The 144,179-nt window shown below is 39.4% G+C and overlaps 1 protein-coding gene across 2 annotated transcripts; it reads left to right on the top strand.

Moving 5' to 3' along the window:
• Positions 1–539: 539 nt before the first annotated feature.
• On the top strand, positions 540–104,798 carry USP6NL (USP6 N-terminal like). 2 transcript variants are annotated; one of them, XM_050904757.1, is made up of 14 exons: positions 540–612; positions 34,628–34,701; positions 37,767–37,849; positions 56,990–57,029; positions 61,593–61,673; positions 71,842–71,949; positions 74,858–74,967; positions 77,717–77,765; positions 79,587–79,707; positions 84,709–84,803; positions 87,523–87,588; positions 87,678–87,777; positions 90,384–90,536; positions 102,757–104,798. In XM_050904757.1, exons 1-14 carry the CDS (start codon positions 540–542, stop codon positions 104,196–104,198), a joined length of 2,595 nt encoding a protein of 864 aa, XP_050760714.1. In that variant the 3' UTR covers positions 104,199–104,798. The 2 variants fall into 2 exon arrangements, with proteins under 2 accessions (XP_050760714.1, XP_050760793.1); XM_050904836.1 differs by lacking the exon at positions 540–612 and adding an exon at positions 27,152–27,209.
• The last annotated feature ends 39,381 nt before the right edge of the window (positions 104,799–144,179 follow it).

Raw genomic sequence — 144,179 nt, forward strand, 5'->3', positions numbered from 1 at the left:
GTGCCTGATGGATTTTAGCAAGCTAGATTTAATTTTAATTCTGTTAGTAGGTCTGACGTTGGCTCTACACTGCACCGATAGCTCTCTGAAAGCGTTACGAGAAATTTCATGAATTGAGACAGACTTTAAAAGAGAATGCAGACACACTTCTTGGATATTGAGCCTAGGGGAGTACGTTGCATCTGTTGGTATTCATTTCAAGTGGTGTTTTCTTTAGTTACTTTGTGGTGTGAATGTTTCCTTTAAACTTTATTTAGAGAAATCGATATGCATTCTCTGCAGTAAATAATTTTAAAGTGTTCTGTACAAACATATTTAGGACTGCTTGCAGTTTTTGTCTCCTTGTGCTGAAGTCACTTTAAATCCATCGCCCCAGCCTGTAGAGTCGTCAGGCAGAAATCTTTCTGTGAAGGTAGATGAGTTGTTCCTGCATCAGTTTTGCTTGAGCATACGGAAGACAGCCATGTAATAACATGTAGTAATGAAACCTGTTGGAATATTAGAGCAGCATCTAGTCTCTTTGATCTTGCTAACGAGCAATGATTCAAGTGCTACAGATTGTAAAGGATCTAGTGTCGCCAGCAAGACGGAGAACAGATGCTGCTAAGAAAGGTAAGAGCAGCACTGGGATATATTCAGTGTTCTGAGTAATTTACTGTAAATCAGAAATATTTTGGAGTTTGGTTGTAGTTAAGTGTGTACATGATACTTCATGTTCTTTGTTGTAGCATGTACAGCTGCCATAATTTGGCTTTGAACGATATTAAGCCTAATTATTATCATTTTGCAACTGCAGCTTTCCCAAAGAGAATCCTGATGACGTTTATTATGCTGAGGATGGAGTTTGTCAGCATTTGTAACTGCTACTGTTGTTCTAAACATCTTTTCCTTATTTTTCTGTGGTAAAAATGCTTTTCTTGTCTGATAGCTCAGGCTGTGAAAATAGTAACCGTATTCTGTGGAATCCCATCAGAATAGTTTTGAGAGTCTTAATAGTCTAAATGAGAATAAGAGCAAAAATAGGCTTCTCTAGTGTTTATGGAAATGAGAGAGACTGAAAGTACACAGCTGCACTGCTGTTTAGGTTTTACAATGACATTATTTCTAGATTACAACTAACTTCAAAATCCGAAATGGCTCTTACAAGTGTACAAAACATTACTTGAAATACTCAATTATTGTTTGAAATTAATTGAAGTTAAATGCTTTTCTTGTTCTCTTCAGTGTGTTGAATGTTTGTTGGTTTTTCTTTGCTGAAGTAGTGCCATCCTTTGTGGTATCTGGCATACTTATCTAATCAGGAACTGATTAAACACTTTTTTTTTCATCTTTAGTTTTGCATCTTAATTATTTGCAATTGCTGAATATATGGTTTGTAGAGGAACTAAATAATTTGTAGAGCTGTCTTAAAAATTGCATTCCTTTCTTACTAGAATTAATTTTCTAGGACCACTTTATTTTGTATTGAATAGGTCATGAATAATTTAGGATCTACAGCATCTGTGTCTGCCTGTTACTATGTCATTGTTCTGTTCTGCCCTTACACATAATGTGTGGCTATAGGCGAGTACCTTTATTTTAAGTCACTCATCTAATAACACCAGGCTGCTGTAATTCTAATGAGTTAGTTAATGAAACACCTCTGTAAGAAAACAAAATGAGTAAAGGCAGAACTGGGCTCTGCTGTTACCCTGTTATTCTGCAAAAAAGGCATGCATTTCATAAAACCAAGCTTCCTAATTACTTCTTTAGATTTTACAGTGATTGGTTGAACATGCCACCCAACAGCTTTATAATTTCATCAGAGTGAATTATTCAATTTCAGTTCTCTGTTTCACTGTTCATTTTTTGATTTGTGTACTTACACTCTGCTAGTACAGAGAAGAATGAAGGGGACAGGAGTTCTACTTGTCTGTTCTGCATGTAGCTAGCTAGTCAGGCTTGATTTTTATAGAAGTACTGTAAGAACTGGTTTTAAAAGATAACACCAAAAAATATATCTAAAAAATATTTATTGGAACAGATTCAATGGAATTGGAAGGGAAAGCCTTGAAAAACATAAGGAAATGATAATTTTCTCAGTTTTAAAGCTTTGAGATTTTTCTCTCTCCGTTTGTTTTACTCCCTTGTTAAAAGACAGTAATTTTGGGTCATTGTTTGGGTGGTATTCTCAAGCTGCTAGTAACCGAGCTAAGTAGATGTTAGCTCTTACAGAACTTGGTAGTACATTTTGACAAGCAATATTAAGATCTTAACATTAAAAAAAAATTCAAACATTCTGAAGAAAACATTTACAAAAGATGCAAAATGCTGACAGACTTCCGTGATAAATACGGCAATTTGAGTAGGCATTAGTTGTTTTTTTTTTTTTTTTTCACAGCATGCAACATTAGGCATCTGGTGTATGTGAAGGACTGTATTCTACAGAAATGACTCATTCTCATTATTGTTTTCAGTAAATGGAAAAATGTATTTGTAAAGGGAGAGTTGCCAGGAAGCCCAGTGTGAATGTGAGGTGAATTCATTGAGACGTGAGGGATGATATGTGAAGTGTTTACCAATGTGCTTTCAAATTCGTGTTGGTAAATGGTAAAGGTTTTTAATCCCGCTCCTTTGTTGCATCCTCTTCTCCTTAAAGAAGAGCGTTTATCATTAGAATATAATTTATTGGGTAGAAGTCTGAAATTCATTGTTTTTGACTTGTGTGAGAAATTTCTGTAAAATCTCTGTCCCTTGTTGTGAAAAATAGGAATTCAAGAAACTGAAATTGGAAATAACTGAGCAGATACTTGCAGAAGGGTCACTGCGCGTGGGGAGTGGAGGAAGAATGTAGCCTTCAGTAGGGGCCTAACTTGCACTCAGGAGACATGTTACAAAGTAGTGTAATGCATTAATGGCATATTTCATGTGTTGTACCTAGTTAAAAACTTTTCTTCTTTAAGACTGAATGAATGTCCTAACCATATAACTATTTTTATAAATAATACACAAGGTCGTGGGGGAAAGGATTCCTCTGACCTCCAATTTTCCCAACATTTATTTTCAGACTGAGACCTAGAAACACAGTTACTAGACAAGAGAGTGTCTTTTTGCATCCATGGTTCAACAACAGAAGCTTGTTATAAGGACTATGGTAAGCATAGCTACTATGGAGAAGAAAATTCAATCCCTGTAGAAGAAATTCCTGCAGAACGTTCTTTAAAAGAAACCCCATTATTAACATTTCATGGGTTGAGAGGTGGATTTAATGGGATAGTTGAACAGCTTGCCAAAGTTGCTGAGTCTAATTGTTTTCTTTTACAGGCTGGACTTTGTTTTCATTGTGGCCATGACCCGTGCCACTAGTTAAATTAAATTTCATTTTCTGTATCATAAGAGTGTGATAAATAGGTGGTTTATAAATACAAGACTAAATCCTGCAAATAGTTAGGCAGCGTGAGTGTGAGTATCCACCTTGTCTCCTACTTGCAAGTCCTGTGATTATGGTTTTGTCTTTAGTCTTTGACTGTTGAGGCTGACATCAGAAAATCCTTCAGTAGGCCTCTTAGGTTCTTGCTTAGTGAAACATGCAATGAGCTAAACAGTAAGTTTTGGTTTATAACGTCTTAACATTTCCATCCTTTTTTTTAATCTTGTGCTGCTTAAAACTTGAATTTTTTTTTTTTTTTTTTTAAAAAGAAAAAACCCACCCTGTAATTGTGTTCCATAGTCTTCTGATTGCAGTGAAAGCTGAGTGTGTAGTTTTTTTGTTTGCTTTTTATGGTTTTTCTTTTTGGGAAAACCCAGACACTTACCATATTTAGATAACATCAGGTCAGTTAAAGGAAAACATTGCCTCTGGTCTATTTATTGTCAAAGGGTAACACTTTACATGCTCTGTAAGTTTGAGGGTGAACAGGAAGCTGTAGAGAAAGTAAAGAAATTTTGAAGAGGTTGCCATTATTTTATTTCATAAGATTTGAATTTCTTAAACGATTTATGAAACTGGAAGTCTGTCTTTGGGTAAAGTTGTAAATCATGCCGGTATAAAATTCTCTTGATAAGCATTCTAATTCAAAGCCAAACATTTCACAGGACCTGAAACCTTCCTGAATTTTAAAAAATAATTCAAATGTTACTTCTCCTAGAGAAATCCATGTAAAGTATAAATCTATTAATTATTTTCTTTTTTCCATCACTGAAGTCCTTGTTTAACATTAATAAAGAAATATTCATGTTTACTTCTTTTCTCCCTCCTTTTACAGATGGCCACAGCAGAACTTAATTGGCAACATCACCTTGATGTTAGGATATAAAAAGAGATGTTGTATTAAAATACTTCTAGCAGATGGGACAACTAAATTGAAATCATGGAATTAAAAAGGCATGCAGTGTTTTAGTGTAAGAGATAGATACCTGAGAGAAAACTTTGGTTTGAGTTTTTTACGGATTGCAAGAGGAGACATATGTTTGGTCACTGCAGTATTTGGGCTGTAAGCCAAAGATAATGCTCATTGGGAATCCCCTATATTTCTTGAGGTGGTATATCTTATCGCAGCCTTTTTGGTTTCAGACAAAGCTTATGGATATCTTCAGTTTCAAAGATAATTTTCATTCTGGAAATGTGGGCCTACAAGGTATGTAAATGTTGGGCCAGACAAGGATAATCATGTTTAAATGTGCCAGTAATAGCTCACACTTCGGAAGTTACTGCCTGAATTCACTTGCAGATGGTACCGTGGTAGAACCTTATATTTCAGACTTAGACTTGGCAAGAAATCTGCGGTCTTTTTTTGGTTTATTTCTTTTGGAATGGACTAAGTTGATTAGTTGCAAGACGGAGAAAATAAAATAAAGGTCCCACATCAAGTAGCCATGGTATGTTCTCGTTACCTTTGGTGATAGTAGAGGAAAGGTATAATCAAATGCATTCCCTCAAGGCAGCTGGTGAAATGGTGGAAACTCTCTTCACAGTCTCTTGATTTTTCTGTTTTTTCTAGCATCTTTGCACAGGAGGCTGAGAATTTTCCCTCTTATGGGAGGTTTCAGGGTTACCTGTATTTCTTTTTTAATTTCTTTTTTAACTTTCTGCTTTCCTTCAGAAAGAATTACATACTTTTTCCTTTCTATTTCTTAGGATTCTTTTTAATTTAGTATTTTATTCTTAAGTGACTTTTGTTTTATAAATGTGAGAAGCCATTTTTTACTCTCTAGATTTTTTTTGCTTACTTTTCAGTGTCTGCTTGTGGGAATCTGCTTCACTACTTTAGAATTGCCCCACTTCTAAATACTCTGCAATGAACACTGTGTAGGAAATGCCTATTTAAAATAAAAATCTTAGGACTTCTTGATTTCCTGCCCCCCCCCCCCCCAACTCTCTTAAGAGCAGAGCTATATGTTATTGCAGTTTGCTTTCAAGTAAGGTTCCATAAGCATGCACATGAGCTGATCGAATACAGCATGCAGCCTAAAGCTTGAAAAGTTCTTGAGGAATTTCTGGGACAAGTTCTGGGACCATCATTGACCAGCATCTCATTTGTGCTAAGCTTGGCCCAATTTTTCAAGTTTTTTGGCATACATCATAGCCCAACGTGCATCTTCTGTGATTCTTCCTTCAATCCAGGTGATAGAACATCCTGATTCCTTTTCAGTCACAGGAGAATCTCATGTTCTTTTTGCTGAGCTCGGGATTAGTGCCACAAAGGGTTGTTGTATGCAAGAACTGTCATGATAACTGGTATTTTTTGTGTAATTGGATTGAGCAAGTGACACTATGAAAGCATATGCATGCTTTCTGATGCAAACCAACAATAAGATTATTTTTCTGAAGAAAGCTCTTCTGCCTCCCTCTTACTCCTGAGCCAGAACCAAAATACTGAACAAATCAGTAAAGCTTTCAAAGATTGCTTAGATTTTTCCAGGAATATAAAACAAAAAAAATACACTGGCTTTTTGCCTGTATCTCTTTGGTGCCAACTTCCTATATCAGAATTTTTTCCCTGTGGTCCTGATCTTGCACCTTTCCTCACAGGCTAATCATCTGTTATCTTCCAGGGAAACTGAACATAGACAAGGAATGCAGCAGGACTAGATAACTTCTGGAAACTTTTTTTAAAAAGTTGCTAATGAAACCCAAATGGTGTTCTGCATAAAACAGGTAGATGGAGATGGCTTTTTCTCACATTTAAGGAAAAAAAAAAAATCAAATGGATTTCAGGTTTTTGTTTTTGTCCCTGCTGGAGCTGCTTCAAGAATTCTTCCAGTTTGTGTGATTTCATTATACATAGAGTTTTCCTCAGTCTTTTCTTTGAAAAACAATTGCCTCTCATACCCTGCGGTGTGTTCTGATTGACAAAAACATTATTTAATGGTATTTTAGGCTGAAAGAACCCTAAGAAAAACTTCAGCTTCCTCAGACTGTATCTAGGAGGTAGAAAATAAGTCTTCTCATTCAAGTGTACCTAGAAAAGCTGATGTGAAAAATCGGTATATTTAAAGGGTAGGTGAGATTATCACAATCTAGTGTGACCTCTTGCTTGAAGATGGACTACTGACTATAGCAGTTCCTCCACACAACTGGTGTTACTACGGTTCATGTGAATATGAATGAAAGTTGGGTAGTCATGGGTATTTTATTGTTGAAGGAATATTATTATAATCCAGGTTGGGTGTTTTAACTGAGAAATGCTGGATAGAAGTAGAGGTTTTCTAGACCTGTACACCTGTTCTTGAATGACTTTGGTTTTCAGAGGTAGAATGGACAAGGGAGAAGAGCGATCTTTTTCTCATAAGGCCAAAATGTAGACGAACAGTAAATTTTATTTATTTATTAATTAAAAATGAACTTGGAAAGTTGTTCAATGAGCTGCCAAGTCTGACAGCAGGGAGTTAAATCTTTTTTTTGGTGTCATTAAATATTAAATTCTGCCCACGGCAGTTAAGATCATTTATTGTATTCTGCAGCTCATCAGTACATATATACAGCTTCAATTCATTATTTACCATGGCTAAGTTTCTACCAATGTGACAAAATTTAACTGTATTTCAACAGGCTCTCTGACATTATTACATTTGTATTAAAGTTAGGCCTTTCAGCTGTGGTTTCACAGATAATTAATGCTAGCATAAATGACTCCTCTTAAAGATGCACTCCTGCCTTGCTTCTGCTGCTCATCTTGTCTCCTCATCCCAATTCAAATCCCTATAGAGCTTCACAAGCATTTGTATAGCCATATAGTGATTTGAATTGGGAAGCTGATCCAAATTAAACTATACTTTTCTTTCTTGTTGAGCTAGTTTTAATCTTGATCAGTTTAACTAGTCCGGTTGCTGATGCAGGTTCACAAACATGCGTACCAGTTCAAAGGAGGAGCCAGCAGTGGGATGTGAGTAAATACATGGGGGCGGCCTTCCTTCAGTGGTGATGCTGGCTGATGCTAGTGTAAAGTGCTGCTGAGACTTGCTACTGCAAGAGTATGAGGAATTCCATCTCAGGATGATACAAACACAAGTAAGTAATGATACAGCTGGATCACTGAACAACTGGACACACAGTGACTCATCTAGAGGATTTTTACCTAAAATACTCTGTTTCTGTGGGTGGCATTCACTATCTCTCACTTTGAATAGTAATAACTTTCATGGGATATACATACATTATGGCTTTTCTATTGCATTTCTTATCCTGACAGTTTAGTGCCTTTTTATTTTATTAAAAAAAAATGCTTAAAATATTTCATTCTTCTCATTTGTGTGATGCCAGATGCAGTGATTAAGAAAGGTCACAGTGATGCTTAGCCATATGTAGCTGTTAATGACTTACTTTAGTGTCTGTTTATTTGGTCTTTGATTATTAGGTAAGTAGCATCATTTAACAAAGTACTTGGATCAATTCCCAAGATACAACATCTATGGCTTAACAGAATTAATACAGACAACTTGAATTTGATTTAGCTATAGGGAAACTACAGAAAAATGAAGTACTTCTTGTTCTTTCTTTATGCAATAGTCAACTGAAATGAGCTAATTTACAAGAAGGAAAGCACAACAAAGACAACTGATCTCCAGCTTCATACCATGATTTGTTATTCCAATATGTGTTGGGTCTTTTATGGGGGGTGAGGGTGGGATCCTAAACCCATGAATCGTCAACTGTAATATTCTCAATAATCCTGAAATACAACTTTAGGTTTCTTATTTGTAGCATATGGGAAATGTGGCAGCTTAACATAAAACACTCCTATAAAAAAGTAGGTTTGAAAAAACATGAAGAGTAAGGAACAGTGCAGTAACGTAATGGGGAAAAACACAACAGGTTCACAGTGATGTTTCTGCTAGATGGGACAGAAATTCAGCTTGGTATAAATCAGAACAGCTGTGTTGGCATCAGTGAAGCTGATCTGACTTGCTGTGTGTGTGTTGTTGGGGTTTTTTTTGTGGTTTTTTTTTTTTTTAAAAACCCACCCACAATAAAAAAAAACTCCAAGAAAAAAACCTATTGTTTCTTTAGGGGGGTGTGTGTTTGTATGTAGCTGCGGAGTTCACAAATCTTGCCCTGTAGATGAAACACCACATTTTTAAAAAATACTAGAAAGGAGTTTGGTGGTTGGTTTGTTTGTTTGTTTTTGGGGTTTGGTTTTTTTTTGGTTGTTGTTCACTTGCTAGAATTGCTGACTGCTGTGGTTGTTTTCAGTCCATCCAAGGATAGTCAAATGTAAAGTAATAGTGAGCTGCAAACCCTGGACTGTTTTCACTGATGTTGCAAGAGTCTAAACAAGCCTCTCTTTTTCAGGTAATGTCAAAAATCTCAAATATAAGTATAGCTTCGGTTAAAATTTTCAGTCACACAAAATAGTAAAAAATGGAAGCAAGCAACATGCAAGCTAGAAAGACTGCATGATGATATATGGTTGTAAGTTGCTGTTTATCCTCTGCTGGTAACAGGCCATCTTGTGGTTTTAAATCCTGCGGGTGGTGGGATGCCCCTGTGTGGCCTCCAGAGCTTTTTGCAATTTAAATTCGCTGGTTTGGTCCTAGCTACCGGCTAAGTAGAAACAAGAGAAATGATGCCTCGTATTAAATCTCTTTTTAAAACTTGTGGTATTGAGGATCAATTTATCTTTACTTGTTGCAGTATGCAGATGTATGCTGTTAAATCCATCTGGGCTTCTTAGTTTGTGTAAAGCATGGGACTGTTGCTGACCTGGAGCAGCAGTACTTGCACAAACTCGCCCTTGTGATTTCACTGCAGCAGAGGGAACCTGGCAGCTGGGTGGAAAGACCAGCTGAAAACAAGGTGGCTTTATTGGGTTTCTTGAAAGAAGAGGACAGCTGTATGTGGGGAATTAGGGATTCATTCAAGTATTTGCGTAATGTTTGAGAAGGTTAATGGGTTACATAGTTTTGAGCTTGAGCTGGTAGGATGAATGTATTTGGGTTTCTGGTTTCAGTGATACTGCAACCGAGGCAAGGATTCTGTTTTGCCTGAGGCATTTGTCCAGTAAGTTGGGAACAGAGATGAGATCTCGAGCCTGGATCTGAACGTGGCAAAAAAGCATTTGTGTCCTGTAGCTGCTCTTGAGAATCATGATGTGAATTTTACAACTAAGCCCAGACATTTTAGTTTTGGAGACTTTTGAGAACAGGCTGGGAATCTCTGTATGAAGCATCTAGAAAAACAAGCCCCATTCTCTGTCTTCCATTTTCATAGTTCAGGTGAACATATTTTTCTGACCTTGATTTTGGTAGGATCATGGCAATTGTGCATATGCGATTTTTAAGTATGTACAACTTTTTTCTTCTTGTGAACTCTCAAAGTGTAACGTTGATATTAAGAAAAAAAATATGCTTTGTAGTGTCAAATAAAGAAAACCTTGTGCTGTTGAGATGTGCACACGTAAAGGAATGAGGGATCATCTAATTTTTTTTTTGCCTTAAATTGTTGAGTTTCCAGTATTTTATCCCCATGCTTATGAAATTTGGACTCTAATGTTAAATATGAATGCTAGCATCCATGTTTATTCGTTGTGAAGCTTGCACAGAATTTATTTAATATACTTACAACTTAAGAAGGTGACAATTTTGTTTGTTAAAGTGCGGTGGATAGGAATAAGCAACAGTGCAGAGATACATGCTAATAAGTTGCCTGTTTGTTTTTAATAACTTAAAATGTGGTAAATATTTCAAAATGACAGGGTCTCAGCTGGACATTTTCTGCAACAGATAATTATAGCAGTCAGGTGGCTTAGATAGTGTTTTGGTATATATTGACAATTCACATCTTTCCTGGACATCTTATGTGGCTTCTCCTAGGTGTTTTTATGTCCTGTTGCGCTTCTACATCTTTTGGTATAGCTTGTAAGCAAAACATCCAGACTTCTCAAAGCAGATAACGTATCCAGTTTTTTTTAGTTAGCCATGTCTAACAGCAAATAAAAATATTGGTTTCTCAGTGGAATAGGTTCCCCTGTTTCGTCCTTGTTGCTGCAAGTCCAAGCAGCTTCTTCTAAAAGAAATTATCTGTCAGCATTAGTATTAAACTATCCCTAAAAATACTAATTTGAACTGAATTTCCAGATCAAACAGAAAACTTAATTACTGTCAGTTAATTAAATTCTTGGTGGAAATGAGAAAATAAGTACACAGATGCCCAAAACTGCTGCTGTCTCTGCTAATAAAGCAGCTAACGAAGCATTTTCTAGCTGTACCTGGAGGGGGCAGGTCCTTGGTGGGAATGATTTCCTCGAGGAACAAAGCCTACTACCTTCTGCATCACGTCCCAGGGATGTAGGTTTCTTTTTCCTACTGTTATCTTCTGTAGCATTATTGCATGGCAACATACTCAAACAAATAAAATAGATATGAAGACACTTGATTGCACACACTTGTCTCCAGGAGAAGAGTGCGACACCCGTATCAGGTGTCACGGTTGTTAGTCATGGTCACTTAACTCTTCACCGCAGGCCGTGGTGATGAGTGTGATATAAATCTTGGAACCTGCCAGCTACGAGTGCTCTGTGCGCGCACATGGGCTTTGTTGTAAAACGAATCCGGGCTCGCTGACCGCAGCTCTTGTGAGCAAATTCTGTCCATATGGAGAAGCTCATTGATATTCAGCTTGTAGACTTCTTTTGATACTCTTGTTTGCCAGATATCACTGCAGTACTGCTGTTGGATTGCAGGTGTTTTCTACTGCCACTTGGAAATAGCTCGAGTGCATACTTAATGTGGAATTTGCAGTTTGAGCAATAAATCTACAAGAGTTATTTGAAGAGTCATATAGGATTTAATTGTGCCTTTAGTCTCAGGGTGTTCTGAAGACTTTGGGGGTTTTGTAGCTTTTAAGCCAGGTATGGTCTTGATGCGTGCAGTTGAAACCACTTGTCCTTGGGGAGTGAAAGTTGTGTGCAGTAGCTGATATTTCTCCCTCCCTTCCCACTCTGTGTGTGGTGTTTTTTGTTTGTTTTTTTTTAACATAGCTGTTCTTTGTATGGCACTGTTGTGCTTTCAGAATGACACATTATCAGAATACAGATGCTCCATTCCTATGGCACATTAGCAGGTGGTCTTTATGTGATAGTAATCTTATGCGGATATTAATGAAATACAAGTGGGATGGTAGGCAAATAAATCTCTTTATTTCCCTTTGTTTTAATTCTTCATTGAAAAATAGGTTTCTATTTAAGAATATAAAAATCAAAGTGTTTTTTTTCTCAGCATTCATGTCATAGTGGTATAAGTGACATCTGCACCTTCCTCTCCTTGCACCAATGCAGACATCAGTTATAGCTGAATGTGAAGTGTTCAAAATGTAATCTTTGTGTCCATTATTTGTCCAAAAAAAGTGGCAGAGCCCTGTAAGCTATGGGTTAATCAGGTTGCACAAAACTTTCTGCATTTATTGACTGGCAAATTTTTTATTCCCTGGAAACTGAAGGGGAAAATGTTTGTTTTTTCTTTTCCTTGTTTTTAGATGAGACATATTTTTCTCTTGAGATTTATCTAATGTACCAGGCAAGATTAATATGTAAGCGTGGGGGGGAGGGGGCAGAACCTGAGTATGAATAGGCAAGTTTCACCATGTCTGCTAGCCTACACTATGTGCTAGATTTTCCCACAAAATATTTTGACTAAAGGGCACTCTTTTCCATGCCATTTTTTATCTCCCTTTTGTCAGGAGTATTTTCCAGAGGTTAAGGCTAAGCTTCAGGATTATTTTTAGAAACGTATCGTTCAGAATTTTAATTTTATTAATTTTGGTTCACTGATTCCTGTCACAGTTAGAATGGAAGTGTAGCTTTTGTTGTTAAACTTATTTTTTGAGTGGGAAATAGCAGTAGTCTGAAGGAAGTAGTTATAGTACAGTTCACGGGTCTCAACTGGAATGTGAGAAATTGCCTCAATCTGAGACTTCCTCTTTCTGATAGAAAAGGAAATACTGTTTGTACTAATGAAGGGACTTTGGTAACATGAATATGCTGTGATCTTTCATAGAGAAGTATTTTCTGTTTCATTTAAAGTCACATTGTTTGGATTAGTAGAACAATTCTTCATCATTTTCAAGTGTTGGGTGTTTTTGGGATGCTTCCAGGACTCCCCAGTGTGTGATATACTGCTGATTTCAGGCGTTGCACTTTGCTTTGTGATGGATAGATGGCTGCACCGTTGCTCTGTGTCCTAATTTTTCTCCTTCTAAAAGGAAAAAACCTGACTAATCCTTCCCTTTTTCTGATGACAGCTGTACAGTGAAAAGACTTTAACATGTTTTGAAAAATTTCCTCATCTATGCTGCAGCTGCATCGAGTCCTGGAGCCACCATGTCTCATCACTCAGTAAAAGAAAATGTTATGTTCGCAGACTGTTGTGTGGAGCGCACGTTACACAAATCAAAGATATGTAGATCAATAAAAATGTTTTTATCAATTCTGTGCTATGAATTAGTACCCTAGTTAGATTTTAAAATATGTGGGATGAATGTTAGTTTGGAGCTTGCCAGATCTATAGATGAAAAATAAAAAAAGCTACACAGGCTCCAATTCCCATTACTATTTAGTTTATAGGCATTGGAATGACCTTCTAAACTGTGCAGTGATAATTGCCTATTTTACATAATGTATAAAGCTTCACAGAAGAGTATTTGTAGTGACGGAACATGTATTAACAATCATTGTCTGGTAACTAATAAGAATGTAAAGCCATTCTATAAATAGTGCAGATAGACTTTAAAGGGAAAAATGAGCAAATATTCGTAGGCAAATCAAAGGACGACTGGTTGCGCTGGGGCCCGTGCTGTGTATCTAATGTTACAGCAGCCTATAGACCATGTCCGAGTTAGCAAGTAGCATGGCACTGTAGAAATAGATGTAGAGAGGAAAACTGAGGGTCCAACATCCCTCTGTGTTTCGGCAGGTTTTTCGGGCAAGATCAAACCTTGGCCTTATTCTTTGGGCAGAACATAAGTTAAGAGTTAGTAGTGCATCTTGCAGATAGTTTAACCTGGAAGGAATCCAGTTTTGCATACTTCCATGTTGCTTCCCAGTGCAAACTGAAGAACAGTGAATAGAGATGATCTGGAGATTTGCTCCAAAAGTACTCTTCCAATCTAAACTAAAATGCTATTTATAGAATTGCATGGAACATTGGTAGTCTTTTACCCCAGATTTATGATCCTGACATTGGATAGAATATCTGAATGAGCTTTTTTAGAAATAAGTGGAAGTTCTAGTACGGTTGATATTTCGGGGGCAGAAAGGGGATCAAGAGATTATGCATTAATGTATTGAAGACTGACATTTATGATTTATGTTTATATATGCTCTGCCTCTCAAGATTAAATGCTAAATTCATGGGAAGGTTTCTAGTTGGCCACTGTATTGGGCTTACATGGCAAGGTTTTGGTAGCAGGGGCTGCAGAGGTGGCCTGTGTGAGAAGAGGCCAGGGGCTGCCCCTTGTGTTGGACACAGACGGTTCCAGCTTGCTCCAAAACGGACCCACCATTGGCCAAAGCTGAGCTCATCAGTGAAGCTGGTGACACCTCTGTGATAAGATATTTAAGAAAGGATAAAAAACACAGTGCAGCAGTTGTGAGAAAGGAGAGTAAGAAAAATGTGTGGGAATCAACTCTGCAGACACCAAGGCCAGTGAAGAAGGAGGGGGAGGAGGTGCTCTAGGTGCCAGAGCAGAGATTCCTCTGCAGCCCGTGGGCAAGACCATAGTGAAGCAGGTTGTCCCCCTGCAGCCCATGGTGGTCCATGGTGGAGCAGGTATCCACCCTGCAGCCTGTGGAGGACACTGCACTGGAGCAGGGAGATATGCCCTGAAGGAAGCTGTAAGCCTGTGGAGAGCCCATGCTGGAGCAGGCTCCTGGTAGGAGCTATGGCCCCTGGAGAGTAGCCCACACAGGAGCAGATTTTCTGGCAGGAACAGCAGCTGGTGGGAAGGATCCACACTGGAACAGTTCGTGAAGGACTGTATCCTGTGGGAGGGACCCCATGCTGAAGCAGGGGAAGAGCGAGAGGAGGAAGGAGCAGCAAAGACAAAGTGTTATGAACTGACCGCAACCCCCATTCCCCATCCCCCTGCGCTGCTCAGGGTGGGGGGAGATAGAAGAATTGGGACCAAAGGAGTGAAGTTGAGCCTGGGAAGAAGGCTTTGTTTCTCATCATCCTACTCTGTTTTTAATTGCCAATAAATTAATTTCCCCAAGCAAAGTCTGTTTTGCCTATGAGGGTGGTTGGTAAGCGATCTCCCTGTCTCGACCCATGAGCTTTTTCATCTTATTTTCTCCCCCTATCCTGTTGAGTAGGGGGAGTGAGAGCAGCTCAGTGGGCATCTGGCAGCCAGCCAAGGGTCAATCCACTACAGCTATGCTGAGGATGCGGACAAACTTAAACTTTGCAAGCGTGTGTTCCTGCGAGTTCTCTCCAGTCCAGGTTCCCTTAAACTGATGAGCTAATTCAGCAGTTTTGTTTTTCTTGTTGCGGATTACAGTGCACTCACATGATCCTGTTTACCAGCACAGCCCAGAGCAGTAACTTCCAGCAGAGCTGAAGGCAAAGACCAATGACATGTTCAACAAGTGCTGTAAATCCAGGACGGGTTGTCTGAATGATGTCCTCCTATGTTTTCCTTTATGCTCTCTTAATGTACTACTAGATATAATCTGTCCGTGTTAAATGAATAAGCTTGTCCAGAAAACCCCACCTTCTTAACATTTCCAACTACTGATCTGTAGTAATTGATTTTGAAACAGTATTTATTGGTATGCCAGTGGATTTTTTTTGAGCAATTTCAGCTGCTAAGTGTTAGAACTACTGAAGTTGTTACTGCCATTAGGAAAACTCAACAAATTATCTCTCTTGTATCCTAGCTGCAGAAATGGCATGATGTGGGAAGCTTGCAGAAGAGATAATCGAATTAGGATTAATGGGAATACACTTGAATGTGAGGTGGTTTTGGGGGAGCGGGTGGACGAGGGGGATACAACATTTATTTGACATATCTTAAACATTCCTGCTGCTGCAGAGTTGTTATTTAATAGTGATTTGGTTTGGGATTTGTTTGACTAAGCTGCCTTTCTTGGCAATTTCTGATTCCTTTTTAATTTAAAACAACTTTTCTGCAGTATTTTGTATGAGCTTCCCCTCTCCAACCTATTTTTGCCTGCCTTTTATCTGTCATGCAGCTTTCATCAGTTGAGTTCATAGATTTCTTAGTAGTGGGAAAACAGTTGTTTCCAATTAAAAACTAAAAAAAAAAATCTTTCAGCTTCAGATTTGAGAATAACTTATTTTAATACGAAGACGTTACAAAGTTGCTGTAACATGAAAACTATTTCAGTTCTCTTTTATTATTTTGAGTTTTTTTGTTTTCTCCACAATTAAAACAACTGCAGATGAGTTTGTTTCCAAACCATTCTTCTTCATTCTGAGACAAATCTGAAAAGTCTGTCAATTTAAAATTTGGTCTAAATCCTGTAGTCCCACGTGAAAGGCTGTACCTGTTTGGTATTTTATTTATATGAATTTACAAGCTTGAACTTAAAATACTGATGGGTAAATGATGTATCAGGGAACTGCCTGATATTGGAGTAGTAATGGCATACCAATTTCACTGAGAAATAGTTACTTCTGAGGTCTAAGAATATGAAATTTGCCTTGCTTGCCCTGAAGTGGCCACATAGCAATTGTATCTGGCAGTCAGACCATTGCAGTAGCTTATAAATATGGTAGCTCCCTATTTGTATGGTATCCTTATTGATTATCTTGGAGCTACCTAAAAGGTAGCTACAACGTTTTTAAAATTAAACCAATTTAGAGTCATCTTATTTGTATCCCTTTCATGCTGATAAGTTTGTGTTTTGTTTTGTTCCTCCTCCTCCCCGCTCCGCCCCCCCCCCCCCCCCCCGCCCCCGGTCTCAGTTGTGGGGGCTTTGGAGAATAGCTGTACTTTTCTCTCTATTTATGGGATTGGGTTTTTTTCATTCAGAAAGTTCCTTACAGTTCAGTGGACCCCTTTATACTAACTTCTGGCACAGCCTTGTGTGTCCTATTTCTTCTCCATCTTTCTAAGCCTGTGCAGTTGTTTTGCCTCCATATTCACGGAAAGGAAATTTCCATGAGTTTTCCTTTAGGCTTTTGATTTTTTTATTTTATTTTTCATTTCAGCACTGTTTGTGTATGCAGAGAGATACAAAATACTGCTGATCTAATGTACAGGTGTGAAGGATGAAAACAGGTGCAAGGCAGTGGGAAAATTGGTACTCAAATTTGATGGAATTAGTTGTATAACAAGGTAGTAAACTTAGAGCAGCTCAATGATTTTTTCATTTTATTTAATTTAATTTTTGGGTTGCTTACTTGTAGTTTTGTGCACTAAAATACCTGTGATGCAAGGTATAGTTTTAAAATCCCTTTCTATTGGCTTTAAGTCCCTTACCTCTTACTAATGATGACCCCTACGTGCTTTAACTTGGCAGCAAATTATATTCTGGCAGCTTTGTACATCATCCTATTAAAATGCCATTCCCTAAATAACACATCATGCTCCTCTTCCCCCCCCCCCTTCTGTATCCTCTTTTCATACTGTTCGCATTTGTACTTTTCATTAGATATGACTTAAATTGTCAGTCTTCTGCTTTTCTAGTCTCAGAAGGTGTTATATTACCAGAAAGCAATTATACAGGTCATCTCCTCTTTACAGTGTGTTGAGTGTCAGGGTACAGGTTGCAGTGTCTTGAGCTAAGCCACAGTGGTTAGGCTATACTTCCATCAACCTTGAAATTCTGGCTGCTATAACTATGTGTTATAGCCTTCACTTGCATCCACAGCATTTGAATAGACTTGGACCACTCAATACAGTAGTAGCCTTTCATTACTTTCCCACCAAAGTTTTTTGATTTAGTACAACCTGATTAGTTGGGTTGCAAATCCGTGTATTTGTCTTGTGCCTTCACTTAAACTCCTCGAAAATCCGTCTGTTTATCTGAAAAAAATGTGACTTAGTTTGTGTTGGAGCCTGTGATTCAGTGAAACGCCACCTCAGCTCAATAGCACCTGAAGAATAATGGCTGCTTGTGATAGTGTTTTAATCGGAGAGAGAACTTCCCCCAGGACATGCATCTGACTCATTTTTCAGAGAAACCTGTCAACAACGCGTGTCTGAGATGGCTTGAATATTACCCTGGGATTAAACAGCCTATTGTACCTCAGGTACAAAGTACTCTCTGATGCTTTTGTTTTTCTACATTTTTATAGCACACATTATCACACTAATGTGAACTATTGCTCCCTATTGTCAATTTTCAGGTTTCATGCGCTCTTCTAGAACAGCGGGTGTTGGCAAATAAAGAGTATGTGTGAGTAGTTTTATAGCGTTCAGTAGTTACACCCCTTGTTTTTTCTACGCCAGGGAAGAAAGTGAGGTAGAGAAGGAGAAAAAAGTGAGCAGAATTTCTAAACTAAGTACAGTAGAGTCTGTACTGATGGCTAACACACCCCAAAAGCTGTTGTCTTTAGTGTGGATTATATTAAAATAAATTTGAGTTGAAAACTGTCTCTCTCTCTTCTCCTAGCCTTAAGGTAGGCTGAGTTCTTTGTAAATTCTTTCAAGAACTTACTGTTGTAACAAGAAGTTTGCTGTTAAATTAACCAATTTCAGAAAATGTTCTAAAACAAGAGAAACATTTGGTAATTTTCACTCAGATTCAGATTTATGTGATGGCAGATGACAACTGTACTTTTGCTGAAGAGGGAAAAGTTGATGAAAGGCTATTGGATTTTCATCAAGTTTGAAGCCATTGGGATGATAACTCTTAATCCTTCCGAAATGCCGTAACTGAAGCAATGTTTGTTATGTTCAACCTCTTCATTTCCTATCCTATTGCTAGACCTTTTGGGAGTACCTTTGCAGAGGTGATGCCTTGGCTTACTGTGTTAACAGCTCCTTGTTTCAAGGAGATACTTTGGCTTTGTTTATAGTAACATCAGAAATGCAAAGTTGGGATTTTAATGTGTGCTGAAGAAACGTTTTCAGTGATAAGAGGGAACCAAAATTCATAACCAAGTTACATTTTTCCCTCGCAAGTTATTTTGGGTTTAACTTCACTGATGAAAATTTCAGCAAGTTCAAATCTGAACTTTCACGTGAAGTTGATGAATTTTTAGAATGAGTGTTACACCTCATGGGAACGTTTCCTGTCTGACTACCGTAGCTACATCTGTAAGTCAAAAAGAGGATTTAAAGGCAATTTGGGCATACCAGGTGCTTTGACCAATAAGTTTTCTATGTGCAGCTGCTGGTTGTAGTTAGAGCTCAAAGCTATCTTCTCATGAAGAGTTGAGTTCTGATGTTTTGTTGATGTCTGGGTAACCAGTCAGCCCTGTTGCTCCTGGTCTCTCCAGGATGCACAAATGAGAACTTGAACCCTCCCCAAAGTGCTGAATATCCTAATTGCTTGTGTACAAGCACAGTGCGGACAGTGGGTGGATCTATGTTTAAATCTCAACTTGTGCTTCACTAAGTACAGATGTGCTGTTCCCCTTGCTCTCTAGTACAGAGCACAGCTTATGTCTGCCCTTCTTGGGGAGGATTCTGCAGTTAGTCTGCTTTTACCAGGTGAGAGGATGCTTGTTTGTCAGATGCAGCTCCACGGGCTCAACAAAGTCTTGACTCTTACTATGGATTTTGATTCTGTAAGAGATATGAAATTTGCAGAGGCTGAGAGCAATCTTTTTGGAATGAAATAGGTTATTGAGCAGGACTGAAATCCATAAAAGGCTTTATTTGTGCATTATTCTATAAGTAATCCTTGTAACTTGGAGCAAGTGTTGCCAAAGTATTGCATCAGTGTTACATGAAGTAGACTTTCTTCTGTGTACTGAGTTCAAAATGCTTTTTAGCCATTTCAAGTCATTTTCTGCTGAGATATGAGAGTCTATGGCAAATGGTCAGATTTTTCTGTTTTTTTGTTTTTTTGTTTTTTTTTTAAACAGTGTAGTGGTAAAAAAAAGTGGATCTTCATTGGTAGGTTTACTGCATCATTGACTTCAGCATTAACAAATAAATGGATTTTTTTGTTTGATGCCTGTGCACAAGGTCTAGACTAGAATTAACCTTGTGTTTGGCTTGTAACAGAAACTTCTTAAGGTCTTTGCAGTGTGTGCTTGTAGCTCTTCATCTTGCATCAGTACTGAAATAAAAGTACTGATTTTCAGAGAAGTAGCATTGAAAACTTGATGGTAGGTTTGTAAGTGTCGTTAAGGTACCTCACTGTTTGTAATCTTCCTCTAAACCAGTAAAAAGAAAGTATTAAGAATATATCTGTTAATGCACTGATTACTAAAGTCATTGTTTCTGTGCAACAGCAGAATAAATTAATAATTGTCATCTTATGTGAACACAGGATATTTTTAAAACATTTTGAGAGTATCTAAAGAATGAGCCAAATGGTCCATCTCACTGTGATCTCTTACTTGGAGATGTATAACCTCTGTGGAGAGTTCTGTTCTGATTAACCTGTGTTATCCTTTAAAATCAAATATTCAAACAAATGCCTTTTCATTTTTGTTTTGTGGTCCTATACTACTGCAGCTTTGTGCTTGCCTTTCAGTGATAATGGGATCTCAGCGTTGTCTGTGCTTAACTGATATCTCCCATCTTCCTGGCAGAGGTTGGGGAAAAAAAATGAGACTTTTTTTGCCAGACTGTCCTAAGGTTTATGGATAGATTATATCTAAAAACTAATTAGGTGTTAGATTTAGCAAAAATTAATTGAAATACAGGTGATGGATATAATGTAGCCAGAAGGTTTATCTTACTGGTACAGTGTTTTGTGGATAAACAGCCACAAAATTTGAGGGATTGATATTTTTTCCTTTTTTTTTTTTTCTTTGTGTTTTAACCAAACTCTGGAGTTGTTTTATACTAATAAATGTTTTAGCTGATGCAAACTGAATGGATGCAAACAAATTTGTACTGATATTGCTAAACACCAGTATGAATGTAACCTGATTTCAGTTTGGTGGGTATGCCATTGGGCTTTACTGCAGCCGCTCTGCTGTGTCTTCCCTCAGCCTGAGTCTGGGACCCAAAGAACACAGGACAGCCTTCGAGGCCCTAATTCCTGTTTTGCATGGGAAATGCCATTGCTGTTTACTTTGTTTTGTTTACCAGTCCTCAATCAGTGAAAATGAAAACAACAGAACTTTCTTGTCTATCACTAACTTCCTTTTCTCATAGCAAGGATGAAGAAATTGATAGCATTTTCTTCCCCAGTTTCTGCTGCTGCCGCCCAACAAACTTGTTTACCCTTCATTTGGCTGTCTCTTACTCCTCCAGCCCTTCCTATAACCACTTTATAAACATAAAAAAAATTGATATAGTGCTGCATGACACTTAAGATAATTTCAAATGTTCAGAGGGGATTTCAGTCTTTTTTTTTTTCCCCCTCCCAAATTTCATTTTAGTTTTTAATAAAGTGAATAACAGATATTTTAAGTAGCTGGTTACTCAGATTTTTCAAAGCAACTCTACTTCGTGCTGTGTAGAGATAACTGATACTATAAGCAGGGATGTATCTCAATTTGCCTTGATGTCTTTTTGCAGACTTACTCAAATTTATCATAGAGTCACCAAGAGTAGGTTTAGTGTCATAGGAGCTTCTTGTTGCCATTCAGAATTTTCACAGGATTTATTTAGAGGATCCTGTTTGTACTTATGGTATTACTGCAATTAAAATGTTTACCTGCTCAAAGATGAATAGGTCAGAGACAGAGTCCCTGAAGAAGGCTGTTCAGCTACGGTGAACAGAGCTGTAGCATGTAACTCAGTATTTTTTTGTGGAAACACGTTTAGTATGTTAGGATTATAATTAAAGTTGAATACAGAAGGGCCTTGCAGCTCTTCTGCAGCTGGTACTGTGATTCCTGATGGTTCCTTCAGTGTATCACTGTGGTAGGTGGAGGGACACCTTAGATCCACACTGTATGGTATGGATCACAACAGCCTGTCCAGGAGCCTATAGTAACTAGCGTAACATGCTTTTGCTGGAATAAAGCAAGAAATGCTTTTTCATCTTGCCAGAACTTTTGTAATATTTAAGATTTTATTTTCCTGTTGTGTATCAGGGTGAAACTGAGCTTAAAACATCAAAATAAATCCGGAGGTGTCCCCATGCAGAGGCTGTGCCCAAATAGGCAGAGCACTCACTCAGCATCTGGGAGACTCAAGCTGAAGTGTGGACAGAGGCTGAAGGCTGGTTTTCTCACGCTTTTGGGGAAGGACTAATTCCTGGGTACCTCATGGTTTCTCTTCCAGGAGAAGGCAGAAAAATAAAAGACTAGTAGTATATGTGCAGCTGATAAGTAAAAGCTAGTACTATCAGTAACTGCTCATCTGTTGCTTGTTTACAAACGCTTCCTTTTCCGTATCACGCAAGGTCCAACGAGGTTTCAGCAGCCTGTTTAACCGAGCAAGAACGTAGTGCCAGCCATTAGGTAACAGCTTGTGGTCACTGAGCAGGTCGAGGGGAGTTTCTTCTTCTTCCCCATGATGCTGGTGAAGTTCTAGTCCTGCCACCTTGAGTCAGTGCTGGAGTTTTTCTGAGCTGGCTTGGGGCTTTTTAGTCTTATTAACTGGCAGAATAACATCTACTACAAAAACAAACCCTCCTTTTCTTCCTGTTTTAATGAGTTAAATTTGCCGTGTAATTAAATGATGAGTTGGACTGTGTGTATGTCAGAGTATTCAAAGATTGTCTGTGTAGAGGAACAAACCTTTTTATTTTAGCCAGTAAAATGATACAAATATAGATGAAACTTTTGTAACTAGAGAACTTTTGTAACTTCTGTAGCCCTAGAGAAGAAATGAAACAGCTTCCTCAAAAATGAAGAGCCCCTTTCAAAAACTTCTTCCAGAGTATGCGTGAGCGTTGTTTTGGTGATGCTTTAAGCTGGGAATAGACTTCACATAATTAATGCTGAATTTTAAAATATAATTATTGTTTGCTCCATTAATTTTGACTAATGCTGAGATAAAAATGATTAATCGGGAGACTTAACATAATTAGTGCAGTGTGACATCTGACTACTTAAATATAAGTCTGTTAATGTGGGAAGCATAACTCTTCTTATGAAATGTTCTGGCTTGTGTCAGAATCTAAAATATTAGAACCATTTTACTGTTTAAATTGATACTGCAAATCTTAGTGCTGTGAAAACATTCACGGTCTACTACTAATGAAGATGTACAGTACAGGAAATCTGAAATTATGTCTGAAATTATGTCAAAATTTCAGATAATTTTTTAAAAATGTTCTTTTGATTTATGTTGCTGGGAAAAATAATTTTTGTATGTCACCCTGATGTATGGCATTGGGAAAACGAAGAGGAAATTTATTGCAGAGAACTGTTATGTTCAGTCTTGCTGAAAGATCGTTTTGCTTGTATGTTTAGTAGCCTGTCACAGTTAAAAGAAGTATGAGTAGCGTCAATGTGCAGTAGTTTTCAAAAGCCTCTGGGGACTGCAGACATAATATACTTTTAAAGTACAAGGGATCAAAAAAAAGGCATTTTCAGCTAAATTTGCTTATAAAGTCGTAACCAATACCTGAAAAGATGCTAGTGTGGAAAGGATGACTTGACTTATATTAGGTTGAGGGTAAAATTCCTGAAATATTCCTGCTTTTTATCTGCCAGTACTGCTTCTGTGGTCAAATGTCTGATCTTAACCATATAATACAGCAGCTGATTTGCAGCATATTTTGTTAAGACATTAATTATAAAGGCTAGGACTAGTACTGGGAAAGGTTATGGATTTCAAGGGGAGTGTGGGAGTAATACTCATGGGCTGTAGATGAAACAGATTACATGTTACAGCGGGATCAGTTCTAGCCACAGTAGGAGTTCCAGGAAATTTACTCTTTGGTGGAAGACTGTAAAATGATTTCTATGTAGTAGAAAACCTCCTGTGTTTTTCCATGAAGACCGTGTCTTTGTCGTTTCTTTGCTGCTGGGTTATAATGTGTTGCAAAAACAAGGCTTTCTCTGTCTTGTTGAACAGCAAGAATGCAAATCTGCTCTGATCACCACTTGAACAGCTGTTTGTAGGGCTGACTTGACTTAAGTCGTCGTAGTGTTTACATCTCCTTAAAGACAAAATGTATAGGGGAATGACCGCTTCTTAATGGTCATAATGCTGCCTTTTCATAGCAGTGAGGAAGGAGAAAAATAGCAATAAACTAGTGAAAAGGTTAGATGCCAACTACACCCTTGGGAAGAAGGAGAACAAAGGATGACTTAAGCTTAGACATAAGACATTAGTTAGTTGTTGCACAAGTCAGACCAGTCTTTACATACTGGCAAGCCCCAAATTATACCCAGCCCAAGTCTTTACATTTATGGCAGCTCTTAATAGACTTAAATGTTTATGATTGTGCTGACAGAGTCCTGGGCAGGAGGGTGGGTTGTATGTTGGTTTTTTTTTTTTTTTCCTCTTCCTTTCAAGAAAGAAGCATTGTTCAAAAATGGGCTTACTCTTTTCAGTGTAGCTTGTCGCAAATTAGCAATTAGTTTCTTCTGGCTTTGCAACTGATTATGTTAACCTTCAGCAAATTAATTATCTTCTGGCTCATGACTGCACGTACAACACTTTGTAAAATGGAATTACAGTAGAACCCTGCCAGTCCTTGTCGCTCCACTTTGTAACCCTTGTGGTAACATTCATAAGGCTTAATAGTGAGGTGATGACATGAGCTTTCAAACTGCAGCTTCCAGCTGGGTTAGTTGTAGGCATAGCTGATGGAGATGATTTAATTTTAAGGTGTACTTATAGATGTGAAACACATATAAAAAATAATTGCTAATTAAGACTAAGTAAATGGCCGAGTTGTGTTATTAGATTATGTTCTTCTTCTGTTTTATTGCTTGTTTATTCTGAGTTAGGTCTTAAGTGCTCTCTTAACTAATACATACTAGCAAGGCTGTGTTATTAAAAATAAAGTCATAGACATGTTGCAATAACTGATTAATATTAGTAGAGTTCCTGTAAGTCCTTTAGTCAATTGCCGCTTAAAAGCGAGATAGTAAGAGTAGTTGATTTAAATTCTTTGCAATATATATTAGACTCCTAAATTCTAATGTCGTGTTTTGACACAGGCTTCCTCTGTGGAATATTGCTTAGCAGGGCTGCCTTGGTTTCCCTGCCCTTACTTTGAGTCCTTTGGGAATCATTTTAAAATTGCTTTGAGATAGTTTTTAGTAGCAGTTAATTCTACTCATTTCCAAAGTGACCATTTTCCATTGGTGACTGTGCAGCGTCTCATAGGGGATGTTGCAGAACTGCAGGTATTCTGTTGTAGTGAAACTTGATTTTTCATTAAGATGAGAGTTCAATCATGTTTCTTCAGGAAAGTTAATCCTTACTTTCGTATCTTCCACCCATTACTCCTCATGCAGTAAAACTGCAACAGGTTCTACTCTGAGGAAATGCTGATTATTAAGGGGGGGAAGGGTGCGTGTGTTTTGCTGTTGGAATGGTTTTTTTTTTTGGTGCACAGCATAGTGGTATATATTGATTTTTACAAATAGTTTTGTTCCACCTTTAGCTTTTTTTTTGCTTCTGAATAGAGAAGAATTTCAATTAAGCCAAAATCTTCCCTTTTCTCTGTGTAAGTCTTTACTTGAAAACACCCACAAAGATAGACATGCTAAACTTGAAAACCAATTAAAGATATAAGAAAAATATTAGTGTAATATAGCTCTTAACTTATTGCTGCCTGAGGGTAGTGTGTGGTAGAAGAGTACCAGTGATGTTAAAAAGCAAGTTGTTTTCAGGTGGTGAAGGTATCTGAGAGAGTTAACCTGGAACGAGTGCTCGTGTTCATTGTGTGCGAGTTCTTTTCGTCTTCCCCACAAATGTGCTCTCAGGTAAGGAAATAGAAAGTAGTTGCTTTTACAAAACCAGTTCAGTAGTTCTATCATGAGAAAAATGGAAGATGATTTTTGTGTAGCAAGAAGATTACTGCCATGTGCGTACGAATGTCAGCAGTAAGAAAATGCCGCTTTTGAGGGAAACGTGCCTAGTGAGGGATATCACACTAGCTCGGTCTAAAGTCATACTGAATCCATAGACTAAACTATTGACACCTGGGTTTGGGTAGGATCCATGACTAGTAATCAATGGTAAAGACAAAGGAGCTGCTGCTCATTTCCAGGCTCAGTGCTCTGCCAGGTGATGTGGGGAGGAAAATTAAAACAATTGAAGGGACTTTTTTTTTTTTCTTCTTCCCCAGTCCCTGGGGAAAAAAGACTAGTCCACCGCACTTGATCAGATCTCCTGTTCCTGGCATTTTAACACTTTTCAGGGTGCAAGGAAACCACAGAATGGCTGAGGTTAGAAGGGACCTCTGGAGGTCATCTGGTCCAACCCCACTGCTCCAGCAGGGCCACACAGAGCTGGTTGCCCAGGACCATGTCCAGACAGCTTTTGAATAACTCCAAGCATGGAGACTCCACAGCCTCCCTGGGAAACCTGTGTGGGTGCTTGGTCACCCTCACAGTAAAAAAGACTTTCCTGATGTTCAGAGGGAACCTCCTGGGTTTCAATTTGTGCCCATTGCCTCTGGTCCTGTCACTGGGCACCACTGAACAGAGCCTGCCTCTGTTCTCCTCTTTGCACCCTCCCTTCAGGTATTAATATACATTGATAAGATTCTCCTGAGCCTTCTCTTCTCCAGGCTGAACAGTCCCACTGATCATCTTTCTATTGTCCTCACAAAGAGCTGGAAACCCACACAGGTCTTCCAAGCCAGGTCTGGTAGCGTGTGTGCTCTGACTTGCTTAGGTTAAGAAATGGAATTGGCTGGCTCCCGGCTGTAAGCATTGCATAGCAGCTGACATTTTGCTTGAGAGAGCATGTGTAAGGACTAAAATCTATGCATGAGAATGGCTTGATGTGTGTGTCCTTGAATATTTGGCCTGGAGATTTGTTTTTCAGGTTTTGAGGATGCAGATGAATTCTACCAATATTAAATCTTGAATTTTTATACTTTCATCAATGAAAATGTTCTTGTCAGCTCCTGACATCCTAGGTATTTCAGGTCCCCAAGATATCCTGAACAATAAAGTAGTTTTAAACAGAAAATATGTAAAAACTCTATCTTGTAAGTAGGGAATGCCAAACATTTACAGAAATCTAAACTGTATTTTTAGAGTTGCTTAATTTCATGGTTTCTTAAGTAATAAGCCAGAAATAGGGTACTTCAAGCCCCGTTTCTAGTAAGTCCTTTAAATAAGATGCTTTTCATGCAGCACTTGGTAAATACCAGTAAGAATTCCTACCCAAGAGTGTAACAGTGATGTGTTAGAGGATCTGTGTCCTCTGAGGCTGTTTGTTCAAATCCTCTTGTTTATTATTAGCTGGAATGCAGGGCTGTGGGCCGTGGTGGAGAACACTAGCATGGTGCCTGCATGACACTTCTTATTAACAAACGGCATCTTTGTTTGAGTATCTGCAGCTCATGTAACTGTAGAGGGGCCATGTCTTGAAAAAGAAGGAACACGTGTCAAGTGGCTCGGTTATGTGGAGCAAGTGCTGCAAGTGGAGGAGGAGAACTTCCCCTGTTCATTTTTGATAAACTCATTTAGAATATGTTTTAGAAACAAACAGATTTACTTCATGAAGACTAAAACAGAGCTTTACAAGGACTGGGCAGAAAATCACAATCTAAAGACTGGTAAAATGTCATTTTATTTTATGTACTGGTCTTTAATTGTTTATATCATGTGCTGTTTTACTTCTCTCATTTCAGATTACTGATAACTCTGAGTTTTAAATACTTAATAGTATTAAGGTAGATAATTATGTTTAATGGTGGAAGAAATGTAGCTCAGTTAACTTCTGGAAATATTGTTTTCCTGAGGAAGTATTGCTATGTAAAAGGGATTGCTTTTCTAACTAACGGTTTCATTTTATGTTAAAAGTTCTTCTCTCTGCATGAAGAGAAAAATAAAGTATAATAAATGATGCTTAATCTTTTTTGTTCAGAGCAGGTTTAATATCTATGTGCAGGTATTTACCAAGGTTTTTCCTTTTGAACATTGTCTACCCACAACAAAATACTGTTAAGTGTACGTCATGGCTTTTATTTCATTGTTTGTGGGAATGGACTGGAAGGAAAATAAACAGCCTGGATATTAAAGGGACTTTCTGATGTGACCAGAGACTTACAAAATGTTTTGTTTATTGCTCTGATATGTGCTTTGAATGTGTAGTTGCGTAGCAGCTGGTGGTAGTGCCTGCAGACAGGAATTTGTGCCAGTGCAGCTCTTTGTGCAGTGGAATGTGTAATGTGCAACAAGCAAGAATTTGAGTGAAGTAATGGAAAACAAATTAGCATGTTCCAAGTCTTGGGGTTTTTAGACTGCTCCACAGTTGAGGAGGCAATGATGATGGGTCAAAGAACAAAAAAGGGAAAAATCTCCTTTTCGGAATTTGGGATAAGATTACACGGGACGTTATTAGTATACTGACCCTTGCCACACGGAAAGAGGCATTACTTCTCGGGGCATTGGTCAACAGCCAGCTGAATGTGAGCTGGTAGTGTGCCCAGGTAGCCAAAAAGGCCAATAGCATCCTGGCTTGTATCAGAAATAGTGTGGCCAGCAGGACTAGGGACGTGATCGTCCCCCTGTGCTCAGCACTGGTGAGACCGCACCTCGAACACTGTGTGCAGTTTTGGGCCCCTCACTACAGGAAAGACCTTGAGGTGCTGGAGCATGTCCAAAGAAGAGCAACGAAGCTGGTGAAGGGTCTAGAGAACAAGTCCTATGAGGAGCGGCTGAGGGAACTGGGGTTGTTTCATCTGCAGAAAAGGAGGCTCAGGGGAGACCTTCTTGCTCTCTACAACTACCTGAAAGGAGGTTGTAGCAAGGTGGGGGTCGGTCTCTTCTCCCAGGTAACAAGCGATAGGACAAGAGGAAACGGCCTCAAGTTGTGCCAGGGGAGGTTTCGACTGGATATTAGGAAAAATGTCTTCACCGAAAGGGTTGTCAAGCACTGGAACAGGCTGCCCAGGGAAGTGGTTGAGTCACCATCCCTGGAGGTATTTAAAAGCTGTGTGGATGTGGTGCTTAGGGACATGGTTTAGTGGTGGACTTGGCAGTGCTAGGTTAACGGTTGGACCTGATGATCTTAAAGGTCTTTTCCAACCTAAATGATTCTATGATTCTACTAAAATTTATGGCACATCTGTAAGAGGCAATTTATTATGCTGCTGATAATGCATAAGGACTATAATGTACCTTGTACCTACACATTCCTTCAATATGTGTGAAGAACAAGCTGAGGCTCTTGGTGGTACTCATTTTGTGCTACCTTGATGAGGGAACTAGTGCTTGGCTGTTGTTAGCTTTTCCAGGTGAGGTACTGTATCTAACTAGCCATTTTTAGGCTGTTTCAGGGAGAATATCACTAGTGAGTGTGAGTCACCCCAAAGATCACTCCCATAAGTTGTATGACTACTTTTGCATGGACTAGAGATGTATGCTTAGTGGATTGCAGATGAAAACCACTCTTTAAAATGCTGTGCCTTACTGTTTTGGAGTTCTGTAGCTGAACAGGATTAGAAGCCATGCAAGATTAGGCGAACAGAGTTCAAACTACAGGTACTTAATAAACCTTGAAGAGCAGAAGCTTTTCTTCTTGTGGGAAAGACCAGCATTTTACTGTCTTCTGGCAATTCCTCACTCAACAGCAGCTCAGTTCCGTCAGGCTGTGCGATGAAAGCCAGGTGTAACTATGGGCTGTTCTTGTTAGTCACCCCTGACAGGGAGAAGCCGAGCTGCTGCCAGGCTGTCACAGGCTGTTCAGCTGCTCCTTGGCTGCTGGAAACACAAGGGATAGTGCTGCCAGTTCCTCCTCCTTTATTTTGGAAAACTGAGTACCTGCTGGGGCTGCAAGAAGGATCCTCAGTGTTTAATTTGGTAATTTAAAGTAATACAAAAAAGCATTATTGCCAAATTTATTTCTTCCTTTTTTTGCCTCCTCCTCCTTCCCCCCCCGCATATTTTAGGTGGATGATAGGGGGACCTTGGATCCAAGGTTCTCTGGTGTCTGTAGATGCCTACTTCTACAGCTACCGTTTCTGCCTGTGAAACAGAAGGGAGAAGATGGCACGAAGGCAAGAGTAAGGCAGGATTATTTCTTTTTTAGTTGGAGTGGATCTGTCAGACTGTAGCATTGTATCAGTACTTGGTTTCTTGCAGAAATTTCTATCCTTGAGAAAATTTTTGCTTATAGAATTTCATTTTTATGTCTATTTGTAGGGCACATCCTTATATTCTCTTTAATAGTGTTTATTTTTATTTGGATCTGTTGTTTTGCTGTTAAATACGTCACATATGGCAGTTGGTCCATTCCAGTTAGTCTTGCATTCATTATAGAGCAGAACACTACGTATTTTTTGTTTGTAATGTCTATTAATATTATTAGTTCCTCCTCACTTAAATTTACTGCACTTGCCTTTCTTCCTTAGGGTTGGAAGAATCTGGAATTCTGGAAAAGTAAACTATTCTCCCCAATATTCCTCACAGCTGCAAGATACTTAAAATTGCAGCTGCTTAGTAGGAACTGGGAGTTTCCAGTTAGTTTTTAAGTTTGTGTAAGAAGCCTGTTTGTTGTCAGTTTTAGGAATTTATTTTAATTTAGTGGGATATTTTTCAGTTTTTGTATCAGTTGACTGAACTGGACAGATTATGAAATTTTAAAAAACCTCCAGCTTTAAAAATGTGGGGTTTTATTTTAAATGTGATTATGATGCACACAGAGACCGCCTAATAGTGGATAGCAGGATAACACCCAGAATTCATCTGGAAATTTGTTGCCACTAAGTAATGCTGGCATCTCCAGATCACTTATTTCCTCTCTCAGAAAATAAGTACTGGAGACTAATTAGGATTGTGTTCTTGTGTAGGACCAGTTTAATTTTTTGCCTGTGCCACTTACATTTCTTACATACTATCACCACTTTCTGTTCCTGAAGAAATTGTCTTTTTCAATTCTTGAATAATTGGTGAAGTAAGGAGAGACTCTTAATAGAGTGACAAAGGAAGAAAGCTTGTACTGATGCTAGGCCATGCTTTCCTCTCGCTTTGTAGGGCTAATGGCAGTCCACAGGTGTCTAATTTAGCAGGCCTGCTCTAGCAGTTTAAAATCAGGGAGTTGCGAAATGAGACCAATTCTAGTCCCATCCTTAAGTATCCTTTTGAAAGTTTAAATCCAGCAGTTTACTAGTCATCTCGGCAGCACTGACAAGTAAGATAATCTGATTTCCAAGTGTAGCAGAAAAGCAGTAATCTGGCTGTTATGTCAGTCCTTTTTCATGTCATCGCGGATTGGGATTTTCAGTTCGATTTTCTGACTAATGATGCTTCAGTTCCTTTGCATGGTGCTTTTCAAAACTTATAAATTTGTAGTATTTGTAAATATAGAAAACAGGTTAGTGTGACAGAGTGATAAGGCGGAAATACTCTCTAATGGGGAGTGTTATGTGTATCGGGCTAACTGTTCAGAAAACTTTGTTCCTGGCTTTTCTTATGATTTACCTTTTTCAAAAGCTAGATGTGTGACATTGCTGCTTGGCAGGGTTTTAAGCACGCTCGTTGTGCCTTGTAAGCCTGACCAATTTTGGGGGGGACTTAAATGCGCTGTTCAGCATGCCATCATTGGCAGATTTTATCACCAGGTGGTTGATAATATATTTCCTCAGTTTTTAGTCAAAATCAATTCTCTGTACTAGTTAATTGACAGCCTCATCTGAGATTGTATTGTTTCCTGTATAATGTGGTGTTGATCATCCGTAATGCTAACTTTTGAGTAGAAAATTTAATCATACTTGTTTCACATCTTTAACTGCTTTCAGTGAGATAAGAGTTACTGAATAAAACTGATAAGACTTTAGAGTACCAGTTAGTTGTCTTTAATTTTGTAGTGATGTAGTGATGTATTTTTGTGCCTAGGAAGATATTTCATGAAGAATTTTTCTTGTTCCCGTATTTAGCTCTTACTTTATCAGGAATCATTGTGTAATTTCTAACTTGGAGATATTTAAATAATTCCTCTTATAGAAAAATCATATTTTGTGCTTATTTCCCAAAATATAACCTCTTGTCCCTGTCTGAAGCTGTTTTCTGAGTTTTCAGTATGGATGGATTAATGTAACATTAAACTATCTCAGTGCAGCTAGGTTAAGATGATTCTGGCAGAAAGTAAAGAGGATTACTTTAAAGGCAATGAATATGATAATTTCCTCACTAAATGTAATTGAATTGTCATGAGGCATAGAACATGCCAAACTTTGATTCATATGTTACTTACACAGAGGAAAGGAAGATAAGCTATGGCCATGTTTTCACCATAAAGCAGGACTCGGTTTGTGGTGCAAATACAGTTTTGCATTCTTTTAAGCAAAGGTTTAAACTTTGTTTCAACTTCTGCCACTTATTCCATCTGTGGTGTTGAAGAGCTGTGCATGTCCTTTTGAGTACATTTTTAAATAGTAGTAATCTATTTTTAAATTCTGTTAATAAAAAATGTATCGATTACTTACTACTTGAATGTGTCTACTATGTATTACCATATTGACTACTTATTATTCAGCCAGTCTTTCTCAAATCAAATGTAATCTCTCCTTTTACCGGGAAAATAGCGATAGGATTTTTTTCCCCATTTCTTGAAGCCCAGCAGCGGTCATACTTTAAACAAATAAGCTTGTCCCCCACATCTGTCCATTGGAGAAGTGAAGATTAGGATTGCTCAGTACTTGAATTCTCTGAAGGAATGTCAGCTTTCTAAGCAAGCATAAAGTTTACTGTTTAAAACCCCATAATTGGCCTTCTATAAAGACTTACTGTAAGCACAGATCTCTTTATGTCTTAGAAAATGCAATTTAATTTTGATTATGGTTGCTTTAGCTTCTCACTTTGAAAGTAATACTAGGCTTCATCTAGTACTTTATGTCAGTGTGGCTTTGGTAGCTTTAGTGGACGTTGTCAGTTTAGTAGGCATAGTATGTCAGCTAGTAAAGGATAAAAACCAGATTGTTGTAACTGTGTCGGGGAATATATAGTGCTCGAATGCACTCAGAGTAGCATAGAGTTCAGTCTGTGCCCTTGTGTGGTGACAGTGCTGGGGAGGGGTTCTAGAAGGGCACTGCAGTTGGCCTGTAAGAGTTGTGTCTTGGTCAGTGTTCACATAGGTAGCTGGGGTAACAGAGTCCTGCAACCGCTATAAAACTGCGTCAGAGAAAAACGAACCTGAAACCGAACTGCTTTGTGTCTTGCAGTCCTTTTTAAGCTTAGGAATAAAGGTGGATCCAGCACTTGAAGGAGCAGGAGGAACATGTGCACTGCTTGGACAACACCAAAGGCTGAGCAATATGAAATGAGTCTATTCACCTCTCGCCTTACAAGGAAGAAATTATTTATCAGTGTTGTGGTACAGAGGTGCATAGCTTCCAAATATAGCAGATGTAATTCTTAATTATTATTTTTTTTCTCCCTCAAATAATTGTGTAAATACATGTATGCTGGTTCTGGTGCACGCTGGAAAAAATGACAGAGCTCGACGTCCTCGCTAATAAATGGGACTAATATGGTTGGCAAATGATGGTGACAAGCAGAAGGGGACCAGAATGAGGATAACAAAGTGTAACTTCTGGAGATCATAAGTGAAAGCTTTAAAGAAGCAGTCAGACTTTCCATTAGGGGAAGTTCGGGACAAGCATCGCTGTTGCCTGATCGTTGACTGGTGATTGTGTCTGTGATGGGGCATACTGAGGTTCTCTCTGCGTTCCCCTAAAGAAACTTCAAGGGAAAACATGCAGAGACCATGCTAAATCTCTAACAGATGGCTTAGAAGGCCACCTTGGCACAACTTGTTGTCTAAATATCTGAGAAATATGTAGGTAAATTTTGTTAAAGAAATACTGGGTTTGAACAAATAAATGTGTTAATAATGTCATACGATAGAAAACTGTAATATCTGATCCGTTTTTCTATTTCATGGCCCAGATGGTGGATATGTACAGTTCCTGAAAAAAACACATGCCTGGGGTTATTTTTATAACAGTGTGTGCTTGAAAACTATTTCAAACCTTTTTAAAGCTTTGCTTTATCTAGAATTCATTGCTTTTTAATAATTGAAACAAATCAACTCTTGAATCTTTCACAAACTTACCATTAATTAAAACTGATTTGCCTCATTGGTTTGAAATCATAATCGCATTTGGGATATTGAAGTGCATTATGTTGTTAAATATTCAAAGCAGCATCTTTTTTACTTTTCCTTTCTTGGTGCCCTCTTTACATTCCTGTCCATGTTCTAGAGGTGGTTTCTGCTAAGGGAACTCTGGCAAGGAACTTAATTCAGTTACACACACACAGTCTGCTTCACCTTCTCTCGATCAAACCAGATTTATCTAAACTTTCTTAACTCCAGTACTGTAGTAAACTCTGCTGCATCTGATGCTTACCCACGCATCCACTTTTTTCTTGCCTGTCAACCTTCCTGTTGTCATATCCTTATGCTTATTCCAACGCTGGGTTTCCCAAGTTGCCGTTCTGATGACATCTTTAGTGACGTCCTTCCCTGTTTTCTGAGAAATAAGTCTTAGGCAATTTCTCAGATGAAGTCATGCAGTATTTCTTCAGTGTTCGTCAGTATTCTAATCCCTCTCTACAAATCCTGTAAATAGTTCACACTTTTGTTTTAAAACAGTAGTGTATGTTTTGGCTTTCTTTGACTTTGTGAATGTTTGTGGAATTGGCAACTAGTAGCTTTTACTACTTTCTTCAGTCTCTCAGTTAGTGGGTTGTGGGGTATTATTTTTTTTTTTAACTTTATTTAATATCTGCTTTGGTGGAAAATCGGGAACATTCTAAACTCAGCAATTAGGGTACCATCCAATAATTGTATTTTACTCTGAACAGTATCCAAGACATGCACCAAGGTTGTATTTTGCTTTGATACAGTTGTTTTGGCATTTCTCCATCCAAGTAGTCTCTCTGAAGTTGAAGTTTATTTTCCAAGTGTTTAGCTGCAGTTCTTTGCTCACAAGAGAGAGAATCTGAACAGCGTAATTTTAATTCTCCACAGGTGCAGATGCTGAGCAGGATGCTGCTATCAAACTTGCCCAAGAACGAGCAGAGATAGTTGCCAAGTATGACAGAGTAAGTGAACTTGATAATAATTTTAAAGACATTTTATAATTAATCTTAGTAATAATTCTGTTTAAAAAAAATGAATCATGGTTCCCGCTAGCTTTTGTTTAAAATACTCTGTAGTACTAATCTGATGGTTTCACGATACACTGGCCTCTGGGTGAATTAAATTCTTCCTCCACAGGGGACATTCTGGATAATGACTCAATCGGCTCATTTTTTCAGCTGCATGGCAAGTTGCTTTGGGGCTATTTTAAGGTAGTGTAGTGTATTAGAAGTAATGAAACTGGGGTGTTTGAGGATGCTCAGTATATCTATGAGATCAGAAGGACTCTTATTTTACTTTTTATTTATTTAATTTTTGGTTATGGTAATAGAAACAGTAAATCATTACAGAGAACTTAAAAGATGAGAGAACTGCACTGTTTGTCAGATTGCTGTGAGGAATTGAAGAAATACCCTAGTCATATCCTTTTTTTTCTTGAACCACTTGTCAAGTAAAAGCCTGGCACAGAGTATGCCTAGAAGCCTACACCATATTCACATATTCTTGTAACACTTACGGACTTTATAAGTGTCACTGGTGTACTGAGCAATAGACTTGTTTGTGGACTTCGTGAAACATTTTACATGCTAGACTTAGTGCTGGTTTGCACAGTGTGCACTTAAGTGAGTGGCTGGGGTTTTTTAATAAGGAAAAAACATGCACGTGTGTGGTGGGTTGACCCTGGCTGGATGCCAGGTGCCCACCAAAGCCGCTCTGTCACTCCCCTCCTCAGCTGGACAGGGGAGAGAAAATATAGTGAAAGGCTCGTGGGTCGAGATAAGGACAGGGAGATCACTCAGCAATTACCGTCATGGGCAAAACCGACTCAACTTGGGGAAAAAAAATTGATTTATTACCAGTCAAATCAGAGTAGGATAATGAGAAATAAAACCAAATCTTAAAATCACCTTAACCCCACCCCTCCCTTCTTCCCGGGCTTAACTTTGCTCCTGATTTCTCTACCTCCTCCCCCCGAGCAGCACAGGGGGACGGGGAATGGGGGTTGCGGTCAGTTCATCACATGTTGTTGCTGCCGCTCCTTCCTCCTCAGGGGGAGGGCTCCTCACACTCTTCCCCTGCTCCAGCGTGGGGTCCCTCCAACGGGAGACAGTCCTCCACGAACTTCTCCAACGTGAGTCCTTCCCACGGGCTGCAGTTCTTCACGAACTGCTCCAGCGTGGGTCCTTCCACGGGGTGCAGTCCTTCAGAACAGACTGCTCCAGCGTGGGTCCCTTCCACGGGGTCACAAGTCCTGCCAGCAAACCTGCTCCAGCCTGGGCTCCTCTCTCCACGGGGCCACAGGTCCTGCCAGGAGCCTGCTCCAGCGCGGGCTTCCCACAGGGTCACAGCCTCCTTCGGGCATCCCCCTGCTCCGGCGTGGGGTCCTCCACGGGCTGCAGGTGGATATCTGCTCCACCGTGGACCTCCATGGGCTGCAGGGGAACAGCCTGCCTCACCATGGTCTTCCCCACAGGCTGCAGGGGAATCTCTGCTCCGGCGCCTGGAGCACCTCCTCCCCCTCCTTCCTCACTGACCTTGGTGTCTGCAGAGTTGTTTCTCTCACATCTTCTCACTCCTCCCTCCGGCTGTAAATTGCTGCTGTGCAGTAACTTTTCCCCCTTCTTAAATACGCTATCCCAGAGGTGCTACCACGGTTGCCGATGGACTTGGCCTTGCCAGCGGCGGGTCCGTCTTGGAGCCAGCTGGCATTGGCTTGTCGGACATGGGGGAAGCTTCTAGCAGCTTCTCACAGAAGCCACCCCTGTAGCCCCCTCACTACCAAAACCTTGCCACACAAACCCAATACATTTTGTGTTCTGAGTGGTGGCCTCTCTTCATACCCAGTAACCTGTGCATAGTCCATACCGGAAGAATATATAGCTGAAATATACTTAAATTTCTGCAAGTCTTAGGAAAATTGGCAATTGGAGAAGAGAGGAACGTGAATGAATGCTTCATTGAGGGGAAAACTCAGTGCTGCATTCTGTTTGATAGCTGCTGGAAGTTAGCATGGATGTTAGCTCAAGACTGTCTGCATTATGTGCTGTTGTCAGGTGATGGTTCAGGAAAGATGAACTGTGGAAATAAAATGAGCAGAAGGCACTCTGTGGGGGCCTTGATGGACTATTGTGGAGGTTAACAACAGGTGCGAGATTATTACGAGTCTGTGGTTGAAATCAGTGGTTGAAATTTATTCTGTATATAGCAGTGACCAAAAGAGATTTCCTGTGATGAGAATACGGTTCGTAGAGGCTGGGAGAGGTGTGCTACTCTCCTTTTTCTTGGCTGGTGTCATGGTGTAACGCCAGCCAGCAACTAAGCACCACGCAGCCACTCGCTCACTCCTCCCTGCTTCCAGTGGGATGGGGAGGAGAATCGGAGGGAAAAAAAAAAAAGTAAAACTTGTGGGTTGAAATAAGAATGAGTTAATAAAATATAATAACAATAATAATAATTATAATAAAAAGTAATATAGCAAAAAGAGAGAAGTAACACCCAAGAAAAGACAAGTGATGCACAAAGCAATTGCTCACCACCCCACTGACTGATGTCTGAGCAGCGATCCACCCCTCCCAGCCAACTGCCACCAGTTTATATACTGGGCATGACGTTCCATGGTATAGAACATCCCTTTGGCTAGTTCGGGTCAGCTGTCCTGGCTGTGCTCCCTCCCAGCTTCTTGCACACCTGCTTGCTGGCAGAGCATGGGAAACTGAAAAGTCCTTGGCTAAGATAAGCGCTACTTAGCAACAACTAAAGCATCAGGGTGTTATCAACATCATTCTCACACTAAATCCAAAACACAGCACTGTACCAGCTACTAAGAAGACGACTAACTCTATCCCAACCAAAACCAGGACAGTTGGTCAGTTTAGGACTAGTGTTCTCTTCCCCCTCCTCTACTGTACTACCAGTGTGACCCAAAGATTATACTTTGAGTGATTGAATTGTGTCTTCTGTGTCTTAGCTTATTGTGTCATAAAACTTAATCTGGCTCTTTTTTTTTTTTTTTTCCTCTTCCCTTTAGGGACGAGAGGGTGCGCAGATTGAACCATGGGAAGATGCTGACTATCGTCTTTACAAAGTCACAGATAGATTTGGGTTTCTACAGTAAGTAGCAAGCTTGAAAAGAAAATAAGATTAAGAGTTTGCTACTATTACTATTTATGCTTTTTATTGTATCGTCTATTTGGTGAAAGTATTAGTCTGCCTTTTAATAGATCTTCTGGAAACTGCTGTGTAAGTTTTGGGTAATCTTTCACTGTGCTTTTCAGTTCCATTTCTATCTGGTTTTAGTTCTGTAACTTGATCCTGCATAGGGAGTGAAATGTTTTTGAATATTTTATTTGGGGATGATAATTGATAGTCTACAAAAAAGATTTCAAGCTGAATTAAATTGGAGATAAATTTTGATTTTAAGTAACTGTGTTCTATATAAACAAGCTTGAAGTTCTTGGAAGGATTTTTAAAAATTTTGTTACGATGTTGATCTTTAAAAAAAAATCCCAACACATTTAAGGCTGCTTAATGGTTGTATATGAACAACGGTGTATCCCAATCCTTCAAAGATAAATATCATTTAACTTCATGTATTTAGTAACCTTACTGGAGTCTCTGATTTGGGACCTAATGTTGCATCTTAAAGTAAAGTCAGAAAATGTCAGAATCCAGATCCAATTAACCTATAGGTACCTCATTTGTAATAAATAATCTCTGTCTTTTTGGCAAATAGAAGATGAGAGTATTAAATTGTATTAGGACTTTTGTGGTTGGCAGATGTAAATATCCAACTTGCAGAAACTGAACACAAGGTGACTTGCTACTTCTGATAATATCCAATCAAGACTGACTGCCATTCTTGGTGTTTAGCGTTTGTGTTTGAATATGTCAAGTGCAGTTAAAATCCACAAAAATCAGTGATGAGTGGAAAACTTTGTAATAACTATGTACTTTTATAGTATTGGGGGGGGGAGGAGGGTGTGTGTGTGTGTTGTTTTTTGGGGGATTCCCCCCCCCCCTTTCTTCTGTTTTGTAATGTCATTGTTTTTATAAGCTGTCAGTTAAAACAGTCATCTTTACCTGTAGACTGCCTTTGCTTCATCAGGGTGAGTTAATTTGGTGTATGACCTCCCAACAGTTCTATTTTACACAGAGAGGTCTTTGTGTTAGTAAACTACAGCTGCAACACCACGTGTCTGGTATTGTAGCTGCAGTTGTAGGCATTCTTAATGGACAATGGATGTCAGAATTATTTCTTGTGCAAAGGTAAGTGAAGCCACTGCTAAGTTCGCCCCTGACTTCAATGGGAATTGAGTCACGCGCCTTCAGATTTGTGAGAGGAGTCTTGGTTTTGGTATCCTTATGAGCTCCTGAACTTTTCCTGTTATTTGTATTGTGATATTTGCCTTTTTATATGTTAGGCATGGAAGAATGTTATTCATTGCTACAGTTGCTGCTGTAGTCAGTTTTCAGGAGTCTTGCGTTTCATTGCTCCAGTGCTGTAGTATATTTGAGATGCAGTTATAGAGGTGCTGCTTGGCAAATCAACGTATGCCGGTTTCCGTGCTGCTGTAGCTGTAACTTAAAGCTACTGTCAGCACCCTTACATCACACTGCAGTCATTCTTGTGATGTGGCAGGGTAGATGGACCTTAGTCATTAGACCATACTTCCTCCCTAGTAATGTCTTTAGTCACCAATGCAGAATTCATTCTCTATATAGTGAACTTCAAGGGATGAATCTGAAAAATTTGTAATACACGAAGACTGCACAAATTAACAATGTACGTAGATACTCTGTCTCTTCGCTAAATGTGTGATATTTGTTGCTTATATGCTAATTGATGTCTCGTTATAAGGCAGATTTCACCTGAGAGTGCCATCCAGGCTGCTTTATGATTCTTTAAAGCAAATTCATTGCAAATGATGTTTTTATTTTCCTGAGAAATAAAATCTCTCCTAATAGGAGAAATATAATTAGGATAAGCATATCAACTGTCTTTCCCTGAAAAGACAATTCATATTGCACTATAGATTTTAGCTGTGGTCTGGGTTCATGTATACTGCGATACTGAGCCTGTGCAATCTACCGTCTCTGAAAGAAACTCCTGTTCCTGTGAGAACTTGAAATTAAGCAGTATGTACCAAAAGCCTCAAATGGTTATCATCCATGAGAGCCATAATTCCCCGTGACCTGTCTGTTGGGTGTTTACAGTGTAAATTAACAAGCGGGCTGATGCACAGTGAAAACTGAAAATCTGGGGACAGTATCAAACTTACTGTGCTCTAGTTAAGTTGAGATCTGTAATGATTTCTAATCTTGTTTACATCAACATCTTAAAATACTAAGTAGCTGAAAAATATCTTTTGTATCAGAAGGCTGCTGGATGTGGGGGATCTGACAGAAAATTAGGGCTTGTTTTCTCAAGTGTAGTAGGCCTTGATTACTATCAGTAGTTTAAAAACTTCTTTTTCTCCTTGGCTATGTCCTGTCTGCAGCTTTCCTTGGTTCTGCGAAGGTGCATTCAAAGTTCAGTTGATTATTGATAGGGCAAAAAAGATAAGTTTGATGGGATGAAGTGCTCAAGCTGCCTGTGTAACTTGCCACCCAGAAGAAGATGGGAGAAAGTAAAGACTAGAGACTTTTAAAGAGTAGTTTTGCTGGAGATCTACGATTCTTCTGGTGTCCCAGTGTCCTTATTTGTGTGTCAAACTGGGAATTAGTAAACTTGGGGAACCTGAAGACACTTACACTTCTATTATCTTCCTGCCGTACCATTAGAAGTGGGTAAAACTGTTTAGATTTTCTTCTGAGAACATACTGAGTAGGAGAGGGAAGGTGCCTTTTTATGTAACGGTGTAGAAATTGCTGGTGATTGGAAACAGATAAGACATTTCCCTTCAGGTAAAACATCTCACCTTAACGCTAACCTTCATTTAAGACCCACAGTTGCAATATCTGGCAGCTTTGGTCAATTCTGATTGTTGTTGTAGTATTTATTGTTTACAATAGTTAGGACCATGTTTACCTAGCACTGTCTTAAATTTTTAATAGCTGCTGCCTTAAGAACACAACTTAATTTGTTTGCTGTAGTACTTTTTTTAAATTTTGCAATCCTGCAAATGAATATGGAAGTTCTAGTTGACTTTGGATATTAAAAGGAAATTGGTGTGAACAGGTTATTGAAATAGCTATTTAAAACAAAAACAAAAAAGCTGAGTTAATACCTAATGAATTTAGGGAACAAGAAAGTAAGTTCAGTGAGAAGTACCAAAGCATTATAATAATGAGACTTGTTTGAAATGAATAAAGGGAAGTTTTAGAGGGAAGTTGGATATGAGAAGAAGGTTTCCAGCAAACATGCTAAGCTGCGAAATAACCCCGTGGGGAGCCGAAGGGGTCTGTCTCTTGAGATATTTAAGACCAGATTGTACAAAACAAAATGCACCTATGAGGAGTTTTGTCAGTGGGACTGACTAAATTTTAGTGGGTATGTTTTCAGTAGGGTAGCTCATAAATTGTATATGAGAGGCATACATGAACCAGAAAGAGTTAAAAATCTCATTATTGGCTAAAATGTAGAAAACCTGGCCTTACCAATTACTGTTTTTGTGAGGCTGTAAGGAAGTGGTGATCGTCATGATTTATTTAAGCCATATGGTGTTGCAGGCAAACCAGTCTCAACTTGGGGCATTTTTTATGTAATTTAATTTATTGCCAAATAGCACAACATTCTGATTGCTGATTCGGATACTGCGGGGGGGGACACCCCGAACCAGAAAGCTTTAATGGACACCTAGGGGAAACACCTCTTTCCCCTCTGCCTCCAGGACAAACTTCCCTTGTTTTTTGCCGTGGGTTACTGTTGGCTTGCCCCATTTCCTTTGGTGAGGTGACAGGCAGTGCAGGGGGTTAAGGTCCTGCATGTAATGGCTTCTTTCTGCTCCTCCTCATTTCTTACTTGTTTTTGTCTACTGCTCCTTGTGTCTTACGCATTTTCTCCTGCCCCAGTGTGGGTATCCCATGGGCTGCAGTCCCCTTGGAGATGTCCCCCCCTACCCCGGCATGGCATGCCTCCTTCTGAGAGCACATCTCCAGCCATGTCCCCAACGACATCTCCTTCCATGTGTCTCTTCTGCTTCTCCCCACATCTCCTCCGTTTCTCCTGCCTCTAGCAGCTGCCATGCCTTTAAAAATATGTTTTTAGTAGAGGCATCATGGCTTCCTCCAATTGAATGAAGTTTTGGCACATGGTGACTTAGTTATAGCAGTTTCAGAGCTGGCTGGAGCAGCCATGACTGGCATAAGGCAAGTCCTGGCCCCCCTCCTGCAGGTCACCCCTGCAGCCCCCAGCTACTGAAGCCCTGCCAGTTCTGCCCAATACATATAGTGATGAGAACTGTCACCCTGGGTACGGAGTCAAGCACTGGAAACTCACTGGCACAAAGAAGGTAACTGAGATGTTGGCCAAGGGAGCCAATGCTTTCTGGACATGTTGGTACCAGAACAGTGTAAACATGACCGCAGTTGCTAGGTTGTCTGTTGTACAACCTGACTGTGTGTTTGCTTCCTTCTGTAAGGTTGAGGATGTATTTGAAGAAAGATGCTTTCAGTGCACTGTTTTCCAAGGGAAAAAAGGCCATTTCAGAGTCCAGAGGTCTCAAATGACTCTGAGGACACAGATCAGTTCCGAGAGCTACCCTTCAGATGCTGATGTGCCTTCTCATAGCTGAGATTATGCTGCACATGTGCCACCTGGACCCAGTTGATAGCTGTTCGTGCTTTCCAGTGCAATATGTCCAACCCTGTTAACGTTAATCTCAATTTCGAAAGCAATACAGGAAAGGTGAAGTAGCATTGGTTCATCTTGATACCATTTCGTACAGTATTAATTCCATTAGCATTGTTCATCTTAATTAATATAGACTTATTTCTATCAAGTGCTGTTGGTCTTCCTCAATGTCACCTGGTATACAGGGAGTAGTGCCTATTAAAACTTTACTCTTCACTTATGTAATGTTTGTTCAGGAGAAGCACATGTCAGGGAGCTCATCTTAGTCATGACCACAAGATTCTGGAGAGAACAGACCAGTATATTTCTTACAGGTGCACTGTGGTTACCTGTAATCCTAAAAATATGTTTAAAAAAAAAAAAAAAAGCAGCAACATCCCTACCCAAAAAACTTCAGGAGTGATCCTTATTCAATACATTTTGTTTTCCAGTAAAAATCCTGCTGGACTCCTGATTTCACATTATAGTGCAGGAATGCTAAACAGCAGGGCTGATCTGAAAAATACCATTCACTTTTAAAAGGAACATTTTGTCCTCCAGGAAACCTAGCACCAGTGTTTGTATATACAGTCTACCAGTGTTTTGATAAGATCGAATATTCTTTTCTAGAAAATGCATGCTTGAAACTGTATCTGACTGCTAGTTTGTTCTATACCTGTAGTTGATCGAAGTCTAGCAGACCGTCTCAGGGGACCACTGTAGTGCTCAGATAAGCCTTAGTCTATAATATATGACTTTTTCAATCAAGTATTTTAGGAATGGGAGAAATGCCTCAAATCTCTTCACAGATAATCATAACAAAAACTTTCAGCTGTTTTTGGAAATGGAAAAGATGGAATGTGTTTGGTATTCATAAAAAAAATAAGGTTTTTGTTTGGTGTTTTTTTTTTCTTTTTTTCCCTCATCTTGGATATGTTGTGTCTTTTTGGTCAACATTGTGTCAAGCTACCTCCCCCCCTCCCCCCCCCGATGTAATCAAAAGTTCTCATTTCATGCTCAGAATACACTCAAAAGCACCAGAATGTTGCAATTAAAAAAACCCAAAACAAACAAGTAGAAAACAAAAATAAAACCTCTACCCCAGAAGACCAAACACCCTGCATCCCACAAAAAAAGCAGTTCCTTTCTGTCTTACCTTGGAGCCTGGGTAAATTTTAAAGTAAATGTGCTTAATCTTTTCACTGTGGACTGTTCTTTTGTAGAAACTTTACCCTGTAGATACCTCTATTTGCAGGTTTTCTAGCAGCAGTCATTGATAAGGGAATAACTTATGGGGAAAAAACCTAAAGGAATTTCTGAGTGTCTTGAAGCTCATAGCAGGCATTCCAGTAATGCCTGGGGATCTGGGATTTCCCCCTTCCCCCTCCTTGAATTCTTTAGTTGATTTGTTACGGCTTTGGGATGGTTAAAAAAGCTACTAGAATTAATACGTTATTCCCTGGGCGGTGGCAAGTTCCCTGCTACTCCTAGGAATGTTTTAAAAGATATTTCATTACTTTTTTAAGCCTACAGTTTAAATAATAATATCTATATTAATTTGTCTATTTAGAAGTGCAATTATATGAACGATTTTTATAGTTAAAAAATTATTAAAGGTCTTAAAGCAACAAATCCAAATGGCAGTCAATGTTTTGTAAATAAATAAGAATTTAAGCTTTAACTGAAGATCATTGAAGCACATATTTAAAGATATATTTTCGTGAATGTATCCTTGTATTTATTTTTTGCGAAAATCTCCAGCTAGCTACAAGGACACAACGGCTTTATTCCTTCCCCCTCCTCCCTGCCCCGTATAATGTTAAGGTTGAATGGTCACAAAAGCATTGGCCCATTGGGGTTTGCAAAACAGCCTAAACTTTGTACGCACTGCTAAAATCGAGTAGAAGCTGAAAGCAGCATTTTGCAACTCTAAAGGTCAACACCAATTTCATGTTTGAAGAGCCGGTCCTCTTTCAGGCCTTTCAGCACCGGGCCAAAAGTCAGAGAGCAGGATAAGCAAAATGGCCTCAGCTTCTTCCTAGGATGGCACAGAAAACTAAAATTTGAGCAAATCTGAACAGCTAGAAGGCATCTTCCTTTACTTAGGTCTCCACACCAGTGTGCCCCTGTTCAATATACTGCCAGGTTCTGCGCTGCTTTGTACTGAAATCTGTAAGTCATTGAACAACATTCCCTCTCGAGGATGAAACATCAGCTGGCATCATTTGTTTGGTACCTGTTGGAACTAGTGATTTCAGTCCTTCATCAAATAGTGACCAATTAAAAAGTATTTTAAAAAAATTAAAATAAATCACCCACCTTTCCTTTTTTAGCTAGCAATTAGGATTTATGTTATCTGGTCTTTTATTAGCCGTACTTGTGTGTATATTCTTGTTTGATTCTTTTATTTATCTGTCTGCACATCACCTATCTGTGAGGCAGGCATTCAGTTTTCTTTTATAAGAAGACTTTTTAAGACCACAGTTGTGCTTTTCTAAGAAAGAAGAAAATAACATCGCTTTTTGGAATTTGGGGCAGGTACAGCTTAAGGTCAAATTTTACTACTCTACCTTGGGAAACAGAGGTTATGACTAATATACACTGACTAATATATTGTGGAAAGCATTATAATTGTTCAGGTCTTAGTAGATACAAAGTAGAAATAACAGAAGAAACTACAATTTATTTACTGCAACTTTTTCAAGAACTCTCTTCTTTCCATCATTCACTGATGAATGCCATCAACTGAATTGTCCTGTTAACTTTCAAGAATGAGCGGTGAAAATCATAAGCTGCCATGACATCATTTTAAAAAATGCAACAATTATTTTAAAGATTTTTATTTCTCCCACCTGCACAATATGAATTCTTTTCAGGTCTTGTTATTATCAAGGTCTGTGTTAACTTGTATTAATAACTATTATCTTAAAGCAATAACCAATATTGTCAGGTTTTGTGGTCTAACTTGGGTGATTCAGCTTAAACATGTTTTACTACCTGTTCAATAAATGGAAACTGGGGATGTATGTGCAGCGTGGCAGATGCTCTTATGCTGATAAATATCCAGGGATCAGCGTAGTCAGGTTGGGCAGATTGGAGATTTATTCTGCAAGGTTGTTTAGTGGTGTGTTCCCCCCCCCCCCCCCCCCCCCCAGTGAAGGTAAAGATGTACAATGAAAGTACTAATAGTAGAAAATACAGATGTGGTCTTCCCCTCCCCCTTCATGAAGCTCTCTTAAAAATTTGGGTTAGATTCTTGTACTACTCTTACAGTAGCTCTGTGCTGATTTTGATGGAGTTGTACCAATTTACAGCAGCTGAGAATCTGACTCATACTCTTATTCTTCATCCCATGAGTCTATTAAAGTGGTGAACATGCTTTTAGAATAGTTCACTAATGCTGGAGATTATTGAGTTGCCAGAGGCGCTTTTCAAATAGCAGAGTTCATTATTCTTTCTTTTGCTAGGATAGAGGCCTACCTGCTCTTCTCCGTCAAACTTTACTCTTTAAAAAAATGTGTTGCATTTTTATTAGCTCTGTAATGCATTTCTGCAGCATGCTGCAAAAAGAATTTGTGAGATACTCCATTAAATGTCTCCAAATGAAGCTATTGGGTTTTTTTTCAGTATTATTATTTTGCCCCTAACTTTTTAATAGGGAGCAATATGATTAGCAACTTAGTTATCCTCTCTCTCATTCTGTTTGTTAATAATTTATACATAGCCTTGCTGGAAAATAGTCCTTGTCTGTAAAATATTCTTTGTGCGTTCCTTAATACTTTCTACAACATGCCTGTCAAACCACATGTCCAGGAACAATAACTCTTACACAGCTAACCCTGCTGATTTGAGAAGGTACACGGGTCAAGTCTCTCCAGATAGGAGATGTAAGGACTGGTCTCTGAATGTTCTTGGCAGCAAAAGCAGTTATGCTGAGATGCCAAAAGTTTTGGGTGATAGAAATTAAAGAAAGAAGCATGGTGGCTGTAATTTGGTAATAATCAAAGTAGTATTCAAAAAATAGGGATTTTTATATAATTTTCATTTCAAAATTTTAGTAGAAAAGTCTGCACATCAAAGCTTAAGGAAAGAGCTCTAAGGTTACTAGGAGAGTTCCAAAGTTATTGTTCATAGTGACACACAGCCACTATCCTTAATTTTCTAGGCACAGTAAGTAGCGCAGTAAGTGATACGATAATGTGCTAAAAGAGCAATGAAATGTTTATTCTTAATAGTTGAATTATAAATGTAAATCTTACTGCGTTTTATATGTCGTGGTCATTTAGTAGGGACTTGCTGTCATTTTCCTCTCCTCCTCTTTTCCTCTCAGTTTTGTGAGACAGGGTCAGACCTACTTGTCAGGAGAGTGGCTTAACTCTTCCCTCCCTTGGGGAAAAAGGTGTGCCAAGTTCAGCCTCTTTCAGCTGCCAAAGACAAATCTTTATTTAAAAAAAAATAGAATTCAGATGTTAGAGAAAAGTTGTGTTTCTCTTAATTCTCTTTTTTTTACTAAATATATGAATATGCCTCATTTTGACTAAGTATTTTTCATGTGGCGTTACAAAGATTTACTATGAGAACTCCACTGTACTCTTGCATTGTGTGCAATGGATTCTGTCCTCTAATATGTGATACGCTTCCCTGGACGGATTTTGCTCTGAAATACTCATTGCTAATCAACATACTGAGGAACTGCTGTTAAAAAAAAAACCAAAAAACAAAAAACAAAAACAACAAACCAAAAGAACCAAACCACAAATTTCAGGTCTATTTAACATTCTTTCCTTTTGCCCTAATGTACACTGAGGATATTATTTTTATTTAAGGAGAGAAATGGAAGTTTTCTTGGGTTAGTAATTGAGATTCAGAATGCCTTTTTTTAGGTCCATCTTCCTAGCATTAGACAAAACCATTTTTTTTTCTTTGCATGCTTTCACAGGGAACTACTTCTAAAAGAATATTTTAATTGCATTTCTGTATGACAAAGCCTGGTTTGAAAACACAGCAGTGATGGATACATAATAAACATTAATGAAGAGGTTTTACAAATTTTATTATTTATCAGTTATGGAACTCCTAATAAGTTGAAATGAGTCTCTGCTTACTATGCAGTTGTGAAGCGATGAGGCTAAGTTTCAGAGACAGACCTTTCAGAGACCAAGGTAAATAGGCAATTTTATTTAAACATCACTGACAGTGGAAGAGTACGTTGGACTTGCTGTAAATTTTACTTAGTCATTATCCATTCTGACTGTTTTAGTTTACAGCTCAGCTTCCATGATGGACGATGAACTTGAATCTCTGCATTTGTCTCCAATTATGGTGGTGGTTGCATTGTGATCCTTTTCTTTGCATTGATGCATTTGAACTTATTTCTCAAAGCATGAGATGTGTATAGCAATTTGCAGTAATTGCTTCCTTAAATCGATGTCTTATTTTGCAATAGCATGTGGTCAGAAATGTTGCTTTAGAACGTGTTTTGGTTGCTATGAGGAACTCTTCAATGCTTTTACGGTTCACTTTTCCTCACACTTGCTATTTAAACAAGTCTTTTTTGCCAGCCTGATGACAAAAGTGGTCATCTGTTTAAAAGCTGTTCCATGGAAATTGTTTAAACCAGACCTAGCAGAAGGGAGAGGAACCAGACCTTCTCTCTCAGATGATCACCTGTGAGCTTCATAATCATGTAGGATCTTACAGTATTTGCACACCACTTGTGTTCTTGGTGGTAGAACTTCACCAGGAGAAGCAGGAAGTGCCTTACTTCTGGTTTTGGCTAGGTCATTGTCTGAGACAGGCTTGCTTTAGAACCTCGTAAAGCTAAGGAGGCTCTCTGAACCCAGAATCAACACATTTTATGCAAGGCTTGAAGTCACCTATTTTGGACCTGTTTGAAGAGGAGAAGCCAACCACCTGTAATTTGAACAACTGCTGAAGAACTTACCTCCTGGATTGGTATTTATAGCCACAAAAGGAGAGTAGTAGGATTTCAGGTGTATCTTTCTCAGCGATGTTTTTGTTGTCTAGTTAATTTTGGCTTCCATTGGAAAACAAGCAGCTTTGCCCGTGTGCTGTGCTCTCATGGTTGCAATCACTTTTTAATGTGTGTGTGTCTAGAAGTTATCAATAAATTTTTCTGTGGTTTGGACTGCTAATTTCAGTTCCTTTACAAAAGCATTTAAGATGTTCTTCTCTTTAATTTAGTTTTGTTCATCTTAATGAAAGTTGGGGTTTTTTTAAGAATAATTTGAAAGGGATTTTGATTTTTTTTTTTTAATTTTTATTTTTTCTCTTGTGTTATCATGATGATCTAGCGTATGGGTCTTCTACTACTATCCCTTCATGCAGGCTCTTCCCATGGAAGGAAGGAATGTTCTGTTATTATTTGCTATCATTCAGAATGGTATGGATTTTTTTCTTAAAACTGTCACAATTGTACCCATTTCTCTAGCTTATTCTTAGGACTAGAGTTGAAATTTGAATTTTAAATCCATTCTTTCAGCTGAGTTCGTCCAGGCTGTCACTTCAACAATCCTCTGCAGATACAGAAAGAAATGAGGTGAATGCAATCCCACCGATTTGATTGCAAACACAAAAGTAAGCTGCAGGATAATTCTGCCAACCGAGGACAAATAGCGTGTTTTTGTTAACAGCTGCTGCTACTTGATTTGAGTAAAAGATCACCCACTGTGTACTAGGAATTGATGAACTACTTCCTTTTATGAAAAGAGCTATTAGGTGGCAGAACTGAAAAAATGATTTAGTATGGTAATATATGATTTAATTTATACAACATACATAAAGCAACATGCGTTGGTTCTGAGTTACTGCTTAAGCCCTAAAATGTAAGGATTTAACATAATCATTATTACCACATGTATTTCCTACTATATTTGGCATTTATAGAAGATTAAAGTAACTGAATATAGGGAATGGGCAGAGTGTACTTCACTGGCACTGATTTATTAAGAGTGCTAAAAGAGGTCTGGGGCGACAGTTTTTAGAAGTGCAAAGATGCTGCTACTCTTGACCCGAGTGAAAGACTCACCAAAATGGAATTTTAGACTGCAGAAGATTATTTCATAAAAGAAGCAAGTGTAGGTACATAAAGCATTGAGCTTCAGCAGTGAGCAAATATATATTGCTGGAACGCTACCATTTTAGTTAATTTATGTTGGAATACGCTTTGCATAGCACATGAATTTTAATACAGATGAAGCTGCCAACATGTAAGTCCCGGATAGCTATTAATATATAGTGTAAGTGATCTGTACAGTAACTAACCTTCAAGCAGTGCTTAAAAGCAATATGTGTATATATATATGCTTAAGGAAAAAATTCTAGGTGTTTTAGACATTTATATATTAAATGTAAATCAGAAGCAAGGCAAAGAGATTCATTCTTTTTCATTTGTCTTTTAGCCTCTTGAGAGTTTTAAGGTAGCTTAGACTAATTTTTACCCTTTTTTAAAAATACTTGGAATGTGATTCTGAGAAGACATTTTTAACCTCAATGTTTATGTTCAATTAAAGTGACATCAGAAATCAGTAGAAGTGCTGCTGTGCTCAATTAAGCAGATTATAGGTTTTCTCAAAGGTTTTCTGATTCCAAGCTGGGAAAACTTTGAAGTTTGCATATAGAACATGTCTTTTACTAAAGACACAAGAAAGCATATATTTTAGCATGGAGCAGTGAAAATACGGGTATCTTTTTGCTATGAATTTTTTGATCATTTTTTATATTGGCAATAAAAACTACAGTGAAGTTACCTTCTCCCAAGCAGGCAAGTGCTGTACTAAAAAGTTACCACTTTGAGATTTAATTGAATTTGATAAATCTTTTCATTTTATTTTATCTTATCTCTGAGAGTGTGCATTACTTGAGACTTTCTGGACAGGAGCTAGATGTTCATGGCACTGTGCTGTGCATATTGGCAGCAACATCCACGGAATCCACAAAGAATAATTGTAACTAAAACCTAGTCACAAAATCACATGTGATCCAATCTTTTACCAGCATTAAATTCTTTCTTGCAGCATATTTCCTGATAAATATATTGTGGAAAATCACATTGGCTTATCCCACATGTTAATTAATTGCTTGGCTTGCTTATGAATTTTAACAAAACTTCTGAAAGCTGTTTCTTAATCTGCTGTAGTCACCACCCCCATGCTGTGCAGAGGTTATTTGGTGAAAATTCAAAGTGGATGATTACAGTAGCAGAGCTCCAATTATTTTGATAGACACACACAATCAAAATTGTGAGTTATGTAAGTAAAATGTGTAATGGAAAGAAGGAAGTGATCCATAGAATTTTATCTGTGGAAAATCCAACATTTAGTTTAAAAACCAGCTTTCTTACTTTCTCCTTAATGTTTTCAGAAATCTTTTCCATGTATTATTGGTTTTGAAAATGACACTATTGCCTTTAATTTCCATTCAAAGGTTGGAAGATGAAAGCAATCATTCATAATCAGAATTCTTCTGAAAATTAACTTGTTTGGACTAAAGGATCTGAATTCAACACTAAGTTGTACTTTAGATTTCTGCTATAGAGAGTAGAAGAACTTAATCATAGGTCTAAAGAAAGGCACGATATTGACATTGTTTTATTTCTACTTATAATGGTTAATGAGTTTTCAGTTGACTTCAGAAAACAGTTTGCTTTGGAGCCCATCTTGTGACATAATGCAGACATAAAAATAGTCATTATAAGTAACAATGCTGTGTGTCCTGTGAATTACACAATTAGTCTTATTTATCTTCCCTTCTATAAGATGATTGTGAAGCACTTTTCAGCTAACTTTAGGACAAAGATCAGTATGTATATTATATGGCATGAGGCAGTAAAAGCTACCTGGAAACAGTATGTATATATATAAAATAAGGTGTCATTCTGTTGCAAAGGACAGTTGTAACTATCCATAATACTGTGTATTGTTTTGACATTTTTATGTGCCATGTATTGGACACTGAAAGGGAGGCAGACCTAAGAGAACACGTAGTCAGTGTGTTTATTGTTGTAGCATTGGTTTCCCAGTGTGAAGGTACTAATTTTTTGTCTAGTAAAACTATAGACTCCTACAACTCACTTCTGACAAATTACACAGCCTAAAAACTGTTCATACTTGGGAAGATTTACTTTTTCCTAGTACATCTGAGTACTGAAATGTAGTTGCAATTTTTTACTCAACAGTCCGAGTTCTAGATTGTACAGCAAAACAACTCCATTTGTACTAAAGCTTTTCTTGTTCAGATATCTGTCAACTGAATTCTTCCTTTCCTTCTCATATCTTACCTGTGCATGATGACTCTTCATAAGTTTATTTCATGACACTTTTGCTTTTGAGTTTTATGCCTTACTAATGTTTTTGTGGATATTTCACTTACAAATGCCTTGATCATAGAAGTTTCAAAACAATACAAATGACTGAACTCTTTTTTTAAGAACTCCTTCAAAACAATTCTCCTGGGAAGTAGCAAGTATGTTTTCCTCATGGATTTAAACACTTAACATTGCATCACAAATGAAGAACTGAATGCACAGCATCTATTTCTTCATGCTTAAGTCAATGAGACCATGAAGATAAGTGTTCTGCAAGAAACTTTTCCCACATTGTATTTAATATGTGACACCAAATATGATTTAAAAATACTTTTCAGTTAAAATCTGCATGCAGTGATACAAGGTGATCCTATTGGACTTAGTAGTACTTTTAGGAGAGCATGAGAAAATAATTGAGAAATAGTTCGAGAAACTATTTTGCGTAGGGACTACACCACAGGTTTTATGAGGATTCAAGTTTTTTAATAGTCATGTTATAGTGATTTCAGTAGTATAGGAATATTGAATTTAATTGACCTTATTTCAAAAAATTAAATAACGACTTGCACATATCACAATTATTCCTGCAACATGTTTCAGGATAAAGGACCCCAAAGTTCTTCACAGAGCGCTGGCTAATTCTCTCTGGGGTAGGAAAGACTACAGCAAGTAGAAGGGGTTTTTAAGCAGTTGGTGTGTTTTGAAATAGAAGTTATGAGAAATGAAAATACAGCTTACAAAGAAATTTTGAATGTAACAGCTCTTCGGGCAAGTAAGCTTTGTGGTAAAGATTTTTAGTCTATTATGGTCAATTTTTGCCACTTTTTTTTTCCAATGAGAAACTGAGTGTCAGGGTTTATACAACTCGGAACTGTGAAGAATTGAATTGATCTTCTGGAATTTACAGTTCTGGGGTTATCAACATATCAAGACTACTGATTGTTGCACTAAACATCTTCCATCCTCAACTGAAGCTGCAAACGATAGAGGAGCCTTTACATTTCTTAAATTTATTTAAGCCAAACTAGAAGCAGAAAAATGCTGTGATTTGAGCCAGCAGGGAACATATTTGGGATTTAAATACAAATGTAGGAAAAGAATAAATCTGGTGAGTGACTAATATGAGAGAGTCTTTCCTTGTGTTTGTATTGAACAAATATATCAAAGTACTGTTTAAAGAAGACTGATTTAAACAGCAGCAATGGATAGGTGACTGTAAGCTTGTTAAGTCTGAGACTTTTCAATTTATTTAAACTACCACTGTTACTTGAGGAGGCTAATTACAACACATAGCTTAATGGTCAAAACCATAGATCTGCATGTTTAATGTTCTGAAGTGTCAGATATTTATGCATTTAAGATTACTATTTCTTTTAAGTTATCTTGAAAAATTCATGAAAAGCTGTGTTAGCCATCGTGGTGGATTTAAAGATGTAAAATCCATTCATCACTTATAATCTAATCAAAAAAGCATTTTCAATAAGTCCTTGTTCTTCAAAATGAAATCCTGTTTCTTTGAACTTATAGGCCTTATAATCCTCACCAGAAGGTGGTAATAGTCCAGATTGAAAGATAGGAAGAAGACTTTGGGCCGGTGCTGTAGATCACCACCAGTGAGGACCACGGGTAGAGTTCCTGAGTTCCAGTCCAACCTTAGAGTGTAGCACCTCCTCCCAGTGAAATGTCTTTGAGGAACTTTCTAGTAGGAAATCCAGCACGCCTTCATGTGGACCCTGCTCCTTACTGGAGTTAGGATTTGGTCCCAGTGTTTTGCAGTTCCCAAACCTGTAGCCAACATCTTCAGACCTTTCTCTTAATGCTGTAACACCAGAGCTGCTTGGCTGTGACAACCAGAGCCCTTGAGCTGCTGTTGGTTTGCAATGTGGGCTGCCCAGCCTGCAGGTGGGAGGCTGTAGTCTTTATGCTTGGGGCAAAGACACATACCAGATGTAGTGATTCTTGATTCCTGTCTGATTCAGCACCTGAATTTACCTAGTTTGGATCTTTCTTTATTGTGGACAATAGAGTGTTAAGATTTCGGTTCTGCTAAGTGAGACTTTATTTACAGGAGTTCAGTTAAAAGCTGTCTCTGTGACTCCTTTTTTTTAAATAACAAGTATTATATGGTTCCAAGCTAATTATGTTAATCAGTCCTGTTCTTCTCTGCATCCCCTAAATGAATATTACGTGAGCTATTGAAGGAAAGCAGTCATCTTAAGGCAGGATGTGGCTATATTATGTTAATGTTGTTTACTATACATTATTACTTGGTGAAGTACACAGATAAAAAACATCGAAAAATAGAAGTTTAAATAGACTGGGGATGGTGGGAGAAGATTCAACATTAAAAGAACTAATGAAGGTATAACAATGTTAGATCGGCTAGGCTGGGGAAGGAAGAGGAAGATTCATCATTATAAAGAAAAAAGGTACAATGAAATGACATTGATTAGTAGACATTAGTTGATTTTGTGTCTGATGCCACCTAATCCTTTTTAGGGGGAAAAAATAAATATCTGTAAGGTGCTTCTGCATAGAAAACACATACACTAAATGGAAATGTATATATTTAAAATATCTTTAGGGGCTTTAGAGAGTTTGTTTGCCCACTATGCCTTTCCCTCAGTCCTTGCAGGATAGATTTGAATATTGTGTATGTGAGTGCATGGGTGTAGTTAGTGCAATCTGGTTAATTGAGAGGAAGATCTCCAGGAGCTCCTGCATTCCAGTCCAGTGAGTTACTGAGCAGCCTGGGGCAATTCGCTGAGCTTCTGCGCTGTTTTCTGGGTGCTCAGCTGCCAGCAGCATCTTGGGGAATAAAAACGTGGGGCTGGCTTAATGTGCTCCTGTGGAATTTCAGTGCTTAAAATGTATAGGTATGTGGTATTAGTGCATAGCTGTGCAGCTAAAGAAATAACAAGGCATGTGGCCATAAATTTGCTGCTGGATTAATTTAGTGAGGGAGTACAGTGTCTGCTTCCCAGGACAAAAGAGCCTTCTTTTGCTGCTTGGTAGATTCAACCATGCATTTTGTTTGCCCATCGATGGTAACTTGCAAAATTAGCAAAGAGTAATTCCTTATAAATTGTTGCAATTCATTGTTACTTTGTGATTAAAATAAGATTTGATTAATCTTTCATGTGATTAGCTTCCATGCCAGATTAGCAAATGTGAAGATAAACTGTCAAGTAGTACCAGTTAAGCAGAGGAGTTGCTGTGTCTGGTGTGAGTCCACAGGGATGCGGAGCCATCAGATCAGTGTCTTGCCCACTGCTGGCAGCACTGGAGGAAAAAGAGTTTCTTGTGTGCTGGTGTGATCTTGTAGGGCCCCAAAGAATGAGGCTGCTGTGCGCTCGTCTTGCTGTGTGAGACTGATGCTTCTGGTGAAGGTAGACAGTGCCTGCAACTGTAACTAAAGAATTGAAAATTTTAAAGTGGCGTTTGAAAGGCTTAGCAATCTTGTACTTAAAACCAAAACAAACAACAACCCCCCCAAGCAGATTATTAAATTGAATTTTTTCTTCCCCTTTGCTTATTTTTTCACTTCTGTTCAAATAAGCTTAATTTCTAGGTGATACTTGACATACAAAGGGCCTGCTTTCAGTTTGTTAATTTAGTTATATGGGAATGTGGACAATCCTATAATTTTATAGCATTTACAACCTCAGGTAGCACTGAATATAGGCTGTTTCTAGTGCTAGACAGATGTTAATCAGATTTTTTATGGATTTTGATGTTCGTCAAGAAAACTTTCAGATATTTGGAAAGTGCTTCTAAATGAATGGATTATGCTTTTTGCAATGCTGTTCAAAAGGAACACTTGGTTTTTAAATTAGTTTCTAGGCTGTGTACTGGAAACTTTGACTTGTGTGTGTGGCCTTCGAAAATGTGTTGATTGGAGCGAGCTTTTCCATGAGATGAAGTAAATGAACTGTATTTCTTTATTCAAATATGACTTCTGAATCTGAAGCTGCATCTTTTAAATGAGATAAATGAGATCAAATATAATTCAAGCATTTTGCATCAGACTCTTCTTACATTGACTGCAGCAGCAACTACTTTTGTAGCCTTTCCCCAGTGGTTTTTTTTTTTTTGCCCTTGCACAGATTTGATACAGGTCTAAAATACTGGGGTTTAATGTCCTTGCTATAGAAAGCTGTAATGTTTGGGTAGGAGTTTTTTCATAATATCAAGACTCAGTAGGAATTTTTTTTTTTTTAAAGGATTTCACATAGTGCCTGCCTTTTAGTCCCTTTTAAACAGGGTTTTGTTGGGTGTGTTATTTATCTGATCTGTAGAACAGAAAAAGGGAGCCTTGCTGCTTACAGATGAGCTGCTGTTTTCAGAAGCTGCAGAGGATGCAGGCAAAGGAAGGCAGGCTCATTTGGCATCAAAATCGTCTAGTTACTTTTTATAAGAAAAACACAAGTTTCTTTGAAAAACAGAAGTTAGAGCCCTCAGAATGAAACTAAAATAATATAAAGTCTGAAAGTATATCTGTTCAAAGGCTGCTTTTCAAGCTTTCAATTTATAACCTGCCTTTTTAGAGTTAGGCGAAGAAGTAGAAGGACTGTATTTTTTAATATTAATTAGATACCTAGTAATAAAACTGATTTTTGTTGGTTTTTTTCTACCACCTCCTCCCTGTTACTCGGAGTGAGTTTTGTAGAGTTTTGAGAAAGTGGAAGTTAACTCTCCTAAGTCTAGCAAAGTCTCAGTGCCTTTCACAGGACACAGTAATAAAGGAGGAAAACCTTTTAAAGGGGTCTTTCAGCTGACAGTAGTATGGTCTAATAAACAGAACAAAAAATTCACTTAGGTTTCAGTTCAGCAGTACAGTACAGGGTGCTTTTACTAAAGAAAAAATAAACTTTCTGTTAAATCCTTGTCTTTTGAAGCTTTGCAACTACTTTGATTTAGAAGATTTAAGATTGAAATAATTCTAGTTCTGTACTTAAAATATTGTGAGTTTTACTGTGTTTAAAAAATATATTCCAAGGGTTCCTGTATGTTATTTAGTTCTCTAAAGTTCAGAATTCTTGTTTACTCAATGCTACATATTGCTACTGTAAATGATTACTTGTAAGAACCTATACAGAAATGATTTTGTGCCAAGATTAACCAAGAGTAATATGAACTTTGTCTTTGTTTTCAGTCCAGAGGAGCTTCCTGTCCATGATGCAGTGATAGAAAAGGTAAGTCCAGTGTCTTCCAGTTTTTTGACTAGAAAGTAAACGTTTACAGATTCATGACTCTTTTTAATATAAATCATTGTGAAATGAGGAGAGGGAGCATTTTAGTGATTTGCATTCCCAAAGAAACATGTTTTAAGTCCCATAAGGACTGTGGTCCTTGAGGCCATGTTAACTCGCCCACAGATCCCTTGGGGCCCACGCGATCTTACATTTACTAGTTGCAATGAGGCATGAGTCTTCCTCACACATTATATGACCTAGCAAAGGAAATAGAGCTACTTAAGACATCACACCCGGCTCTGCCCTAAAAGAGCGAGAGCTATTGTCTCTGTGTCATGAGTTGTCATCAGCTGTGCTGAGTGGATGGATTGTCCAAGTGAGGCGGTGGCTTTGATGCTGAGGTGTACGTTGCCATCCCCCGAGGAGTGTAGCATGCTTTTCTAGTTTGGTAGATGGGGACAAATATCCTGGCTGCCACTGAAACGTGATGACCTCCCTTGTAATACTGAGTTGATGAACCAGATGTATTCTGGACATGCAAGACCTGTCAGCAGCTGGTGCAGGCCCTAGTCCAAAAATCTTTCCGGTACTGGAGCAGAAGTTTGGGAACTGATGTTTTGGGAACGTGGAAAGCTTTTATTAAAATCATCGGGAACTGAATTTCTACTTGTCTGGGCCTAGTTACTATTGGTATTTCCTCTTGGTCTGTTGGGCCTGTTATCACCAAGAACAAATCAGATCCTTGTTTGTCCATATTGATCTTCTGTATCATCAGGAAACTCAAGATAAAATATTTAAAGCTCTAAGTTTAAAGTTAGCCATCTTGGCTGCACAAATCAGTAGAGTGCATGGAAAAGGGATGGAATGACTTGTTATAAGGCAGCTCAGCTCGCTGAGTGTTAAGAGCAGCAGTGCTTCTGAAAATGAATTATTTTGAGCTTCAGTGTAGGGCTAGTAAGAAACGCTTCTTGTAAAAGAAGGGAACTTCTGAGTTGCTTTTGTTTTGTGTTGGTTCATGTGTGTCTCTGTGTATGCAGCCTGAAATAGTTGTGTTTTCCTGCCATGTTTCATTACATTTAATAACATAGTGAGTGTATATATAATTTCATTTCCATCAGAAGGACACAGCAGGGTGGTGAGTCTGTGAGCATAAATATTAGACAGCTTGCAATTATTGTGGTGTATGTGTTTCGAAGCTCTGATTCACTGTGGCTTTGTATTTAGCCTTAAATTATCGGGGGAAAATAGTGTCTCAGTTCTCTGTCCCATATTGTATTCATGCTGTCTCAGACAAAATGTCAGCATAGAAGCTGTATTTATTGTATCAATGTTAAATTGCAAATCAAGTGTCTTTTTATAATCATACAGTAATGCTCCTCTATTAGACTCCTGGTTATACTCCTGATGATATCCTGACCTCTGCTGGTTTGAGATTTATCTGTCTTCTGTCAGCGGTGTTTGAATCTTTACAAATTTCAAGATACCATTCATAGGATAATTAACGTGTCATATTAATGTAGGCTAAGACTAAAAGCTTTCTGTGCAATATCTTTTAAAGTCACTTACTTGGCAGAACTATTTATGCTTTCCTTTTGCCTTACTTGTGAATTTTAAAAAATAGTCCCAAGTCATGTTTTCATTTCGTTTGCAACTTACGTAAAGGACTGTGTATCCTTGTGAATTTTGAATCTCTATTCTTCATATACATTCTAGTGTAAAGCTTAAGCTGGGTTTTCTGTGTGTGTTTTTATGTGTGTGTGTGTATTTACATGCATAATACTTCTAGAATAAGCATTGTTACTGTGAATGCGGAGTAATTTTGATGCCCCATTACCTTGCTGGGCATTTGGTGACTTAAATGCATCAAATCGTTGTCCTACATTATGAACTACTTAACCTTCACATGAATCATCCAGCACATCTGAGATAAAACTAGGGGAGGAAAGATCATCTAGAGGAGAAAAGTAGACAGAGAACTGACCTCAGGAAATCTGGAGTCTGTGTCTGACTCTGTTTTGAAGTGCTATAAAATGTTTTGTAAGTAATTTTCAATTTGGTTGGTTTTGTCTTTTGGTTTACTTGATTTTAAATTCTCCAGGGAACAGTTCAGTGAGTTCTGGTTTTGTCTGAGGCTTCTGCTAAAGCATTGCTTTAAGCCTCAGCTCTAGCACACTTGCTCTCCAGGAAGGCAGAGTGCTGCACAAAAGATGGATGCTTGCCAACTTAACTTCATGCTTTTTTGCTTTCAGTAGTGTATTATTTACTGACATGAGAGTAAGAAACCTCCTCTGCTTCAGTTAGGGATTCTGTTATTCCCAATGGCAAAAATACTTCAAAGTGTAAAATGTACTCAGAAGACAGATAAAGGGACTTTTTTTTTTTTGGTGACAACTACATGGAACTTGCCTGAAAGAGCAGCAGCAGCAGCATCCCTCTACTCTGCAATGAGCTGCATCAGATCTATCTGTGTTTTCAGTGTTGCACCTGTTAGACATGAAAGTGAACATAATTCAGACTGGAAAAAAATAGCTAAAAGTTTTCAACAGCTGAACACAGAAATAATTGCTATTTTGACTACAGTAGCCTCACTTGAGAACTGGGATAAATTGACACAGAAGACATAAAAGCTTGAACAAACATACAATTGAAGTGAGCTTCTGTCTCAAAAGACCAAAAATCTTGAAAGTAGATCAAACATACAAACAAAAAGACTGTGGGAGCAGATAGGATTTTATTTTTCTTACCAATTATCTGAAAAGCCTGTTGAGGGCAGAGACCTTTCCTGACTTGATAGCAATGTTATTCCTGCAATCTAAACTATGCCTAGAGAACATCTGCTTTAAGAGATGTTAAAAGTGGTTATTTCTTAAAGGGGTTGTGAGTGTGGAGGAGAATCAGAAACAGTGTTGTGAAACCTATGAAATCTGGGAAGCAGTAGTTTTTCTACAGTTCCCCTCTAGCCTAACTCTTAAGAAAAGTGTTTTAAATAATTTGAAAAAATAATTAAAGAAAAAAAAGCAAGTGGTTGAGGTATTACCAAATACAGCATGGAACCTGAACAAGAATGTGGGCAGTTGATTGCAACATGAATAGTTAGATAAGTTAAGGTTGACAGAGTAGAGGCAGTTCTTTCCCCATAACTTTCTTATACTTATGTCAGGCTTATGTCAGTTGGCTTCAAATAAAAATAACAAAACCAACTTATTTCAAGGACATTTCATGGACTGAATCATGGTTGGGGTGGACCTAAACACTCGTCAAGTCATACTTCTGCAGCTGCAGGGCTTTGGGCTCCTGGATTAAAGAAGTCCTTTGCCCATTTTGTTGCATTGATAGCCAAGAAAGAATGCACAAATTCTGATGAGTGAAAGCTAGAAGTAAAATTAGAATTCTATTGAGACAATAAGTAATAATTTTCTTTTGTATTTTCCCCAATATTTCAGATGCAAGTTGACTTAATGAATACTTAATGAAAGTATTAATAAGTTTTCAGTATCCTGCAGAGCTTTGAAATTAAACTCTTACATTGTTACCAGATTGCATCACTAACCGTATGAAACAGAATATCCTTCCTGTCTTTATTAAGCCCTGGATTTGAAGTTGGAGGTAGAGGGGCTGTCCTTTACAAAAACCTAAATATTTGTTTATATTCATCTTTGAAGAGAAAGCAATAGCCACACACATACATATTTCTGCTTTAGCTTTTCCAGTGTTGATCCTCAGCTCCAAAGCATTATGAAAGAGTTGAAATAGTGTCATTAAAAAAATTTGAACAAATACAGTTAATAGTTAATTTTGTAGTATAATCAGAGACACCTTGCCTACTTTACAACATGTGAAACTGGGCTGTAAAAATACGTACTAAAAATCTTCTTATCATTGGAGCCAACAAAATACAGATTTTTGGCTGTGAAGAGCCAAAGTGTCTTGAAGTTCCAGGGACTAAAATAGCTAATTCCAAGTGCTTGTTTGGTTCTCAAATTCAAGAAGTTGATGGGAACTGTAGCAAGGTTTTCATAGGCAGAATGGCAGTCTTTAAGGTAGCAGGGTTGTCCCATGCTTTTAAAGGTGTATATAATATGTGAATTCCACACATTATTTATATTTATTATGTTACATGTTATACTACTTAATATAACCATTTGTTTTGAAAAAATGGGGTTTGTTTTGTTTTGAATTCTCATTTTATCACCTTATTACTGAAATATTCTTGTCAGTAATATAATTTAAGCAAGTAGATTTTACCTTCAGAAGAAATCCTTGATGTTAAGATATAGGGACATTTAGGTGAAAATGTACCAAGCCAAGGATGAGAATTATAGCAAGACGTGCTAGCTTTTAATGTCCAGAATTAGAGTTTATTCCCACTTCTGCTACTGCACTGTTGGCTGTGGTTTTGGATGTTTTAAGTGAACTGATGTTACTCTTTGTTGCTGTTCTTAGAGGACTGGATACAAAGTTGCTGATGCTGTGTTAAACTTTTTCTCAATATTTTTAGAAAAACATAAATAATTTCAAATGTATTCATTTTGAAAAGACTAAAAAATTCTAATTTCTTTTCAGCAAAAGCACCTTGAAATTGAAAGAACCACAAAATGGCTTAAGATGCTGAAAAGCTGGGAAAAATACAAGAATAGTGAAAAGGTAAAGTTATGCATGTTTTTTTCATTAGCTATCACTTCTGAATGAATGTATAACCTTAAACTAGATTGTCTCTGAGATCTGAAAAAAAAAAAAAAACCAACCCACACTGAAAGAAAAAGGCTTTTTATTCTTCCAAAATGCAATAATACATAATAACCCAATAATAATAATAACCCAACAAAACTGGTGGTCAAATGCAAGGAATTTCTAAGGGCAATATTGCGTAGGCTCTCTAACATATTCATAGTAATAATTGTGTGCTGTACTGCTTTGCACTTGCACTGTGGGATTGGAACTAGGATCACACAGCGTACTGTGTTCACGTCTGCAAAATAATCTGTGGAGCGGATCAAGCATCAGGCCTGCTTGTCTTGTCTTGCAGAGAGCTAGAAGTTGTGTTTGATTTAGGCTTTGAGAATGCGAAGGAGGAAAAAAAGAAAAATCTTTATAAACTTGAAAAGCAGGGACATCTTTATATAAGTATAGCTGAATTCTTCAGGAATCATAAATCCCCTTTCAAGGGTTATGATTTTTAACTTTACTTTTTTTATTCCTTTGTATGCTGGATATTGTACTACTTAATATTTAAAGTTACTCTTGAGTTACTGGTGGTGTCTTATTAAGATCTATGAGGTTTTTTTATTATTAATCTTCTCTTCTACAGTTTCCATTTTTTTTCTCTCTTTTTTTTTTTTCTTTTTTGCAGCCCAGGTTTACTGAAGGGCCTAGGATAGCTTACAGTCATGGATCAGTGAAAACTGCCTTGAATAACTCTCCAAGGAACCTGATTAGTCATAACATGGGGCATATAGTTTGATGTTTAAATTATCACACTTGCCAGCACAGATATCTTAGGATATCCTAAGATACCTAGTTGCTTTGTTAAAAGGAGAGTTGCACTGAGTAAGTTAGAAGGTTATAAAAGTACAGGAAGCCATTCAGTGCCCTGTCCACCTTGGGATAAGTCTGGTTTTTCTGTGAATAATATGCAACATAGCACTTATAATCCTCAAGAGAAATGAATTTTTTTGATGGTATGAATGGGATCTACTTTTGACTAGAATACTTTATCCCTTGATGGGCTTTTTTAATTTTGGAATCAATATGGAAGAACTGAAATCTGCTGGCAGCTACTTAACAGTGCCCAGCAGTGCTACAACATTTCTTGACCAAAAAAAAAAAAAACCCAAACAAAAAGAAAAAAAGAAAAAAAAAAAGCTGCAGGTGAATTTTAGGGAAGTGAATTGCCCATTAATAATCTTTAAATTGCTTTTGGGATTTTTAGTTACAGAATTATTTTTATCCTACTCGGACAACAAATAATCGTCTGGGGGTAATGACAGAAAGTGAGTTAGGTTAGGTATGCCATTAAGTGCTAAGTGCTTTTACTTGCTTTAAAACCTAGGTAGGGATTTTCATGTGAATAGTTTATTTGCTGGAATTGTAGTCTTGGTCATCTTGAAATTATGGAGGAATTTCAGCTAGGAAAAAACTTGCTGGAGAGGCTGCATTCCCAACACTGTGTTCTGGGGAGGTTTTCGTAACCGTTCTTGTGGCAGTTTGGTGGATAATGCACAGAATATGAGGTTCCCAAATTCAAATTCCCTCTTCTCAATAGGGCTTAAAACTTGCACTTTCTGTTGGGGATTCTGTTGGTATTTTCTGATGCTGCTGATCCACCTGTATTTTGTTGAGGACTAGAGGACAGCCGTTACGCATCCCAGGTTTCTGCCTGGATGACTGGCCTGCAGTGTTGGCTTACTCCATTATTAGCCTTTTGTTTTAGTAAATTATTCTGTGCAAAGTGGAAAACTTTAAAGGGAGAGATTGAGACTAGAATACTTGATGAGCAGGGAACTGAGACACTACAATTCAAGTAGAGGGAGAAATTTACTCAACATGTCCCCTACTCATCAAGTCTGCTTACTACTGTCCTGGTTTTGGCTGGGATAGAGTTAATTTTCTTCCTAGTAGCTGGTACAGTGCTGTGTTTTGGATTTAGTGTGAGAATAATGTTGACAACACGCTGATGTTTTAGTTGTTGCTAAGTAGCGCTTATCCTAAGTTAAGGACTTTTCAGTTTCCCATGCTCTGCCAGCAAGCAGGTGTGCAAGAAGCTGGGAGGGAGCACAGCCAGGGCAGCTGACCCGAACTAGCCAAAGGGGTATTCCATACCATAGAATGTCATGCCCAGTATATAAACTGGGGGGAGTTGGCCAGGAGGGGCGGATCGCTGCTTGGGCATCAGTCAGCGGGTGGTGAGCAATTGTATTGTGCATCACCATTTTTTTTTCTTTCCTTGAGTTTTATTCCCCCCCCCCCCCCATTTCTTTTCATTACAATTATTATTATATTTCATTATTATTATTGTTGTTATTATATTTTATTTTAGTTATTAAACTGCTCTTATCTCAACCCACGAGTTTTGCCTTCTTTCCCCAATTCTCCTCCCCATCCCGCTGGGAGGGGTGGGAGGAGTGAGGGAGCAGCTGCGTGGTGCTTAGTTGCTGACTGGCGTTAAACCACGACAGCTACCTTTGGTTTTGAGACTAGTAGCTATGTCTTGCGCTTTGCTTTTATTAAAAATACCAAAGCCAGTGGTTGATGTTTTTCAGGGTATAACTAAGAAGCTAGCAAATTCATTTTCTTAATATGTGAAGTGAATGCATGAAAAAATAATAATTTGTTTCCCAAGTTTTTCTTATAATCCTACTTTGTCCTGTCATCTTCTCTGGCAGGAGAAGCTAGAGGTCATAACACTTGTGGCTTTGTTTCTTTACTGTGGCGATTGGGTGATTTGAAGATCGAGTAAGTTCCCAGGTCAAAGGGATGATCAAAAAAACCTGTGTAACAGCTACTTTGTTTGTAAAGAGAAAGTTAAATATGACCTTTCAGGTAACACAATAGTTACGTGTTGTCTAAGCAGCAGCGGTCTTCCTCTTCAGCCATCGGTGACATCAGTCCATGATACACTGACTTAACTAAATAATGCTCTATTCACCAGGCATGCAGAAGGTATAGCAGATCAGCTGAGCAGAAACAGTTTCAGTTCATGTGACAAATTATAGGCTGAACTATAAATAGTGGCAGGAATAATTCAATATGTTCATAACGGGGATGAACTTTGCTTGAGGCTAGGAAAAATTTTCACTGATTGTTAAACTCTGGTGGAGCACATGAGACTTTAAAAACAAGGGTGTTTTCCGTATTCTTTCTCACATCTTATGTGGTAAATGAGCCAGAACATACAGAATAAAGAATCAGCCTCCTCCTCCTCCCGAGCATGCAGTGGAAAGTCAGACATTATTTGTCACTGCTCTTTATGGAAAACCTGTTGATGTTCTCAGGGTTGTACAAAACTCACAAATAAAGACTTTTTTTTATCTGAAAATGTGTTGGAAGAATGCACCAGCTTTCCATGTTCACCTTCTTGAAGCACAGAAGCAATAGTTGCAAGAAGAATTCCTGACTCTTGCTTTCTGTCGTTACTTGATTGGGTAAAGTGCTTAACACTAGAGGAACAAATTGCTAAAGAAAATGAACAGCCTGTATCTTAAAAGACTCACTTCACCTGACATTCCCATGGTTTCTGTGCAGCCAGACTGCTCCTGAAATCAGCGTTGTTTAGAAACAGCACTGAAAGGAACATTGCAGCAGCAACAGTAATAATGTTGTAGGGTTATAGATTATACTTGTAGTGATGGCTCGGTTTTGGAAAATAGCATACTTGAGAGATGCTTGTGTTCTTAAAAAGAGAGCAAGAGAGAGTCAGAGAAGGTGATGGTCCCAGGGATAGAGCAGGTATGTACAAAGTACAGGACTTCAGACAGCCTGTTTGTAATGAGCCTTCATAATATACAGCTGAGAGAGTTTTGGCTTGAAGAAATCTGTTCATACTGTACACATACTGTAAATGAATCCATATATTTGATTACATGATCCAAAACTGTCATATGCTTAATTGCAAAATACAGTTTTCATTTAATACTCTTACATAGCTGTCTATAGGCTGGTTCCTTATTTTTTTACATCATAGCTTCACATGGAGAATTAATGAGAAAACATTAACACACTGGGGTGGGTCTGCGCATGCGAGATGCTTCAATTTACGTCTTTCCCTGATCTTTATTGCAGAAGAATATCTCGAGAGAGATGGGGGCTCTGGGAACTTCACATTATTTTTGCATTAGAACTTCTGTGCTTAAACCTAACCAAAAAAAAAAAAAAAAAAGAGGAGGGGGGAGGGGGAATGGAGAGCAGCAATGTGTGACCATGAGGAACTGGAAAGAGATGGAAAAGTTGTCACATCGAGACCAGAAATGTGCCAGTCTCTACCCTATTTGAGTAATGATTTAGAGGTAATGAAGGATGACATAATAAAACGAACACATGTGCAACTCCATAATCATGTATAAAACTCTTTGATTCCTATATGATTATTTAGGCATCTTTTCCATGGAGTCGTCATGATTCTTACAGACACCGGTCTCTGAAGTGTGTAACTGCCCTTGTGTCTTTGCGTGATTGATACTTGTCAAAAGAAAGCTTTCATCTCCCCATCACTCATTTCTTATGCAGGAAGTGTCATAGAGCAACAAAGTTTCTGTTTCAGTGTGGTCTTTCTCTAGCTTGTGCTTTTATTTCCTATTTGTATTCTACTGCTTACAATCCAGGGTACAATCAACCACCACAGATAGTAAATCCTTCCTGGCTTAGTATGATCATAACTTTCAGGAAAGATTAAATAAAACTGTTATATGTTATATTCCCATTTGAGTATTTCCACCAAAGTATTTCTGTCTTTCACTGTCTACCTTCATCTATCTGTGATTGAAGCTGCCTAAAGTGAGGCGTAAAGGAAGAAGACAAACAATCAGGGTAGCTGGCAATTTCTAGCTGTTCTGGCATTCACACAGAATATAATAATCAAGTCTTCACTTAGTTTGGAGTCTGAACACAGAGCCTTAATGAAGAACCCTCTTTGCATTCCTGAGATTTTTTGAATGAGATTGAGCAACTCTTGTACTTGCACTCTTTCTTCCTTTTATGCAACCCACTGAAGTTGAACCTCTAAAGGCAGCAGCCTTTATAAATATACTTTCTTTTCATTATAAATATACTTTCTTGTGAGACTTCAGATTTTAATTCTTATGCTTCTCATCACTGATTCTTTTTGAGGTGGCAGAGTCCCTCTGCTACTTGTGCAGCTCTTCCTGACATAACTGAGAAAGTTTTGTTTTCAAGAAAACCAGTTTTATATCTTGCAGCAGCAAGAATTCAAGTTCCCACCCTTCGGACTTGTGCTGTGTGATAGTGGCCTCGTTTCTTGTCCAGGAACTAGCTGGGTTTATGAGCTGGACAGATTGGGGCAGGGGAAGGAAGGGGAGGTTGTATGTTTTCCAGGTTTTTTGCATGGAGGCCACATTGAATGTTGGATGTTATGGACTTCATTATTTGAGATGGGAAGCTCCTTTTGAATTTCCAGGTGGTAGGGCCTCATCTAGTGTCTGCTTGTCCTAACTACTTCAGGATCAACAATATTAGTAATAATTGCAAGAGTTGATGACAACTATCCTTGGCTGAGTATCAGCTTAGATGTGATACAAAACTTGAACCTGTATTTTTATTTCTGTTGCGTTTATATAATTATATCTACCAAGGATGACTTTCTTTTTTCTGTGTACTGTGCTGATGGAAACATCCCACGTTCTGTAACACCATTCTTTGAATGATGCATGTTTTCATACAATTATCTGAACTCTGAGTTTATGTACTTGTATTTTGTTTTGAGCTATTATCTTAAGAAAGCCTTAATTTTAAAGAATTTGTTGAAGATGGACTCATTATTTCATCTCCCCAGAAGCAGGAAAAAAAGTAACTTGCTGAATTCTCACTTTTTATTTTAATTATTAATTCAGAGAGAACAGAAGAGTAGATTAGGGTTCTGCAAGTATATAGACCCAGCCCAGTGTTTTCAACACATTTTCAACCTTATATTACGTAAAGAAATAAAAGACAGCAGAGGGCAGTAGGATGGTACTTATGATATTCAGTTAGCTAATAATCAGTTTGCTCATTTATATTTTCTTTAACTGTTTGGTGACTGAATGATTATCAGAAATGAGTTTTGCCATTAAGTATGTGTGGGTTCCACTCCCCCGCCCCGAGATGCAGTGCAGCTGCGTCTTTATCACAAAATTGCAGAATCACACAGGATCACAGCATGGTTGAGGTTGGAAGGGACCTCTGGAGGTCATATGGTCCAGTCCCCTGCTCAAGCAGGGCCACCTACAGCCAGCTGCCCTGGACCATGTCCAGACAGCCTTTGAGTATCGCCAAGGATGGAGACTCCACAACCTCCCTGGGTAACCTGTGTGGGTGCTCGGTCACCCTCACAGTAAAAAAGTGTTTCCTGATGTTCAGAGGGAACGTCCAGTGTTTCAGTTTGTGCCCATTGCCTCTGGTCCTGTCACTGGGCACCACTGAACAGAGCCTGCCTCTGTTCTCCTCTTTGCACCCTCCCTTCAGGTATTAATATACATTGATAAGATTCTCCTGAGCCTTCTCTTCTCCAGGCTGAACAGTCCCAGCTCTCTCAGGCTTTCCTCACAGCAGAGATGGTCAAGTCCCTTCATCTTCGTAGCCCTTTGGTCTCTCTCCAATATGTCCATGTCTGTCTTGTACTGAGGAACCCAGAACTGGACACAGTACTCCAGGTGTGGCCTTACTCTGATGAGCGGAGGGGAAGGATCACCTCCCTTGACCTGCTGGCAACACTTGTATCTAACGCAGCCCAGGATACCATTAGTTGTCTTTGCTTCAACGGCACAGTGCTGGCTCCTGTTCAACTTGGTGTCTGCCAGGAACCCCAGCTCCTTTTCTGCCAAGCTGCTTTCCAGCTGGGTGGCCCCCAGCATGTACTGGTGCCTGGGGTTGTTCCTCCCCAGGTGCAGGACTTTGCACCTCTCCTTGTTGAACTTCATGAGGTTCCTGTCAGCCCATTTCTCCAGCTTGTCGAGGTCCCTCTGGGTGGCAGCATGACCCTCTGGCCTATCAGCCACTCCTCTCAGTTTTCCATTGTATATAAAATTATTCACACTTGTTTCCACATTATCGTTTGCGTAATGGAGCCCGTGCCATGAAAGGTTCTGTTCTTGAGTTACATTTCTCTCTTGTATACCGGGCAGAAAGTGAACGTCTTTAGTCTCGTGTTCTGCTGAGTCTGTAGGCAGGATCTTGTAATGACTTGGGACGACTGAGAGCTTTTTTCTCTGCCTAAATAAAAGAATAGTTGGAACAGCAGAGTCAGCTGGATACAGATCTAAAATGGTTTGCGAGAAGCTCCAAATGTTATTTGGGTTTATTCTGACAGGTAGTGCAATAATTCTGATCATAGCTACTGAAAATGTTTACTTTCCTTCTGGTTTTTTTGGCATAACTGTAGTGGGCTGATGAAACTGGTCTCTCTGTCCTTTCCACTCTTTTTAAAGTTATATTTGCCAACTCATTTTTCAAGCTTTTCTTTTAAAAGCGCTTCCACAATTCTCTATCTCAGTTTTTACTTACTACTTCAAGAGCTCTTCTAGTGTTTGGCTGTTTCAGTCTGGGAAGTGCAGAAGATGGCAAAACTCTAAATGCTATAGACTCCTCTGAAACTGATTGTTCTTCTTCAGTTTTATCTCCTGAAAAAAAACAAAACAACCCCACACTTTGGATGGTTTGAACTTGTTCTAATTCTATTTCAATAAGAAACTGTTATTACAAAGGCTTATTTCTGGCCTTTGATGTCCACCTGATCTTCTCCCAAGATATTAATTTAGAACAGCAGTAGTTTTGAGAATTTATTCTTCAACAGTTCTCTTCATTAATAACCTTATGGTTGTTGGAGACATTTGAAAATGAGTTACAAAATGGTAATTAACTTGCAAAAATGTTTGTTATCAAGGTACACTGTTGCTGTACCAGGGGTCTGAGGAATACAGCTACATATCACTGGGGACATATAACACTGCATATTCCCCCCCCCCTTCTTGTTTTCTTTCAAGTTCCCAGAAAAGATTTGGCTCATTCTGCTTTCCAGTAGACAGGCTAATCTCTTCTCAGGATGACTCCACTGCAGTTGGTGTTGCTTGGCTTTCAAAAAACTGAATTATCCTCTCTCTCACAAGCAGTTATCCTTGTGTCTGGGTTGACACACGCTGAAATTCTCTGTGTGAGCTGAAGTCTGGATATACATCTATAGAGAAGGGTGCTTTGTAGCACTGTACGTTGTTCTTTATCCTTACAGAAGAAACTGTACTGACATAACTGTGTTCACACTAGAAGTGTTGCTGCTTTAGCATTCTTAATAATATTAAAGCAGCAAAGTTTTCTTTAAAAAGCACAACATTTTCTTTGTGGACAGCCTCCAAGATTGCTGTTGCATCTTATACAGGTTTAAAATTTTCATTTGAAAAAGGGACAGGAAAAAAAAGTCCTAACCTTACTTGTGTAAGATTTACACATTCTAAAATCCAGACACGAATCCTTGCTGGCATTAAAGACACCTTCAAAGATCTGATATATCCCAAACAGCAGGAGGTTTGCAAATATACTGCAATGAGGGGTTCCTTAACCTTCCAAAACTGGAGACGTGAAATATGTGAAAAAGAAAAAAAGGATCCTGTCACTGAGGAGGACATTTCTTTTAAAATATTTCTTATGTTACAAACATAACTTTTATAAATGTTTTGAGGAAGTGATAGCTTTGTCAATTGAAATTTTTAAGGTCTAACTTTCGTTGTAGGTTAAATGCAAAGAGTAAATTGTTTGGGGAGGGGCTGTGTGTGTTTTGTTCTCTTTTAAATCTAATTGTCTCCCTGTGCCATCATTAAAGTAAGGGTAAAAACAGAACTTCAGAAAGGTTCGTTTTCTTTGTTAGGGTTCTCTGTTTTTTCTTAGACATGTCTCCTGAAAGATGATAACATTTTTTTGTGTGTTTTTAGAATTACTAGGATTCAATTGCTCTGAGGCTTTGCTTATTTTGAGTCTCTCCTGGCTGCATAAAGCCAAGACTTTAGATAGCTAGTCTATCTTTCTCCGTTTAGAGGCTCTTCGTGCTCCTAAATGCTGCAGCATAAAGAGGTACAAATCAGAAGAGAACTGAGGAAGACAGTTGTCAGTGCTCCTGATTTTTTTCAAATAAGCCCAGTAAGAACCAAACCACTGAATGAGAGTGCAAGAGCAGTGACATGTCAGAGGCAAGACCGATAAATAGTTTATATAACGACTCGTTATGTACAGGTACTGAGTTATCCCCTTCTGACCCGTTTCTAATACAAAGCTTTAGGTGTCAGAACAGAATGTGTCAGGACTGGGGAATTTAATTTTCTATTTCACAGCTAAGAATTGCATGCAGTGTTGGTAGGTTGTTCTGTATTCTTAGAAACTATAGCTAGAATATCCTTTATATGTTGTTTTGTGCAAATGTTTCAATATGCATTTAGAAAACTGATTATTAGTTTAGAAATATGATCTGAAATCTGTTAGCTTTAGAAATGGCACATCCTGGGTTTTTTTGTAATCTCACATGTTTGGTATGCATACATACATTTCAGCATACTGTTGCAGTTTTACAAGAATTCAAAGATCAGCTATACTTTTTTTTTTTTTTTACTGGTAATCTTTAAAGCTTTGTGATATTGCTGATTGCCTTTCCCCATTCCTATTTATAGTTTGTAATTATAGTGAGTTATTTGCGGCTTGTCCTGAAATATTGTGTTGCTAAGAATCTGATTTTTTGGGTCTAATTTACAAAATTTGGAGTAGTCTTTCCAATATTTGTAGAATAAGTGCTGCTCAGCAGAGGTGATACAATTTTGATAGGCCTTCCTTCATGCTAAAGTCCTGGCTTGTCACTCTGTGCAGGTGATGCTTACGTTTTGGCCTGTGTGTCCATTTTGTTCCCTGTGCCCCTGCTGATTCCGTCAACAGAGATCCCAGATGGAGTCACTGGACACGTTCAGTCCCTCAAAAGACACTGGAACACTTTGTCCCCAGCAGGTCATCCCTTTGCTAGGACAATTGATATGATTGCATTTTTTTCTCTTTAGCATGTTGTGTGTCACTGTTCCTTTTGTTCAGAATGTTGTAGATTGTACTGCATTTATATTTTCTTTTCTTTTTACAGTTTCATAGGAGAATTTATAAAGGAATCCCACTGCAGTTCAGAGGGCAAGTCTGGTCTTTACTACTTGACGTCCCTAAAATGAAAGAAGAAATGAAAGACTTTTATAATGTGAGTTTGTAGAATTTCCACTTAATACTAATTAAAAAATTTTGGATACTAAGACTACAGGCTTTATTAAGCTTTTGTTGCTGTGCAATGTTTAAAAAGAAAAAAAAGGATTAGAAATTGCATTGAACTCAACTGCTTGTTTTAGCTAGGAAAAAGGCTGTGTATTGAAAAGCACTTTTCCAGCTTATTTTTTGATTCTGTAATTCATGTAATTCATTTGATCTTCTTTCCATGTCTTTTCCCATCCTCAAATACTTGCAAAAGCCCTTCTAAAAGCAAAGCAAAACAAAATAAGAAAAAACCCCTGTCCCAGTAAGAAGACAGAGACCTCTGAAACTACAGCTCTTTGAGAAATGTTTATTAAGGAAGCACTTTGTTAGCTGAATATCAGTAAGAGGAGTTCCAGTATTCTGGAGGGGCTGGAGGTTGGTGACTTAATCTTGTAAAAGCCAGAACAAGCTGGCTATCTTTCTGCCATCTCATCTCCAAGTGAAGCTTAGATATCCCTTACAAAGCACTGTCTGGTTACTTGATTGTATTCTCAGAGGTGCAACTGATGACAGGATGTTAACGCCCCAAAATTCTACAGGCATAAATTGGCCACTTAAGCATATCTCCTACTTAGAATGTAAGGAAAATAGCTATGTGTTACCCTCCCAGCCCTCTCCTCACCCTGAGTAGCAGTTAAAGCAATCTCTGAAGTATTGTGGTTATGTTCCTCTAAATTTTTCCCTACTAACTCTACTTTTTCTGTGGGTGTGAATACAGCTGATGCCCATCAGAGCTAAACTTCAGACCCAAGAGTGGAGAGTAAGGTTCATGTGCAGGCTAGTAAGTTAGGCAGAAGGGGAATCGAATCCTTTAAAATTCTGTCTTTTCCTCTCTGTGTCTCCCTCTGCTAAAGGATTATAGGAAGAGTTTAGCTAAAAGAAAGGCAATTTATTATTGTAGACTGTTTGAATTTTTCCCCACAGGAATTTAAATGTTCACTGCCTTTTAAAGAAATAATGTCCAGACTTTCAAGGAAATGCATCGCTTGTTTGATTTTGTCATTTTCTACTAGCACTTTTTTGGAGCTGAGAATTTGGGTCTGAGTAGACAAGGAATCTTGTAAGGTCATGAAAGAAGATCGATCTTGGTCTTGATGTTATCTAAATTTTGGTGTCTGTGATCTTCCTCTTAAATTATTTATTGCTCTTTAGTCTGACAGGCTGCTCTGTCTGACTACTATATTTTATTTAACTTCATAGTGGCAGATCCAAAAAGGATAAAACAGAGTTCATGCTGAATAATGTAGTTGTTTGAAAGAATACTGAATAAAACTACAAGCATTTAAAAATAGGTGAATTCATCTTCAGAAATGATTAATGCCATCTAGTGCTCAATGCAAAACAAAAAAGTGTTTGTAGGTAAGATATAGAAGTAGAAAGAGTTTCTTCCATCATTATCCTAGCTTGTTTATTTGCAATAAGCTCATTTTACTGCTCTCCATTTTTCCCATTTCCTGAAGTGATATTAACACTCCTCATTACAAGTAAGACTTACAAATTGCACACCTTAAAATTAGGAGGGAAATATGCGCATTTGCTGTAAGTCAAACAGCTTCTTTCAGTTGTCTGTGCAGGGCAATTACCAGTTCTTAATCTTCTGTCCTTTCTGTTTCTCAAACTCTAGGTACGCTTTCTTTTTACTCACGCTAGAGGCTCCCATGATGGCAAGGACTCAGGGTGCTTCTTTTCCTGTATTCCAACAAATCATAGGCTCTGGGTCCTCATGCCAGCTTAAAACTATAAATTTTCTCTTTGCTTCTTTTCTGTCTGTCTGGGGGACAAATGATTCTGGATGTTAGTACTTTAAATTATACTGAAAGGTGCACGAAGCTGAGATTGTGGTTAGTGTTGTGCTGGTTAATGGCCGCTACCCGTTGGTTCAGTGACTTACAGGTAGTTCCCGATGTGCCTGAAGCTTCTGGTTGTATTCAACAGACTGAATGAATGTTATTGTTCCCTGTTTGAACCCCTTGTTTTTCTTATTTTTGTCTTTAAACCTTTTTATTTTCTTGCAACCAGAGTCTGTAGAGTTCTGCCTTTTGATTGTCTGTGGTATTCTCTAATAATGCCTACTCAGATGTAATGTTTTGAAAATACCATGTTGAATCCAGCTAGAAATGTCTTGCAAACTCAACTTTTAGGGACAGAAGTGAGAATGAATGAATGTCAAGAGAAAATTATTGTAAGTGTGAAAAATAAAGTGGCAATCTAACCTGTGCAGGCTTCCTAAGTATTCAGTTGCAAAATTGGATTTAATTATAAAACGTTAAAACAAGTGCTAAAGTAGAGGTATTCTACAACTAAATTAGATTAGAACAGAAAGCCAGAGGAAGTGACTAGAGAAATGTCCATTATCTATACTTAGATAATAACTGGCAGCTATGTAGCTATTACTTCTGCTTAGAGAAAAAGGCAGGAAAAGTATGAAAACCACACTGAATCATTTGCTATAAGTCCAGTCTGGAGCACTTGCATCTTAGGGTCTTGTTCCTGAGTAGTAAAATTCACTTCTGTCTTTCTTCAGTGATGTGCCTACCTGAGAAATGACAATTATAAATTTGAACTGCTGAAACATAGCCTTGAATATGGGTAGTGAATGGTGTGTCACAAAAATGTGTATTATGGGATTGGTCTTTTTACACCTATACTGTGTGAATGTGTCTAACTCTATAGAATTTATATATGTATATGCATATTTTGGAAGGTATAATTGTTATCTTGTGAGTTGCTATTCTATATTAAGTGTTTTAAGTCATGAGATGGCAAATTCTTCAATATAGGTGTACAGTCAGGCAGGTTTCTGCTGTTTTAGAGTTCACAATTTTAAACTTAATTTCTGTTCTTTGCTCTTTTCCCAGAAATTGAAGTGTCAAGCACGAGGGTCTTCCCCAGATATTAGGCAAATTGATCTTGATGTAAATCGAACATATAGAGATCATATCATGTTTCGAGACAGATACGGTGTTAAGTAAGTAAATTAAAAGGTTTTGTTTTGCTTGTCTTAAAACTGGCTTCTGATCTGCCTCAAGCCTCTTCGACCTATGCAAGCATACTGAATGTAAGCTCCGAACTTTCAAAGCAGGATTGTCTACGTGCAATGATGTTGTTACCGTTACTACTGCAAAACCAGATGGTCGCTTCCAACCAACTAGTTTTCCCTCACTATGAGGTGGTCAGTAGCATTCCAAAGAAAACCATTTCTAAACTGTTCTCATCTTGTTTCATATTTAATAAAAAGAGTCTCAGATATTATGAATACAAAAGCATGGGAATTCCAAGCTAATAAATTAAGATTTATTACGCAATCATTTTATTTAACTATGTATTTTCAAAAATAAAATAACTTTTTGTATCTCTAATAACTTTTATCTTCCCAGAGATTTTAGCCTTCCTTTGGATTTTATATTCCTCTTCTCCTAGTATCTAATTCAGAACCAAATAAGGCAGTATTTTATATGTTAGCATGTAATTATTTACCAATGTAGGCCTTAATGCTTTTGGATTTCTTCAACATGTTTGGGTGTTGTGTTTTTTTTTTTTTACTGTCATTGGATGAGGAATATTAGGCAGCTGTCATCTTTAAAAATGCTTAATAGTGAAATAAGTGGCGATACAAACATCAGTATTGTTGCTAGCTTGCAGCATCAGCACCCTGCTGAGATGAAGAGGGTATTTTTTCTCTTCTATGACTGTATTAATTCAGTTTTTAATCTCCTTTTCTTTCCAAGGCAGATTCTATGGTAGTCTGCTGTTTTCAAAAAGCTCAAGAAGTGTGGACTTTAATGTGATAATAAAACAAACATTTTCTTACATTATTTTTCTAGATATTGTGGACAAATTCTAAATATGGGGAATTTCTCTGATGGCTGCAACCCAGGATGGAGTACAAAGCAGAAATTCCCAAGCTGAGAGCTATTCTGTACAGCCACTGTAGTTTAGGTATATTTGTGCAGGGCTATCTGTACTTGAGCTGACGTGCCTCGCCTCTCAGTAGTACTGACGTAGAGCCATGCAAAAATGACTGTGGTGCTTCTGGGCCTCAGTTTTCATGCATGTGTTTTAGATGTTAGCAGAAGCTTGCTTACCTCATCAGTTTGGGGTTAACACAAGCAGAGCCAGCTCCAGTCCCTGTAGCTGTGTTGTAAGCCTGCCCTCAGAGTCCACAGGGGAAAGCCTTTGGCTGCATAAAGAATTTCACACTTAGAATAGATCTTGGAATTACTGTACATATATTATGCATTTCCAGTGATGCCTCTATGAAAAATTCAGAAATCATTTCACGTAGCAATAAAATAAAGTCCCCCAGGTTATTCAGTAGCTTGTTTGACTTTTAAGTAGACTATGTGTCTTTGAAGGTTCGTTCTTTTACAGGTCTTTAGTGGTATCATCTAGTGTAAATAGTACTAAAATTACCATTATTTTATGTATCTTACTGTGAATGAGATTGAGCTCTTATGTTGAGTTTCGTATGGTCAACTGAAGATATAGAAGGTTCCTGTGCACATTTGGGACCTTTTAGTTTGTCCTTGTAAAAAAAGACTCCAGCTTAGTATCTAGTACTTTAGGTTACGCTTTACTTTGGTTACTGAAGAATGCCTAAACTTCGGTTCTGCAAGAGGGCAAACAAAAATACCATAATCTAGATATGATGGTAAAATTCTCCAAGTATGCATCCTCTTCCCAATAGAAAATACACAGCTTTTTGCTTATGCTTTCTTTTTTTAACCTGCTAATATCTCTTTCTATACGTTTGATTAGTGACAGGCAGAGAGAATTTAACTGGACAGAAAAAGGACAGCATGCAAAACTCAGCAGTTAATTTTTTGCAGTTTTAGTTGTAGATGAAAGTAGGCATTCAGATTTCCAAATTCTCTTCCTAACAAATCACAAAAAGTAGGTGTGAGTTTAAAAATTCATTATGAGAGCTCTCCACCATTACTTTGATATCCCAATTTGAGAAGAGCAGAGTTTTGTTTTGGTCGGGGGTTTTTTTGTTTGGGGTTTTTGGGGTTTTGTTTGTTTGTTTGTTTTTGGCTGTTGTTTTGTTTTGGTTTTTTTGGTCTGACTACCTTCACAAGTTAGACTGTTTTTACAGAAAGCAAAGGACCTGTACAAAGCTTTTTGTAATTCTAACTCTGAAGTACATGGAGATCAGTACACATTGGAGGACTGAGCAAAGGGTGCTGAATCAGAGTTGGTATTGTTTTTCCTCAGTTTGACAGTAGCAGTCACTAAAGCAGCCTTTAATTTCAGTGCCAAGATTAAGACACCTTTGTGGCTGCTTTGTGTATTTCAACTCTTCTACATCTCTGTTTGAAATTAGTAACAGCTATTAGTGTTCTGCAAGCACATAAATCAGGTCTCAGGTGTTTAAAGTTTGGCATTCAGAATAAATCAGTGTTTGAAATGTAGCCCATCCTATGGTTCACTTTAGCTGTCTGTAAAAATGATGATCTGACACCATTGCCTTCTCAAAGTATTATAGGTATTTTTTGAAACCTTTCAACATGTAAAACATCAGAAAAGTGCTAAATATAATGTTGGTTTGAAATCAGAAGTGCATGTCATTGTAAAGTGTGGCTTACCCTGTTCTTTAGTGCTAGACAAGTTAAATTGGGGAAACAGGTTTCCAAAACATAGTTCACTACTTCTATGTTTTTCTGTTTCTACAAAAGACAATATTATACTATTTTTCTTTTCTACTCTTATTTCTCCAGGCAACAATCTTTATTCCATGTTTTAGCTGCATATTCCATATATAATACGGTAAGTTGTGTACCTTCACACTTAAGTATGGTTTCTCTGAACGTGCCATAAGATAATAACTTGCAATTCTGTATCTTCTTTCTCCCTAAAAGAAACCAAAACAAACATTTCAGAGACCCGTGGAAGTACATAGAAATAAATTATTTGTTTGTTGACATGTTTTGAGCTGAAGTTAAAGCGTTTTGATTATGAGTATCTTATTGGACAGACTGAACTGTGCATACAGTTTGACTGAAACTAAGTATTTTGTCTAATAAGAATAATGAATTTGTGCTGTGCTGGAGTTTTATACTACTGATATTTTCCCCCATTATATTATATGCCTCCCATTCATTTGAATGATGGGAAGGAAAATGCACTGCAGGAAGATGCATGTTGGAGTAAACAGGCATATTTCATAACCTGGAGGGTTCTAACAAATGGAAAATGGTTATAAAGGTTGCATCTTCTTTACTTAAGCCCTTGGTCTTGGCTGCAGTCCTGGATGAGGATTTGTTAGAGTGGGATTTCCAGACTATATCATAAGAGTTAGAAACTTATGTATTTTGTAATGTCTTTTGGCTGCATGCTAAAAACAGAGGAAGCAGAAATGCTATCATGTCCACATTTAACTGTGGTTTTAATGCACTATCCCCTCATTCCTTGTGCCCATTTTGACCATTTTTGTATATCTTTCATTTTATATCCATCAGCAGCTCCCTAGAATTCAGTGTAAAAATATGTAAAGTTAAGAAGAAGAAAGTGAAATTAAGCACTTACTCTAATTAAATACCACTTTGTTTCATTTTTCAAAGTTCTAGGGAATGTAACCTTTCTGTCCTGTTTCAGTTTCTTTCTCCTCACAATTGTTGGCCCATAAAAGAACTTACATTGCTGGAATTTGTTGTCTTTCACTTGTTATGTTGTCTTAAGCTTATCTTTGTAAGCAGCCTTGACACACTGAGAAATAAAACTCTGCAAGGACCTTTATATATCTCCTATAGAACATTGGACTAGTATTTTCAAATTGCATGAAAAATATTATTTAAAATCAACTGTTAAAGTGTAACGATGGGAATACTGCAATGAGGTTTTTATTTTGCATTTACATTGTTGCATTTTTCCTCTTAATGTATAGCAGTTCTTACGCTTTGGTTTTATCTCTAGAGCAAAGTTCTGCTAAGAACTTGTAAACCTGAAAAAACTTATTCAACATTAAGTCATTGTCCTTACAAACACTTTATCAGTGGGGTTATCTGAGCAGCTAAATGATAGTGACAGTTGGTTCCTGCCATAAAAGTCAACATTAATAGCAGAGGAAATATTCAAGTTCAGTTTTGGAACAATAAAATTTTTTTCTTCAGGTTTATTACATCTGCTTGCTATGGGCTGCTAAACTTGAGCAGGTTTATAGTTACAGGACACTCTTGAAAAGTCCTATGTTTATCATATGGTGCCCTGACTGTAAAGCAAAACAAAGCAAGACCCCCTCCCCCAAAAAAACCCCAAATTGCAGCTAGGTGGAATCCATTTGGAGAATAAGATGATACAGTTACTTGAAATTATTAGTACTGACAAGGATTTTGTGCGTCAGTAGAGATTTCTAATGAACAATCAAGACTTCCAGTTTACTTTTTAGTTGGAGGGCTGTGCATCATCCCTTCTACCTATCAATATTTTAAATGTTTAAATATTAAGTGTTTGGTGGTGTCATAACTTAGGGAACTTACACCATCAGGACAGGCATCCTCTTTTCTCCACTAGCTCAAGGGAAAACTAAGAGCTCATGGTTATGATGCTTTTGTTTTCAGCGTTTTAATATTTTCACTGTCTGATTTTCAGGAAGTTGGATACTGTCAGGGAATGAGCCAGATCACAGCTTTACTCCTTATGTACATGAATGAAGAAGATGCCTTCTGGGCCTTGGTGAAACTTCTCTCTGGTCCAAAGCATGCTATGCATGGTATGGAGTTTCATGTCACTTCGTATATATTAGGTTTCAGCCTGCCCTGTTTAAGTTGTAAATTATTTGAAAATGGAACTATGCTGTTCTGTCTGTATAGTCAAAGTAAGACATAATGGGAGCTTTATACTGGGGGGCTGTTGAATGTTACTGAAGCTCTTGCCCATAAAGGTAAGGAATTGTTTTTATATGTGAGATCTTTCAAATAGTTCTTGATGAAAATCAGATGGCTTCCTTTCCTCTTGCTCTCTCAGGGAACGTAACCAATTGAAAGCTGGTTATGTAGATATCTGTATAGCAATAAAATAGTAGTGGAAACCTAATACAGAATGTGCTAAATAATATTGTGGCTGTGCTATCATTTGGCAGGACAGGAATCTATAGTAAAAAATGGACTCGTATCTAGGCATTAACTTCAGGTTTCTTGGTTTTATCTCTGCCTCGCACAGCATTTCCTGCTCTCATGGTCTTGCTACTTTTATGTTATTGGTAGTTCTCTCTTTCCATGCCAAATTTAGTATGATCTATGCGTAGTCCGTGGCTATTGGTATGGAACAGCTCCAGGAATTCCAGCATCTTTTGTAGATGTTAGTGATGGGGTGATTCAGAAAAGCTGTAATTCTTGGAAGCCTGAAAAAGTCAATATTATCTGGAACTTGGGCTTTTTAGCAAATTTCCAACAAGCTCTAGCTCCTTTTTCCTGCTTAAGACTTTCTCATACTGTGATATCTTCCTTCCCTGGCTTTTCAGTGTTCCTGGATGTTCTCCACCCCCAAGACGAAGTGCTAATTGGTTATTTTTCTGTTTATACTTCTGCAAAGCTATTGCCTTTAAAAAAAAAAAAAGTGCAATCTGACATGAGGATCAGTGTCATAAGTGAAATTTTGAATTCATCAGGAGTCAAAGACTTGCTTGGAGCTTTACACAATGATAACACAGACTAAAAGCATCTTACAAAAAAGCTATAGATTTAATAATAATCAAGAGCTATGCAACTACAACGGTGTAAATACAACTGTGTAGAATGTTGAGCTCCTCAAAGGTCATAGAAAATTTCAGGTGTTTTGGGGAGTAAGTCTAAATCAACTCATTATATACCAAATAAGTTGATCTGGTTTTGACACATGGGAGCTTCATGGGCGTAGTTGCCTTTTTAAGATGCTGTACACTGTTAAACAGGATTTTAAAACTTTTTCCAATTTTTATGTCTTAGTGTTTTGTCCATGTCACCTTTTTTTTTTTTTTTTTTTTAAAACAGGAAAGAGTCCTAACCTTGGAATGTCACGCTAATGGAGAACTCTTAACACGAATTTCTCAGGCTGATTTTTGTAGTCATCATTTGAACTTGCTGTGATGAACAAGAGGGTTCATCTGGTAGCTGGTGATGGACTTAAACAGGCAGATGTGTCGCTTTTGTACATATGGGAGTCAGCGCGCTGCCTGCCTAACTGTGACAAAATACCCCATTCAGACCTCCCTCTCCCTCCTTCATTCCTTCCCTTCTCCTTTCCACCCCCAGTTACAGGGCACGCACCTGTCAAGTGGTTAGAGAGGGAAGGAGGGAGCTTTGAGTAGCCCAAGGCTTGATGAGTTCCTCCACAGGACATATGAACCATCGTGCCACAGATTTATAAACACATTGAAGCTGTCTTGGCATCAAAAAGGAAGTTTGCATTTACAGTTACGCTGACAAAACCTTAGCTATAACTCAAATGTTCCCAATTTATCATTTATTAAATGTTACCAACCTAATCTAAGGTCCTGCTTTCAGCAGGTTGGACCAGATAATCTCCAGAAGTCCCTTCCAACCTAGATTTCCTATGATCCTTTGAATGTGTATGTTTTAAATGAGTTTATGGCACAGTGCAGCATTACTGTAAATATCACTGTAGATTCTGGAAGGGAAACTTTAAAACTGACTTAACTGATGTCATACAACTGTTTGCACTTTTTTCTGTGTTCTTCTTTGGGGAAAGTAATTTCAAGCACTGTTGGCCAACTCTTTAAAGCCCAATTCATTTCAATTCTAAATTGCTGATATTCATGAAGGAAAACTTTTATAATTACACTTGATGCCACTGACCATCAGACGGTTCTCTGAAATGAGCATCTCTCTATGGAAATTATAGGGGTGGGCTGAGTAATTCAATTCGAATCATATTGACAAGAGTAGTATGGTTAAAAGTTCCTCCCCATAGACAAGGTTTTTCATCTGTTTTTCTCTTCTACCTGTGATCTGGAAACCTGGAATGCTTTTTGGGTGCAACCCATGTGTCTCGGATACATAGCCAGACTAATTTCTAGCATAACACCACTTGAAATCAAGGGATGAATTTGGCCTCTCTGATGTTTCCTATTGTATGGATGATGTGAAGTCTCTAAATGATAAAATACAGGTATCTGACCCTGAAAATGATTTAGGTTTTTGAAAGCTCTTTCCATTGGGGTTTTTGTAGTCTTAAAAATTCAAGATAATGAGTTGGTATATATAAATTGATAGAGCAACTTTCCATGGAAGAAGCACCTTTGAATGTTATTAATGATTGCTAATTAGCTTTGATGTAGTCATACTGATTACATTAAGGAAAAAAACCAAACACCTCGCCTATATTAGTAAAATTTCCTAACATGCAACCTGACATTTCAGTATGATAGAATGTGCGTTTGTATCTATGAAATACTAAACCTGTGTGAATCTGAGATAGTAAATCTTGCAGCTTAGTGACCGTGCACTGAATTATATAATTGGTGACTAGAAAGAGTTTTCTTTTTGGTTTGGGACTTTTTTTTAGTGATTCTTCTTTTTTGAAGTGACATGCGTTCTGTGGGTCCACACTTATTCCAGTTTCCATACTGCCTATCATTTACAAATAAAAACTGTTGGGGTTTTTTGTAGCCTTTTTTAATCCTAAGAATATGGAGTTGCTGTACCAGACCTGTTTAACCCAGCATCCTGTCTCTGATAGTGACCAGCAACGGATGCTCAGCGAAGTGTCTGAGAATAAGGCAACCAAAGATCAACACCTCCTGGAAAATGTATTAGAGGCTGAAAGAATTTCTGGAGGAACTTGTAGAGATGGAAATTTGATTTGCCTTTAATAGTCCTCAGTAGACTTTTCTTCCTTAAATAATTCACTGCATTTGACTATGGATTGTGTTCTTCCATTTTTGTTTTGGCTCTACCACATGATTGTTTCTCAATGATGCCCTCTAGATTTTGCCTTAGAGAAGACAGTGAATGTTCATAACCTGTTCACCGCTGGCACTTGGTGGCATTTCCCCTCAGCTGTGTCTTTACTGCAGGCTGATCAGATGTAGTGTTTTAATCTGTTCTTGACACAGAAGTCTTATACTTTGATAATTTCTGTGACTTCTTGCCTTTTCCAGATTTTCCAATACTCTTTCAGGATGGCTAGGACTTGACTATCAGTCAGGTTCACAGTGTGGACACATGGCACGTGTCAAATAGCTTAGGTCCCAGCACAAACTCCTATGCAACTTCATGGGTGAAACCTTTTTGTCTTTTTTATTTTACTATCTTTTAACTCATTGGATCAGCTGCTTTAGGAGATGGGCTGAAGAGATGAAGCTACTTTGGTGATAGAACCTATTAAGTACCTTTGGAAAGTCAAATAGGCAATATCCACTGCTCTCTGTGCCTACATGCTCACTGATTTCTTCAAGGAGGCCCAGTAGATTTAAGAGACATAACCTCTCTTTGTAAAAACCATGTTGATTCTTCTCTGGTGCATTGCATCCATCTGGATGTCCACTTACCCCAACTTTCTTTATTATGGTTTCTGCCGGTTTCCTCTTGGAGTATCGACCTGAATATTGGACTGATATTGGACTGAAAACCAGTTCAAGAAAAGCTGACATCATGGCAGCCACTTTCCAGGCTCCTGGTATTTTAAGCAAGAGGTTTCACAGAATCGATATTTCAGCTAGCTGATCTTTGAGTTTTTAGAGCTGTTTAGGGTTCTGACTTGGGAACCTCCCCAGTGTCTTCCATGCAAAAATTTGACTTGTTTTTAGTCTTGACTTTATCTTCTCTGAGAACTTCTGAAAATCTTCACAGACTGTTGAACCTACAAGTTCTCTGTCAGGCTTTCTGCTTCCAGGGTGTTTGAAAATAAGTCTATTAGTATTTTTTTAATATCTTTTGTAAAGTATTTTTTTGGGAGAGGCTTGTTTTCCACATTTTTATACTGCCAGTGTTTGATCATCTCTGTTTTTCTGATCTGAACACAGCTTCAGCTTTTTGAAGGATCTTCTTTGAATGGTTTCTTTTCCTGCTGTGTAGCTGTACTAGCTTTCCTCTACATTTCAAGTTTTTTTGGCTAGTATTACGTGTTTGCTCTGAGCCTTTTTTTAACTCTGCTGATAACTCCATTGGAAGGGCATCTTAGTGCTTTCCTTTTGCAATGTATGAACACTAAAACTATTCAAGATTTTAAATATGCCCTTAGTTTCAGTTGTATGAGCTCGGAGTCTTTATATATTCATATTTGTCTTGGTAGAATATCCCTCTTGTCTTTTTCTTATGGTCTTTTCTTCAGTGCAGACAGTTCTAGTAGCTGCCTATGCTCTTTGCCTTTCTATCATGAATTTGCTGGGCATAATCCCGATTTATGTCTTTTTGCTTTTAAAAGTTTTATTTGGTGTGGGTTGTGGTTTTTTGTTTTGTTTTTTAAAGAATAATTATAAATTTGGTTGCCCCATGATCTTGTAGTGGGTAGACTAACGTAGGACTGATGGATTTGCTGTCATCTACCCTTACTAATCTAATAATAGTCAGTAAGGGAACGTATTGATGTTTTGCTGTACTCATTTAGGCAGGAGTATGTGCATATCTGTATGTGGACATCATAATATTGCTATGAATATCTGTTCAGATCCAGTGGTCTTATAGAAGGATAATGTTCTCAGAGCTCTCAATGCCTTTTTTAATGTCATTTTTATAGTACATACACCTGTTACATGGTCAACTTCTTTTCTTAGGTTTTTTTATTCCTGGTTTTCCAAAACTGTTGAGGTTTCAAGAACATCATGACAAAATACTGAAAAAATTTTTGTCCAAACTTAAGCAGCATTTGGTAAGTATTTATATCACAATAAAGGGAATACTAATTTACAGTTTCCTACCTTGTTTCAGTTCAGGTTAACCCACTAGGTTAAGAATACTTCAGACCTCCGAAAAAAATGCAAAGCTCTAAGAGGCAGAAGTGCTGTTGTTTTCATTATAGACAAAGTTATGGTGCACCTTGGCAGAGTTATGATAAAATTGGATCCTAAGAGTAATTAAATTGGGTGTCCGTCTCACTTTTGACCTCTGAGTTAAGGAAAATATGTGGTCCTTCTACCTGGCCTTGTGCAAACTGCTGTATAGCAAGCTGATGTTAAAACATTTTATCAAGAGTTTATTGTATGTAGAGCTTTGGCTCATCAATGGACAGAGGTGACTTTGCAACCAACCAGTTTTAATCTCTGTTTAAAAAATAACCTTTATAAGAGGAGTTAATGGTCCTTTTAAAATTTGCACATACTCAGTAGTTCTTTTCACAAAGCTAAATGTGGAGTGTTATCTCTTCTAATGCTCCTAAATAGGAAATACTATGCTCTTTTTTTTTTTTTTTGCTAATATTGGCTGTATTTATTCTAAGGAACAAATTGTTTTTCTAATGGGAGAAAAATAGCCTTCCAATAGTCATCAAGAATTTTCTTTTTCAATCCCATCGGTTCTGCCAGAATCCGTCTCCAAGTCTTAAAAGGTAGTGTAAGAGATGCTCAGTTGCAGCAACGTCTTCTAAGAGTGACAGCTGCTTACAAACGTTACCTTCCCAGGACTATATTATTTTCTGTTTAGTATGTTTATCTGCTTAGAAAAAGAAAAAAAAGACAATTTGGGAGCAGACTAGCACCTTGGCAATGATGAATGGCATCTAATGCGTGCCTGTTGTATTATAATATAGAATTTAATGTCTTTTTTTTAACAACATGCTGTAAGACGTGCTCATAACATGGAATTAGGCAGATTTGTTTAGGAAAAAAACACTTTTCTGTTAAAAGGTCAAGTCAAAATTAGTCATGCAAGATGATCTTGTCATATTAATAAATAAATAAAGGCCAGTTCTGTAACTAACTTGACTATGAAATGGAAGTTGTGTATTTAGTTTTTATAGTACATGCAAAGTGATGATTCTTGTTTAGAAATGCAGTCTTATTCTCATTTTTGAGGTTGTCACGTTTCAGGAACAAAATATAGAATAATCACAAGAAGATTGGGTGGTTTTAACAGTAAACGGTAAAAAGCCCTTATACTTTCTAAAAATCGAAAAATAATTATATATTATTGAGGTGATACAACCTGAGGCTGGCACATTATTAAATTTTATATATTGCTTATATACCTCTTATTACTGCATTTAATAATTAAGAACTGTTTTTTCTGTCATCCGTCCCTGTCCCCCATCTCCCCCCCCACCTTGGGTCACTTGAAAAAGAAAGTTTCAGAAAAGTGCAGAAAGTTCTTTTAGTAGCTGAAAAAGCTAATTTAAATAAAATGCTCTGATAGCTCCCTTCTGAGAGAGTTCTCGGCCACTTGTTTAGAGGGATCCAGAAAACATTCACACTCTCTCTCTATTTATTATATATTTTTCTTTTCAGTTTTAAATCAGAACTTAGTTCTATTTTTGTGTGAATTAGTTTAGTGGCATTAAATTTAATAGCAATCAGGTTTTTTATCAGGGAAAGGCATGGTCCATTATATCTATCTTTCAGTAGGCTGATGACCATTCTTACAGCTTAGAAAAATCTCAAAATAAGGTGGTTTTTTGTTCTGTCTGCTTTTTTTAAAGACTCTCAAAATGAAAATTCCATAAAGATTATTTCAATTATATTAAGAATTATTTTTCCTCATTTCTTACTGTGAGTGTATCCCTAAGATGAGCCCATTTTAACTCGCTGAAAGATGAAGGTAAAGCGTGCAGATAAACCAGAGGGGTTTGGTCCATTGCTTATTCAGTGTTTGTATACTTGAAATTTTTGGAAAAGCTGAATGTGGCAAGCATAGGATATGATGTTATTCCAAAGCTGAAATTCAGATTTTCTTAACTTTTCAGCTTTTACTTTGGCTTTTCCTTTAACTGTGCAAAGAACTTTGAAGAGCTCCATGACACTGCAAAGAAGCTTTAGCCATCTTTGAATGGGGTGGCATACCAGATGGACCATCTATGCTCTAGGGGAAATTAGGCACCTTAATTAAGGAATGAAATTCCATATCAGTCTAAATGCTGTTTTGAGGTCCTGTGTTTGAAGAATTTGATTGTTTTAGGCTGGTTTCTGGTGGATAGGTATTCTTGTCACAAAATCTTTTCAACCTTTGGCATGAATTGGCAGCCTTGCTGTAGAGAAATGAAAGACTAAATAAATGGACCCAGTGCCTGAACTTTGGTTGCTCCAGAATATTGATTTATTTTCTTGTGAGAGGATTTAATTCCCTGCTACCCTCTGTCCCAAGAATAAGATGGAGGTCTAACGTGTTAATACCTCTGCATCTCCGAATGCATGTTTCTTCAGGTGGTGAAGTTGATGAAGAAAAACTATAAAAGACAGAAATTGTATTTGTTGGATTGAAGTAACAGTGTTTCATGTAGTTAAATTAATTCTTTATGTTGAATATTGGGTACATTGGCCTCAAGGTGAAAATGTTTTTTCATGGACAGTGCAAGGCATTACTTGATTTTTATGACTATTTTTAAACTTCTGTGTTTTTTGATTTTTATGAGTATTTTTAAACTTCTGCGTTTTTTACAGGACTCCCAGGATATGTCCACTAGCTTTTACACAACAAAGTGGTTTTTCCAGTGTTTCCTTGATCGTGTGAGTATGTTTTTCATTTTCTATTTCTGTTTTTAATTCTGACTTGGGACAGACTGTTTTCACAGTGTTGCCTGATTCTGTCATTGCAGACTCCCTTTACATTAAGCCTCAGGATATGGGATATCTACATACTTGAAGGAGAGCGGATTCTCACTGCTATGTCTTACACAATTCTGAAACTACACAGAAGTAAGAAATCTCTCAAACATTTGAATGCTAAACAGAGATTCAGCTGGTTTTGTTCTTATTTTGTGTAGATTGATCTTGTATGAAAATCTTAGTTGCCCATTTGCCTTACGCTATTTCTGACAGGTATTTTTCTTTCCTTATGCACAAAAAGAAAAAAAATCTTTGCTTTATTAATGTGTGTGTGGTGGGTTGACCTTGGCTGGATGCCAGATGCCCACCAAGCCACTCTATCCCTCCCCTCCTCAGCAGGATGGGGAGGGGGAGAAAATAAGATGGAAAAAAACTCGTGGGTCAAGATAAAGGCAGTTTAATAAAGCAAAAGCCACGTGCAGAAGCAAGGGAAAACAAAAGATTTATTCTCTACTTCCCATCCACTTCCCGGGAAGTAGGGCTTCAATATGCGTAGCGGTTGGTCAGGAAGACAATGTCGTAATAACAAATGCCCCCCCCTCCTCCTTTCTCTTAGCTTTCATTGCTGAGCAGACATTGTATGGTATGGAATATCCCTTTGGTCAGTTTGAGTCAGCTGTCCTGGCTATGTCCCCTCCCAAGATCTTGCCCACTCCCGAGCCTACTGGTGAGGGAGGGTGGGAGGGAATGTTGGAGAGACAGCCTTGAAGCTGTGCCGGCACTGCTCAGCAGTAGCCAAAACACTGGTGTGTTACCAACACCTTTTCTAGCTACCCATACAAAGCACAGCGCTGTGAGGGCTGCTATGGGGAAAATTAACTCCCTCTCAGCCAGACCCAATACAGTGTGGTTGCCAAAGAAAAATATTTATTACAATAAGAAAGTTATTTAAACATTGACATGAGGTGACCTGTATTGCTGATTAAACAATGGAGAAAAAAATGTTGTAGTTCCACAGTTTGGAAATGGCTTGTAAGCCCCTACAGGATTTAAATTAATCAAAAAAGCGCACCAAGAATCCAGAGTGTGCCACTAAATGCCTGAAACTCTATCAGCAAACAACTCAGCAGTGAGGAGTCACAAGTGTATGTCTCTCTCTATACTGTTGTTTGTCTAAGAATGTAATTACAATTCAGAATTTCTGTAGCTTGCCTGGATGGCCTTCTTTTCCATCTCTTGCCTTTGGGTAAAGTAAAATTTGAGATTTTGAACAGAAGAATTGTCCAAAGCATCTATGCCTGGTTCCCCGAAGTGATTTAGCACCTTAAGTTCCAAAGGATCTAAAAAGCTTTTGAGGATGGATGTTAGCTTCTAAATATACTTGAGCATTTCTCAGGATGGTACCTTGTAGCTCAAGTTTGATACAGTCTTACTCTGGGACTGTGGCTTGCTTAGTGAAATCGTTTAACTTGTTTGTAAATTCAGAGGTCTGTATGGAGCCTGCAGAATTGATGTCTTAATTTGCTTGCTAGTTTACCCTCCTTGAACTGTGGTGATACTACCTCGCTGTCTCACTGGGGTGTATTCATTAGTTTGTTCATAAACTGCTTTGAAAAATGAAGAAGGTTACTTTTTAAATTATTGTACTAAAGAAAGCTAAACATTTAGAGGCAAATTGTTAAGCTTAGTATTTTGGTTTCTCTTCTTTATTTGCAAATAGAAATTTTTTTTTTTATTCACCACTCTTTTTATGGGAAGACCTGAGGAAAAAGTCCGAGTGCAGGTTTGCTTGCTTAGCAAGTATGTAGCAACCTCCTCCACGATCAAAACACCGAGAGTACCTTATGGCAACAGAGAAGAGATTAGAGGACTGGCAGAGAAGGTGGCAGAAGACAGATTCTGATTTGTTTTCCAGTCTCTTGTCTGCCCTTAAAAACACTGATTGTATAGCTATCCAGTCAAAGTGCCATTGTGGAATACATGCCAAGAGCATTTTTATTACAGTGCAAAAACATTTTTTTATGGTTTCTGCATAGAAATTGTACGTTCTGGAACTTTTGATGGCATACATATGCTTAAAGAAGCTATGTAGGTATGCAGTTACAGCCTTGCAAGCCAAATAGGTTTGTGTGGAAAACATGGCCTTACTGCTGTGTAAAAAGGGAAAGAAAAATAATCTGATAACTGTAAAATGACTTTCAAAATGTGACCTGAATTTGATTGAAGTAGCAAAAAGTACCTGAATTTTCAGAGAGCCTGAAGCAATGATTCTGAAGTGTGAACTGCCATCATCATTTCATTGGAAGTTAATTCCATTGTGAATGAGGATACTGTAAATATAAATTTTTAAAATGTTTTACTGCTTTTCAAAGCTCTTAATAAGAGAGATGATATATGTTGTACAGATCTACAGCAGTGTTTTGTAAGTTGAAGATGCAGGCTGAAAAATAAAGACCTGAAGCTGTTGGACATAAGAAGGCTGAAGGAGGGTGACTCGTAGTTAGTTTTCTGAAGATGCCCCTTCTTGGAAAACATAGTTCTAAGTAGAGAATGACAAGTAGAAAGCATTTCTATGCTGATTTGCAAGTGAATTTTTAATGCATTTTATAGATTTCTGGTGTAGAATTTTGTTATCTGCTTAATTAATAAGTGTTTTTCATTCTACTTTGGAAAAAAAAAGCATCTAATGTCTTAAGTACATTTTCCAATGTTCGTAATCAAAATATTTTAATGTATAATATCTTCTTCTTATATAGAGCATCTGATGAAATTACAAATGGAAGAGCTTGTAGAATTTCTGCAGGAGTCTTTAGCCAAGGATTTCTTCTATGAAGATGACTTTGTAATAGACCAGCTCCAAAATTCTATATCAGAATTGAAACGAGCAAAGCTGGATTTACCAGTAGCTGGTAAGAAATTTGTATATATGCAGATTTAGATATTTAGAGCTATTCACACATTGTCCATTTTTAAAGTGTTAATTCATGCTGTTAAAAATTGTGCAAATATTTATCTCTTCATCACTGCATAGGTTTTGGGTGTTTTTTCCCCAAAAATTATTTTACAGTTTAAAATCAACACCCTTCATTTCGTAAGTTTGTTCTTTTTTTGGTGTTTTGTTTACTGGTTGTAAGCTAATGGCAAAGCGCTTTAAAACATCCCATGTTCTGATAATTTTATTAACTTGGATGTATAAAATCTTTAAGATAGAAGATTAAATGTCAAGTTTTCAAATTATTTGAAGCAACAGTGTTGTCTAAAAATCCAGACTGTTTCGTAGCTTGATTAGCTGTGGAACAAACTTCAGGTCAAATAGTTTCTTCTGTTAGTCAAATCCAGACTTTTAATTGTTTACAAGTGATAGACCTTCTGGGTGTTTAACTGAATTATTTTCTTTGTTTCTTCTCAGCCTTTGTGCTTGTGCTTTTCAGTTGGAGAGTGGAGGTGGTTGTTTTGTGGGGCACTACTTATGAAATGTGTATTGGATCTCTTCTTCCTGTATTAAGATTCTATTATCTTTTCTATCCCTACCTCCACAATCTTTAATTAGAATTTTTCTTGTGATTATTCAGAGTCCTTTTTCTTTATCCTTGCTAATTGTAAAATAGTACGTGAGAAAGAATATAGGTTTTAAAAAATTTAAAAAATATGGCAGAAATTACCTTAAAATAACATTATTAAGTTGCTGCAGTTAGCTTTCAAAAGTTAAGAAGTGTCAGAATAAAGGTTGCCTATGTAGCATTGTTGTGATAATTTGTTCCTGAAGCTCTTTCATTGATGAACTTAATTTTTCTGTTTCTGTAGACCTTATTTATTGCATGCAGTATTGGGCTGTTTCAGGACTACTCACCATAAGTAGATACCTGTTTCATCTGGTTCTTCAGCAGAATCTGTCCCTCTGGAGTACAAACACTTTGTACGTTTGTTTCCCATCATCTTTGCTTCTTGTCAGAGTTTCCTGTTTCTCTTGCTCCCTGTTCCTGTGTTTTGCCCTCTTTCTGACTTTCTGTAACATCTCTCCAGCATGCTTTCTCCAACCTACAATAGATCTAAGCCTAGTTCCGGCTCTTGTCTTTCTGTCTGCTCAGTCTTCTTGGTCCTTCTCATCTACAGACTGTGTTCTGTGAGTCTGCAGTTCTTCTCCATGTTACTGCGTGCACTGCTGCTTCCCCTTTCTAATCACAGCCTTCCCATCCTGCCTTCCCTCCATCCTTTTTCCACAAGCTAGGTTTCAGTCTTGACTTACTCTTCAGAGCAAGTTGCTCTTTTCAGCACTACTCTTCAGCTGTGTGCTTTGTCAGACATCTTGTCACAGCTGATGCTTGGTCATGGCGACTAGGTGTGAGCAAATATGTCAATGAGCAACTTTGTCCTTTAGCATCAATTCCACTCCACCATGTTAAAGGAAGATAGATCATGGGAGTGCTTTCTGTTAAATTTTAAATACAGAGTTCTCTGTGATTATGTTTGAACGGTGAGGGGATTATCCCAAAAAACCTTAATTGTTTGTAGATGGGTAGATTTTTCATGGATGTGGTGAAGTAAATTTCAGCAGTGAGAATTTTCTAATTTCCACTTGAAACTGTGGTAACTGAAAAGTTGGGAAAGATTTTTGTAGTTTGCTACATGATGGAGTTAATATATCTTCCAGCCTAGAAAATCACATGCATGTAACTCGTGTTGAGAGTTTCTGCGGAAAATACTGGAAATTTTCTTGATGGAAAAACAATGAAGGCAGAAAGTCTGTTCCTAACTTATTTATGTTTTAAGGCTTTTCTTTTGGGAAAATGTAAAATGCCTTCAAGTGAAATTTTGTTTGAGAATACTCTGGATTTGCACAGAAAATTAAAGGAGGCATTAGGTGACGTAAGAGGCATCCACCTTGCAATGCAGTAACAGAAAGTGTGAGACACAAGGAGTTGTTTTGTGGAGACCAACAGCAAAGGGTAGCAAATGTATCTTCTTTCCGAGACAGTTTGGCAATGGAATGCAATTTGTTTGGTTTCATACTTTGTACACTTAAGTGTAATTTCTGATATGACTAGCTGACAGGATGGTAATTGTTTTGAGCCATATTGGTTCGTTCTTTTGGATAATAGCTAAAGCAACATCAATGACAATAAAATGCCCTGGTGTTTTGTGGTTTGTTTTTTTTTTTTTTCCTCCCAACATGAATGAGGGAGGTTTAATATTAAAATAGGAAAAGCAAAGCCAAAGTGAAGTATATTTTGATGCTGGAAGCCAAAAAAAAAAAATTGTTTCTTTTTATTTTCAAAGTAGCCTGGGAAAGCCTCTCTGGGTGGTATATTTTTGCGAGGGGTAAATGGGAACATTACTTAACCTTTCACAAAATAAATATAAAATGCCTTCATCCTAATCCTTGGGAATCTAGCTAATTTGTCTGCTGTTATCTGTAGTTGAGTGAGGCTGCCTCATTTGTTCTTCATATGAATTTCACAGGCCTTTGATTTTTTTTTTTTTTTCTTTTTCCACTCTGATGTTCGTTTTGGTTTTACTAATCACTGTCTTCAGGCAATAATATTTTTCTACAGGTTCTCAGCATTCTCTAGACATTCAGCTTTGCTCATGTGTTGTGGTGGGTTGACCCTGCTGGGTGCCAGGTGCCCACCAAAGCCGCTCTATCACTCCCCTCCTCAGCTGGACAGGGGAGAGAAAATATAACCAAAGGCTTGTGGGTCAAGATAAGGACAGGGAGATCACTCAGCAATTACCATCATGGGCAAAACAGACTCAACTGGGGGAAAAAAAATTAATTTATTACCAGTCAAATCAGAGTAGAATAATGAGAAATAAACCCAAATCTTAAAAACACCTTCCCCCCACCCCTCCCTTCTTCCCAGGTTCAACTTTACTCCTGATTTTTTCTGCCTCCTCCCCCCTGAGCGGTGCAGGGGAATGGGGAATGGGGGTTTGGGTCAGTTCATTACATGTTGTTTCTGCCGCTCCTTCCTCCTCAGGGGGAGGGCTCCTCACACTCTTCCCCTGCTCCAGCGTGGGGTCCCTCCCACGGGAGACAGCCCTCCTTGAACTTCTCCAATGTGAGTCCTTCCCACGGGCTGCAGTTCTTCATGAACTGCTCCAGCGTGGGTCCCTTCCACGGGGTCACAAGCCCTGCCAGCAAACCTGCTCCAGCCTGGGCTCCTCTCTCCACGGAGCCACAGGTCCTGCCAGGAGCCTGCTCCAGCGCGGGCTTCCCACGGGGTCACAGCCTCCCTCGGGCATCCCCCTGCTCTGGCGTGGGGTCCTCCACGGGCTGCAGGTGGATATCTGCTCCACCGTGGACCTCCGTGGGCTGCAGGGGGACAGCCTGCCTCACCATGGTCTTCCCCACGGGCTGCAGGGGAATCTCTGCTCCGGCGCCTGGAGCACCTCCTGCCCCTCCTTCCTCACTGACCTTGGTGTCTGTAGGGTTGTTTCTCTCACATCTTCTCACTCCTCTCTCTGGCTGCAATTGCTGCTGTGCAGTAACTTTTTCCCCTTCTTAAGTATTCTATCCCAGAGGCACTACCACCATCGCTGATGGGCTCGGCCTTGCCCAGCGGCGGGTCCAACTTGGAGCCAGCTGGCATTGGCTTTATTGGACATAGGGGAGGCTTCTAGCAGCTTCTCACAGAAGCCACCCCTGTAGCCCCCACTACCAAAACCTTGCCGTGCAAACCCAATACATGTGTCTGTCTGACTCTATTATCTTTACTATCTTCAGTCTCCTTTTACTATTTTTCTTCTAATTTCATGTAAAACTTATGAAACCATTATATGTCATGCAGTAATACGCACAAAAAATACCAGACTGTTCATTTAAGTATTCACTGTAGCCTGAGAAAATAGTGTTTATTTCACTTTTCTCAGCTGAAATCAAAGCACTACTTCCTATTTTGCACTTTCTTTTTTTTAATTGAACAACAATACACCTTTAAGAACCAATGTAAAAATGTGTGTTAGGAAAAAGAAAAAAATCTGCATCTTACAGTTGCACCAGTATCAGTCATCCAGGAATAGCAGTGAGCTAATTAAGCTCAGTGGAATTTTCCATCTGGCATCCTTTGCTCGGCTGTATAGATTTTCCTGCCCTAGTAGGGTAAGCTGCAGTAGGATATTAAAAGAGTAATAACTTTTGCGTTACTTTAAAGTGGATGTCTGCTTATGTCTGATGTAGCTTTCTCTGGCTTGCTTCCTGCATGGCTTCTCCCACTGAATTAAGTTCCTTGTTCCCTTCAGAGCAGAGAGGAAGGAAGGCACTTCGTTTAACACTTTCTCACTGATAAAACCCTTAAAATGCTCAGCCAGAACATGGACGTTAAGAGGATCATGCTAATTTTGGATGTCAGTGAATGCTTTTGCCAGTACTAGGGCTATTTTGCATAAAGCAGACCATGGGTTTTCATTCCTCTTTGTGGTAATTTCTAGTCTAACTGCTGGCCAGTATAGGATAGCCTGTACTTAGCAACTACAACCTTCAGAGGATGGCTTGCAGCTTAAGTGCTGTTCTCAAAACCCTCCCTGTTCCAGTGACTCTGTGGAGACAGTAAACTGTGGAGACAGTATGGAGAAGCACGCTTCTTATTGGCAAGCCGCTTGGTTATCAAGCCCTGAGAGAGGCAGGCTGTGATAGCTATATGGTAGAAACTGTCCTTTAAGGTACTTCTGACGTATCCTCAAGCAAATTTAGTAGAAAAGGCAATTGGTATTTTCTGGATTGCCTGGAACATTATGAAGAGTGTCCACACCACAGCAGGTTCTTGAACAGCACACTCATCTAAATCTGTATGACTCCTGTTTACATCTTCTCAAGGAGCCAGATCTGATGCAGAGTGGACAATCTCTTCCTTAATTGAAGGATAATGTCTAGAGCATAGTGAAAGGAATTTTCTTAGTATACACGATTGATTTCCAAAATTTCTTGATGCAGATTCTTTCCTTGGCTGTTATTTAAAACAGCAGCAAAATTCTTTAAATGCTTACAACATATGGATAGAATTTCCAGCTTTGCTATAAGTTATTCCTGTAGGACTACATAAATAATGCAATGCTTAATAAACAATATTTATATATTAATACATATATTTTTTATAGTGTCTGACTTTAATAAACAAAAGTGCTTACCAGTGAAAGTTTCATATTCTACTTAAAAATATGTGGCTGAAAATAGTTTATTAATCTAGTGCTTCATAAACAAGACAGTCAGGCCCACCTTCAAGGCTGAAGGCTCTCAGGTCTGTTCTTGAGAGAATTTCTCACCTGCGTTTTGATATAAGGTGTCCTCAAAAGGGAGGGCAGAGGGGTCCTGGGTTGGATTTTTTTTTTTATGACTGAAAGTTTAATAGACCTTACAGCAGCTGAGAAGGCCTTAAATCAGAGATAAAGGTCTTGTACCTTAATTTTAAAGCAGTATTGGCAAATCTGGGATCTGCCCTTGTCCTTGTGATCATCTTAACTATATTTGTGTGTGATAACACCAGCTTTAAACTCCGACTCAGTTCTTCTAGTTCTCCCAGCCTTTTCTGTATTCAGGGAAAACTAGTAAAGTTTGAATCTTGCATTTGCCATAAATTTTTAAATGTTTATCTGCTATTTATCTTTAAAGGTATATTTTATCAAATTTATTATCAATATCTTTTATTCAAATATCTGTCTATTTTAAATACTTATCGGTGACAGTGCAGAAGTATATACTAGGTTGATAATCTATTAAATAATGTCTATTCTCTGCTGTTAATGCACCTTTTGACAGCCAAAACAATAGAAATATGTAAGTCATCTTGACTTTCCTGTTTCTGATGGTGTCTCTCTTTTGGTTGTGTTTTGTTTCAGAGGAATTTTGGATTTTTCACTTGTGCTTGAGGAACACACAAGTAGCTATTTCATACAATGCACTTCATATTTTAATCAACTAAACTAATTTTTCTGCCTTGTTTCTTGCGTGATACAGCTACTTTACAATATTATGAATGAAATTAATATATGGAATTATACTAATATAATTAGTATATTAATTTCAGCGGTTTTAGACATTGGCTTTGCATCATTTAAAAATCTTTGCTGTTTAAAATGTGCATGCTTTTTAAAAATATGATCCAGATAGTTAATGTTGGTCATTGTTCATATCCCTATTTTAAACTGACTTTTCAAGAAAGTGTATTTTCTCGAAGAAATGTGGAATTAGGGATGTAAAGCGAAAGTGATAAATTTTAGAAATTTTTTTGCAAAGGCAGCTTACAGACATACAGCTGGCCACCTATATCTTCTGGTTGATGACCAATTTGTTAACATTTCTATTGTTTATCTAAACACAGATGTTTATAAAGTAAGTTTTCCTTACTGTCAGTACTACAAAAGTGACATAGCAGCAGAAAGGCAGTGTATTTTGTTCTACCTTCAAGTTGTCAGGCAAGATTTCATTTTAGTAACTTCTTTGCCAATGATGGCATATAAAGGAGGAGGAGCAGAAGTTGACTTTCAGACAGAAGCTTGAGCTTCTAGTGCAGGCACTTAAATTTCTTTAAAATTCTCTTGGACTTGTAAACTGAAGAAGTAAGATGGGACGTCACTGATGGAAAATAAACGCAAAATATCAAGATGTCATTTTAAGAGTTGTTTTTATGACCATTACCATCCTTGAAAATTGTGTTAGAACAGTCAAAGTGCATGCATTCTGGTGCTGAAATTAAGGACTAGACTGTTATTCACCGGAGAGAGCACTTAAAGCACTTTACTCCAATTATATGTCTGCTATTCAATGCATGAGGCTGTTAGTGCCTCCTGAAGCAATTAGCTGTAAAAGTCTTGTAGTTGAGATCGACTTCCACTGGGTGGTGACCAAGACTTGTTAGAGCAGGAAGAAGTCAGTAGACTAAAACTTTCTTTAATATGACTTGAATTTCTTATCTTTTTGGGAACAGTCAGATCTGCTCATATTTGCTTTGCTCCTTTTCATGTCAGGTAATAGGTTTACCAGCAGCAAACAAGCACCTGATTGTTCTTGTTTTGCTTAAATTGTCTCCCTCTCCTTCCATTTCTCTCCCTCCTCACCTATTTTTCACCCTATTTTCTTTGTTGTTTGCTTATTTTATGCAATACTGCATACAAGCCAACTAAATCATTACTTTTCTTTTAAAGGAAAAATAGAAAATCCTATAGTCCCAGCTCTGTAAATTCTGATATAAACTATTATGTTTGTCTTTGGGAAAAGCCAGTAACTAAACTCTGTCTAGGAACCTGTTCTGTTGAAGGAAGAGGGGGAGAGAAGGATGAGTGTTTCCACTATTCGCATGAGATGCAGAACTGGGTAACCTGGGGAAAATCCGATTGCCCGGTTTGCTTTAGAAGACAAAGGCACGTTCGATGATTGTAGAGGTCGCTGCCAAAACGATCACAGCTGAACTGGGCAGCTTTGTCTTGTCTTCTAGTTTTAAAATGCTTTTAAACCTTGTGTGTAAACATCATAGATTGTATAGAAAAGCGCTTGTCCCAGAAATACTTCTTGTCGAACTCAGAAGTTTCTCCGTTCCTCAGTCAGACAGGTATGTCCAGAAAGTGAATTAACTCAGACTTTAGATCAACAGCACAAACAGATATTCAATTGAATGTCCTTGAAAACATCCAAATAAAATTTCTGCACGCTCAGATCTGAGGAGTTTGAACAGTGAGTTTAGCTGAAGTAGTAAAGATGATGGTTGAGAGCTGCATGTGAGGCTTTAGGCAGATTTGGAGTGGAAAATTGGTAGATAAGAGATACGCGGCTTGTAAGAAGAATTGGTGCTTTTGCATACATCTCTGGCGAGCTATTTGTGTACCTCTTAATGTAGAGATGTTTGTTGTGACTTGGTTGCTTTTATTTGCTTTTGCATTGTGGTTTCTTTTCCTCAGCTTTTTACTTTTATTACCTTTTTTCTTTCTTTCTTGCCAGCATGCAGCATCATGGTTTTCTTGCTGTTCTTGCTGATAGTGGACTGCTTAAAGCATTCACGGACATAGTTTGCATGTTATTTTGTGCGTTTGAGGAATGTCTCATTGTATTAGTGTGCATGGTGATAGATTTGGTTATCCTCTACTTGTTTAATTTTGTGGACTTTTTTTGAACTTCAGGAGTTTTTATTGGTTTTTAAAGTACGTGGTAGTTCCACTGGAAGTGACAGCTCTGTGTGTGTGTGTATGTATGATCTGTATACTTAAATTAGAATTAAATATCTGTTTTGCAGTTTAAAACTAATTAGTTTTCCTTTAGAAGGTGACCAGTTTGCAGGATGTCTTTGTGCTGCAGCATCACAGATCCATATACAACTCCTTTCCTTCCAATGCTTTTTATGGCAGGAGGTGATGAGAGCTGAAGCATTTTTGAACCAGAACAAGGCCTGTGCTTCCTAGCTTTGATTACTGAATTGAGCACCTCTAGCAATGTGGCCTTTCCTAAAGATTCACATGCAGATGTGGTTGATTAAGCAAGCTGTGTCGGTTGTTTCTGTCTGAGGTCAAGTTAAACCAAGTTCTGTGGAAGCCCTGTGGCTAAGATTTGAAGCTGTATTTCTTCTTTTCCCCACTGACCCTCCTTCCACACATACTCATTGTTCCATATTTTTGTTTTCCCTGGAAGCACTAAGCTCCGGTATTACCAGCCTATAAACATGGTATCATGCTGTTAGAATGCAGAGGTTTTCTTCTAAATGAACTATTGTCTTGTAACGCTTTGCTTGGTACTCAGTACATGAATTAATGTCAAGTTTTAACAGTTTCACAATAGACATGGTAAGACTTCTCTGATCCTCATTTTACAGCTGTAATTCATGTTATAGCATACATCATCTAAACAGTGCAGCCCACATATGCCTAGTTGTAGTGTGTTCTTTTACCCTGAAATGTGAAGGAAAGATGACAGAAAGTAATCTTCAAAGCAACCTAGATAGAATTCAATAAAAATGTCTGCAGTATTCTCACTTGGGTTTTATTAGAGCTTAATGGTAATTAAGAAACCTTAAGTGTGTGAAATTAAAAAACAAAAAACTCACACAAAATCCACCTTTATTGTACAACCAAGTATATTTCAAAGGATCTCATATTGCTCTGTATGCATTTCTTAGAGTAAAAACTGGAAGAAAGGAAATCAGTTCATGCTTTTAACGTCTTTGTACAAATGAAGGAAGCATTGCAGCTACTAGAGGAACTTGTCTTCAGTTTTTTATATACCTATAGCTTGAATAGTTTCATTTCAAGCATGGAAGAAAAGAAATTTTTCTAAAACATTTATTGCATACAAGGACAGAAATTAAATAATTTACAGACATTAAGGAGCCATTTTCTTATGCTATCCCGTAACTACTATGGATCACCTGGAGGTTATAAATGGATCAGCAGCATATAAAGACTAGTTCTCTATGATTTAGATGACAAGTTTTTGATATGTACTTTGAGTATTGTTTCTTAATTCAGACTTTATGCTATTTTAACATTCAAAATTAGTAAGATTGAAAACACTGTAATATATAGTTCCAGTATCAGGAATATTTATTATGGGCCAAATTCACTTTTATTTAGAAGACAAGATCTTCAGCTTTGTCTGACACTGTGTTTGAGGATGCAAATGGAATTAAATGGTACAAATGCCTTTTGCCAAACTGAAGCAAGTTCAGAAAGTGAACTCCTGTTCATAAAGAACAATTTTGAAGAGGCTGGTGCAGCAGACAGTATACTGCAGAGCTGTTAAATCATCCGTTAACAGCATCCATGCAACTCATTCCTCTGTCCCCTCATCTGTTCTTCCAATGGTGCGCTGCTGGGGAGTGCAAGTCTACAAATCCATGCTCCAGATGTTAGCCTGGTTTGTGAATAGTGGGGCCTCATAGCGAAAGAGAACAAACCACGAGACTTGTAATTCCAAGAGCCGCTCACTGGAGCCTAATGCTGAGGCCCTACCCCACCACGTAACCTGCTGCACTGTCTTGCAACCATTTGCATAGGTGTTCTCCATCACGGAATGTAGTGTGCCAGGTGTATAATCCTGTAACGTGTGGAATCTCCCTTTTGGGGACAAGTAATTGAGGAGAGGGCTCAGCATGAGTATTTTCCTTTGCCAAGTCGTAGCAAAGTAGACAGTGAATACCTTCAGTATAAGAGCATAGGTTTGTGTATCTAAATAATTATATGATCATAATTGAGCAGAGGATAACTAGGGGAAAATAAGAGTGGAGTGTTTTTCTACAGAAAGCCTGGGTAGGCTGTGTTTATTATATGTAAACTGAGGTTTCTGAAGTTATGTATTTCTAAAGGAAAGGGTAGGTTTCCATATGACCTTTGGCCTCATATGAAGACTTTGAAAATCAAGAAAAGGCGAGTTCAATTGTTTGGCAAAACCATTGAGACAGTTTGTGTTAAGTACTTTTTATTTAGTTATCTTGTCATGACCCATGGCGTCACTGTATTCTTCTCTGCTGTCCTGCTATGTCCTAGCTGGCACAAACTGTAAGTTTTCATTTAGTTTATATAGCAACTGATCCGTGATGGTAGTTTGTTATGCTGTTACAATAAATAATACTGACCTTGGCTGCTGGCTTTCCTCTGTGTATCTCTATCATGAACCAGTCATCAAAGATTGAACTCATACTATTGACTGTAAAAATGAACATAGCTTACTTCTAACCACAGCACTCGTGTCAGGGATAGAGACATTTGTATGTATTTGCTCCTGTGAACCCGTATAGACACACAAAAGGAATTTTAATTACAAATAGCTAGAAAGAGTGAGGTGCTAACTTTATGATCTTTGATGGAGAAAGATTCTACAGTTCTTGTTTTAGGAATAAGCAGGGATTAAACAAAATTATTTTACCGACAGCTATTTTATATAATTTATTTTGCATAACATTTAAGCAAGGGTAGCCATTTCTTTTTTTCTCCTTACAACAGAGCTTTTGCTTACTAAATAGATACAGAGTGAGTAGGATTTGTTTGGTTATGCTCACTTTAAAAGTTTTTTTATTTTTTGGGAAATACTGAACATCAAATAGATTAAATTTAGATTAATACATTTAATGAGAAGTGTGTGACCTTTTCTGCTTATAATGGGAAAGTAATGTATTATGCAATTAAATAAGTTATATGCAAGTGGATATGATAAAAGACTTTGGCTGAGAATATGAAGGGCGTTGACTGCCAAGGAGAAAGACTGCAGTGGAAAATTCGATGTAAATTGTTCTATGAGCAGCATCAAGCAATGAAACACTTCTTTATTCTTTCTGTAGTGGCAATGTGGATTGTTCTGGGTCCCCACATAACTGGTGTTTACCACTGGCTGTTGCAATGTGTTGAGCTCCAGTCTGGGAGAACTTTCCATTCATATCCTAGTTGTGTAAATGATGTCCTTGTGTTCGGCAAAACTCATCCATTGAACACTCAGTTGAAATCCTGATGTAGCCAGTATTAGTATTAGCTACTTCAATTGTTCTATAACTGATAAAAAACTGAGTTGAAAAAAATATGATTCTGCATAGAGCCTTTTAGTTATACTGTAGCTTTTTAATACTGAGGATGAAATTTCTAGGCAGGGGTTGAGGGGGAACAAGGACTTAACTGTGCAGATGTTAATGAGGAGCTCCACTCAAAAAAAGAAGTGTGAGAAAGTTCAAAGATGTCTGCTAGGAAACTTGCGCATGTGAGTGAGGAGCTGATACAGCTTACCAGAGGGGAACGTTAAAAGATGAATAAGTGGAAGACAATAGATTGGGAGAGGGATACTGGGAAGGATTTTCAAAGTGGAGAAAGTAGTTTACTTAATGTGACAGGGACAATGTGAAGAGGGTTACATACAGAGTAGGTACTGTAACCAAAATGTCATCTAGGAAAACGATTTTTTGCAGCAGTGTCATGAATGAGCAGAAGCTTGGCAAGATTGCGTCAGCTGTAGAAGGCAAGACTAGAGTAACTGGTTGAGATGAGAGCCTAAGAAAAACCTTTGTTCGCTGTCAGTATACAGAAAAATCTTTGAGGTGTTTAGCAGAATCGTGACCCAGAGAGAGACCCAGGTAATAGAGTTCATAGCTATTTTTGCTTGCATGACCAACAGATCAAAGACGACTTCTGTACAAGGGTGAATTTATGTTATTACTGTTCTTGTTTTAGGTAAAGATGATGAATTTCCAAAGAAGCCATTGGGGCAGATTCCATCAGGACCTCAGCCTGCTGTGCTTCACTCCACTCCAGTGCTTAATGGACAGAACAGCACTGGTACACAAACAACAAGAAGGACAGAGAGGAGACCATCCCCAGGAGAAGAACCAGAAAGTTCACCAAATAACCGAAAAAGAATTAATTCACTGGAAAAGAAAGCTTCCTTAAAACAGCAGAAGACTCGACCAATAGAGACACAGAGTAGTATGCCTAAGAACGAGGTAGATACCAGAAGAAAGCCTCAGCCAACTGAGCAAGACAACTCGAGACAGTATAATAATGCAGCTGCTAATCAAAATTCTAATGCTACTTCAAATACAAGAAGGGAATTTGTACCTAAGTGGAATAAACCATCTGATACCAAAATAATTGAAAAGACAATGAAACTTACTGCAGAGGTGAAAGGAAGGCCAATAAACCATTCGGTTTCGGGCCCACCATCAAGTCCTGGAGAAAAGCAGCCTTTGAATGTAAAGCAAAAGATGAGGGTTTTGGATGCTGATGAAGGTAAGCGAGGGTCTAATGCATCTCAATATGACAATGTTCCGGAAGTTGAGAATGAGAATGAGAATCTTGTTGAAGAGATGCTTGAGAGAGCTCATCCACAGAGCCCTAGGCACGTAACATATTCTAATAGTCCAAGAAAGCAAACTGAAAAAATACCAACTCCATTAAAAATACCCAATAATTACACCTTCACTTCACAACCCAGATCTCCAAAATATTCATCACAATCTGATGGGCCACCTCATGGACTGAATGTAAAACAGCCATTGCCATGTTATAGTAATCCACCTACTTACCATGGAAATTCTCCAAAGCATGTTTCCAGTATAGGCAATACAAGTTCTGTACCTCTACATTATCATGGGAATCGACCCAGCCCTTCTGGTAGGCCATATGGTTCTTTTATTTCAGTAGATTATTCTCTGGATAAACTACAAATGAATTCCTATCCTGCCACTCGTCAAAATCCTCTTTCACCAACCCCTGGTCAGATAGAAGTAGCCCCCGTTGATGCTTATACCAGCAACTCAAGGTCCCCCACAGGTGTCAAATTCATAATCCCTCCAGTGGATTATTCACCAGAAGACAGAAAGTGGCCAGATGCTGCGTATATTTACAGACATGAGCCCTACAGGCAGCCCTGGAGCCAAGACGTTAACAAAGGCCACTTGGATAATTTCCAGAAATACCAGCATTTTCAGTCAACACCTTTTCAAGACCATAGTCTTCCTGCTGTTTCTGTGGATAGTCCAATAAGATACAGGACTTCACCAGCCTTTGAAGAGCATGGTTCACCACAATACCAATATTCAAGCCCGTCAGCTCAAGCCCAACACTATCGAAATAGAAATGATGGATTGTCTATGCATGAATCCGTGCTTCTCTGAGAATCTGTCTATACTTAGCAAAATGGCAAGAACCAAAACCGGTTAAACATTACTGTGCTAATAGTAGTCCACCTCAGTTCTTCGATGAAATGCGGACAGTTCACGAGTCTCAAAAATAACAACACTATTTCAAAGATGTTTCAGACTTTCATTGAAGGCTAGTTGAGTTCTTAGACTTGCATTGAAGCTATTGAAAGTGATCTGATGCATATAGACATAGCAATAAGATCATATACACAATGTGGTTAATACTGTCATTGTTCCTTACATTTAAATAACTTGTGTTGCAGTCTTTCTGCCTAAAACCTGTAACACATTTACAAGTTTTATTTTGACTGACATTGTTAATGCACTGTATAGATGTGTGTGCGTGCGCGCATGTGAGTGTGCACTTACAATACACAAACGCATATGGAAAAGAGCTAAAGAGTTTAAATGTAAATGCATTTAACTTTGGGCAAAGCTTGTGAAGTACTTTTATTTCATATTATTTTTTTTTTGTAATTTATTTGAGAAGCCATTCATTTTGAATGGGAATTTCTGTCATTTTTATACAGCTGCCTCAGCATCCCAGTATCTGTTCTGGGCAGGGGAGATGCTTTGGGATTATTAACTTAACCTTATGTGAGAGTTAATTTCCTCTCCTTTGACTACTGTTTGTCATTTTTCTCAGTAAGAAGGAGCAGGCAGGCAAAAGCAGAAAGCCAAAAATGTCTCTCTAATCTGGCTAAGAAATGGTGCTTAAAATTCAGGGCAGTGTTTAGTTTTTTAGGTGCATCGAAAGTGGAGAATTTTTACCTTCTTACCCAAATCTACCTTCAGAATGTTGTCGTATATGCAAAATATTGGAGCACAGTGAGAGTAATGCCAGATACAGAAATGGTGCTGCACCCTTCACTTTTTACCATGCTGTGCTGTCAAACTAAACAAACTGGTTGCAGGGCCAAATCTCACAGGTATCAGCGAATGATCAGCTCCTTGACCCTCTTGTGAAGTACATGCAGGAGTCTGAGATTTGGTCAAGGCTTGATATTCCCTGAGCTGTGTGAGTATGCAGTGTCCCTTCTCTTAAGCTTTGTCGTGTCAATTCCATTTTGTTTTGCCCTTTTTTACCCCAAAGAGCCGGTAGGTTCATGTCTGTGATTGGGCATGTGCTGCTGTGCTATCTGGCTGCTGAGAGACTGTGCGGTGTTTTACACTAATATGATCCTGACTGCTAATAGGAAGGTTAAACTTCTGGTAATGTAAGTATTTTTAATTAGTGTTTGCAGCCTTTTCTACTTCGTGTTTTCCTTTCCTTGACTGTGAATTGGAGGTGGAAAAAAATGCAGGTTAAGTGGCACATGTAGGATGCAGTCCTGCGAGCTGCTGGGTGCCGCGTAGTAAGTGCTGAATGCACTGACCTCTCATTGAAACCAATGGGAGCTGAGGCAGATAAGGATCTCGCCAGAAGAGGTCCTTGGAGTGCTTAACAGAGAGATTTTTCTAATACTTAAGTACCAAACATTGGTATCAACACCAGTGTTGGATGGTTTGGAAGGTTGTCCTGTTGTCTTTTGTTTTGTAAGATTTGTTAGCTGAAAACATACAAATGGATATTTTTTTTTTCCTTTAAAGAATGAGCTTTAGTGCCTATTATTGCTGCAGGTTGGCTCTGTAAGTTTTAAGGTACAGAAGTAAAACAATTTTTACAAATGGAAGTAACATTTACTTAGTATATTTCAAAAACTTTTTTTGTGTATATAATGTCTGATGTAATTTTTAATGAACTTGGGCAATTTTATATTTTAAAAATTGCAAACTGCAGCGAAGTAACAGTAGCAAAGCACTACACTGAACTCTAAACTAAAATTGTGAAGATAAATATGACTTGGGCTTACCTTAGTTCTGATTGGTTACAGCAGCTTAGAAATGTATGTATATAATATTGTGGCTAAGTGTAATAATCTCAGTGTTTAACGATGGTTCTGTAATTCATAACAAAGCTGTACAATTTATTTGTGCAAGCAACACAAGGCTCCAAAATATGTATCAGCATTAGTAAATACTGTAGATTTTTATATAAAAAAATATATACACACTATTTTCTTATGTCATCTACAACAGTTTTATAACTGTGTATCCTATTTTGATGTGACTGTATTTTTAACATGTTAAAATAATAATAATTAAGCTTATGTTGTTTTGTCTTAATCACTTAATTTGCTCAGAACTGGACTTTTGCTCTTCTCAGCACAAATAATTGCTTTTCATAAATGGATCGTGTATATATATTCAATGTATGTCCTATTTAATTTGTAAATGTTTATTTTTAGACTAAGCAATATGGATACAATCTGTATAGTGCTTGTGCATTATCACAGAAGCAGCAAGATTATTGTTTATAGCTTACTATGCTGCTAAACCTTAACCTATCATTTGTGAAAGCTAGGAGTGTAAACTGTGATCATAATTTTCTGGTTCTGTTCTAATAATCTCACCCAATACCAATTCAAAAGCGGAGAATTATTGGCATGGGAGACTTGCAAAGTTGCATTGCTCAAAGTGCAAAATAATAGTCTGACTGTGGCTGCTGTATCTCTCTTACATGTTTAAAGGATGGTATAGAGTTGTTTAAAAAAAAAAAAAACAAACCAACAAACCCTTGTGTCATCTGTTTGTAGTGCAAAATACACTTTTATCTTCCTTTAACTGGACAAACCAAACTAAAGGTACTGCCAGATTCAAATCTGTCATTCATACCAGTAACAAAAAACCCCTCAATGCAGAGTAAAGTGAGAGACAGCTGTGCCAGTGTCTTGCTGGTAGAGGGAATCATCTCAGTGTAATGGATTAGATATCCTCGTAAGAGCTTTTCTGTCACTGTTTTCTTTGATCTGAAAACAGTCAAGCAGTAAGTATCAATATAAAATACTTGAGACCTTTTCTTCCTGTGGTTTCATAATTTTCCAAAATCTGCCTGCTTTGAGCTGTATGAACTGTAGGTTTCTTGTCCAAGGTAGTTGTCATGGCTCTCCTTGTGGTTAGGTCTAAAGACTTCAGTGTTGGACTGAAGCACTTCAGTCTTCTGCAGTACAAATTGTTGTGGCCATGGAAAAAAGACAGGAAGGGTCGTGGTATCACTGGTACTCCTAACCTTTTTGATGAGTGGGATGTGATTACATGATCAAGTTGCGTATCTCTATAATCAAGCCATGTTATGCACTACCAGCGAAGACAGAAGCCATCCCTGCTCCTTCCTCATCTGACCCAGGGAAAGATTCTTTTCTGACATCAGATTTGGTGATGAGTTTGAATCTAAGCATCCGCTCACTTGGGCATCTAAGGAAGAGAATCTGACCTCAGGAAAACGATCTTACCATTTTCCTCTCCCCAGATCCATCTGTGGCCAGTCTGTAACGCTTCAGGGAAGGCGACACAGAGGAAAGAGAAAACCCATTTAGCCAGAAGTCTATTAAGGAGAGTATTCCCTCCTAATCCCTGTTGATGACTACCTAAAGCCTTAGAGCATGATATTGTTTGCAATTGTTTCAGAATGATCAGACCGATGTGGACAATCCTGTTTTTCCCAGGGCCAAGAAGTAAGGTCTTTCACACATGTAACTGTCTGTTACCTCCATAATATCTGACAGCAGGATTAATCCCTTATTGTAAAAGAAACTGCTATATCCTCACTACCATAAAAGTTTAAAGACGAATAGTAAGGGATTTTTAGAAATCTTGGAGGTTGCAGAAGAGAAGTATCTTATTGTTAGTCAAAGATACACCTTTGTAATAAACCACTCAATAATTCCAAAATTAGATGCAAAGAGTAAACAACATTGAAATGTCAAAAGACAGAACAGCCTTCCAGTGTGGGGAAGCAAATCCAAAGCTTCCCTGAGGTGCATACACATTTTCCAGGGAGATTTCTCTCAAGAATCCTATCCTGAATTTCACATCATCCTCAATATGACTTTGAAATGGACTTGCAAATTACAGACTTTTTTTTAATCTCCCCCTTGGGTGGCATTACACTGCATGCACAAAGAGGAATACTATTTAAAATACGCCATCAAACGCCCACCATTTCATTTCCAGCAGAGTACATTCTGCTTTCAATACTTCAGTGAGAGGAAAATATAATCTTTTTTGTAGTCCTTTAAATACTGCCTTTTTGTAAAGCTCTGCAAACGTAGCATAGTTACAGTTTAACAGTTACTTAACCAAGTATTGTTTAGGCTCTGCTTTAGATGGCATGAAGCTACTGCATAGTTTGCTGCAGTTTTTTTTTCTTTTGGGCAGTATTAAGACAATCCAAAAGCTTTTAATGGCAGAGTTGCAATGAGGAGATGACTAGGCCAGCAACTGAAATTGGAAATATAATTGCAGTCATTTCAGGATAGCCTTTAAGTGGTTGCCAAATCTGGTGAGCTGGGGAAAGACACCATTTTCTGGCTTCTTTGTGCCAAGAGGAATTCTTACTGCAACAGGGAATGCATAGGTCCCTCTCCTGAGTGATTTGATTCTCTCTGCTAACACTGACTGCCTTTCCTTGTGCTTATGGAGCTAACATGTTAGTAGAAAATCAATGGTGCTTTTAGAAGATCCAAAACCACACGTTCTGAATAATCTGAAAGTGAACATATTTTGTTCTGGCTTTTCTTTCTTCCTTTTTTAAAAATTTTTTTTTGTATGTTTATTTTACTGATGATTTTATTGTCAGCCTTGTCAAGGTGAGCTGTGCTTGATTCTTCTGTCTCCTTACTCTGATAATGTGCCAACTTGTGTTTTTCAGAGGTTTTGTGATGCCTTTTTGCTGCTGTTTCTGCTGTTCATTGGGAACATGATAAAGCAGTTAATATCAGAGGTTACTGTTTGCCTCTTCGGCTTTTCCTCTCTCCAGACAACGTGCAAATTAAAAAAAAAAAAAAATCATTTATATTCTCAATATTATAGTTGGTCAGAAATTCTCCAGGAAGGTTTTTTTGTGACAGAAAGCAATTTAATTTCACGATTGGTGAAGGACGCTGTAGTGTGGTGGCACTTGTACAGTCTCTGCAATCCAAAGTCATAGGTTGCTTCTGCTCGGTATCAAGCAACGAAAGCTGTGTTACAGCCGATCAAGCACTTTTTGCAAAATGCTGTATCATGCCGCAGAAACATGCCCGCTCAGACTGGCAGTAGGTCAGATGTAGCTACAACGTGGTTCATTTGTGCCGTGGTTTAACCCCAGCCAGCAACTAGGCACCACGCGGCTGCTCACCCCTCACCCCTCCCAGTGGGATGAGGAGGAGGATCGGGGAAAAAGGTAAAACTCGTGGGTTGAGATATGAACAGTTTAATAACTAAAGTAAAATAAAATGTAATATTAACTAATAAAAATATAATAATAATAATTGTAATGAAAAGGAATATAACAAAAAGAGAGAGAAATTAGACCCAAGAAAAGACAAGTGATGCACAATGCAGTTGCTCACCACCCGCTGACCGATGCCAGAGCAGCGATCCACCCCTCCCGGCCAACTCCCCCCAGTTTATATACTGGGCATGACATTCTATGGTATGGAATACCCCTTTGGCTAGTTCAGGTCAGCTGCCCTGGCTGTGCTCCCTCCCAGCTCCTTGCACACCTGCTTGCTGGCAGAGCATGGGAAACTGAAAAATCCTTCACTTAGGATAAGCACTACTTAGCAACAACTAAAACATCAGTGTGTTATCAACATCATTCTCACACTAAATCCAAAACACAGCACTGTACCAGCTACTAGGAGGAAAATTAACTCTATCCCAGCCGAAACCAGGACAATTCGATTAGGTAAATACCCCCGCATTTCCTGGTAATACGTTGCTTTTGTCAGATTTTCTGCTTGAGATGAGATGAGGCAGAGAATTGAAGCCTGTCCTTTGAACTAGGATGCCTGTGCTCCTGTCCTTACTTAGGAGGCCTAGAGCTGGTTTCTGGTTCAAACCATCCACTTTGAGCATTGTGTTTGCAAGTTCAACAGTATCTTCTAGAATCATTTGCAGTATTGTCCTGTAGGAAAAAACAGATCTCCCTTCTTTTTTTATAACAAAGAGCTCTGTTAGATTATTTTGTCTGATCTGTGCCGCCTTTTTAAGCTCACCGGTTCACAGTCTTCTTCCCCAAAGATAACTCGGTTGACAGGGTGGGCAGTGTGTCACCGAGAGTGACACCAAAGGTAGTAAGTGATCTCCAGTACTACCATCAGGTCGATTGGATGCTGTTCTCAGGCAAGTTGGCACCCAGCTATCAAAACTGGATTTTTGCAATACAGGTAAGTGGAAAAGCTTTACTGGCTGAAGACTCTACTTGAATCCAGCAGTAATGTGTGTTTTTATACTAAAACTCACGAAGCATAAAAGCAGAAGGGCTGGATTTTCAAAGGTGGTGATGCTTAGCTGCCTCAATGTTTGGAACGGAGTTGGAGTTCAGTATAAAGCCTGTTTCTAGCAACCCCTGGGCTTTCTCCCTCTGAAAGTCAAGCAATACCCTGGCTGAAGCGCATCATGGAGAACCCGTACGGTCAGAAAAGGAGGAGTTGGGTCCATTCTGCAAGTCAACAGGTTTCAAATTACTGGACATGTGCTCCCTAAAGGTAACCTAGAACAAACTGGGTATCATTGTATTTTTAAAGTGGTTTTAAAACAGCCCTCTTGGCCTCAGTCTTCCTTAGAGGCAACTCACCAATCAACCTTTTACTCTCCAAAGAAAGTGACTTTGTTAGAAGACCTTTATTTGATGTCAGCTAATGGTGTGGGCATCAGACATCTTTCATTTGTTCAAACTTTGTGTCTGTGACTCCTGATACCCTTCACAGCTCTGTCTCCTCCTGTTCCCCAGGTTTTACTGTGTCAGATTGTTTCCCTCACAGTTATTTCAGTTCCAGTGGAGATGTCCACCTGTTTGCTACTCCAGTGAATGAGTTTCCTTTCCAATTCTTTTGTCACTTTGTCATGGGCTACCTGCTCCGTATCAATTCATTGCGTTCTCCAATCCATCTCAAAATCTGTCTTCAAGTTGCAGCACTGTCACTTTGCTTTGGAGGAATCACTGAAAAAGGATGAAGTACATGATTTGGAGACTGTAAAACAAAAAATGGCACATATGAGTATAGAAGCCAATCACAAACACTTTAGAAAGGCCTATCTGGTGGTTGTGCTATGCTTTACAGTATGCAGCACCTACATCATGAAATGTGATGCAGATGCTTCTGTATTATCTAGGTAACTGGAAGGACTGGGATGGTAAGTGGCTTGCCGAGTTTTTTCCCTCGGCAATACCTCGCTCGAGTGGGAGGTTACATCCGTGATTTGAGATCTTTATGCTGGCCAGCACAAAGGAGCAAGCCAGCCTTTATCGGGTGGCTGAGCGCAGCGCTCTTTGGAAATATTCAATCACATATAGTGAGTAAAGAAAGAATAGTCTCTCCTAGCCATAGAATTAATATGCTCACAGCTATAGGAAGTCATTTGTTGGTGCTGGAGTTCATCCATTGTGCAAAGCTATACCTCAACCTATTTGATGCTGTAAATTGTAATTTTGCTATGTAACGTGTGAAAATGTAGCATCAGCCTCAGGTGTTCTCCTTGCCGTGCAGTTGTGCAACTAGGTTGGCAGCATACGTCCTGCCTGTGGGAGTCGTTTTACTGATGTCCTCAATTTCTCTTGAGCACGCCTAGTCTCACAGTGAAAGAAATAAGTCCATTGTCTCCTCTAAGCATTCATGGCTCCTCCTGGGTGCTGGTTGTGGGGATTTTTTTGTTTGTTTATTTGTTTTGTGACAAAGCTTAAGGACATACTCAATTTTCACATCATCTTCTCCTTGGTCCTCCCTGCTCTGTCCAAATTATGCTAAACACTAACGGAGAGGGGAAGATCATAAATTCTCCTTGGCTTAAACTTCTGCAGACTTGACCTGCTGGAAGTTGTGCAGCTCTATCTGCTCCCCACAGAGAAAAGTTCTGATGGCAAAACTTCAGGCAAGGAAGAAAATAGTTTTGCTCTTTAAATGCCATTATAAAAAAAGCATGATTTCAGTGAATGGGTGGGGTGTCATGCTGTGCGCACATTTATCATTGTAAATGTTATGTCTGAAAGGCTTTGAAATGCTTTCAGAACTTGTGATTTTGGGCGCGTAAGCAGATCACTTTTATTATAACCCTCTTGTTATACTCAAGAGGGTTGGTCAGGTGGTGTTTTTCCCTGTTGATTTAAGTGTTTTCTTACAGAGGCCTTCAAGTTCCAGAATAGCATTTCGTGCAACCCTGATAATTACTTTATTATTAACTCTAAGGATAGACTCCCTTGTCTACCTCCCCTTTTAGAAGTGAATCATGTTCTGATATTTAGAATGGCCCTAAGCTGAGATCTCAAATTTCTTTTCCAGCTGGACTAATGAGGCTTGTAGGAGGGAAGCCAAACTTCTATGACTTCTAATTATCATCAGATTGGATTAATAAAAGAAAATTACTTAACTACCCATCCAAAGATGGAGAGTTAGCTATACTTTTGAAAAGACTTGTCAGCTGCTAACAAGGTAGTTGAACTGGACTTGCTTATTTTTTAAGTTACCTTTGGTATGTCGTCCTCCGAGTATCATATGCAGAAGGATTCATCCTTCTGTTTGCTGGAGGGGGTTCAGCAAAATCTTAGTTGACGAGTTGGCCACCTCCAGTAGATGTTTCCAGAGGTAAACAAGAGACTGTGTGTCCATCTATGAGCCTAAGCCACAAGCTGTGGAGGTCATTGGGGGTGTCTCAGTAATTTTTAAGGGTTTTATGTTCAGAATAAGGAAGGTGAACTGCCTGAACTCCTGTCTTGCAATTCTTTTCTCTTTCTCTTTAAGCAATACAGTAGCAGTCAATTGCCGTGAGGTTGGAGTTGTTTCCAGCCATAAAGCAAACACTCAACGTTTATGCAGCACTGAAAGAGCACTCTCCATGACGGTACTCCTGTGAGGGAGCTGCGTCTAATTATTTTAAATGACTGAAGCAGGTCAAAGAGCTTGTGTCCAACTTTTGAAGTGACTTAGCACCTGCTATTCTTCGTAGAATTTGAGGAGCCAATGTCCAAATTGCTTACAAAGACAAGGAAGAAATCCTACCTTTATATACTTAGCATTTAACAGATGCTCAGTTTTACTGTTAGCCCACAGCTGAGCCGCTTCATCAAACCTTCCCAGCCTGCATCTTCTGTCTGACACTTCTTTTCTAGTGTGGTTTAGAGGAAAAACCTGCAGCCCTTTTATTTTTAACTCCATGTGTTAATGATGGGAACTCTTAGGGAGAAATTCCCTCTTTGCATTTTTGCCTTTGCTGGGAAAAAATAATAACTGCTTGTCAGCCTAACAGGATGTAAGATGTCTCCCATGCTTTGCAACATTTAATTCCTAAGGTATGTTTGTAGCTGCACTTTATTCTGCTGGATGGAATTTCTCAAATATTTTTTTATCCAATCATTTTGTGATGTCTAGTCTGACCTTTCAGACTTATTTTTAGCTTGAGGCATTGTTTTTTGGTCACTAGGTGCTTTGTTTCTCTACCAACTAGGAACTGAAATAGACCTAGAGGATGCTCTTGGTGCTTTGAGGTGGATATACCTGAACCTCTCACTCTACCGAGCTTACAAAAGAAAACGAGAATGGCTTTTTGAATTCAAAAAGCTTTATTAGAATGTCAGCTAGAATACTTAATTATCTTAATTAGAATTCAAGGCAACGAAGAGCATTCTTAAATATTTAAGCACTCTCTGCCCTTGCCCATTAAGTCTCTTCCTGTGCAGGTCTTTTCCTCCAGGACTTAAGTCAACCCAGCCGTGTTTTTGTGAGTTATTGCAAGCTCTGAGCAGCCCCCTCTCATCCACAGAGAGCTGTCGCCATGGGATGTCTGCTCCCTGCCCCTCTCAGCAGATTTTTAGTCTCTCTGCAACCCTGCTTAGTCTTTCCTTGCCACGTTTTTGCTCTCAGCCCCTTCTGCTGCCAGCCCACCCTCCACTCGTGAAGCTCTCTTCTGTGTAAGCTCGGTCACAGGCAGCCCAGGAACCATCGTCCTCTGTTGCACTGCACCCTGCCCACCCTGATCACTCTCTTCTTAACCATGCCGACTGAGAAACCACCAGTCACAGATGCACAGCAACGGCTGGGACAGATTTGGACAGCTCTTCTTGCCTGATATCTGCCCAAGCTTTCCTACTACTTAGCTTGTGCTTGCTTGGGGCTGGAGAGGTCTTTCTGTCCTGGAGAGGAAAGCCTTCCATGGCAAAAGTTCAGTCCTCCAAGACTAAATACAGAGTGCACGAGCCCACTGAGCTCAGCGGAACTGGAATATTTATGTGTGAGAAAATTTTTCATAAGCAAAGTGAAAAACCCGTCAGTCTTTGCATGTTTGGTGCCTGAGATTAAAAACTTTGGGGAGGTCTTCATACCTGTCAGTAATGCATTTCATGCAGGGTTGGCACTGTACAAACAACCCTTCCCACGTCTGATTTCCATTTTTCTTTTAAATTACATTTCTTTAATCTTTAGTTTCATTCAGAGGGTTTTTTGCGTACACAGATGTGGGATGATGCTTTTATGTCTGTTCAGAAGTACTGAACTAAGTGTTGGTTCTCTCTGAGTTTCTGTGCATGATACCAAATATTTTCGTCTCTTCAAGTTAGATGAACCTGTTGCTCGGCAACACATTTATTAATTCACCCTGAAAAACATTTTTTATTTTTTTATGGGAGTTTTTTTCTGTAAAGATGTTGTTTAAAAGCATGTATTTGAAATGAGATTTTTATTGTAACTGCTCCAAGAGGCTCAAAAACCTCATAGCCTTGACATCCGAAGTCTTCCAGAAGAAGCTAAGTGGGCTCTGTGTTTGAAGTGGCAGTACAATGCAAAGATGTAGCAGAAGGGAAATGAATTGTATTAATTCTAAAAAACTTCAAGAAACTTATTATATCTCTGAAAGTTCTTTACAGCTTTGGTTCAGAGGTCTCAGATATAAAGGAGCATTAAAATCAAGGACGAAGATGCCAACAAAGGCTTGTGGAAGATGGAGGACCCAGACCTCCTATGAAAGTGAGACTTCTTCACTTAGGCTTCTTTCAGAGAAATAACAATTATTAAAAAAAGCACTCAGCAACATCTCTGAACACAAAGGCTGAACACGTCTCTGGCCTCTGAGACTGAAAGGATTTTTTCATTGATAATTAAACATAGTCACGGACAGTTGTCATGAGGCACAATCTGTGTTTGTGACTTCGGTCACCTAGTAAGGTCACCACTCGCCACTAGACAGGCAGGATCTGGCTGTGTGTACCCGTTATATATGCATGCATAGCAATGATTGACCTGCCTTGCCTATGAGTTTTTCTCAACAATATTTGATGTGGTTTTTTATGGGTAACAAAAACTTTCAAGAATATATCTATTATTTGGCTGTAAAAATGGGAACAAATCAAGGGAACTTAGACATCTCCCAGTTTTCTGCTTCTGGTTGACTTGTCTTAGAACTTACAGCTGAAGTGCTTAAATGTTGTCTAAGAGAATAAATTTCCAAAGTAGAGAGTGGATTTAAAAATGCACTAACTTCCAAAGAGCTGCTCCCCACGTGCAGGTAAGTATACGGTAGCTTATTCCTTCTTTAAAACAGAAGAACAGAAAAGCGGTATCTTTTCGCTGTGGAGTTAATGAGTTTATTGTTCTTAGTTCTGTGGTTTGCAAAATTGAGGATATGCATGTGCTTTTCATACTGGTGTGTAAACGTTTTAGAAGAGAGTAACTGTTAATATGCCTTGGGAGTGCCCATGCAGAGCTCCTCAGGAGCAGGTCGGTGCAGACTGCCAGGCTGCTTTCGATGCAGACGAGCCCTTACTTGTCCTTGACCTTGGACATTTGCTATCCTATATCTGCAGACTACTTTGTTTGGAAATGTAATTAATGTCTGTTAGACTGGTGAGTTTCTGCTACATATCACAGGTCTTTAGTATTTTTTTTATTTTTTTTTTTTAATCCCAAACTCAAATCCTTTGGCTAAATAAGTGTGTTATTATGAAGTACTCATGAAACTAAACTCTTGTTCCCCAAGCAAAGACCAGTTGAACTGAGACCCCTATGACGGAAGAGAATTCATAATGCTTTGGCTTCTAATTCTTTGTTGATAAAATCCCAAATTCACCCTTCCTGGTTCCCAGAAGGATTTCGTTGCATTTGGTTATGTTTGAATTGATTTACTTCTATTGTGGTCCTTCAAAAAAACCCCCAATAAACCAACCCCAAAATCAGTTTATTTTGTAAAACTAAGTTCTGATCACTTGCTACCGTCTCATCTATTTGTGATCTACAGAGATTTTTATATGAACATCTAGAACATTGATAAAATATTAAATAATATTGAGCCAAGAGTTAGTCCCTGGGGGAATCTGCTGGAAAAAGCCCCACCGATTCATATCTCCCACTAATGCGATTACATAAAGTTGCCTTTTTATATCAGTGTTTACAATTTTAACATTAACATCTAACAATAAAGCTGTACTTGACACTTGGGATTTCTTTGTTTCAAGTTGCCTTCTTTATTATTCTTAATTCTTGAAGTTTATAAAGTTTTCATTGAATTCTGTAGTCTCCATTATTACTTGTCTATATTTTCAACCTGATTGAAACTCTTTGCCATTTCCTGCCCCGCTTTTTATCATTTTTCTTTATTGAAGTATTCGTTCCTTTTAACTAGATGGATTTTTTGCAGAGCATGACTTTTTATGTGTCTGCTGGGGGTTTTTTTGCTGTCAGGTGGAAGACCTTGAACAATTTACTGTTTATGTATCTCCCACTCCAAATGTAATGTTCCCAGTTAGGTATGCCAACAATTCCCTTATGCTTTCAAAAATTTGCCCTTTAAAAATTCCCAATAAGCTTGTGTCGACTGCATGTCTGGCTACACGCAGTGAATTGCACCAAGTCGCAATTCCCAGCACCGAGGCCAATGCTAATTTCTTGATAAATGATTTACTCCTGGGAATTTAATCTAATCAAACTGTCCCTTGATTTTGCATGCAATGAAACTTCCCCCCCCCCCCCCCCCCCCCCCCCCCCCCCCCAGAAACTCTAAATTTTGTTAGGTAGCCTCAGGCTATGTCCAGCAATGCTTGCTCATGATAGATTTCTCTACATTATAGACCAATTTTTAAAGAATAATTCACCCTGTTGTCTCATGACATTTGGTTGTGTGTTACAGATGCCAGCCTTTTACTGCTTATAACATTGAGTATTCAAGCACCTAGGAGTCTGAGTCTGAATGTTTCGGAGGACCTAGCCATAGGGTGGACACTTGCCCATGAGGACCTGAATTAAAACTCGATAATGATCTTGAGAGGCAAACAGTATTTAAAAAAATTCCTACCTACCCAGGATGGCGAACCTGGGTAGAGGATGACTTCTGGCTGGTAGAGTAGCCTAGGAAGCCTTGTATAAGAGATATTAGAAAGAAATATCTATTTCTTTACCTATTACAGGTGTAAATATTTTTAAAACAGTAGGTGGAGGTATGGCTCAGCTAGCATTTATCTGAAACGTTTTGCATAATAATTGCGGGGCTTATTTACATCCTCCTCCAGAGCTGTGAAACCGCTTGTAGACAATGGTGTTTGAAGCAACCACTCATGAAAGCACTGTGTGTTTCTGTACTAGGGGTGATGGCATGTGTGAGGACCTTTAACCCTAATCAATGTTTCAATGCAAACTACAGCCATCGGTGCGTTGTCTGGCTGTGTCCCTAGACCCTCTACAGCATTCATTCCTCTAGGTGAGCACGGCTGAAAGCACTTATTCACCACTTTTCGCTGCTGCAGTTACCCGTACGCAGTTCCAGTCCTGCGCTTGGATGTAGGCACATGTTCTTTCTTCTTCAGCTGGTTCTGGGAACAATCCCCTCAGTGTTTCCACCGAGTGGGTTGTGAGTGTTTGACCTTTCCGCATTGTCACAAAAACGCCCCGCATTACATTTTGGGATTTTCCCTTTCTCTAAAAGCCTTTCTTTAAAACGTTTCATTGTATTTGCTAACCAGAGCTGTCTCAGCTTGCCATTTTAATGCACAGACAGAGTTAACAATATTTGTACCGGGAAGCTTTTCCTATCCTCCTCATATTGCCGAAGGATTTATTATCTCTTACAGTCAATAGTTCATAGACTTGTATTATGAATGTTTGTTGTTTAGAATTTGTCACCGAGGAAAGGCTAATTCCAGACGTGGCACTGTAGATTTGCGGTGTCGTGCAAAGCATAAGTTATTTTTCATAATTATTAATATTGCTTTGGTGACAGCCCAAAGGCGAGTTGTATCTGCTCGTCTCCAAATGACCCTGTGAAGATGAGCAAGATTTGTAATGACTTTGGTCAGTAGCTGCTTAACTGCTTTAAGTCATTTCAGAGCCCAGCCAAGGGATTTATGTTTCCAAAAACAGATCCCACTTTCAGAAAGCATCTGAGCATGAGGGATCTGGAAGAGCTGGATGCCCTCACCAGTGTGTCCAGAGTTTCCAGCCCTGTTGCCAGCACAGGAATCAGTACAGCCTGGCTGAAAACAGGGAAAACGCCCCGGGTGGTGACATATAAAAAGGACACAAAGCATTCCCTTTCTTTCAGATCACCTATCTCTCCTGCTAGCATTGGGTGATACAATATAAATAGTTTGTGGTTTTTAAAAACAACAACAGGTTTTGGTCAGAAGTTTTGCTGAAATGATTTTGTTGGATATATGTGGCTGGATGAATTGAAGAAAAAAAATTCTATGGCTACAAGAGCAAACACTAAAAAAATCCTCTTTTTTTGTTTTTTTTTTAAATGGACTTTTTTTTCTTTCTTTTGGTCACAGTTACTGAAGGGTTGGGTTTGGTTTTTTGGGGGGGAGGGGGACTCAGAGGATTTTAATTTTTAACGCTAACCTTAAATATTACCGAGCTTAATAAAGCCTTCTAAATGGGGATTGCAGAATTGGAATAGGGTTTGTAGACTTGCAGCTGAGCAGCCTTCACCTTTGCTGATGGGAACAACTGTGGTTTGCTCCCGCTCCTGAATTAACTCTGAAAAGTAAATATTTCCATGGGGCAGTCCAAAAAAAAAAGGGATTTTTTTGGAGAGAGCTTGTTTCGATGCTCTTTTAGGAGGACTGGGTGATAATTTAGCTACTGGGAAACGAAGCCATTAGGAATCGATAGGAACCACCTTTGGAGAGCAGACTGTGTTGCATTGACTTGACCGCTGTACACGCTTCACGTTTTCACCACTGCACTCCTTTGGAAGTACCTGGTGGACAGCCCAGATCCCAGAGGTCCTGAAGAGGGGAGCAAATGGAGAATGTGTGGCATTTATGGCATAGGAGGAAAAGCAGGTGTTGCTGCAGGTCTTGCGGTGGGAAACGTACCTGGAAGAACATTTTCCAAGTGTCCCAGGGACGCTGGATGTCCTGTATAAATTAATCAGAGGTTGAAGAATACCATGTGCTTGAGGAGGAATTGCTTGCTTTGGAGATGACAAAACATTTAAAGCTTCATACTACCCCAAGCTCCTGGTATTTTCTGTCTTGCAGAAGAAAGTCCTGGGAAGAATACGCTTTAATACTGCCAAGGTAAGGGAAGATACCTGGGCAGTTGCTTCGGGATCCGTCCCCAGGGACAAGCCACACGGTTAGGCTAGTTAGCAATGCAAGTCCTCTCCTGTGCTGGCAGAATGATGGAGATCCCCAGGAGTCTAAGGCTGGTTCTGGCTTTCTGGTGGGGAGGAATGGGAATATTAGTAGTATGTCTGCTTATGCATGCAGCAAAACCTAAGTGGCTCGGTGGAGCTGTGTTACGTACCACGAGCTGCTCATAAGGCACGCTGCTTGGAGAAAGCATCTTCCCAGCAAGCGTAACCACCATCACTCCCTTCAGGAGCCAGATGAAAGCAAAAGCAGGTAGGACTAAAACCATCTGCCCAATAAATAGAAGGAGGAATCTTGCACTGGATGTGATGGACAGCCCAGGAAAAGGGGAAGCTGTAATTCCCCTGGCCCACTTGGTTTTGTTTTTCAGACCTTTGAAACGATTTTCCTTTGGAGACGTTCACCCTAACGTTTACATTTGTTATCATCTCATGTGTTCTTGCTTATAATTATTCATGGTAACTCAAGGATGACTCCAGCGTGACCCCTGGGTGCGTGGTCGCACCCCTCTGGAGATGGCCCCGCTGTTGAAGGCAGTTTTGCGGCTCTCAGGTAGCTCGGCATGCTTCTTTATAGCAACCCACCAGAGGCCCAGGTGCTTTCTGTTCTCGCCCGTGTCACCGGGGATTTGAGGAGATGGTTTATTTTCCCTGGTGAAATAGATTGACTGTGTTTGACGTTTAAATTGTCATCCAGAATTAACCTGCCTCTGAGATAACGGGAGAGGGACAGAGCAGCTTTCTCTTCCAGCTATTCCCCGCCCCCCCGGATTTTCCTCCAGAGACCTCAGTTTCTTCTCCATACCCTTCTCCCTCTTCAACTTTGCATCAAGCTGGACCGAAAGAGCAGCAGTTCCTATATGAACATTCAATTAGTCCCATATTTAAATCTTGCCACTGTGACCTAGTGAATTATGCAAGGGGCTGGATACCAGAAATCAATTGAGCTCTAATTCCCAGCCCTGGCATTGTCTCTCTCTGCATATTGCTATAGGCAAGTTATTTCAGCACGTTCGTTCTGTCTCCGTTTCTTGCCTATAAATCGCACATGCTAACATTAGGTGACGCAGCAACATCACAGATGCAGTGAGATATTTGGGTAGAAACGTGAAGAATTACAGCAGCATATCCCGCTTTAACACTGTGCGCTGGGATCTTTGAATAAGATGTTTATTTAAAAATGCATCCATAGCAAAACATTTCCCAAACTTACAGGATGATTCAGGCTTTGTCTAACTTTTATTAAAGATAAAAGGTCTAGGGAAAATATTTCAAATTATCATACGAAAGACAGTTTAAGATGAAGAGAAGGTTACAAGAGAGTAAAATATGCAGTAATTTTGTATCCCAAAATGCTAGCGCTAAATGATCGCTCACGTGCAGTCCAGCACGATGGCAATTCAGAACCGCAGGGCCCTTATCTCCCATGGCTCGTGCAGAAATTATTGCATACGTTGTCATTGAGAACAGACCAAATCCAGTCGGAGACACTGCATCAATGAGAAGGGTGCTGTCACGTGCAGGGCCTTATGATTTTTGTGAAGTTCCTTTTTCACCTTGTATGAAATGTTTTTAAGAATGGCTTTGTAAAAAGCCAGCACCAAGTCTACAGTGCTCTTCAGCAATGAATTTGTAATGCAAAGCAAATTTAAGTAAGATAGAGGAAAAAATAAGTATTGTAACAGTTTACAAGCCTTTCAGGTTGGTTTCTTAGAAACATTAGTTGAGTACTTTGTCTCCTGTTACTTTCTGTTGCTACCAACCTGGTGCTTCCCGTCACACCGCACTTACAAGTTAGTCATTACACTTTGGAGTTATTATCCACTAATAGATGAACACAAGCAATTTGTGGCGAAAACTTTTATTTTATTTTATTTAAAAGACTACTGGAAAAATCTAGTTGGAATCAGTGTTTCCTGAATGATTTAAAATGTCATCTGAGACAAAGTTCTGTTCAGCTGTTCTCCGGTGTGGTGTTTTCATGGTGCAACATATTTGTACAGCGTGGGAGAGCCAAAATGTGAGCTCGTGAAAGGCAAAGTCTTTAAGCTGCTTAGGTGGCTGCATAAAGCATCCTGAAAAAAGTACAGGGCAAAGAGGGAAGAATAAATTAGGTGGTTTAAATATCCTTAATTTTAATTAAAGATGGTAGCACTGAAATTGGAAATGCATTTAGCCTCATAGCTTTCCTCTAATGAAGCATCTTTGGTGTGGCTTCTGGGGATCGGAGTTTGCTGCCTGCGTTGCTGAAACCTCTTTGTGTCACACGGGGCTTGGCTGAAATCAACAGTTTATTATTGGCTCCAACAACTTTTGGCCTCTTAATGCTATCTTAATGCTACCTTGGCTAAATCGAGCTGTTTGCGCATCCTTTCCCTCCAGCCCTTAGTGGAAACTTCATTTTATGTGAACGTAAAATCATTCGCCGATGAGGTGATTCATTGGGTAGGATATATAATGCTCTCTTTGGTTTCTGAATGTTTCAGCCAACTGATAAATAATCAAGAACCTTGAATGTTCCTTTCTGTCTGTCTTTCTCCTCGGAGCGCTTTGTTTGACTAGCGGTAATTTATTGGTGAGTGCATTAAAAGCCAATCACTGTAATGTCACGAACATGAATTACCGCAGTACGGTCTGTCATTTGGTGGCTTTTTCAATGCCAGGCATCAGACTAATCCCAGGGCGGGGTGTGTTTGTGTTTTGTTGTTGTTATCGTTTCACTCCTCTGCATTTTTAAGTGTCCTAATTAAATATTGAGACTGAAAAATGAAAGTTTTAAACCTTCTTCCAAAATCCAAGTGCCACTCATGATGAGGGCTTTTTGGGTTGTTGTTGGGGGGAATAGCCCCTTTTTTCTTTCCCCAACCTTATAAGCTTAAGTCCAAACTTTTCAACCTTGATACCTTTGTTATCGTTATTTTCTGATTGCCCAGGTGAAGCTGAATGCAATGAATGTCTGAGGAGCCAGGTCCTTGAAGGATAGCTCTGCAAATTGGGATTTTTTTTCTTGGAAGGTCAGAGTCGCAGAATCTCTGCCTAGGTTGGCCTCCCCTCCTTTTCCCTCCTGGCAATGACTGCATGTCAAATGATTGCACTCTTGAACCGTGAACTCCAAGGCCTGTGCTCCCACTGCTGCTTGGCAGGAAGAAGTGATTTTTCTGTATGGAATTAAATAGCCTCCTCTCTTCCTCTGATTTTAAAAATCATTTTTAAAAGGCTTTTCCACCCCACATCTTCTGAAGTTAGCACTACACCCTGCAAGGCTGGCAGCCTCTGAAAACAATTAGAAAGAGACCCTTGAAGGCAGGATCTTGACAATCTTGCAAGAGACATAATTTTAATCTCATAAAATGTCTTGGCACACTGGGTGAAAACAGGCTTTGTCCCTGGGATGAAAAATGATGGGTTTAAAGCCAAATTCTATCTTGTGGCGATTATGGAACAGGCTGAAGTGCAACGGAAGGCATGCCTAAATTGACTGTCTTAATCCATGGTCTAATAGACTCTAAAATGCTGGGGGGAGGAGAAATCCTCCATTTGAGTGTGATCTGCGTGCATGTCCTGACCACCTTGACCTGGCTTATGTTTTTGCAGAAGCAAAGCTGGGGACTGGAGGTCTCAACGGCTCACCTCCCCAGTAGCCTCTCCTTCCTCCCGCTTGACCTTGGCCCACTGCCCTTCCTGGCATCTGTGGATGTCCAGCACCTGCTCCTACCTCCGTACACGCGTGCACAAACACACGCTCTTCGCTGCCCACTTGCTTCTAATGTGCAGCCTCTCCCTTTTGCAGGCAGATGTCTTTAGGTAGAACATCCCATCCTCCTGTCTCCCCATGGTCTACTACCTTATACCTCTGTACATACACACCTACATGCTATTGCCTCTATTGGCAACCTTTTAAAAAGCTCTTCAAGAACAAAAGAAAAAGAAAACCAAAAATACAAGAGACAAACCTAAACAGGAACGGACATCTCATCTCATCTCATCTCATCCTCCTTACACACTGGAGTATACGCATACCGTTGTACAGTAATTTTAACCTCTGCTTAATTTCTGCCATGCCTCCTTCATTTGAGCTGGCCAGCCCAGAGAGGGGATGCTGGGACCCCACCAGCCCTGCGAAAAGCAGGAGGTTTCACACAGGGATCACACTTCGTTTCTGAGGTGCGCAGCAAAGTGTGTTGCTGTTGGTTTTCATCAGCACCATTGGCCAAAAATGTAGAGTTTTGTAAAGCTGACTGAGGAGAAAAACTCCAGGAGATTGTTGGCTTTGATGGTACTGTATTTATTTACGTATTAAGTATAGAGAGTCGGTTCCTAGGTGCCCAGGCAGTATCAAACACAAGAAATTTCCCTGATTAAAGCCCCAGGGAACCCCAGCCCCAACCTCATCTCACTAGGTTTGCTATCTGTCCCTTCAGCACCCGAGAATTGATTGCTGAAGGATTTGGACTCCTTTAGGTGCCAGGCTCAGGTTTTGTCTGCCCTGTCCTGCAAAAGTACCCTCCAAACACCCAGAAAACCCCTTCGTCTGCTGTCCTTCAACCCTGAGAAGACTCAAGTGTGCCTTGGTTTCAGGTGAGGATGTGTTGGTTGCAGGTTTCTGTTTGGACTTCAGTAATGAGTACATGCAAATCTGGGCAGTGGGGGGTGTTTGATGTGCTTTATAAAACCATAAATCACTTAAAAAGGGGCATGAGGGAGCTCTTTTCCTAGGGGAGGGCTCGACTGGCACTTCTGGGCGGTAGTCTCTGCTTGCAGTCTATCGTTCAGCCTAAAGCCATCTCTCTGCCGCACAGTTCACTCTGTAGAAGAGGAGGTGAAGTGGGGAACATGAGCCAGGCAGAGGTACCACCGGGCGTTTGATCTGATACAAGCCAATGACTTAAATTTAGTCCAAATTTTGCATGTGTGGGTTTTTTTTTTTGTTGTTGGTTTTTTGGGGTTTCTTTTGTTGTTGTTTTTTAACATAAGCTTACACACAGATCTTTGTCATTGAGATCTGTAGCAGTAACTACATGGGGACAAACACAATTCAGAGCTTTGCTGTTGTGGCTAGACCAATTTAATGTGGTCTGGTACCTTCTAAGCTGCTGTGCTTAGAAGTCGCTTGGCAAGCAGCGGGTTAGTTTTCCTCGTCTTTGTGCCAGACAAGGGTGTGGGTGAGGGAGAGATGTTGCAGGGAGATAAGGAGAAGCTTTTAATTCATTTCGTATGTGACCTAGATTCAGGCCCTGTGGCCATCATGTCAATCCCACGGTCTTGTCTGCTAGATTACTGACGTAAGTAATGGTGACATGTGTATATATCGAACGTCCTTCTCTGTGGCTTCAGGAAGGACATCTCAGGGGGAAAAAAAAAAAAAAGTTACTTGGAGATTTAATGATGCTCATCATCAATTCTGTTTTCCAAAGCCATGAACTCTGGTTTATTCTAGCGTTGAGAGAGCATATGATAGTGCACGTCACAAAAACATAATGTATTTATCCTACGAGGGCAGCTTATGTTGTAGGAAATCAGACGTCTCTTCTACTGCTGAGGGAGCAAACGTGCAGAATCGGTGTATGACTTACTGAAAATAATGCAAAACGCAGATGTGGTTCTTGTAAAGAAACTGGAAAGCCCAAGTCCTTTGTGCGGGGTCAGAGCTTTTAGCAGTGGGCTGCACAATCTTGCTCACTCTCTCTTTCTCGAGCTTTGGATTTCCTCCCGTGTTGAGGCAGTTTTGGGAGGGAAGGTGGTGTGTCCTATCTCCCGCTCTGAAAGAGGTGTCTGAGCTTCTAGGTCATGAGAGAAAATCTGTGCAAAACATCCTCCCCTGTGCGTCATACCTAAGAAAAAGCTGAGACTGCTCAGGGAACTTAAGCACAGAAAGACCTAATTTGCAGATCCCAACAGGCATGTACATGACATAGATGCTAACCCACACAGTCCTGCTGAGATGACAGCATTTCTGAGTGCAGTAGCAAAACTCCAGATAGCTGGGTAATTACAGTGGCAAAAATTATGTGTTTATGGCCCTTCAGGAGCCTCAGGTGACAAATGTTTTGTGGATTGCACTCCTACATTTGAGTGCCCAAACTCTATCCAGGTCTCCTGCAGTTCCTCGTGCCTTCAGTGGCACCTTTGGCACGGTATGTGCAGGCTGCTTTAGTTTTGAATTAACTTCTCCGAAGTAATCCCAGTTTTCCTGTATGCTTTTCACAGGTCGGCCCAAGCTCAGCGTGACGGGAGCACTGTAAGCAGTGACTCAGCAGCACACCTGCCCTCGAGTACGTGGCTGAACATCTCATGCTGTGTGTTTCATCTCCAGCATTGCTACTTCCTAAAGTTAGAAGCAAATAAAAGTCATGCTTCATGGAAAATAAACCTTTATAATTTAGGTCTCCAGCACCACCTGGTCTTGCATCCTCTCCCTCACCTCTTACTGGATAACATTTCCCATGCTGATTGTATTAGTGTAGCATGGAGTGAAGTACGGTCAAAGGCTAATCTTTTTGTGATTGAATATTAGATTCTTCATTTCAAGAGGCTCTTACAAACAGCTTTTTGTCAGACTGATGGAAGATGGCAGGGATGGAAGAGAACTTGAGGGAAAAGTACGTGTCTCTTCTTCCCAACGGTTTTATTCTCTTTTTCTTCATAGCTTTTACATTATGGCAAGTGGTATCATTTAGGGTTGTAATTTCAAGAAAGATGTTCACGACTGAGAAGCCAGCTTGACCAAATCTTCCTCAGAAGGCAATTAATTGACTGTGTTTAGGACTGACAAGATGCCTGAGATGGGTCACCAGCAACTCAGCCTTGGAGCAGACAGAAAGGAAAAACTTGGAGCTGCAGGATCTAAAAGGGAGTAGACATGCAACTGAATACTGTCGATCTTGTGCGTCTCGTGCCATCTTTAAAAGTACATAAAATTACATATTAAAAGCCATTTATTGCTATTTTTTGCAGGATGAAGATTGAGGGCAGACATTGTTGCTCCTCAGGCAAAGCCAATCCTTTACTCCTTAGGCAGAAGGTGATAACTTTCCAAGGGACTGGTCCTACACTACTGTATGAGCTATTGCAGGACCTGAAAACCAGGTCAGGCCCCAGTACTTCCCACTCCTGCCTCAAGACAACCTTCTGCTGTTTCTTCTTTTAACCACTTTTAAAAATCCCTATGAACTGTTCTCCTCTCCCTGCCCCCAAAAGACAACTAACGGAACCAGATGTTAGCCATGTTTGCATGCAAGGCAATAAGGGTGGTGTCCAGAAGGGACCTAGCAGTTAAGTGAAATGTGACAATGAAGCAAGTAAAATATAATATGACAACACAGAATACCTATCTCCAACCACCAACCAATTCTGGAGGTTCTTACTCTGATTATGTGTCTCCTTGCATTACTTGAGTCCTCTGTACCTGCAGGTTTGCTGCTGTTCAGTCTCACCAATCATGCTTTTTTATGTTGAGTAAAAGCACGAAAAGCTACAATCTGAAGTCCTGGTTATTTTTGTTTATCATGGGGTGGAGGATTAAAGACAAAGGTAAATCCTTTGGGTTATCCAGTCTGGTAGCGGTTCTCAGAGCAAACCTAATGGGCCGTGACAAGATTAGGCTGCTCAAAGAAAGTAGTAGGATCTACCTTTCTGAAAACATGGAAGTGTATACCAGTGTGTTTCACATCCCTCATCCTTAAGGGGCTCAGATCTTCCTCTGCCATCTCCTGGAAGACGGGCTTGGTTTTGTTTGAGCTGCTGTCTAGAAAATAATGTGGGATTTGGGATGTTCATGGGAATATTGAGCCAAACAGTCAGCATAGCAAAGGGTCTTTGCTTTGTCACCTCGCAGTTAAAGCTCTTGCTGGGAATTTGGGAGGTGAAGGAGGGAGTGACCAAAAAGCCGCCTTCTGCTGTTTGTGTGCAGGTTGTGTTTGTGTTTAACATAGGTTTTAACATTGACATTCAGGAGAGAAGGAGGATTCTGTCCAAAGACCCTGAGGAGATGGAGCTGCTTCCGTGCAAGCCTGGGTGAGGATCCTCCAAGAGAGGTGAGATTGCAGACGTGTCCCTGTGTGCAGCATCTTCTACGAGCTTGGCCTAATGTGACTTTCTGCTCTATGTGTGTGTGGTTTTTTGGGGGGTGTCTATTTTCCATTCCCTCTCTGGAGTGCCCTGATGTCTCCCTGTCTGTTGGAGGCAAGGCAGCTTCTGGATTCACTCCCTGCAGTACAAAAGTCTCAAAACAAAACACGATGTCACCTAATTGTGAGAGCTAAAATTATTTATGGACCTGGCCTTTGGAGTCAGAGCCTCAAACTTCTTTAATTACCTTTGGGGATCTGTGCACAGGATACCATGGTGATGAGAATAATATTTGGAATTCAAGTCTTGTCTACTGTGCTTTAGCAGCTGGAATGGGCAAGCAGCTGATTATGACCATAACAGAAATCATGCCAAAAACCTACATACGCACAGTTTGGAGTGTTGGCTTTTTAATCAGACATATAAAACTCTTGTTATCTTTCTTAAGCCCTGCTGGAAACAAAATTTGGAAGGAAAGCTCCTGTTCAATATTCAATGTCCCTGTGCAGTCTGAATCTTTACCTACAAAGCTGCCTTTCAGAAAAAGTCCTCACCAAAGGAGGAAAGACTAGAATGTAAATTATTTTCTTGATACTGCTATCTGGGGCATTAATATACATCCACCAAGAAACAAAAACTGAAAATGCAAATTATTCCCACTACAGATCCATACCAACATTGCTGGAATTAGGCTGAATCTGCCATTGTTTGATTCAGACTTTATAAAATAAGAGCTCTGGGGACGACTTAAAAGTTTAAGGTGATTTGTTTCTCAAAGGAAACCATCCAGATTCATTAGCAGACCATGGCAGTTGTCAGCACGCTACTGTTACGGCAGCACCGATGGTATCTGGGGACAGCCACTGCTTTTCAAACTCACCTCTAAGGACCCACCAAGGCACAGCTACACTCGCTCACTGCTGCGGTTGTTCGAAGAGGAACAAGGTCTGGAGGCTCCTGAAGACATCTCATAGCTGGTCTGCTCTTAAAACATAAAGGGCCAGGTTTCCCAAGGAGGGTGAAAGATTTCCAAAGATAATGAAAGTGTTTAGAAGAAGTGATCAGACTTGCAGCTGACGAATACTGAACTGGGCAGGAAGGAGGCTGGAAGAAGTGGCTTCTAGTCCTACATTCATCATGCTTCCAGTATGACTTTGGGCAAGTTGCTTTTGCATTTGCTGTTTCTTTTGCTTCCCGTGGCCCTTCCCGTTAATACAGCAACACCGAAGCAGTGATGGTTTCTTTACTGCATTGAAGGTATGATGTGAATGGGTAGGTATATGCAGAGCTGATTTCCTCCACCTAATTTTTTAGCTGGCCAGAGGCAAGACAGCTCTGGTACTGGTGGTATATCATGGAATTAGTGCATAACTACCCAAGCTAGGATATCCAACTCACAGGACTTTCCGTAGGATGATGTAAGACTTGGGACCAGAGACAGTTCACATTCAGGCGGATTGTAGCACAAGGCTATCAGCCCCAGCCACGTGGGATTCATCTGAGCAAATAAACTGGTTGTCTAGTCTTGCTTTGGCACCGCAGGGAAATTGGCACATTCAAGGCATGACTCATCTTGCCCTAAAGCTGATATCTAAAATAGGTCAGCTGAGCGTGCTGTAAAAGTGCCTGTTTCTCTTCACAGTTACAAAGGATGGGAGGCTCAGTTAAGACACAGATGTCTCCAGTGTGGATGTTTTGAATTAGGCAAGACAAATCCTGTCTAGTCTATGCTGTATTTTTAAAAAATGCCTTGTGTGATGGATACTCAGGTCTCAAATTGGAAGTACAAGTCCAATTAAAAAGTACAGTGTCTTCAACGGCCCTTGAAGAAATGCATTCGTGCTGAGCTCAAGTCTGACCCAAAGCCCTGATGTATCTTTTCCTGATATTTAGTGGCTATAAGTTGCCAGACGCTTCTGTGTTTGGTCCTCTCGCTTTTGTTTACTGACTGAATTCAAAGATTTAGTGGATATTTTTAGAGATTTCTCCCATAACTCTAAAATGATTGGGATCAGGTAGCGTACACATTTCCCCCTTCCTCCATGAAGAGCTATAGGACTTGTAACAATGAAAATATGACTTTGCCCCAAATTGCTATTTTTTTCCTTTTATTTTTTCCTTTGTCTTGTATCAATCCATAACACTGTGATTGTGCCACAGCTAAGAGGAGAAGATTTTTTGAGTAGTTTGGTACATCTTGAACTTAGATTTCTAATCAATTTGCACTAACAGCTATGGAAACCAATATAACAAGCCAGGCCTTTTCTGTCTCTTCCTCCTTCTCACATTTGAAAAAAATAAATCTGAACAGCGACATAAGTGAGTCTTGTATAATTGCTCTTCCATTTGTATTTCTAGACTTGTCAATCTGGCAAGCGTCATAGAGTGGGATTAAAAGCTTTCTCCTTCTCTCTCAATCAGAGATTTTATTTGCTTCTGTGTTTTACAGTAAATATAATCAGTTCAGCAGGAGATGGTTTTGTTCTCTGCAGTGGTGTCTTCCTAGTCGAGGGAGTTCTTATTAGCAGCCCAGATAGGAAGTCAATTGACGCGAGCCCCCGATGCAGAGTGCCTTTACAGCCGTAGGCAGAGCACTCGGGGCTCGAGTCCCCGTGGGGCACCTGGGAACGTGTCTCCCCAGCAGGAAACCCAAGGATCTCTACTCCTCATTTGCTGGTTGGGGTCTAGGGACTCCAAATGAGAGTCAGACCCAACCACCCTCCAGGTGGGAGCAGGATGATGCCAGAAGTCAGCTGAGTGGTTGCTGGGCCGAGGGCAGACCATGCAGATCAATCTGAACTCCCTTTTTGTCCCAAACGTGGGGTCTCTGGAAAGCTCCTCCAACCAGGCATGGTCCACAGCCAGGGACACAGGGAGTCCTTCATCTTTTGCCCTCGGACTGGCCCCAGTTTGGTGGGAAGGGGAGGTGCTGGAACATGGCAAGGCTTGGCTGTGGGATGGAGGGGGCCATGCTTGGTGGGGTCTTGGACTGAGGGCCCACCAGTGAGGATTGCGAATGGTTTGGCGCACTGTAGAGGAGAGGAATAAAGGAATTTTCAATTAATGAAGAATTATACTTTGGGTGCTTGGATATCTCTAAGTTTAGACAGCAGCAAAGCAGGGAGTTTTAAACATTGCTTCCTGTGCATTTAAGCACCTGAATTCCACTGGCACCTTGTTTAATTTGTCTTTGTCCTTTTTTTCACCCTGACTTGCAGGCTCTGTGCCTCGATTTCCAACACATAAACACAATACAAAATGCAATAAAAAGAAATTGGAAACACTTCGGTTAAGCCTTGATGACAGCTGGTATGTAAATGCAAAGACTTATACTGTCTCTCAGTACAGAGCAACCCTCAGCGCTTCACTGTTTATTTCTTTTGCATGGTCAGACCTACAGATATGCCAATACTTTGGTGCTTTCACTGATTGCTCTGTTTCCCAATTCTGTATATGAATTCGAGAGAGATGTCAAGTTTCATGCAGTGTAAGTAAGTCCTTTGCCAATCCTTCATTAAACAAAAAGCAAACCTGCCCCTAAGCCCCAAGGATGTTTTTTTTCCCATATCTTTCCCAACACGTTTAATCACATGTAAATTGTAAATTTTTTACCTACTGACTTTGCAAAAGTCAAGCTAAGAGTTGATATTTCTATTCTTTCCTGTTGTCACCACTAATAAATATTCTGTGGTGGGGCCTGAGCTGACAGTTGTGATGATGAGACGAGGTGGAACAGACATACTTGATCTTCTGTGGCTGTGCTAACAGCTGGTGTGGACTGGCACGGCTCCAGTGGAGATCTGGCCCCTGGTCCTGAATTCGTACAGGGAATCTGTCTGCAAAGGCAGAAGCCATTTTACAGCCTACAGGTACCCTTAGCCTGATGGGTTTTAATAGCTGATATCAGGGTGCTGTTGCATCCTACAAGGTATTGAAGAAACTCATAATTAAAAGTAACCCTGCTACATAAAGCTCTTGATTTAAGTGGAAAACAGAGAAAATGGACAGGAGAGGATGCAATGCATGGAAAAGCAAACTGGTTTTCAAAGCAGGTGAGGTTTTTAGCGTTACACTGCTGGTATTCAAAGGAGAAAAGCTAGTAGTTAAAGCGGGGACCTCGGGAGCACTCATCTCCTGAAAAGCAAGGAGAGGCTGCTGAGCCAGCCCAGCAGCGATGGTGGCAGCGAGCATCCCACCCAGCGAGGTGTGCAAGCTGTTGCACAGCCCCACACCAGCCAAAAGCAGAGCGAGCCAAGGCGTCAGCCCGGGAGCCAAGCGGCGATCCAGCTGCCGCTTTCGGGGAGGGGAGAACGGACTCGGCGACTTTGCCGAGCTTGGCACTCGAGCCCGACAGCCTGGCCAACCGTGCCCCTCGAGTGCGCGCGGCGGTAGGCAGTGCTTCTGAAGCAGATAGATAAAGAGGTTGTACGGGGACCACTTTCCACACAGCAATTAACAGGAAGAGACGGCACCGAGCGAATATTTCAATTGCATATACAGGAGGTGCCAATATGTTTTGCCGTTCTGCGATTGTGTTCTGGAGGCGCCAGCAGGGCTGTTACAGTGAAGGGTCTGTTCAGTTGGCATTTCCACTGTAAGCCTAATTTTTGAAAGGGGTTATAATTCGACCATTTTTAATTAACGAGGGGATTAAACTTGGCACACGGATACTCAAGGGCTGTTTGTTGCTGGTTTAATTTATTTTTTTTAATCCAATCTGTTAGGCCCGTCTCAAATAATATTCTTTGTTTCCACTTGCTGGGGTTGACTTTAAATATCTCTGTGCATATGTGTGTGCCTGTATCTATGTATAAGAGAAATGAGATTTATCAAGGTGAAGAACTGCATCGGAGTAGGTGAGCCGGTTGCTGAAAGATCCCACATTCCCAAGGCCACTGTAACTCATACCAACTGTGTGCTGAAACAGGGTATGCAGAAGCAGTCGCAAATTTTTTGCTGAATCTCAGAGCAGAATTTTGTCCACTTGGGACATGCAGAAAGTTTCTTCCAGGCTTAGGCATCATTCTTATACACAATATTTTTATAAATAAATATTAGTAGCTCACAGCTTCAAAAAGAACCAGGCAGCTTGCTAGTAAGTCACTATTAGAATATATAAAACCATGTAAATAACATGACACTGTAAATATTACCTATCATAGATTATATTAGCCTAAAACCCAAAAGTTATAGGGCCATAAACCTCTCAGTATTCCTTATGCAGTCTTCCCTTATACAAGTTTCCATTTTTTTGTCTCTGCACCATGTTTAAAAGCAAGCTTTCAAAACAGCATGTACAATTTGTAACAGGTATTTACACTGACTTACAGAATTATAGTGCCAGAAGGAATGAAAAAGTACCAGCTATGCCAGTAGCACTCTTGAGAGCTGCTTTTTTCTTGACTTGTTTTAAAAATCTGTTTAAAACCTGCTTTTAATGATGTAGAGTCCACCTTGTCAGAAAAATTTATTCCAGTTCTCTACTATCCCAACCACTGGAAAGTTTTTCCTCATATCTAAACTGAATCTCCCTCTTCTTAACTTAAACCCATTAATTCTTGTGCTATATGCCCTGGACATGGAAAACAGATTGTCCGTTGCCTTTTTGCAGCATGCTTTTCATGTGCCAGAAGGCTGTTGCCTTGTCTCTTGGTAGTTCTTGCTTCTTCGGGCTTTCCAGCTTTCCCAACACACTGTATTTTCAAGGCCTCTGAAAATTTGTCTTTTAAAAAATGTGTCTTACCTCTTTCTAACTGCTCCAGCCTTCCTGGGAGTGCTGAAGATTTTGAGTGGTGTTTCAGCAGCGTCCTTGCCGCTGCCCCTTTGAGCTCGGCAATATCGCACCTCTCAGGCCCTCTGCTCTTCCACAGATGTTTTCGTAAGCATCATCTACAGATGACCACAATGCATAGAGTACGCAATTTGGACTCACCAGGGGGAATGACAGCATCTCTGTCTTTGTACAAGTGCTTCACAACCCTGTTGGCAAACACCCAACTGGAAGGATCTGCAAATGGCTGTATTTGAACCTTTGAGCTGGTGACTGGTGGGTCCTCAGTTGCTCGTGAGACCAGAGCTCTGTGGTGAGCAGAGGGATAAGAGTGACATGTAAATCCCTCAGGCTCTATATTGCACTAGCACTGGGTGGGATTCAGCCTGAAGTGACACCTACATTAGGTCTCCACGTGTAGGCTTAAGTCTTTAAGCACCTGTTATTTTCAGTGGAGATGAAGTCAATCTAGAGAGCAGCACAGCAGACCAGACAGTCAGGGCTTGGTTTGTTTGACCAAACGCAGGTGTCAGTCCAGAAAAGCAGAGGTCTTCCTTAGGTCCCGTGTCGTATCTGCCAGCCCCATGCCCCAAGCTCAACTTTCAGTGGAGCTGCCTTGCTTTGTGGGCTCTGCTGGCTCTGATGGGAGCCCAGGCACCAAAATCCCACAATGTTATTTAAATCCTGTGCCTCAGAGCTGAGCTCTGACATCGACCCGCCACCTCATTTGTTTTTCAAATAAAACGCTGCAAATGCGTGGGGCTTGGAGGATGCTTTGATTAAATCCACAGTGGAAACCTTTTAGGTACAACGGAGATGCTACATAGATTTCCAGTGACTTTGATAGCCCTGCTTTCCCTGCAGCCTCTCTACCTTGACGTGCAACCAGGTGTGTTTCCAGACTCAGCTTTTGGCCAGCCGTTGGGCTGCAGTACAAGTCAAAAGCCATAGGGCTGGTGAAGAAATCTGTGTGTTTTGCTCGAGTCCCTGCACCATCCTGGCCACGCTGCAGGCAGCACTGTACGAGGGCTCAGTTTAACTGGTGGCTCCCAAAGTGAGAAAGGGGTTTTGTGTGAGCAATGAAGTCACCACAGCAACTACGATTACTTTTGGCGATACACGCTCCCTCTGGACTCATTTCACTCAATGCAGAGGTGACACAACACCCAGAAGTCCAGAGGACTGTTCAATAAATATCGACTGCCTTCTGCTCTCTGGGTGGAATAACTCCTCAGGGGGCTTTGGTTCCTCTCTCCTGGTGGCAATTGGGTGGGAGGCAAAGGGCAAGAGCATGTTGTTCCCCTTCCTGGGAGGGCTGAGGGCTATTCCTGATTTTGGGATTTGAGGAAGGGTATTTTCGCGGGAAGCGTGGCAATTTGCATGGGCTGGGGGTTGTTTGTCTCCTACAAATTGCTTTGCCCCAGAGCGGTTAGGATGCTGTTTGAAGGGGTGCAGCAATCCCTGTTCCCCGGTGCGATGGGTTTGTCATCCATAGTAGTGCTGCTCCTGGGCTATGTATGTTTGTCAGATGAAATTTTTCTGCAATTTCCTTGACAGGAGCAGTGAATGATACACGTTCCCTTGGGAGATATTTCCATGTTTTTACTATTCTTCAGGCTTCTGTGACATTTCCTAAGTCCAGTTGTTGGAGCCTCAGGTTCAACCATCTACACGGCCCTGGACCACGTCCCAGCAGGGATCATTTGGCCCTTCAACAGCGAATACATTGACTGCTGCAGCTCATGGTATGCACAGTTTGGGGGTGGGTTTCTCATGTAAAACCTTAAAACCCACGGTGGAAACCTCCATCATTGGGTGCTCGGTGGCTCCAGGTCCAGCGTTATTTTTCATTCCCAACAATGGCTTAAAAATGAAGATTAAAAAGAAAACCAAAACTGCTTTTGCCTTCTTTTTAGATAGAGGTACATATAGGACTGAAATTTTCAAGCTTTCAGTGATACATAAAGTACACGCATACAACTCCAGGAATGCCGGCTATTAGGAAAAGCACCACTTAGTATGAGTTTCTTGGTAAAATCATGGCAGTTGACAACACCAACCAGCAAGCACAAGCTACATAAAACCAGCTGCTCTTCTGAGTGTGTTAACACTGCTTGCACTTCTCTGGCCTGAATATTGACATGTCTTTTCAAAATCTCTGGTCAGCTGTGAAAATTTACACAAAGCAACTCTCGCTGTCCCTGGACTTTAGAGGTCTCTGATGATGCTTGCTGAGAGTGAGGGCTGTTGATGGACAAACCATGGAGTCTCCTCCATCTTCATCACAGTGAAAAGAGAGGAGAAGCCACCTTTTTTTTTTTTTTTTTTTTTTTTTTTTTTTAATTTCAGCCTGAAGGTGCATCTACACAAATGGTTTGATTTTCAGGTTGCCCCTGAGCCATCTGTACTGTGTGCATGGGTGTAGGTTCATTCCCCAGCTTTCAACCAGCTGCTTCTCCCCAGCGTGCAGCTCTGAGGGTAGTTTGCTCCAGGGACGACTTCTCACCTCTTTTGACTCCACCAAGGCTGGTCCTCTCTGCCCTCACATCCCTCTACACCCCACCCCGAGGTAGGCACTGCGTATTTTCAGTAAACTGGGACGCGGTTAAATGAAGATCTTTCTATTTCTGGCCAAAGGAAGAGGGACTGATATCAGGTACCTGAGATCTGTCACCAACCACTATGGGAAAAGGGAAAGCTATCTTCTCTATTATTGTTGTTGTTGTTGTTGTTATTATTATACTAAGAACCCACTGCGGCCCTCTTATTATGTTGTTAACGTCAACGTTTTCCCTGTGCACAGCATTCTTCAACCTGGGAAAGACAAAGAATTTTTGATAAAGTTATGCTGATAATGTTGCTAATTAGTTTCTCATCTTTAAAAATATGGCTGCAGGCAACTGGAGCGATCTCTTTGTTGCAGGACATTGTAGGCTGAAATGTATAGGTGCTTGATTTCCTCTGCAGGGATCTCACGATATGCTAATTTGTCCTTGCAGCAGGATTCATTTTTTTAGGTCTTTGCCACTCTATTTTGCAAATCCATTATGTCAAAATATGGTCAGTCATATGTGCACAAGATGCAGGTCTCCACCAACATATATAGATATGTGTGCATGTTCGCACATATATTAAATAATTATTAATATAGCTATTAAAAATAAATCCACGGATATGTGTGTATGCATATGTTTATATACACACATTGATATATTTATATTATTTTATATTATTTAATGAAATTAAAAGTTTACTGAAATTAAATGTTAATTTTTTATAATTATCTATAATATGTGCATACACATACACATGAAATTTGACATCTATTTAGGAACTCAGCATGTGAATAGCTAATTGAGCTCATAGGGCTTAGCTCTTCTAGGGAACATTTCACTCTCATTTCGCTTAAAATATATAGTTTATAGTCTCTATTCAACACATACAGTTTGCAAGCTTAAGTTGTATGCTTGCCTATGCATTTTCCTAACACTTCCATCTGAACTCTTATTATAATTTACTTTCAGTAGCTATCATCTGTCATTTTTAAAAGTTGCATAATAATGTGGTTAGTTCATATGAAAAATGATGTTTGCTCTAAATTTGGCTACAATTGTGACATTGCTGTTAATATTTTTGTAAGCTTGACACCCACAAGCTGAAAAGACAGGCAGTAAGTTTATTTTTTAAACTTCCCTTTCAACCACCTCCCCCTCAATGTAAAAACAAAAAGTCACACAGAAAATTTTCAACACATTCGCTGGATTTTCTATGTTCATTTCCAGCAAAATTTCACTGAGGCGAAGGAGAAAGGCTGAGTTCTTTACCCCTTCGGATTAAAAAAAATTGCAGTTTTCAGGTGCTGAGAATTAAAAATATTCCTTATCCAATGAAAACCATCAGCTGAAACACTGTGCTGTTTCTTCCCTGGTCCTGATGGGACCTCATGGGAAAGAGCCAGAGCATCTCGTGCCCTCTCCCCACCAGCGCTGCCTTCTGCATGGAGCACAAAAAGGCACCAAAGGACATTTTTCTTCCTTTTCAAGCTTTCTTAAAGGGGGAAAAAATAGGGAGGAAAGGACAATTCCTTGAGTTTGAGGGAGAACATTAGTAACTGGCCCGTTGCGTGAAGACGTGTAATTAATGTTAAGTCGGTCCATGGCAGTGCTGTGTCAAAACCAGCTCCATCCTCCCAGCTCCCGGCGTATGTCCGGGCTCCTCCTCTGTGCTGGGCCTGTGAATTATTGGCCAATATCAGTTTTTTCCCTCTCCTTCTCCGGGTGCTGGAGCAAAGTAGCAAAAGGGGCTCACGGTGTTGCATCTTTGCAGAGCTGAGAAATGGGAATGTCTTGTCCCGAGCAGCACCTTGTGGCCCACAGAGCTGCCAGGAGCTTGAAGATAAATGTCCCAAACATGGAGTTTTGTGGCAAAAATTGTATTCCTCTTGAAATGGCTGAATGGGGTGGTTTCCTTCTCCATCTTTTTGATTTTGAAAATGATACTTGGAAAAAAAGCAGTTTCTAGTGATTGAAAACCTGTTTTTAGAGCATTTTCAAGAACGCATTTTGGAAAAGCAGCCATGACATTTTCATTAAAAACAACCCCAACAACTATTTTGGCAACTTTTTTAAAATTCAGGTTTTTTCAATTTTCTTTCTCTTTACCGCTTTTGCCTTGGTTACTCTCCTGAAAAACCAGCTGTGGCAGAAGGAAAAGTTTTGCGTATCTTTTCCTTCTTGTTATCCAAAAAACTTATAAAACGGTTGTGAATCACACTGAAAAAGATTCTCAGTTTTCAGTAATAGGGCCAAACCAAACAATAATTCTAAATGACGTTCTTTCTAGGTCTGTCTTGAGCAAGAACAAACAAGCTTTCCTAACTAGACCAGTTCAGTCCCTGCTCAAAAATAGTTGGAGATCACATGGAAGCTTTTTTATCATCTTGATGGTATTGCTTCTATTTGGAGTCTTAAAATTTCATATGACAGCGGAAAATTAGGAAATCTCAGAAAAGGAAACATTAAACTCTTGTGAGCTTTGGGGAGGCTCTTTTGCTTCTTTTTTTTTGTTTGTTTTCTGATTCCAAACTATTTACTGGATTCTACTCAAAACTGCAAAGTGTTGTTTTACCTGTTGCTGCTCTTTTCAGGGAGCAAACTCTCCTCCCCTAAGCTCATGGGCTTGTGGTGGGAAAGGCGAGAGGGTGTGCGGGCAGGGAGTTAGGACCGGGGGAGTTATTTCTGTGGGGCCAGCGTGAGTTCAGCAAAGGTTGACTGTGACCTAGAGCAGTTGCCAGCTCATCTGTCATGGATGTACAGAGAGTTGGTGGTGACATTTTTCATCCGTCAGGAAACACGCTATCCCAAATGTCACAGGTCATTTTTTTAATGTTTTTAATTTTTTTGCTAGCTGTTCCCCGTTTGCTGTTGTAATGGCTGGGGATAATGGAGCTCTTGTGCTGTACACACCTCCCCTCCGACCCAAGATGAGCCTGAATCAGGAGCTGCGAAGGCCATGTAGGTCCCATGCACACATGGCTCGCACCAAGCTGGCTTGGGTTTGTGGTGCCCAGGGAGAGCTCAAGGAGCCCCAGCCAACCTTCTGGAGACCACCGCAGGCCTGTCCCAGGCTACATGGGCAAGAGCTGCCTTTAGCTTTTTTTTCTGTTTCTTCTCTTGACGGGAACAGAAAATCAGGTCTTCCCTCTGTGCTTGGACTCTCACTCTTTCTGCATCCAATGGAAATGGCATGGTTACTCTGAATAAACACACATTCAGCTAAAACAACCTGTCTTCTCAGGGACTTGCTTTTTCCCAGAGCCTGAGCCTCCCTGAACGCGTGGGAGCTGCAGGAACATGTCCCTTATTCAAGAGCATGTTTATATCAACAGCTCGTTAGTGATGCGATGAGTGGTGCCGCAGTTGCACGGTGGGGAAAAACATGGGAGCACATGGGGTTGCAGGAGCACTGGGTTTACTTTGGATGGGGATGGGACATGACTATTTGGATGCAGGATGAACTGGGGAGGCCATGAGAGACTGGAGACGGGAAGGATGACCTTAGGGAAGGAGGGGTTAGATAATAAATGATGAGGCTGCCAGTGGCAAAGGCAAAAGGGGATTCTGGATGAAAAGGCAATTATTTCATCAAAGAGGAAGGGGAGGGGAATAAATACGAGGGGGAATGACAGACTGGTGCTCTGGAGTTGCCTCCCTCTGCCTGGTGGGACCATGGCCACCTGCACTACCTGTCAGTTACTGTCTCATACCAACTTCTCTGCTGCCTAATTGCTCCCACCTTTATTTCACCCAGCGGTTCCTTGTCTTTTGATTGACTGGTTGGTTGTCCATTCTTCAGATCACTTTCTCCATCAGTTGTCACCCACTGGCCTTCTTGTCAGCACATTTGTTATTTCAGTCCCCACCATCTCCCCCGCCGTTCTCCTGAGATGTTTCACTGGCACTGGTTGGCCCTAGATTGCCAAATCCTGACTCTGCTCTCACCAGACAACCACATTTAATGTCTTTACTAACTACTCATGCCCCATCCTGACATCCTCTATGGTTGAGGATGAGTGGGCAGGCACTGAAGGCCACTCTGGGACCCACAGGCACGGGGAGGCTGGCTGGGCCAGGGAGATGCTGGTTGGCTTTCACCACATGTGCATGTAGAGGTGTAGAAGTGAAACCCATCGCAGCTGTTCATCCTGCCTCTTCATTTTGACTCTGATACAGCTACAAGGAGAAACGGCCATCTCTTGGCCTCCGTCAGTCGGGATGACCTCTCCTCTGAGACTCCTAAGGGCGAGTCTTTGCACCTGAAAGCCAATTCGATATAAAAGCCTTGGACATCTAAAACCATAATTAGACTTTAACTAAGCACTCCTCTTCCCTCCCCTCCCAGTCTCACTGACCTGGGGGCTGACCCCACCTCTCCTTCAGGACAGAGGACACGGGCATCTTCACAACAGTGGGAAGTCTACTGCAAATCATGGCAAAGCTCTTTTAGCAGTCACTTGCATTTTTGCCAGGTTGGAACCCACCGCCATGGGCTTGCAGGGAGCCCAGCAGCCCCGTGCCTCGGGGAGAAGGCAACTGCCTCCCTTACCACAGCCATTGCACAACTGTGGGAGTGTTTCCCATGCTGGGCTGGGTGCCCCAGAGTGATTGCACACCCCCTTGGGATCAGGGCTCAGCTGAAATGGGAGATGGGAACGTTATTTTTACCTCATGTTGAGGAGTCTCTTTTACCTCTGACTAGTTCCCCTTTGCAGGAGATTTTGTACATGAGGCTTCATCAAAGAATAAAAATTGATGCCTTCTAGCACGTCTCCCACACATGCACTCAACAGCTGACAGCTTCATCACTGGGTGACGTGGCAGAGAGCCTGGACGGCGCAGAGGAGGAATGGGGGCCACCCTAGGGACCTCGCAGCCACCGCAAGCAGCCCGGGGTCTTGTGTGTGCAGAGGAGGACGTGTCCTGGCAAACAACTATTGCTTGTTGATTGTGCAGAGCAGGTATTTTTTGCATATCTACTTAACAGCTAGAGGAAGGGTGGGAGAAGATGTTTTTATCACTTAAGAGTGATGTGCTGTTTCTCCAGGGGGTTTCCTTCTGCAACACGCAGAGGCTCAGGGTTGGCGAGTGGGTAAGTATTCCCTCCTCGCGGGCCCAGAGTAGGAGGTTCAGAGATCCTAGAAATCCTGGCCGAAGGGCTCAGGCTGTGATGTTCAGTTATGTTAAGAGGGATGTTAGCATATTTAATACTGATCCTGCCATGCACACTTTTCACAGATAAGAGGTCTTTTCCCTGGGCAATGAGTCCATGGGGTGGTCGGGTATTGCCTGGGTCACTATAGGTGTTTTTGCACAACTTTTCAGGCAGCATGAGCTCTGCCATGCTGGCTGAAAGCCGCCTAGCAAAGGATGTCTTTCATCTGCGCCACATTAACCATGGCCAAGGGGCTTTTTTTTTTTCAGGGCACGAACGGCATGATATCAGGGCAGCCCACAGAGCCATGCACTTGGTGGAGCTGGCTGTATCTGTCAGGCTGAGGGAGAAACGAGTCCTCCGGCTCCAAGATTTGCATAATGGGTTTTATGTCTTTAAAGAAAACAGGTTGTATATGCCAGGAAACTCACCTGAGCTACCGTTTGGGTGAGGTAACGAATGCCAAACACATTAAGTACAAATCATTTGCTCATTTATTTTCATTCTAAGCCGGAGCCAATTATAATCATAAAAAAGAATGAAACATCAGGAATTAAAGCCCTACCTTCATGTCTGGCCATGCAAGGTGGTGCAGCTCAACCTGCTGAGAGTCCTTCACAAGTGAAAGCATGGAAATACCCTCAGAAGGTGGGATTCAACAAAAGAGACACCAGAGTGGGATTTGGGAGGCCTGGGTTAGCTGTTGGCCTTTGCCATCTCTTTCCACTCTTTGCCTGACTCATCTCTTTGGACTCCAGGTTCTTTGGGACATGGGTTGTCTCTTCCCATCCATCTGCAGAGTGTCTTGGGGCTCATCTCTGTGCTGTTAGTGTTATAAGCAGCATTTCCACTGCACTGAAAACACTGCAAGTCCAAAGGTATTTTGTGAAATGGATCAAATATCTAAAAACAAATGATGACATTTCCCAATAAATAACCTCCTTAAATATTTAATTTCAGCTTGGTGAAAACATTTTGCTTTGAACTGTTCCTGACTGAAAGAGGTCAGTCCTTTTAAAATTTCTTTTTATATTTTTTTGGAAATCTCACATAAAAATAATTTTCAGGTTAGGGAAATTGCTTTTGTTGAATGTCAACAACATTTTGCTACCATTTCTATTGCATTGCGACCCTGAAAAAGCTGTCTCTGAACTGCTTTTCACTGTGGCTGCAGATGACTGGTGGCAGTTGCATTCTCGTCCTACAAGTGGCTGAATTTTAGTAGTGGAGTGAGAGATCCCCAGTAGCCATTAAAGTCAACGTTCATCATCAGTTACTTTATTCTAGTGGCTTAGAGAGTGCAATTTTCATTTCTTGAAGAAGAAACTGCTATAATCCTGTGTCTCCTCTATCATCTGAGAGTATACTGGAGCTTCCATTAATCACTATAAGTTGCTGAGAAATCGTAGGCAGAAAAGCACTTGAAAGAGCAAAATACTCTAAACGCTACAAACTTAAACAAGAAAAACTCAAAATCGCTGTAAAAATCAACTTCAGAATTGCAAGTTATAATTATTTTATGCTGCTTGTGACTGGGATCTCATGGATGAAAAAGAGCAGATTCAGGCTTTATTGGCTCACTGTATTTGTTTGATTGCTCCCTCTTAGCTCAAGTCAATGTCATCCAAGATATACCATCAAGAAGACATCAAAGGTTGCGTTCTGATCAAAAGTGACCAAATCCAAAAATCACATCTGAATTCACATTTTCAGCTCTGGGCAGCAGTACTGCAAAATGCCATGGTAAGGGGAGTTTGAAAATCCCTGCTGACGCTCTGTTTTCTGGCTGGAAAAGAGTTTTTAGAAGTTTATTTTCCATAGTGAAGAGAAGGGATGAGGAGAAAACTCTGAGTTTGCCTAAATTGCCTAAGAGTCCTTATTTGGGATTATTTCCCCTTCAGCATGTGCTTTCTAGTTCCAGAACAGCAACAGGTGGTAGGGAAAAAGATCAGCAATACGATAATGGGAAACAGCATTATAGAAACTATACCTTTTATAACTCACGTAAAGAGATCCTTTATGCTGCAGTGTCCCTGGGAAGGGGAAATGTCATGCCTGTTATTTATCTACCTGACCAGGACATTGACCTTTTTATTACAGGAGGCATTTTGAGATTGTCCCAAAGAAGACAGGAGGCTGTAGGCAGCATTTGAACTCCCGATCTGAGCGGTCTTTTTCCCCGAAGAAGACTGAGGATAATATCTGGAGGGTCAATGCCTCCTTTCAAGGCCACGTGGCCAAAATTCATGACCCAGTTTCAGTATCTGCAAAATCCCAATGGAAGCAGGTGGGTAATTACTTTTTTTAATTGCTTACCCCTTGCTTATGGGCTGATCTTTGTTTAAATGTGTTTGTTATTCTGAATAATCTGCTAAATGGGTTTGTGCAAAAAACCCCTTTGGATTCAGCTCCCGTGGTGTTGCTGAGTGCCAGGCACCAAACACAAAGTACAACATTTGTGCTGTGTCATCAGCTTCCTCTGTTGCTGGGTGTTATTGCTTCTCCATGGCTGGATGCTTCTATCTTTTAAAGCAGAACAATCAGGAATAAAGAATGTCAAATGAGAAATGAACTATGAAGGACAAATATTTCCATTTCTGCACAAATAACCTGTCCTTGTTAGCCTTGGATGATGGTCCGTGTGCAAAAAAAAACCCCAAACCATTATCCAAGTACCTGGATTGCATGTTTATTTATGAAACATAAAGGCAGTTCCTGGCTTGCAAGCCCAGAAAGGATCATTGTCTTAT

The sequence above is a fragment of the Gymnogyps californianus genome, chromosome 1, assembly GCF_018139145.2.
Source record: "Gymnogyps californianus isolate 813 chromosome 1, ASM1813914v2, whole genome shotgun sequence".
Taxonomy (NCBI): domain Eukaryota; kingdom Metazoa; phylum Chordata; class Aves; order Accipitriformes; family Cathartidae; genus Gymnogyps; species Gymnogyps californianus.

Excerpts from the sequence above, each read along its gene's own strand:
- USP6NL (XM_050904757.1), top strand. The coding sequence starts at position 540 with ATGATTCAAGTGCTACAGATTGTAAAGGATCTAGTGTCGCCAGCAAGA. Across the intron at positions 74,968-77,716 it reads CGAGACAGATACGGTGTTAA|GCAACAATCTTTATTCCATG; the intron begins GTAAGTAAATTA and ends TTATTTCTCCAG. Across the intron at positions 77,766-79,586 it reads CATATTCCATATATAATACG|GAAGTTGGATACTGTCAGGG; the intron begins GTAAGTTGTGTA and ends TCTGATTTTCAG.